Raw genomic sequence first — 131,575 nt, 5'->3', positions numbered from 1 at the left:
ACATCAAGCAGATCCGACAGGTGTAAATCTCACTGAACGGTTCAGAAGCAAGATCGGAGGAATCTCAGTGAAGTTGATGTCCTGTCCTGGGCCCTTGGCTCTGCAATGAAGAGCTTACACCTCCCTACCCATGCAGCTGACGAAGAACACTAGAACAATCAGTTCTGATAAAGTTGGGAGACCTGATGCAGTTCTGTCTTTAGAACCATGCTTAATCCGGTCCACTTCTTATCATTGATATGTATTTCTGTGAAAGCAGAGAGCTACTCTCTGAACTGGTTATACCTTTACCTATGCTTTTTTGTCCGTGTTTTGGAGTCTTCATGTATGAAACCTGAATTGTTCATTGAAAGTCAGAATGTTATTACAGTAGCAACTTTTTGAATATGTGATTCTAGCTGGCATGCTGTTTTGTGACTTTTCTTATCCAAATCAACCTGATCAACACCTACTAGTATTTTTACCAAAACTTGTCAACTCTGTTGAGTTATATTTCATATTCTCAAGAATGATCTACTATAGTTTAGGGAAGGAATTTGCTACTCAGTACTTCTCCCTGTTAGTATACTTGGACTCTCAGAGTTCTTACTAGATGGTTCTTGATAAATGAGAGACCTGTCCAATTTCCAGTGACTACTAGAAGGGCATAAAAACATAATTTGACGTGCAGGCTTGTTGAGGCATGGGGATTAAAGAACTGTGCACAAAAGGAGGAATGGTTTAGTAACACAGTCACTGCTGTTGTTGTTCCACCACATATTGATGCTGCAGAAATTGTTAAAAGGGCATGGAAGCGATACAATTTAAGCTTGGGCCTTGGTTTGAACAAAGTAGCAGGAAAGGTCTTCAGAATTGGACATCTTGGTCACCTTAATGATGTATATTTCTGTTCTTCCTGAAATGGTGTAAAGCTCCTATTTCTGATATGGCAAACATCTATGAGCATAAAAACCTAATTTTGTTTCCATGATATTTGCAGCTGCAATTGATGGATTGTCTTGCTGGTGTGGAAATGATACTCAAGGACGTAGGGGTACCCTGTTAAGCTTGGAAGTGGACTTGCAGCAGCTTCTGAATAGCTGCAGAATTCCATTCCAATGATCCCTTCTAGGGTTTGATACATCTATTGAAGAATGAAGAAAGAATAAACCCCAGGAACCCTCCTGAGGCGAGACTTCTGTTCTGTATTTTTCTTTTCAATCAAACTAATGTAAAAAGAACAAAACCCAAGAGTCTTGAGGCGAGATTTGCTTAGGATGCATATATGTACTGCTTCATGCACAAAGCACAATTCTATATTTAAAATTTCCATCAATGCCTAGTAAGTAATAACAAATTGCTGTTCTTTGTTTACCCAAAAGAAAAAAATAACTTGCTGTTCTTTTGTGTTTGGAGGCCAAAAAGCATCAAAATACTCTTTTATATCTCAAATTCTTCAAAGTGAAGATTACCAAAACAAGCAAGATTTTAAGCCATTTGGCTTCAATGCTGCACAATTAATGCGCAACATTAAGCTGCTTATGGTCTAGAATGTAAGGTACCATCCTGTTTTTTTTTCTTCTTTTCTTTCAGTGGTGTAAAAAAGGATCGGTCCTTCACTTGCTGATCGTTCACGAGTCAAACTCGCTCTCTTGCCATGCCTTAATCTAGATCATAGGCAGCTCAGTGTTGCACATTAAAAACTACTCACACTTACACTTCTCCACTTTACAATAGATAGATGTATATGTGAAACCAATGTCCAACGCCTACTCTACCGTATCCCGAAATGTACTTCAATGTTACAGCATTGTAAAGCTGCAATTAATGCACAGCATTGAAGCCAAATGCTACCGTCCTACCACCAGTAGGAGTGTAACCCATCAAGCAGGCACAGGTGCAGAGCAGTGGCGATAAACACAGGGGAATCTCACCAAAGTTAATTCCAAATAACACAGTTCTGATAAAGTTGGGAGACCTGACTACACCCAAGTCCTGCCGAATTCTGTAGCCACACACCATGCCCATGAAGGTTCTTTCTTGACTTCTTGTTATCTTTTTTTGCGTACGAAGGGTCCTTGTTATTTGGGCAACAATTAAGAACTGTCCACTTGTTCTGAGTTTGTCATAGATTCGACTCAGTTCTATCAGAAATTTGATTGCATGATGGAAATTTCAATTGTCTCACCTTTTATCATGCATCAGATTCGTTGGTTACAAACCAGTTCTAATAATTCAAAAGTTCTCTATCTTTTTCTTTTCGTTTCAATCATTTTCTTTCCATCATTGTGATTTGAGAATTTGTCAGAATTTTTTTCCTTTTAGGAAGACTTTGTCAGCACAAATCCAAATAAAAGAGAAATAGTAATAATAAAAATAAATAAATTTGATATGATTTACACATTAATATTTTATACCACATATACAAATGAAGAAATTAATTTACAAATAAAGAAAAGATCTTTAGAAGACAATAGTAAAAATTTGTCAATCAATCACCGAAAGGATATTACAAAATTTTAACTCAAAATTCAAGTGCAAAAATTCTTAAATTTCACAATAACATAATAAGAGAACATAAGTTATAAACACATACGGACAAATGGGTTAATTTATCTAAGTTATTTGAATCATTCACCAAATACGTTGATACAGCTTTATATGTAATATTAGGTACAAGACTTTGTATCACATTTTATCATGCATCAGATTGATTGGTTACAAATGGTTTCTTCTAGTTCTAATAATTCACTTCAGTTACATTCTTGAAATCTTTCTCATATTTATCACACCCGTCCCCTCTCCTCCCCTCCAAAAAAAAAAAAAATCTTTATCTCTTTCTACAAGTATTAATATTAAATTCAAAAAAATTTGAACAATAAAGTTCAACTTTTTTTTTTTGTTTTCCAATCCATCTCTTCATCATCATGATTTGAGAATTTGTCAGAATTTTTTTTTTGGTAAAAGGAATTTGCCAAAACGAATCCAAGAAAACATGAAAAAAATAAAAAAAAAAAAAGAGAAGATAAATTTGATGTGATTTACACATCAATATGGTGTACTACATCTACAAATGAGGAAGATTTTTGATTATGCACAAATAGACAATAGTAAAGATTAGTCAACCAATCACCAAAACGATATTACAAAATTTTTATCCAAACCTGAGTGCAAAAACTCTTAAATCTCACAATGATGTAATAAGAGAACTATAGACATATTTACACATATTTATAGATTTTAAATGGGCAAATGGGTTGATCTACCTGAGTTATTTGAATCATCCACCAAATATGTCGGTACAACTTTATATGTAATATGTAATGTTAGGTACAAGACTTTGTATCACATTTTATCATGCATCAGATTGGTCGGCTTACAAATGGTTTGTTCCAGTTCTAATAATTCACTTCAGTTACATTCTTGAAATCTTTCTTATATTTAACCACACCCCTCTCTCCCCCCTAAAAAAAAAAAGATAAAAATAAATTCTTATCTCTTTTTACGAATATTAATATAAAATTCGAGAAAAATTCAAACATTCAAGTTCAACCTTTTTCTTTTCGTTTCAATTCATCTATTCATCATGATTTGAGAATTTGTCAGAACTTCTATTTTTTAAAAAAGAATTTGTTAAAACGAATCCAATGAAAACATGAAGAAAATATAAAAAAAAAACAAAAAGAAGATAAATTTGATGTGATTTAAACATTAGCACATGTATCACATCTACAAATAAAGAAGATATTTCACTATATAAAAGAAGACAATAGTAAAGATTTTTCAACCAATCACTAAAACGACATTACAAAATTCTTATCCAAAACCCGAGTGCAAAAACTCTTAAATCTTACAAAGACATAATAAGAGAACATAAACCCATATTTATAGATTTTATTTATTTATTTATTGGTTTGGTTATAAAACGAGGTCAAAAGACCCATAAAAAACAAAACAAATCAAACTAAAGCACAACTCTTTAGCCAATCCTATCTATGGATGTTAGGTCATTTCAAGGGGATCTTTGTATCAGACCATTTTATCATGCCAATTAGATCTGATTGGCAACAAATGATTTGTTCCATTTCTGATAATTCACATCACTAAATCTAACCCGCCTCAAATCTTTGCTTATATTTAAGCCACTACCCCTCCCCACCGACCTTTGCTAATAATTAAAAAATAATAATAATCCTTATCTCTTTCTACAAGTATTAATATAAAATTCGAGAAAAATTCGAACATTAAAGTTCTACCTTTTTCTTTTCGTTTCAATCCATCTTTTCACTCAACATGGCATTTGAGAATCTTATTAGTAAATCCTTTTCTTTTTGGCCTTCTTGATCCCGAATCACGTTAAGAACGAATCCAATGAAAAGAAGAAAATTGAAACAAAACAAAAAGGGCACCATAAATTTCCAACATGTGATTTCACACTTTACTATGGATCAACACATCTACAAATGATAGCAAGATATTTCAGGCTACATAAAAGTTCGACAATAGTGAAGTCATTCCCTGTCGGAAACAATCACCAAAACAACATTACAAACTTCGCCATCCCCAAGGAACTGTAGGGTGCAAAAACTCTTAGGAATTGTACTCCATACAGCAACCATAATAAGAGTATAGATTTTAAACAAACAATGGTATAGATTTTAAACAGACAAGTGGGTTGTTCTAATTTGAATTATCTAGCAAATATATCGGTACAGTTTTGTACAGTAATGTTAGGTACAAAGACTTTGTATCACAACACAACACAGTATTTCAAACATAAAATTGACAGATGATGTATTCAGACAGCTTTCTTAATTTTCATTGATTAAGCTTTCTATGTCGCCCTTTCAGATGATAAGATGACTACGTTCATCCACTAATTTTGTCCTTGTCCAAAGGTCACTAACGACCACAAAAACTTTTGACATATTCATATCTGAAATGTGAATAAAGTAATTGAGAACTAATTTTTTGCTTATATAAGAAAGAGGAACGGATACTTACATGGATTATATATTATTTTTCCTCTATTTCTTTTGACTCTCTGGGGCACTTAACCAGTTAATTGCTTTCAAATTGCGAATCAACTGGAAAGTAGAAAGATTAAAAAGAGAAAGAGACATGATAACACTGAGTTTTCTTCAGCAAAGAATCCACTTCAAACCCTTGTAGGTTTCTTTTTCCTCGTGATCCACTTACAACTCCTGCAAGCTATAAATCTTCATTGTGAAGACAAATTGTATCTGTACTGAAAACTGAGAAGTTGGCCTGAACTGGGTAAGCATGTGGGCTTCTTGTCCTCTGCTTCAGTTGTTTTCCTTGTCCCAAGAACTCTGTCCTCTTCTTTGAAATAGAGAAGACAAGATTTCTTGTCACATATAATCTAGAAATCGACTTCACTGCTGCGCACTTTATTGAGTACCCAAGCAATTTTCTATAATATAAGCACGTTTCTCATCTTCTTCCTCAAACCCATCTTCATATCTTCAGTTTCAGTGTATGTATAAGTAAAAGAAACCCTCTTGAGTGTCCAAAATCATGTATATAAACTTCTCTTCTCTATTTTTCTGTTCTGAAAAGTACTCAATAGTTCCTACTCAGTGCAAGTCAAGTTTGCCCACTTCAATTCTTCTTTTCAGGTATCATCTCTTCTATGATCTGCTGGGTTTTATTTGCTAAAAAAGGTTCTTTTAGGGGTTTATTTCCTCAAAATGTTCTGTAGTTCCCAAATCTTTAGTCGAAGTCAGGTGTAGTTGGTTTTACTGGTTCGTTAGACCTGCTCTTTTGTTGTTTATTTCTTTCAGATTACCTAACTTTAATAGATTGGTTCCTTAGAAGACAATTTTTTTTCTTTCTCTTTTAGTAAGTTAAAGGAATACAAGTGACTTCTTCTTCTTGTTCTTCTTCTTAATCTGATAGTCATCAGACGACTTCTATTTGATGAAATCAGCTTCTTCAGCTTATCTAGAAAGAAACCCCAAAAGGGATTGGGGCCTGAGGGCTTGGGGAGATTGAAGATCAAAAGTGATAAGCATCTACTTCAGCTTGAAACCCACTACCTCCATGAGAAGTTCATTTCATCTATTGAAGAACAACAATTAAAATAGGATCTTTATCTGTCCATCTGACTCTCTTGTGTTAGAGTTAGATATGAATGGAGATTCCACTTCGATTACCAAAAAAAAAAACGGAGATTCCACTTCATTGGCAACCCAGATGGGTAGAAGCAGAATTATCTGCTAGAAATAGATATAGCTGAGCATTGAACACGTACCATCTGCATGATCACAAAATAATTTCCAAGCTCGCTTGATATTTATTTGGTGAAAGAGTCATTGATATGAGTGATTGCTACATTGCAAGAAGATCAAACCAAACGGTTAACATTTCTACTGTTGATGCACTCATGTGTAGGTTGTTTCTGGTCCAAAATTAAATGGTGATGGAGACGTGGATGTGACATGGGAAGATGCTTAGATGCTGCTGCAACTTATTGGGAAATGCAGTTTGACAGAAGGGAGGGGATGATCTGATATGATGTTGATGTATCTATACCATTCTGCCTGGCTCCCTGAATGCCATCTGAGAAGCTTTGTCAAAATCAAGTGACACTGTTCTTAGTTGGCATCCGGGGAGCCATGCAGATTCTTACTGCCAAACCTCATCAGAAGGCTCCTCTCTTCTCACATACTCTTTTCATTTTTGCCAAACTCTTCTCAGGTATATATATATTACTGTTGCCAACACACACTTTATATTTATATTTTTTATCTTTTGATGTTGTATATATTCCCAAACTCAATGGTTAGCCTTCAATATTGCCCTTCCCCTCCCCTATGGTCCTAGGCATTGATATCATATACTTATGGATTTTCAACCTCAGTGATATTGATATGGGATCGACATCACATCGATCCCATATATAAAGAGTAATGAAGTCTAAAATTTATTTTCTAAAAAATATTAAGGGCAAATATATTTGATACCATTGGTATTTGTCCATATCAAATTGGATATTGTATAAATTTTTTTGTGGGCATATTTTTAAGAAAATGTGATTTTGGGTAAATATATACATAAATCTATGACCCGTTGGACTTAGTGTCTCTATATAGGAGACTGTCACCACTATGCTAGAATCATATCCATAATATTGTTTTTATTCTAAAATGACATGTATATTATTAAACTTATGCTCATGGATTTTTATCTCCTCCACTCACTATGTCCATCCCTTGTCTCGCCCCTAAGTTGTGGGGAAAGAGGTAATGGAAGGTAGTTGGGGCACGTGAATTGCATTAATGTTAATTGGAGCACGGTTGAATTGCATTATCGTTAGTTGGGGCAAAAGACAGGAAACAAGAAAAGTAGTGGTTCTTGTAGAGAATTCTAATGAGATTTTGAAGAAAAAAAAACAAATGAGGTTTTCGATGGGATTTGTTTTTACAGAGAAAGTGAGAAGAGAAGTGAAGACATGGAAAAGATGATAGATGTACCTTGAGTATGTCTTTAGGGGGTAGTTTATGCATATAATTTAAATATAGAATCAGTTTTGCCTCTAGTCTTGAAGGGGATTCTAACTCTTGACCTCATACAACAAAGCATTGTATCTTTTTCCAACTAAACAACCATTTGAGGTTTTAATAAAAAGGTTTCTCATGCATGTTGATCTAATTTTAGCCCTTGGATATTTTTCTTCTCAACTTTGGCAGTATAACATTGTTGGTCGCAAAATCCTACCATTGGGAGTGTTGTTGTTTTAGCCTTGCACACTTGCCATGTTAAGGAAGAAGGTGCTTGGAGAAGAGAAGAAAAAACATTTTCTTTTTGTTTGCACAAAGATGCTTTTTATATATAGGGGATGAAAAAAGTACATATGTTGTCAGCAAGAGTCAAACCCATGCACTTTTCACAAAGAGGTCTGTGCCACACCAATTGAACTCTGCATTGCGAAGACAATATTTTCAAAAGAATTGATTCTCAAACCTTTGTAGTTCCAAGTTTTTTTTTTTTTTCAGGTGGTGGAATAACTGAATTATTACATTCCAAACCATCTTTTAGGGCCAGTAGGGCCAGGCCGGGGGGGGGGGGGCTAGGCCCAACTTAAGCACTTGGCTGCATTGGAGGTTTTTGAAGTCCGGGTCCATCCCAACCCTGTTGCCCGAGTCTCAACAAAACCCAAGGAAAAATAGAGGAGTTAGATTTTGATTTGAATCCGATCCAATGGACCATGGATCAGACTTAGGAATTGGGATAAGGCCATGGAGGATTAATTTGTATCATTCGATTTTCACGAATGACACATATACACACCTTCCATTCACAAGCCATGATAATAATCATTCCCCCACCCACCCCAAATATGATGAGGTTCATCTAGGCCAACTTATGTGCACCTTGACAATAATCATGTTAACATTAGTTTTCCTATTAAGTACTAGAAAGTATTGATTTTATCCTTGATATTGTTCAGAAATTACTAAAATATTTAAAATACCCTTACTTATTTTTAGAGTTAAAATGGAAAAATGCTCTTTGAATATACAATATGCATTCGATAATGTTTGCATTTTAGGAGACTAGACCTTGTGTGAAACCCTTTTTTTCGTGTTCTTGTGTTGGGGATTGGTTTTTGTTTGGAAATTGGAAATGAGCATTTGATAAACCAATTGTTGAAATATATCTCAATTGTTCAAAAATCTGAAAAATCAAGTTTTTGGGCAAGGATGTAGACGGGAGATCAAGGTGGAAGGGATGGAAGGGGTTTGCGAACAAGGGTTGTGGTAAGAATGGACGTGAAAGGCCTTCAACATCGATACCATTTTATCAAATTTCTGTTCTCATTACATAACCATTCTTCAGACCTAACTGAAGGGGTGTGAATTTGCAATCTGAACATTGAAACATAAACGCACCGGCCCGTTATAGCCAGAACCAAACCTTAATGGACTATGTTTGGGCTGAAGGTGGCAAATCCCGCACCAGCCCGAACTCAAACTACAACCCGTTTTACAATCCGTTTTATAGTTTTATATTGAATATTGTTTGAATCATCATATTACCACTAGGTAGTTAGTATAGATTATTAGAAAAATTGAGCATGAATTCAAAGATTATATAGTCATTCTACTACTTGTAAGGGACAATTATAAAGATTAAGTATGAATGCTCAATTGAATGTAACAAGTTTGTTTAAATTAAGTAAATATATATCTAATCGAGAAGTATTTCTTTTGCATAACAAACTAAATACCAACCCCCAAAAGAAAAGACGGATTCCATTTAAAGGAAAAAAAAATCAACATTCTCACCAAACAAGAACCCAATTTCAAGACAATCAACCATAGTACAAGTTGGAATTTAAAAGGATTTTTGGTTTGAATATTTGTTTTAGGAGGATTATTCAGTGGAGCCTAATGAATGAGCTTACAGTTTCTATGTTACTACTTACTATATGAGTTCTTGATTTCTAAAAAGTGGGTGGGATTTGTACAACTTGGAATGACTTTCCATTTTTTTAATGGAAATTGATCAACATCAATTTTGATTTCCATATGAATTTTGGCTCTTGTTGCAGGATGGTCAAATATTTGTTTTTATACATACCATAAATTGTTAGCACAAACCATTAGTCAGCCTGCGTATAAACCATTAACCCAATCCATTAGTTAACTTGAACCCAAACCGCACCAAACCAAAGCCGGCCCAAAACCGTTAGTTACCATAGAGTGTTTGGGCTTAGTGTTTTTGAGCCTAAAACCACCCCAAACCACACCGTTGACATCCCTAGACCAAAGGCACAACAACTCGAATAGTAAAATCATGTGATAGGTTCACAAGTATATAGCTTCCAATTCATCAATTTATTTGGACCACCAATCCAACCCCAATCAAAATGCTATATATGATCAAATCATTCCAAACCAACTAGCAATTTTATCCATTTGTGTAATTAGTGAGGCAATTTCACAATAATCCTCAAAACAAGCATAACTTTTGATCCAAGAAGAGTTACGGGACTCATAGCATATCAAAATAAACGACTTTTTGAGCTCTACAACTTTCTTTCTAGAAATTACCTGGTTGGTGTCATTTTGACTCCCAAATTTCATTGTTTAGTGGGTTTTCGGGGGCACTTTTAGTTTCCTAGTTAGATTTTGATTGCTAGTTTGAGTTGTTTTTTCTTTGTGTTATTTTTCCCTATATATTTTTTAGGATTTCTTAGCTATAAATAGGCATCATTGCTATCTTGTATGGTACATTCTACTTTCGAATAATAATTTTCAATTTATTTGAGTCACTTAGAATTCTTGTTCTACGTTGAATGCTGTGTCAATTAGTAACTAAACATGAAAGGCCTCTAGTTTAATCATCAGTAAGTTGCTCATCATTCAGCTATGGAGGAGGCATCAAGCTTTTATCAATCCATTGCTAATGGTTTGTGGGAGAGAGGAAGTAAACAGGCTGGCTAAGGCACTCTCATTAGGGATTCTTTTGGTAGATTTATAGTAGCACAATCCAAGGCGGGGAGAGGTTTTTCAGCAACTATTGTGGAAGTGATGAAGGCCATTCGGGATGGGTTATTGCTAGCTCAAGCTACTCAATTGTCCTGGATCATCTTTTTTTTAAGATTGTCAACCAGTTATTTTGAACCTTTTAGGGCAGCCCCACTGGGTGTTTTGCTTTAGTTCATTAAGTTAAATTATTAGTGTCTTCTTTTAATTGTGTGTTGTTCCATTACATTCCTAGAACTTCAATTGTGTTACTTAGCCCCTGGTGCTATGTTATTTGGTTTGAACAAGGTGTGGGGGAATGTTCTACCTTTGTTTTGTATCGATACTTCTTTCATTTCCTCGAACCACCAGTACAGGCACACACAAGAGCACTTATGTCATTAATTACTATAATTAAGGAAACCGGTGGAAGACTAATTAAACTGGGTTTACATACTAATCTGTAATGTCAAAAACATGAACATCCTTCTAAACTAGCTCAACCATGCTGGTAGTAATCTGAGTACATATGAGTGATCGATGGATCATATCACTTCACATGACTGAGCAAAAACTTGGAGTTGGTTCGTGAACCATATCGTACCCTACGAAGTGTGGACGACTATGATATTGAAAAAATTGAATATGATCAGTTGAAGATGTTTTCCCTTCCTCCTGAACTTTTGAATCGGGCTTTACTTCATTCAGGTTTAATATCTGGGCGTGCCCAACCCTTTTCTTCAAACACTTGATCAACCGAATCGGATCAATCCCATCTCCAATCACCACCACTTGGTCTTTCTCATCTCCTTCTATACTCACTTTCTCAGCCCCTGCATTCATCCATAATTAATAATGATCAGTTACTTGACATTTTGAATAGAAAGAAAAGAATAACTACTTCTGCTGCTATTATTTACCATCTGAGGAAGCTGCAATCTCAAGGGCTTTGGTCCTACACTTTTGGCAGCTCATCTGCACCTTCATTACTATCTTTTGCTGCATTCAAGAAAATTGCACCTACCATTATAACATCTAAAAACAACACACAGACGAAGGTTGCATGCATGCATGGGTGTCATGGGGAGCGACGAAATTAAAAGGGATTTAAACTTGTAATAAGTACCTTCATATTCTGATGTTGGTCAGAGCCAGGAATACCTTAAACCTCGATCTTTGCAGAATCTGACAATGAAACAAAGCAGCTACGGATGAATTGAGACTTTGAGAGCCGAGATATGAAGCGAGAAGGGTTTCTCCTTGTTTTTAAAGCCAAAGATGAAAACGCGCAAATGTGAAGAAGTGTGGAATTACAAGGAAACGGGTGTGAAACGGGAAAGAATTAAGTAAAGAGACTCGCCTTGACCTGACCACCTATTACGTTCGTCAAAATAGATGGTTCTACAAGTTAAGAGAGTCAATCAAGTCTAAGCCAGAGGAAACTATACATTAATAATAATAATAGAAGAGAGAGAATTCCTAAGATAGAAAGTATGGTGAGCTTGCTGAGGCCTTAAGGACCCATTCTTCAATCTTAAAAAGAAAATAATCTTCTTTCTATGTCTTAAGCCTTAAACTTTAAAGAGACCGTGTATGTAAAAGTCACTTTGTAGATATAAAGAAAGACTGTAACAGTTATGCATTCGTCAATGTGTCCAATTTCTTCAATTTTAATTTTTAATAGTTCTTGATGTGATCGGACCAGACACTCACCCTGGCCAACCATCGCCGAACCGGATTGCTTGCTGGACACATAAATGATAGACTTTGCTAAAGTCACACCCAACCTCCCCCAGATTCCCAGAAATAAGGTTTAAAGTAATACCATACGATACTAACTAATACATATCCATATTTGACCCAACCGATACGATACATCTCTCTATTGAATTACACTAAAATACATTAGCCAAAGCGATACAATACTCAATACATGATGATAAGTCTCTTAAAATCACTTGATACTTTAAAACTTGCCCAGAGAGGACTTTTGGACAAATAGGGAAAGTAGACTTGGTCATAGAGATCAACAAGGACTCGATTACCATCCAATATAGGAGTGCCTTGGATTCGATGATTAGCAATTACTTGGCGTACGAAAATCGTACGGTTAAGTTAAAGACCGAACACCTATGTAAGCCTAGTTAGTGGGCAGTTTGATCTACTTTCTAGTACTCATAACTCCACAACTTATTCTTTGCTATAGTTGTGAGCATTGATTGACTTGATCATCAGAAGCATTCCTCGACTATACAGTCGAGCATGTTGTTTGACAAGTAACTTGGCTTGTAGCATGATCTGATTTTCGGAGCAACAGTTCTCATACATTCTCTCTCTTTTCTTTTTTGGAAGGGGTGGGGGGCGGGAGGGGAGCATACAATTTTGATACATTAGGGATAGGGGTATTACTTAATTAGCATACCATCAAGCAGAGTTGACCTCACAAACTTATTACTGTGAGTTATTAGTCTGACTAACCAAGCAACCCTTCAATGGTAAAGAATTGTTGTATTATTAAAAACCAAGAGGCAAAGTCTTAACTCTTTTATTGATCCAATACTTCCTTGTTAATTTCCTTGATAAATATTCTCTATAGATTCTATTAATTGATATGGTGTGATCATCCAATTAAAATGTTCATCATGTAAATTTTTTTGGTGTCCATCATAAGATTTAAATGCATCCAAATTATTGTTTTCTGATATTGCTATTATCGAATAAGGAGTGGGTTGTTCTAGCTCTTCAAAGTAAGTATGGGCCTCAAATTATTTGGACGTCCTTTTTTTTGTTGCTTTTGAAGTAAGTTGTTGGTTGTTTTTTTTCACATAAAAGGTATTTGGTTTTCTTTTCTCCTTTGAAAAAGAATATACGACCTGTATTCATGTAGCTTCTCAATAGGTTGAGAGGGGTATTTTAAAAAAAATAATCATAGTTACTCCTTTGTTGTTCTTCATAATGAAACCAACAATGTTTGATCATGGTTTAGTTTTTAGGTGATCACCTAAATCTTTGTTATGTACAAGTAATTTTACAAGATTTTATAACACATTATGAATTTATAAGAACAGTTGAACAGTTCTATCTTCCTCTATTTCTAAATTTTTTTTTCTACCATTCATCATCCATTTCTTCTTAAAAGTAACAGAGACAACAACAGTAGAGACAAATGAATACTCATGAGAGAGCAATCATAAAATTGTATCCATTGATACAGCAAGAATACCCAATTTTTCTAGAGAGAGAGCAATCATGGATACCAATGGATAAAATCCGTTGATACGGTAAAAATAACCAACTTTTCTTATTGGAAAAGAAAAAAGAGAGAGCAATCAAAGATACCAATGATACAATACATTGATAAACTAAGAATACCCAATTTTTATTTTTGCGAAGTCAAGAGTCAAGACCTTCTTTTCTTTCTTTCTTTATTTATCTTACATGAACAATTTTTTATTTATTTTGTCTTTATTCAAGAGTGCTTTTCAATCGGTCAAGGTAGTTGTAACCACTCTTTCTCAAGTCTTAATCAGTCAATAACTTTCACCCAGAAATTTTAAAAATTCAGTTATTAGCCATTGTAAAAGTCTACAATTACGTCAGTGTTTTTTTTTTTTTTTTTGGTTTGCTCAGTAGAGGGTTGGTAGAATACTTGAGAATTTTACTACTGGAAAGAAGAAGAAAAAAATCTACAGTTACCCCCATCATATATTGAAGGATATGTTTGATGTCAGGAAAGCAAAACAAGATAAAACTCAGAGGAGATTCAGAAGAAAGCTTTTCAAGATTTCCCAGGAATTTTCTTTTGTTTCCAAACTCTTTTTGCGGTATTATTAGGTGAATGGCTCATTATTGGTGATAGTTTTACACTGCAGGAATATCAAACCAAACAGTTAATATTTCTACTGATGATGCGCTTATGTGTAGGGGTTGTTTCTAGTCCAAAATTAGATGGTGAGGGAAACATGGATGTGAAGTGAGAAGACGCTGCTTAGATGCTGCTGCTGGTTCAACTTCCTGGGAGATGCCTGCCTGGGTAGACAAAGTTACCAGGAAGGGGTTGATTTGATGATGTTGATCTTTCTGCCATTGTGCCTGGCTCCCTGAATCCCATCTGAGAAGCTTTTTGTCAAAATCAAATGACACCATTCTTAGTTGGCACTGGGGAGCCATGCAAATTCTAAAAGCCAAACCTCATCAGAAGTGAAAAAGTTTCAATAAATGCGCAAGACAATCTTGCGAGTTGTGACTCCATCTTAATTGTTGTATCGGACAAGATCGAAATCTCAACTGTCTGTCTCTTTTAATGGTTTTAAAAGCAACGAACAGTCGTGATTTCAGTCTCAACTGAAATTTCACTATCCAGCCGTCGAGATGGTCGCAGGACTGTCCCATCAAAAGAGCCCCTCTTCTCAGGTAATTACTATTACCAACACACACTTTATCTTTTGATGTTGTACATATTTCCAAACCCCTTGGTCGTCCTTGATTATTGCGCTTCCCATCATCCACTATGGTTCTAGGTATTGACGTCATATACTTATGGATTTTGAACCTCACTGATATTGGATATGGGATCAATATCACACCGATCGCATTGTATATAAAGAGTAATGATCGAAGTCGAAAAATTCATTTTCTAGGACAAGTATATCTGATTTCATTCATATTTGTTGATACCAAATTTGATGTTTCTGTTATTCCTAGGTTGACACTGAAGGGGGGTGAACCAGTGTCTTATAAAATTCTCTTCAATATGACGCTCTTTTAATCTCAAGACAAGGTTGATCAAGATAATCTTGTACTTATCAATTACATAAGGACACGTCCATTACACACTACAATGTGGCTGGGTCTATCAGATAGTATACCATCAATCTGCAATCAAAGCACTCATATATATGCAATGCAAAAATAAATTGGAGACACATGACACCAAATTTACGTGGTTCAGCCGAACAGCCTACATCCATGGAGTAATGCCCTAAATAGAACTTCATATTTACTCAATACTTTTCAACTAAAATTTTGATCAATATAATTATCAGAAAACACCCACTCTCAATACATTCAAAACACGGAGTACCACTTCAGTGTGAACTCTTGTACCAACAAAAATATAAGGCTACAACCTTAAAAAACTCAACCATAACAAGACACTACTTGAAAGGTGAGACTTTTCAAATGAGGGAGATTACAATAGATTGCTCACCTTCCTCTTCAACGTTTTCACCAAAATACGCATCCGAGTTTGTTCTCCATACCAATCTTGCTTCTTGGCTTCTCCTCCTTGTTTTTCTTAATCTCTACAAGCCAAAAACCTAAAAAACCCGCTACCCTTTCGCTCAAATGCGGACTTTTAAAGAGGATGAACATTGACGTACACGGACCGTTGGATTTCATTTTCTGAATGAGTCCCAAAGAGTATCTAATCACACAATCTTTTTTTTTTTTTTTTTTTATAGAACACACAACCATTGGATATCCACTTTAAAATGGCATGTGAGATCTGGGACATTGGATATCTTAAGTTATATAAAACCTCACAAGATAATTTCAAATAGAATCTTTTTTTTATTCTATCTTTAAACATGCAACACATTGGATCATTTTAATCATTATACTTCACAGTATACCATATCTGTCTTACATTCACTTTTTTGAAAACCTCAGGGGAGGCAGATGCAAGACAATATCTTTTTTGGGTTAAAAATGACCTGAGTCAAACCTCAGGGGTCCAAATGAAAATTACCCATATAAATAACATCACAGAGAGCAAGGTGCCACATCTCGTTGAGAAGTCACATTTCGCTGGTTGCTGAAACCAACGAATCGGCAAAATCTTGGCGAGATTTTGCCGACTTAAACGATAACTTTCAAATTAAAATAAAAAAAATTGAAGATAAGGGAAAAACCCTCATTAATTGCTCGACACGTGGAATTCCCTCTACCCATTAATCATTCACGCAACCCCGAGAGAAGATATTTCTTCTCTTTTCAAAGTAGGATTGTGTGTGTCACTTGCGTGTGGGAATTGGGATAAGGTTGAATCAAACTTCACTGTGAAGTCTTCATATTTTCATCTTCACCGAGGTTTTAAATGGAATAAAAAGAGGAGGGCGATTCAAGGTTTCTATTTCAAGCGGTGGTTCGGCGATTAAGGGTTTCAATTTCAGGCGGTAGTTCCGGCACATAGAGAAGAAAAGAAGTGAAGAACAGAAGGGCTTCGTGCATATTTCGCACCTTCTAAAGCTAGATTTTGTTGCTGAAGTTTGAGTTGTAGAGTTTGATTTTTTTGAGCTCGTCGTCTTCTTCTTCTTCAGTCTTGTCCATCAAAGCAAGGATTTCACCGGTAATAGAAGGATTTCGATCATAAAGCTGAACACGGTCTGCGACATTTTGCAGGTTCAGTGCTGATTTTTGCCCTTTTTGGCCAATTCAGCATTTTTCGGATAGCAATTTTTCAGTGATATTTAGTTATTTTTCAGCGATATTGTTTAATTTCGTTTTTTTGTGTAGCTTTCGGTTCAATAGTCACCAAACTGGGTGAAATTTTTCGAAATATTTTACCTTGACAAAGAAAATTTCATTAGATGTCTACACTACCTAGATTTGCTTCTACATCACATACTCTCTTGAGAAACGCCATAACTTCCTCATTTGACATCAGAATCACAATCTGAAAATTTTGTTGGAAATAAGACTTCATGGACTACACTTTTTAAGTAAAAGGTGATCTAGAAAACAGTTGTATGACTATCCAAAAATTCATCCAAGATGTTCCTTGTGTAGTAACCTGTGAAATCCACCATCCTAAGAAATCTTTGCCTCACCCAAAACACTTAAATCTTCTCATAAGCACTCAAAACCATCTTAATAGTGTTAATCACCCTCTAAAAATACAGTGAATACCCAAAGCCTAATTTGGGACCTTCACTTCAGTACAAACCATGCATTCTTAGAACACATTGCATTTTTGTTGCCAACAATGACAACACATGCAATCTCAACCAATGGAACAACATTTTCTTATCTCTCCCACTCATGACGTCCATCCCTTGTCTTGCTGATATTCTAATTAACCCATGCATGGCCATCACCAATGAGCATTAAGTTGTCGGGAGGGAGGAAAAGGAATATAGTGTGGGGTACACTTGAATTGCATTATTGTAAGTTGGGGAAAAAGATAAGGGGCATGAGAAGAGAAGACAAAAAAATATCTTAAAAATTATTATTTCAATTTTGGTACAAATAATTAATTCTCAAACCATTGTAATTTCAAGTCTTTTAAGGGACATGATTTGAAACTTTACAGAAAACTACAAATAAGGAGTGGGACTAAATTATAGCAGACCAAACCCTCTCCCAGCAAAAGGTAGTTGAATTGGGGATTTTTAGAAGTCCTAGCTCATCCTAACTACCATGTGTTGTAATCCTATATACAAATTATAAGGAATTGTAAGGGTGAAAATTGTAGAGAATGTGAATTCGTTGCCGGAGTCTCCACAAAGCCAAAGGGAAAAACACAGGAGTTTGATTTTGATTTGAATAAGATCCAACGGACCATGGATTAGACTTAGGAATTAGGATCAGACTAAAATATTCAAATGCACCTTACTTATTTTTATATTAAACCCCCAAAATATTCTTCAAAGTTCAAATATTTGATAATATTCCTATTCTAAGAGACCAATTCTTGTGTAAAGTCGTTTTTATAGGAGATTGGTTTTGTTTGGAAATGAGCATTTGATTAGCTTGTTCTTTTAGAGGAGATTGGTTTTGTTTGGAAATGAGCATTTGATTAGCTTGTTCTTGAAATATTCCCTGATTGATCAACAATATGAAAAATCTAGTTTTCAAGCAAGCAAAGGTGTAGGCCTGAAAGCAAGGTAGAGGGGGTTTGCGAAAAGGGTGGCAATGAGGCTGATCTCAGAAGACCTTCAGACCATTTTGTCAAGTTTCTATTCCCCTGATAGAACTATTCTTGCTATCACTTTTCTCATTGGGTTATTCTTAAAGAACAAAAGAACAAACCATTTTAACTAACACTTATCACCCATTCTTCTATTCTCAAAAAAACAAAAGAACACCAGAACTCTCCTTCAACCTTTAGCTTTCAACAAACCAATCATCTTCATCAACCTTAATTCCTACAATTGATGAAGTCCTTCACCCTATCAACCATCTGAGAAGTGAACAGATTTTATTTCCCACCCACCCCTATCGTCTAAGTGCCGCCTCCCCCTCCATCCCATAGCTTGCTCCTCATTAGGAATTGAACCACAACAATAAGCCACAACAATCCAAGGAGTAAAGTCACGTGAGAGTTCAGGTATCCAGCTTCTAGAGTCTAGCTCCTCCACCGGTCGTTGTGCTCCCCTCACACCCCTGCATCACACATTTATGAGGAAAACTCACTTTTGAACATTCATGGTCTACTTTATCAATGATCAAAGGTAAATTCCTCCCATAAATATATAATGGAGAAGTGTAAAAAGAGCACAATTCTCTATCTCGACAAGTAAAAGATACTAACTCTCTTCCGGCTTCCAATTATTTTATTTGGGATACTTTATCAAATCATTTAGATTCTCGTTTAATCATTTAATATGTGAGGCAAGTCACACAACCACACAGTCACACACAGGAGCACTGAGCATGCATGTCATTAATTACTATGATCAAGGATACAACTGAAAGACTAAGCTGAGTTTCACGTAAGAATCTGTAATGTCAAAAACCTAAATACCCTCCTTATGCTAATTCTACCCTCGTGGTCGGTTGAATACGAGGGAAAAAAAGGATCGATGATAACACTTCACATGACAGAGCAGAAACTTTGATCTGGTTCGTAAACCACATCAAATCCTACAAAGTGTGGAAGACGATCATATTGAAAAAGTTGCGTATCAGTTGCAGATGGCGTATCAGTTGCAGATGGCTTATCAGTTGCAGATGGTTTCTTCTCATCTTCAGAACCAAGCTTTACTTCATCCAGGGTTAATATTTGAGCGTTCCCAACCTTCTTCCTCAAACACTTGATCAACCGAATCGGATCAAACCCATCTCCGATTACCACCACTTTGTCTTTCTCGTCTCCCTCTAAACTCACTTTCTCCACACCTTCATTAATCCATTATATATTGATCAGCTCCTCAACAATTTTGAATAAAACCCATAATATATAACTATATATATTTCTGCTGCTATTACTTATAGAACTTACCATCTGTGGAAGCTGCAATTTTAAGGGCTTTGGTCCTACACTTTTGGCAATTCATCTGCGCCTTCACTACTATCTTTTGCTGCATTCAAGACAGATGCACTGTTAAACCTCACTCTCAGAACAAGAAGAACAAGAAGAACAAGAAGAACAAGAAGAACAAGAAGAAGAGAAAAAAATTTATGTGGTTCAGAGGTATATCAGAGTTTATATCAGAGTTAAAATCACAGCAACACCAGAGGAAGGTTGCATGCATGGAAATCATGGGAGCAAGGCAATTAAAGGATTTAAATTTGTAATTAATACCTTCATACTCTGATGTTGGTCAAAGCCAATAATACCTTAAACCTCGATCCCTTGAGAGTTTTGACACTGAAACAAGCAGCTAGGAAGTGAGAGCCGAGATAGAGGCGAGAAAGAAGTGAAGGTTTTTAAAAGCTAAAGATGAAGACGCGCAAATATGAAGAAGAGTGGAATTCAATGCAACTACAGCCCAAATCAAAAAAAAAAGAAAATACAAGGAAACAGCCAAACAGGTCTGAACATGGAATGAAGATTAGTCAATGCGGCTAATTACCACTTAAAAAACGACAAAGAATTTATACCTGAGTACCTGACCACCCATCACGCTCGTCATTTCGTACAAGTCGAGGTAGAAGTAGAACTTTCAGGTCACAGGCCACGCGAACCACGTTGGATTGATGGATTTTGAGGTTAGTTGGAGGCTTGGAGCTAAGTTGATTGGGGGCGTACGCGCACCATCTCAACAAGACAACCAATCAAAGCTCATCAAAATGAGCTTTCTGCTATATATAGATATTTTTTGAGTCAGTCAGGTCAAGTCTGCTCTCCCTTTCTTCACCATACGGTACAATAAAGATAGACTTGCTATCCAGTGAACGCCACGTGGTCTTGAATAAATCATAAGTGTTAATTTCATCAGAGGTAAGCGGTCTTCGTCGGATTTTGCTTTGGTAAATGCACAGGATGGTCATATGCAGCCGTCCCATTGACCTTTAGTCAATCTGAATAGTTAATGGATTTTGAAGAAGAAAAAACCCTAATTTCGTTGTTGATTTGAACTAAACAACGCTCTGCGATCAAGTTGCAAGGAAACCTAACTTCATCTTCTTCCATTTGAGCTAAACAAGGCTCTGCGATCAATTTGCAATGAAACCCCGATTTCTTCTTCTTCCATTTGAAATCAACAATGATTTGTAATCAAGTTTCAAATCATTCCCTAATTTTGTCTTCTTCCATTTGAATGAGAATAATTATATTTTTCATCTTGTAATGTAAGAGTAAGTCATCATTGCATCGAAAAAACCTATTTTTTTCTCCTATATTTTTGTCCAGGAACTAGAGTAGATTCATTTGATTGTTTTCAGTTAGTTTTACCACATTTCTTTGAAATCGTTTCCATTTCTGATCGATACCTAATTAGTTTGTTCCGTATTTGATTATTCTTTTGATCTTCTCTGAGTTGGCATGAATTCTTGTATCTTCACATGGCTATTGTTATTCTTATATCTTGTCAATGCTTCAGTATTGTCATCTGCATTATGCTTTTCTTTTTGGTGTGTTGACTGGATTGATTGGTGGGACTTATGGTTTTGTTGGGTTTCATCTCAGAGTTTGTATATTTCGTTTTTGTCATATATGCATTATTTTGCACTGATCTTTGTTCTGAACTTGGTACCAAAAAGTATTTTATAAGGGTTAGAAGATATCCAATTAATTTCATTTGTTTTGCTCTGCAGAGCATTCTAGGCAAATTATCTAGATCATCATAGGCCTTGGTTTCAGAAAGACATGTCCCGTGAATTATTTCTTTCATAGAAATTCCCAAGAAAACCTGGATATATGTAGATGCAGAGTGTGAAATTCCCCAGATTTCTACCCCTTTAACCCGTGGTTTCAAGACTGAGAACCCGGACCTCGAATTGGCGACAACTGTGAGCCATTCAAGTCATGCCCGAAGGTTCAGAAATGGACCCAATGTTTGTGGATGACCCTAGTGATGATTTGAAAACTCTCCTAGAGTTTAAGAGAAGAAAGAAGATTAATCACGATAGAGTAAAAACGGAGATTTTGGCATGTTCATAGACTGACGATGGAGAGTTCGATTAACGAGATTAAAGTATCCAAACGAAGATCGTCGAAAGACCTTTCCATCAAGCCAAAAATCACATAAATTAGAGTTCAAATGGGGGTCCAACTATGGACCGGTCGGTTGGGCTGGTTGGGTGACCCAACCCTCCACCCTTTTTTCAGTTACGGGACAGTATCAGGATTTTGGGTTTTTAAACCCTATTTTAGGTTGTAACTCACCTCAAAACGCATTTTTTTAATGCTAGAAGGAGGCTAAGGCTTGGGGAAGAGGAGAAACGAAGGAGAAGAGTAGATCCCATCCAATCAAAGGTGCTCTGCAACTCGGATCATTGCGGGAACGTTAAGAAAGGTGAGAATTCTTAAACCCTTCTCTGTAAACATAGTTTGTGGGGTTTCTCTTCTCTTCTTTTTTGGGATTGCAGTAGTGGGAGTATGTTAGGTTTATTGGATGTTTTTGTTTTCTTGTATTGAGGTTTCTCTTTAATATGAGAGTTGTTGGTGCGATTCCCTGCGAAAGTTTTCTCATTTTGACTCTCTGAGTTGCCCATGGGCGATTTAGGATAACCAATTTGGGACTTTTTCATCTAGATTGAATTGGATCAAATTGATGGTACCCGTAAGATCCTTTTTCTACCAATTAGACTTTCCCAAAGTTTCATTTTGATTCGACTTCGAATTAGTGGCGAAATAGAGACCATTCACGAATGAAATTGAGAACTACCATTTTTAAACTAGTGGTCAAAATTGTATTTTCGTGGGAAGATCTTGATATATCTTTTGAAACCCAAATTGACTCTAATTTGTGATTATTAATCATCATCTTGCATGAATAGGTTTATGTATCTTTTAGTCCTTCTTCTCAGGTAATTACTATTACCAACACACACTTTATATTTTGATGTTGTGCATATTTCCAAACCCATTGGTCATCCTTCAATAGTGCCCCTCCCATCCACTATGGTTCTAGGTATTGACATCATATACTTACGGATTTTGACCTCACTGATATTGATATGGAATCGACATTGCACCAATCGTAATGTATATAGAGTAATGAAGTCTAAAAATTCATTTTCTAGGACAAGTATATTTGATACCATTCATATTTGTTGATACCAAATTTGATGTTTTTTTTTTACCTTTTTTTTTTTTTTTTTTTTTTTTGTTTATATTATTCCTAAGTTGACATTGAGAGGGGTGTGAATCAGTGTCTTCTAAAATTCTCCACAATAAGACACTTCTTTAATCTCAAGATAAGGTTGATCAAGATAATCTTATAATTATCAATTACACAAGGACACGTCCATCACACACCACAATGTGGCTAGGTCTACCAGACAGTGTACCACTAATCTGCAATCAAAGCACTCCTATATATGCATTACAAAAATAAACTGGACACACAAGACACCAAATTTACGTGGTTCAACCAAACTGCCTACATCCACAGAGTAATGTCATAAATAGAACTTCGTATTTACTCAAACTTTTCAACAAAAATTTTGATCGATACAATTATCAGAAAGCACCACTCTCAATACATTCAAAACATGGAGTACCCACATCAGTATGAACTCTTGCACCAACAAAAGTATAAAGCTACAACCTCAAAAAACTCAACCTTAACAAGAAACTACTTGAAATGTGAAAATTTTCAAACGAAGGACATTACAATAGATTGTTCACCTTCTTCTTCAACAATTTCACCAAAATACGCATCCGAGCTTGTTCTCCATACCAATCATGCTTCTTGACTTCTCCTTGTTTTTCTTAGTCTGTGCAAGCCAAAAACCTCAAAAACCTGCTGCTCTTTCACTCAAATTCGGGCTTTTAAAAAGGATGAATGTTATCGTACAGGAATTGTTGGATTTGATTTTCTGGATGAGTCCCAAAGAGAATCTAATCACACAACCCTTTTTTTTTTTGGTAGAAGACACAAACATTGGATATTCACTTTAAAAAGGCAAATGAGATCTGGGCCGTTGGATGTCTTAAGTTATATAAGACCTCACAAGAATCTTTTTTTATTCTATCTTTAAAGATGCAATACATTGGATCATTTTAATCATTATACTTTACAGTCTACCATATATGTATATTCCCGACCAGCAATGGAATCTTTTTTGTCTTGGACACTTGAAAACCAAACGCATCAATCTCAGCCCCTAAAATTAGATCTTCATCCATGTCCTTCTAATAACCATTAGATTCGCACCATTGAATCTTTCAAAATTATAAGTTCCTCCTTGAGACATAAAACTTCTTTTAAAAAGACTCCCAAACTCTTTAATATTTATTTTTGAACCCCAAAATATAAATAACATCACAGAGAGAAAATTTCATCAGATGTCTACATTGCCCAGATTTGCTTCTACATCGCACTCTCATGAGAAGCGTCATAACTTCCTCATTTGATATCAAAATCACAATCTGAAAATTTTGTTGGAAAGAAGACTTCGTGGAATACGTTTTTTAAGTTGAAGGTGAATCCAAAAGACAATTGTATAACTACCCAAAAGTTCATCCAAAATGTTGCTTGTGTAGTGACTTGTGAAATCCACCATCTTAAGGAATCTTTGCCTCACCCAAAACACTTAAATTTTCTCATAATCACTCAAAATCATCGTAATAGTGTTATTCACCCTCTAAAAACGTAGTGAATGCCCAAAGCCTAATTTGGGACCTTCACTTTAGAATAAACTATGCACTCTTAGAACACACTGCATTTTTGTTGCCAACAATGACAACACATGCAATCTCAACCAATGGAACAACATTTTCTTACCTCTCCCACTCACTGGGTCCATCCCTTGTCTTGCTGATATTCTAATTAACCATGCATGACCATCACCAGTGAGCATCAAGTTGTCAGGAGGGAGGAAAAGGGAATATAGTGTGGGGTACACTTGAATTGCATTATTGTAAGTTGGGGGAAAAGATAAGAAGCAGGAAAAGTCATGGTTGTTATAGAGACTTCAATGAGATTTGAAAAAATCCAATGAAACTCTTGAAGAGATTCAAGTTGGCAAAGTAGAAGAGAAGATAAGTGAAGGCACTGGAACAAAAAAAAAAAGGTGGGGATTGGAAAAGAGAAGACAAAAAAATATCTTAAAAATAATTAATTCTCAAACCATTGTAATTTCTAGTTTTTTAAGAGACATGATTTGAAACTAAGCAGAATATTACAAATAAGGAGTGGGACTAAATTATACATACCCAAACCCTCTCCCAGCAAAAGGTGGTTGCACAGGGATTTTTAGAAGTCCTAGCTCATCCTAATTGCCACGTGTCGTAATCCTATATACAAATTATAGGGAATTGCAAGGGTGTGAATTGTAGAGAATGTGAATTTGTTGCCGCAGTCTCCACAAAGCCAAAGGGAAAAACACAGGAGTTTGATTTTGATTTGAATCTGATCCAATGGACCATGGATCAGACTTAGGAATTAGGATCAGCTAAAATATTCAAATGCACCTTACTTATTTTTATATTAAAACCCCAAAATATTCTTCAAAGTTCAAATATTTGATAATGTTCTTATTCTAAGAGACCAATTCTAGGCTAAAGCCGTTTTTATATGTTCACATGCTAGGGGATTGTTTTTGTTTGGAAATGAGCAATTGATTAGCTAGTTCTTGAAATATTCCCTAATTGACCAACAATATGAAAAATCTAGTTTTCAAGCAAGCAAGGGTGTAGGCATGAAAGCAAAGTGGAGGGGGTTTGCGAAAAGGGTGGCAGTGAGACTGATCTCAGAAGACCTTCACCATGGAGACCATTTTGTCAAGTTTCTATTCCCTTGATAGAAATATTCTTGCTATCACTTTTCTCCTTGCTTATTCTTTAAGAACAAAAGAACAAACCATTTTAAGTAACACTTATCACCCATTCTTCTATTCTCAAAAAACAAAAGAACACCAGAACTCTCCTTCAACCTTTAGCTGTAAACAAACCAATCATCTTCATCAACCTTAATTCCTACAATTGATGAAATCCTTCACCCTATCAGTCATCTGAGAAGTGAAAAGATTTTTATTTCCCACCCACCCCCCATCGTGTGAGTGCCACCCCCCATCCCATTAGGAGTTGAACGACAACAATAAGCCACGTCAGTCCAAGGAGTAAAGTCACGTGAGAGTTCAAGTATCCAGCTTCTAGAGTCTAGCTCCTCTACCGGTCGTTGTGCTCACCTCACTCTCCTGCATCATATATTAGGAAGAAAACTCATATTTGAACATTTATGGTCTACTTTATCAATGATCAAAGGTAGATTCCCCTCCTGAATGTGTGATGGAGAAGTGTGAAGGAAGCACAATTCTCTATCTCGACAAGTAGAAGATCCTAACTCTTCCAGCTTCCAATTATATTATTTGGAACACTAATACAGTCCTAAGTCAAAACCCTGGCCATTTATCAAATCATTCAGAGTCTCTGGTTTAATCATTTAATTTGTGAGGTAAACCACACAGGAGCACTGAGCATGCATGTCATTAATTACAATGATCAAGGATACAACTGAAAGACTAAACTGTGTTTCACGTAAGAATCTGTAATGTCAAAAACCTAAATACCCTCCTTATGATAGTTCTAACACTTCACATGACAGAGCAGCAACTTGGATCTGGTTCGTAAACCACCTCAAATCCTACGAAGTGTGGAAGACGATCATATTGAAAAAGTTGCGTATCAGTTGCAGATGGTTTCTTCTCATCTTCAGAACCAAGCTTTACTTCATCCAGGGTTAATATTTGAGCGTTCCCAACCTTCTTCCTCAAACACTTGATCAACCGAATCGGATCAAACCCATCTCCGATTACCACCACTTTGTCTTTCTCGTCTCCCTCTAAACTCACTTTCTCCACACCTTCATTAATCCATTATATATTGATCAGCTCCTCTACAATTTTGAATAAAACCCATAATATATAACTATATATATTTCTGCTGCTATTACTTATATAACTTACCATCTGATGAAGCTGCAATATTAAGGGCTTTGGTCCTGCACTTTTGGCAGTTCATCTGCACCTTCACTACTATCTTTTGCTGCATCCAAGACAGATGCACTGTTAAACCTCACTCTCAGAACAAGAAGAACAAGAAGGAGAAAGAAAATTTTTTATGTGGTTCAGCCCGTAGAGAACCTATGAAAATCCTCATCCCATCAAGTTACTGATGAAACTATTTGACTATCTTTATATAACCCATGTAAAATGGAGATAACTCATACGAGTTTATATCAGAGTTAAAATCAAAGCAACACCAGAGGAAGGTTGCATGCATGCATGCATGGAAATCATGGGAGCAAGGCAATTAAATTTGTAATTAATACCTTCATACTCTGATGTTGGTCAGATCCAATAATACCTTAAACCTCGATCCCCGCAGAGTTTTGACACTGAAACAAGCAGCTAGGAAGTGAGAGCCCAGATAGAAGCGAGAAAGAAGTGAAGGTTTTAACTTTTAAAGCTAAAGATGAAGACGCGCAAACATGAAGAAGAGTGGAATTACAAGGCAACTTCAACTTCTGCCCAAATCAATAAAGAAATACAAGGAAACAGGTCTGAAACATTGAATGAAGATTAGTCAATGCTGCTAATTACCACTTAAAAAGCGACAAAGAATTTTCACCTGACCAGTGATCACCCATCACGTTCGTCATTTCGCACAAGTCGAGGTTGATCTCTCAGGTCAAAGGTCAGGCCAACCGCGTTGGAATTTGGATTTATGATTTTGAACTTACTTGAAGCTAAGTTGGTTGGGGGCGTACGCGTACCATCTCAACAAGACAATCAATCGTCTTCACCATTTAAAGCTCGACAAAATGATAGGGGACTTTTTTTTTTTTTTTTCTTTTTTCCTGACTCAGTCATATCAAGTCTCGCTCCCTTTCTTCACCAGATCAATGCCAGATCTTTTTTTACAAGGAAATAGACCTGATAAATTCCCTTCTTTGCCATACAATTAATGAACGAAATCTCGGAAGATATCACTGGTTCGCTACTTGGTGAACCAGTAGAGATTTCGCCGATCTCCTCACGAGATTTAATTTCCCATATCCCCTGCCGGCTTCCCCAATCTTAATATAAAATATCATGATTGATAGTATGACTCATATTGTATGAGTGTACGACACAGGTCACACTCACAACTTTTAATAAAAATCAATATTTTTAAACACATTTTTCCCATCACGCAAACCCAAGTCAGACTATTTTCATCCCACACAATCCCAAATCCCCAGCCCATTTCCATCATCACGAAACCCAAGAGAAGCTATTTCTTCCTTCAATCTTCACATCTTATTCTTTTCTTATTTTTTGAAGTTGGGTTGCGTGTGGGAATTGGGATACACTTCCCCTCTTCAGGTCACTCAATGTTCTCTGATATTTTAAACGAGCAGAAAGAAATAGGGTGGTTCCGGCGAAGCAGAAAGAGGAGAACACAGGGTGGTTCCGGCGAAGGTGTTTTTCTTCGGGCAATGATTTTGGCAATTCCGACGCTGAGAGCACCACAAAGGCCAAAAACGCTAAAAGCCTTGTCTTCCCATCGTATTCTCACCTTGAACATTCTCTTTTGTCGCTGTTAAAATTTTCATGCACTGGTTTCTATTCTCTGATCTCATCTCTACTTCGATTATATATGTGAAAAAATCCAATCCAATTTTTTTTCTCTTTGATCATGAAAGTTTCGATTTTTCTCTCTTTAATCGTCGAAGTTCCATAGATTTCGCCGGAAAATCGGGATTTTTTCGTCATTTTGGCGAGAAAAGGCGAGATATATCCTGCAGATATCGGTTTCGGGCAACCTTTCGGTTCGCCACATACCGATATCACCAAAATTCGGCGATAAAATGTTCCATGCATACAATACAATAAAGGTGGAGTGGTTATCCAACGAGCGCCACGTGGTCTTGAATAAATCATAAGTGTTTATCTTAGCAAAGGTAGGTGGTCTTCGTCGGATTTTGTGTTGGGATAATTGTATTACAAATTCTATAAAACACAAAAAATGAAATTGCAATACAATTGAAAAATGAAGATCCTTAGCAAATCTGGAGAGCTTGATGTTGCAATCGAACGAACCACCGATCAATGAGGTTGAGTCACACCTTGTGTGCTGTCTTTAAGGTAATTGATGCACCCTACTACCAAGGGTTCTTTGTACCACCATCTCCAAAATAAAGCAACCTCTAACTAGAAGATGAGGTAGTTCTTCTAGACCCTTCAAGGAGTCAAAAAGTAGAGCACAACACTTAGACAAATTCAAAGGAAGAAACTTTTAAAATAAGTAACAAATAAAGCAAGTGTGAAGAGTGTTTCTATACCACACCACATGCAAGGAAGGGTTGGGTTTATATAGGCCCAAACCACACCCTACACCCTTTGAGATTTTTAAGGCAATGAATTGGGTCATTGAATCACAATGACTCACCTCCTCACAAGGGGGAGAATCAATTCTCCACTAATGGAGAATCAATGGGCTTGTCATTCCTCCACTAATGAGAATAAATCACTTTGACCTAGCCTCCCCACTACTTGACCAATGTCATGAAGAGCCTCATAACCAAGGTTATAAAGGGCCTCCTTTACTCATGGCGCCTCATTACCACCCTTACCTCATGGGTCCCACACACTAACAAAACAATTAAATAAAAGAAATGCAAAAACTAATTTTGAAACTTAATATAGATTTTATAAAAAAAAAACCTAACATTTTGCTTCAGTAAATGTGCAGGACGGTGGTCATGCCATCCATCTGATCGACCTTCAGTCAATCTGAGTCATTAATGGATTTTCATTGTTTTACAAGCAAACCCTTGTGAACACGATGTGGGTTCCCTTAGAGAGGTGTGAAGGGAGCATAGACCTCTACCCTGATAGGTAGAGGATTCAGACTCATTCAAAGTAACTATTTTTTTTTAATAATAAAGAGATAAGTTCAATTAGGTAAAAGTTTTGTAGTTACATTCATCATGAATCATAGTCTCTGAATAGGGGAGTCCTATATGATGATTTGTTAAACTAAGTAGCCGTATTTTTGTCAACTCCTTCCTTAGATTATAAACCTTAAGTTTGATAGTTATAGGTAGAATTTTTACCAAAATAGGAAGTAGAGAAGGGGATAGATTTTGACTCAGTTTCCCCTAGATCATATATGATGCCATGCCTTCATCACACCAAATTTGTTGGAGTTGTATTTACTTAAGTTATGCTGACTGTATTGCTTTCCAAATAGCTTGTAGTTGGTTTCTAAAAGTTGTCCTTTGAGAGCTATCCCTTTGAAAATGTCTTGAATCTTCTCTTCCCACAGTAGTCTCACACTCCATTTGTCTCCTTCTAGTTCATCAAATAAGTCTGGGGGGCTTCGATCTCTTGTTCATAGTCTTCATTCTAAGGCTGAGGTGTAGGTACAGGCTGATTGTTATTCATCATTGATTGCATCAGATTATTTTACAAGATGAAGTTGTTGAAGCGTGCCTCAATGCCAATCCTGTAGCGCTGGAAAGTTTCCAAGGTTGAGGGCAAGAAGCAAGGACAGAATCCAGGTTGAGATTTAGGGGTTCAACCGGACCAAAGGCAAGTGTGGTTTCATCATATCTTCTCCTTTTTCTATTTGCTAGGTTTTCACGATCTGATCAGTCTCCTTGCTAGTTTGGGTAGTTAGTGGAGTTGTTTTGGTAGTGGGATTCAAGGTTTGGTTTTCAAAGTAACTAATTGTTAGCCTCAAATTGTTTGAAGGTCCCTTTTTTTATTGTTTTTTAACTTTTTTTAGAAATTTGACCAAAGAAGATTATTTTTTTAGACATGGGCCATTTTGGTCTTTTTCCTTGAAATAGGATTTATTATTTATACCGCTATTCATATATTTTCTTAGGGGTGTCAAAACCTAACCCAAACTGTTAAAACCCGACCGAACCGGCCCATTCGAACCAACCCATTAAACCGGTTATAAATAAATAAAAAATAATAATAAAATAAATTTAAATGTAAAAGACATGAAAACCCCAAAGTATCCATTTGTTTTCCTTAACTATTTTGCTTTAAAATATGCAAACAAGAAGCCTGTCAAAGCCTTCGTCATTTTGAAGATGAGCTTAGTAATTTAGCAAGTGTATTATCATTAAAAAATCTTTTAATGCTTTATTTTTATCCAATTTTACAAATGTCAAGAAAGGGGAGGAGAATAAGCAAAGACAACCCATTAAAATTCATCAAGATGTCAATTTTTTTTTTTTTATATTAGTTCTATAATTTTTACTTCTTTGTAGAAAAAAAAATTTGGTTTTAAACACCCAACACAAGAGACTTGGAGAGAACTTAATGCATATATTTGTTCACATGCTTTTGATAAATTTCACATATCAACAAGGTACTCAAAACATACCGTTAGTAAATCTGAATCTAACCCGTTAGTAAACCTAATTCTAAACCGTTAACCCAAATCGTTAGTCAGCCCGAATCCAAACTGCACCGGTCTGAAACCATTAGGCCTAACCCGAAATCACCCCAACCCAAACCATTGACACCCATATATTTTCTAAGGGTGTTGAGAAGGGTAAAAAATGATTGCATAGTTTCTGTTTCATGGTGAAACGATCTTTGCTCAGCTATAGATATAGCTTTTAGATGGCGAGTCCAGATCAGCTCCCCAGGGAGCACAAAGTGCTTTCCCTACGCTTTCTGACCACAAATATCAGTGGGACCCATGGTAAAAAACACTTTTTGAAAAAAATAAAAAAAAAAAAATTTTCACCAGTAGGACCCACTGGTATTTGTGGTCAGAAAGTCATGGGGGAACACTCTCTACTCCCGACGGGGAGAGGATCCGAATTCTTAGATGGCCACATAAATCGTGTCTTTTTTTTTTTTTTTTTTTAGGTAAGAACATAAATCGTGTTTTTTTTTTGGTGAAAACATAAATCGTGTCTCGTACATGAAGTTTTGTAAAATTTTGTTAATAGGAAGTGGGTCCGTAATAAATGCTTAACGTCCACCTCGTTCTTGTTGAGCATGCAAGTACCGCATAGCCTACACGGCTATACCTTAGTAGCTAGGACATTAATGTAATTTTTTATTGTATCCTTGGATATATTATATATTTATATATACATGCTCTTGATTAGTTAATGAAATCAGTTCACCACATGATTTCAATTCTAATTTTTCTCTCGACCACTCATCATCCATTTTTTTCTTCAAAATGAAAGAAACGGTAGAGGTAAAGGGAGAGAGAAAGATCACAATCATGAATACCAATGGATACGATCCAATGTTATGGTAAGAACTAAGAAGATTCAAAAAAAAAATGTTTTAATCTTGTATTTATTCAATTTTTCTTCAATTTATCAAAAGAAAATTTTGAGTTTTTTACATCATGCCCCTCTTAAATTGGGATGAAATTCTTGACCATCCCCTTGTGTGAGGAATATTATTGACTTCTCCTATTTCATAATTTAAAAAATTATATCTTACCCTCTATAAGTCTTTCTATTAAATTTAAACTGAAATGATTATCTTGCCCTTCATCATGTAAAATGTCTTTAATGGCCTTATTCTGAAGTGACCATTTTGCTCTTATGATATAAAATGTCTTGAATGTTTGCCCCTCCCCTTCACTCTTACTCAAACTTCATCTTCAACCCATTTCATCTCCCTTCGTTTGCGCTGATACGGGAAAAATATCGTTGAACCGAGTCCGTCCTTGGTTCAACCCTCGACCCGGTCAAGGACGAACCGATCAATTTAGGTTCGGACGAACCGGGTTTGAAGATAGCGTGCTGAGGAAGATACCTTACATGATCAACAGGCAAGCACAAGTCCGAGATTCTCAGGATGGATAACCCGTCAAAGAAACGGTTATCAACACTCACGGAAGCAAATGACAGTGCATACTTGGATAACTGCCACACCCGCAGCAAACGATCATGTTATCAAGGGAAGTTGACCATCACCCACTAACGGGTCTAATCGTCAAGATCTGATGGTTGCCAGAAGAAGACTCGATCAAGTTCAACGGACGGGATTAGAAGGTAAACTCTATATAAATTAAAACCTATGTACGGAGAAGGTATCTGAATCGTATTCCCAATAATCGTATTCATACTTTAGCTTTGCAATTAGCCAGAGCCTTTGTGATCAGTTCATTAACTGACTTAGCCATCGGAGGTGAACTCCCGACCTTCACGATCGGGCCACATATGACGATTGTTTTGCAGGTCATTCTCCAGTGATCTAAGGGTTGAGCAGATTTTAGACGCATCATGCGCCAATATTTACATAATTAAGTTGAAATTAATCATCAAGACATTGCTAAGAGATGTTTAATCATTTCAACCCTAGTTTTGTTTTTTTTTTTTTTTTTTCGGCTCTAATTCGTCTTGACTTCTCCCTTTTCAGCTCAGGTCTGCAACAACAATTAACTCTTTAACATAAACAATAAAATAGGCATACAATCTACCAAGAAAATCTCTCCAGGAGCAGAGGATCCATCAACAAACTCCGCCACATTCCTGGGCAACGTAGAACCTTGAGAAGATCGCACTGAAGCACACAAGAGAATCGACTAAATTTCCTAGAGAATATCCCATCCCTTTTCAATCTGGTCCCCTTTCTGTCAGAGTTAATACGATGTACCATGTTTGATTTACAGATCTTTTCCTCTGCCTTTCCTAGGTTTTTCTATTATTGGTGTTCTTTCTATGTCTCTTTCTTCTTGGAACCTTGTAAACGGGTATGTTAGTATAGTAGGAGGCAAGAAAGAAGGTTTAAAGATATGAAAAACAAGAAGGAAATTATGTTTAGAAATACAACAGAAATCCACAGCGTTACCAAGCACAACAAGAATACCAGTTGGAATTCAAGGAAGTGTCAACCTCCAAACCGCCATGTCGTCTGGCAAGAGATTTGGCTCCAGCTTTCTATCTCCAATGGCACAAGCAAACGAAGACGCAGAAGCCAACCAAGAAGGAGGTCTGATCATAAGCTTCAGGAAAATATTAATCGATTTCGTCCCCACTGTGTCTGGCGTTTCACTGCGAAAACACCTAGTTTCCTAAAAGCCACCGGTGGCACTCTGGCAAACGTAACAATTGCAGTTTCCCAACTCAGTGGGAAATCGACTTTCATTAAGTGAACAAGGTGGGATAGGGATTTGCAGAGATGAAACAGTTTAGAGGAGAAGTGTGAGTGATAGTGAAGGAGAAGGGCATTCAAGATGTTTTACATAACAAGAGCAAAATGATCATTTTAAGGTAGGATATTAAAAATATTTTACATAATAAAGGGCAAAATAGTCATTTCAGGTTTAAAAATTCAATAGAAAGACTAACATAAAGTGACGAATAATTTTTTAAAGTATGAAATACATGGAGTCAAGTAATATTGTCCACATTTTTTATCAAAGCGATGACATTAGATTAGCCAAGCAGGGTTGAAGTACCCAGAATAAGATACATTATTTAATAAACAAAAAGGTGGTTGTAACCACCAAACTTTAGAAATACCTAATAATCTAAATCCTTTAGCCAATAAATCAGCATTACGATTAGCTGATCTAAGAATAAAACATACATCCAAAAAGTCAAACATAACCAATAAAGATCTAATGCTCTGAGAGATGGAAAGACAATTAAAACTGTCGAAAGACAATTAAATTTTATGCAAATGTTCTTAATCCCAACCGTCCATGCTATTTGAATGATATCCCTGATAACCTCCAATTCAACCTAAGCTGCTAATAAAGCTCGACCTGACTTGATTTTTGCAGCTAATAATCTGCCATTAGGTTGCCAAATGATACCAACTCAGCCTTCGAAACCCTCAATGTGTTGCCAAATGATACCAGGTTTGCCTCCGGAACCCTCAATGTCCTCCCATGAACCATCCGTATAAATTCAGAACACACTTGATGTAGAAACCTGCTAAGGTTCTTGGTGAAATCGTACCCATGCTGCTAAATTTCTTCTGTCTACCGCAGTTCGGTTGCCTCTAGAATCCTTAATCACATCCAGTTCACCTAACAAATTATTAAGATGAATCATTGAGCTGTGAAGATTAAGAATTTTAGCTGAAAAAATATAATCATTTATGGAGTTCCTGATAATCGAACATAAAATACTCCATATTGTATGAATGTGGTCAATATTTCTTGAATTTTTGAATTTTTGAATTTTTGAATTTTTCCTTCAATGAAATCCCACCAAACGAGCATGCTATCTCCAACAAAACCATTCATAACTAACCTTAAGAGGGATGCTTTACAACACTATTGGGCAAGGTAAACTTAAAAAGTGTATAAACTATTGACTCAGGTGCATTCTTACATAAAAGGCATAATGGGGAGAGAGTTCTACCTTTCTCAAAAAGAGCCAATCTTGTTGCAAGAGCATTGTGTCTTGCTTTTTACATGAAGGACTTTACCTTGGGAAGTGTTTTGATTTGTCAAATTCTACTCCAAAAGATTGCTCCATAGGATGTAGATCCTCTGTATTCCTGCAAATTCAAAATATTCAATTCCGTGTAGTATACAGATTTTACATTAGAATGCCCTTTGAGTGTTCTACTCCATATCCACCTATCTTTTGTATTGGGGTCAACAATTGGAATTTTTTGAATTGCTGTCACTCTACCCCTGAAATAACTACCTAAGTTCAGAATAATCTCATGTATAAGTTTGTCAACAAATAAGCTCACTAATTTTGGTTGGGCCCCGTTGAATTGCAGGGCTAAAAGTACATCTTAAGAGTAATGATGGAATTCAAGAGTCACTATATATCTAGGAATATTTTCTATTTCTTATTCCCCTAATCAAACCCCATTCAAGAGTCACTATATATCTAGGAATCTTTCCTATTTCTTATTCCCCAAATCAAATCCCTTTTAAGAATATTACTTCCAATAAATAAGCTTTTTCACCCCATGACACATCGGGGTAGGGGAAAACATCTGATGTGCACATATATACTAAATGATTGGCTGAAAAAACAAAGTAAATACAAGACTATTGAAGATTTTTAAAAATTTAAAATTAAATTTCTTTTTTTTTTTTTTTGTTGCCAACCCCGGTTTTCAAGGCTTTGCCCTGACTAATCCGGTGTTCGACCCGGTCGCATACCCTGGCTGTGGTAGGTGAGTCTCCCAGTGAAAATTTTTTGCATCCACAAGATTTCGATACCGAAACTTTGCTTAAGGCCTTAAGCGGAGCAAGCAACAAATCATACATCAGAAGATTTTTTTTCCATCATACACCACTAGATAAACAAATATCCAAAAGTAAGCTTTTCGAATAAGTAAGCTTTTCCTCTAGATAAGTAAGCTTTGCACCCCAATCTAAGGGTGCACCCGTGAAAACTCATTTTTTTACTTCTCGTGATGAGTGAGAAGCCAACTCTTCTTTTCATTAATTTGTCTTTGTGGAAGTGTGCTTTTCAATTCATCAAGGTAGTTGTAACCGACCTTTCTCAATTATTAAATCACTCGTTAGCTCACTCACCGAAAAATTTTAAAAAAAAATCACTCGTTAGCTCACTCGGCACATCATACATTTGGATACGTTTTGGATGTCGGGAAAACAAAACAAAATGTAGCTCAGAGGAGATTCAGAGGAAAGCTTTTCCGCTTTGCGTGATTTCGCAGGAACTTCTCAATCTCTGAACACTCGATTCTCCATCATTTCGATCGATTCAAATTCTTGACTCTTGCAAGTAGCTTTCTTTTCAGTTCCAAATCACACCTGAAAGATGGGGGAAACCAACTTCTGCAGAGCTCCTCTGATTCTTCTACTACTCTTAACCTCATCCCTAGTAGTGGTGTTGGTGGATTCCGCTATTGGTGTTAACTGGGGAACTGTATCCTCTCACAGGCTAACTCCAGCCGTTGTCGTCAATCTACTCAAGAAGAACAAGATACAAAAAGTGAAACTTTTCGATGCAGACCCAGATGCTCTTTCTGCTCTCAAGGGAACTCAGATTGAAGTTATGGTGGGCATCCCGAACGAATTCTTGTCGATCTTCAGTTCTTCACCAAATGTTGCAGATTTGTGGGTTCGTCAGAATATTTCAAAATATATAGTTAAAGGCGGTGTTAACATCAGGTGTGTTTGTTCATAGTACTTTTTTCCAAGTCTTTGAATTGAATCTGCAATTAAAACGATGCATCGTTTGTGCTACACTTGTGCTAGCCCTAAATTTGGAACTATTGACTCAAGTTTCGATGGAACCCCTTGTGAAATATAGCAGATCATACTAGTGTTTTCTGTTATCTATTCGTTGAATCATGATGAAATTGGCTTCTTCCCCCCTCCCCCAACCCCAAATCCCCAGGAAGAAAATAGCAAAAAGAGTCATTTTGCTGGAAACTTTCTTAATTAAAGAGACAAGTTTCAATGGTTGCAAAGAATTAGTGTTGGAAGTAAGATTAGCTGAAGATTCTAGCCTCACAGTTGCAGGAAAATGTTGTTCTAAACCTAACATTGCTAAATGTACTCAACTTAAGCTGATTGGTTATGTTTCACATAGATTTCTTGTTGAATTACATTAGTTTTTCCAAGTTTCATGATTTTTTTCCCGCTGGCAGTTAATGCCAACAATGTCAAATGTCGATGTCATCACAGGTACATTGCCGTTGGGAATGAGCCATTCCTCTCCAGCTATTCGGGTCAATTCCAATCCTATGTTGTTCCGGCTCTGCTCAATTTACAGCAGTCATTGGTGAAAGCAAGTCTGGCGAACTATGTAAAGCTAGTAGTCCCTTGCAATGCTGATGCATATGAATCTTCCCTTCCTTCTCAAGGTGCATTCCGCCCTGAACTGACACAAATCATGACTCAACTTGTTTCCTTCCTTAACACAAATGGTTCTCCCTTTGTTGTCAACATCTACCCCTTTCTAAGCCTCTATGGAAATGCCGATTTTCCAGAAGATTATGCATTTTTTGATGGTACATCCCACTCTGTCACAGATGGGCAAAATGTGTATTCTAATGCTTTTGACGGCAATTTTGACACACTAGTAGCTGCCCTTAACAGAATCGGATACGGACAGATGCCCATAGTCATTGGTGAGGTTGGCTGGCCAACGGATGGAGCTCTGAGTGCAAATCTGACTGCTGCAAGGGCATTCAACCAGGGCCTGATAAATCATGTCCTTAGTAACCAAGGAACCCCTATGAGACCAGGTGTTCCACCTATGGATGTTTATCTCTTCAGCCTTCTTGATGAAAGTGGAAAGAGTGTACTTCCTGGAAACTTTGAGAGACACTGGGGCATATTCTCCTTCGATGGTCAGGCTAAGTACCGTCTGAAGCTTGGCACGGCCAGTGGATTATTGAAGAATGCAAAGGATGTTCAGTACCTTCCATCAAGGTGGTGTGTTGCAAACCCTTCAATGGATCTTTCAGGTGTGGCCAACCATTTCAAACTTGCTTGCAGCATTGCAGATTGCACAACCCTGAATTATGGAGGATCTTGTAATGGAATTGGAGCTAAGGGGAACATCTCATATGCCTTCAACAGTTACTACCAGCTGCAAAAGCAGAATGAAAATAGTTGTGATTTTGATGGGCTTGGTATGGTTACTTTCCTTGATCCTTCAGTTGGTGACTGCAGGTTCCTTGTTGCAGTCAATGACAAAAGTTCAGGTTTCAGGCTACATCTTGAATATTTTTCGGCTTGGGTAATATTATTGTGGGTTCCTGTGTTTCTAAGGCTTTCTGGTTCTCTGTGAAGGAAATGGTTTCATCATTGGGTTGTCACTGTACCCTGTTCGGTAACCATTTTGAGTTTCCTACGTTATACATGTAATACCAATAGAGAGGAAATTTGCTTGTATACATACAGTTATTAGATTAGATACTAGTCGAGCTTCATTTTGGCAACTTATTGATAGTGAGAGAAGAGCTATTTATAAAGTTACTAGATTAGAGTGTAGTTGAACTTCATTTTAGCAACTATAATTGATTCATTCTTACAACAAGATATGCTGTAACTTCAGAATTTATGTTTCTCTTCCCTAACAGGAAAGCTTCCTTCAGAGACCACATGGAATTTTTAGTGCAGGTCTGAGACACACTTGAATGTGATAAACGTAGTAAGGCTCGTGGTATCAAGCTGATGGAAGGTGTTGGCCAGCGACTGAAGCCATGGGGATTAGTAGTAGACTGCTGGCAAGGACTATGCTACTTCTCTTTGGGTTATTCTGTTGCTTTCTTCCCAAAATTTATTTTCATCTGTACTTTGTAAAATGATTATCTATGCAAGTCATCTTCTTAATGATAGGGGTCTGTGATCCGTTTGGTTTATGCCACAAATGACAGTGGCAAAATAAAAATCATGATTGTTATAACCTAATCAGACAGTAGTGAAATAACTAACATTTATGATAATGAAAATTCTTCTAACCTTCCATGCTCTGCATGCTCTGGTACCATTTCAGCAGCTTCAATGCCAGTCCCATAAAGATTCCATGAATGTCTTCTCTTCACACTTTGTTCCATGAAGTGGGAATGGAAAAACTGCTGTGGAAATGGGTCAGCAAGGAATTCATGCAACTCGTATGGATGCAGAGTACATTTTAGTGGAATTGATTTGATGAAGCTGCTGGGAAGAAGCACAGGTCACATAGTACTCCATGCTGCAGATGGATTACTATTTAATTGCAGAGAATTATTTTTACAGACTGACCAACATCCTAGAACCTGTTGATTTAAAGGATCATAGGTGGCCCCGGATCAGTGACGTACCAAACAGATTTTGTGAAGAACTAGAGAAGATCGATGGTCTCTTTGATCTTTTTGGTGATGGAATGCACAATGGCTTCATAATGCAACTAATTGATCTCTGGGTGATGATGGAATCTTCTGATTCACGTATCAATTGCCTGTTTAATGTTTTCTTCTAATAATGAGTGAGAAGCCCAAAGATTCTTTCTCTTTTTTTTTTTTTTTTTTTTTTTTTGGTCTTTATGAAAGAGTGTTTCTCAATCCATCATGGGTAGTACCCAATTTCTGTAAAGTGTTAATCACTCGCTAGCCCCCACCAATATACGCAATTGCCGGCTCATTACATCATACATGTAAGGCTATTTTTGAATGTCGAGAAGACAAAACAAAATACATCAGAGGAAAGCATGATTTCCCAGAACTTCTCAAGTTCTTGACTCTCGACTCTCCATCAGTTTGGCCATGTAATAGAGCAAAAGGAAGGAGGGATATACATATCAAGGAAAAAAGAAGAAAAAAATTGGAGGGTCACTGCCGAAATTAACCTGGATGAAACACAAATGGGAGACAGAATATTATCACTTAGCTTCTAAAGCTACTTCATCACTTCACCATTTGAATTCTAAATCGTTTGAAAGTTTTAGCAAAGCATGTGCTCTGTGCATCAACCTTGGTCTGGGTGGAAAGAAAAAAAGGGTGGGGGGAAGTGTTTGGCACACTCTAACCCTCAAACATGGTAGAGATTGCATCCTCCAGAAAAATGGTTATATCAAACCATCCCAGTCATGATATCAAATATAACATATAGATTTTAAAGTAGTAATGTTTAAAAGTTTAAATGACACTCATAACAGTACATTTTCCTACAGAACTCTTTCTACCATATGTCATGAAAAATCTGAATTTTGTGGCAAGTCCAAAATGGTTCACTTAATCAAGCATCTGATAACCCAGTTTGCTAATAGAGCAGAATATGAGATACAGCAAAGCCTATGATTCCAGGGCTTATTCTGTAGAATTATTTTTGGGAGCCACTGGTGCTGCTTCTTGTAGTTCAACAGAATAATACCTTAACTTGGACAACATAATCTCTGAATTATACCAACTATATATCCTAAAGATGACATACGTACCAGCATGTTGTCCAGGTTTTCATCTTTTCATGAAAACATATGAACCAATGCAGCGCAAGTTTGAAACTCTTTTTTCCTATGACTATTCGGAGCTGGCTGTTGTGTTGAGAAGGTGGTAGAGCGGAGGTCTTGTGGTGATGTCCAGCACCCTTCTCAAAGCTGTTTGATCTCAAGTGCTTCGAACTGGAATTTACTGACCCATAATCAGGGGGAGGGAGAGGAATCCTCCCTCTGGTTCCTCTTTGACAGCTGCAAGAAGCAAACAAATAAGACAAAGGGAAATAAATTGTTGGTTAACAGGTATCCATTAATACCCTAGGAGATGGAGTTCCAGTGTTGCTTTGTAATGTGAACGAAGGAAAAATAAGATTCTCAAGATTTAGTAGAACTGACTTGAAGACATTGGCAACTTAATCTTCTTCCCAAGCTCACTCAACTATGCCATGGATGATTCTTGCAAAACTATTGTTTGCCCTCAAAACCCTCAATCCAAAGTAATAGGCTTCATTTCTTTTCACAAATCACACAGCATCCTATAATATTGAACAAGATGAATTTTGAACTTTTCCAGTAGAAGAGTCCTGTGAGAGAATCCAAAGCTTAGATAATATCCATAACCTTCCCGACTAAATAGGAAACATCAAACTCATATTTCCATTTCCAAGTCTCTTTTTAATCGCTCTCAAAGCATTACGATTGAAGATCCCAAACGCGCGGTGAAGATCAATTTCAAGAAAGGGGTTGTAGCTGTTCAGGATGATTATTGGTTTAAAATTGGTTGATCACCGGTGTGGTTGATGGCAAGGAAAGGCAGTGATTGCCGGCAATGTAGGTTTCTAGCCGAGTATAGGAAGAAGATCTCCCTTCACCTACCTAGGATTTGATAACTTAAATTAACTGAGGGTATTCTTGTTTTTACACACGAATGAGAGTTTTAAACAATTTGCAACTCACATTTAACGGTCAAAAGGTTTGGCTGTTAAGAAGGATAACTTACAATACTTATATTTGATCAGAATAGACACTATGCAATAAAATGCATACATGACCGTTACAAATTTAAATATTCTTCTTTTTTTTTTTTGTAATCAACCCTTCATTCACTAAACCAAGAAAAACACAAAAGGAAAATACAAACAAGAGATGCATGAATCACTGGATTGCAAATCTTAAACTACAGAAAAATGAAATTTCAATTCATAATTCTCCAATCCCAAATGCAGAAAACCTAACCTATGAGAACTTAAATTCGTGCAACATCATCTCAAAAACTAATAATATTGTTTTAATATGTGCAGGAGTACTTAACCAACACCTAGGGATGGCAGGATGGAGCATTGGGATGCACAGGAATGAACATATAGAGTCCATCGATTTTGGAACCGTGCAGATACCGGACAAGGTAGAAGCAGCTCTTTTTGGAATACAATATAGAATGGATAAGGCAGCAACACAAGGGATTGGGATGCAGGAAATATGGTGCAATTTAGAAGAGTTGTCAAATCAGTTACCAAAACCAAATTTTGGAACATGGTGTTTACAATATATAGCTATGTTAATTAAGGTTGCTAAGACAACCAAATATGTAATATTTAACAAATTCCCCTCCCCAATGCTCCTAGGTTTGTTTGAAAAGTTAGCACTATCTGATTCCGAACTAATAGGAACAGGTAATGCAATTCAAAATTATGGATGTAAGTGTTTTTAATTTAATAAAACTTTTCTTCTTATCAAAAAATACAAGAGATGCATGACAATACAAGGATTGATAGGATCCAAGAAGTAAAAATTGACAAAACAGTCATACATGCAATAGACAATGTCATCTAGGTTAAGGGATTGTGAATTGCGACTTTTGATTAAAATCAGTCGTGGTTTTCTCAGCTTTTTCCTAGATTTTCGAAAAATAATTATCTTCCAAAAATAATGCAAATATTAGTATTTTCTTCGTCTTAAAAGTGATTCTCTTTCTTTCTCCTTCCGTACTCTTGATAAATTATCTCCCCGGGCCCACCTCTCTCATTAACTGCCACGTGATGACGCATTTTACTGAAATGGAAGAACATTTTAGTCCGTATTCCTGATCAACGCTGTACAATTAATGCTCAGTATTGTACGGTGAAGATCGACCAGATTGCAATTTCAATGTGCATTTCTAAAAAATGTAAAAATACATTGTTTGAAAAATAAAGATTGAAAACCTCGACCATTCTTTATAGGTGCTGAGCATCAAAACCCCAACAAAATTCCCTTTATTCCCTTGGTGCTAGGGAAGAGGAAGTTTGGTGTGGCAATTAATACACCAATTACATTAGATGAAAAAGCATTTTTTTCTAATTCTCTTTTAAATCAAATTTGAATCTACACCATTTGAATTTCAATGTTAATATCGAAATTTTGACCAAAATTCCGATCTCACAGCTCCTGGTGTTTAGCTTGATGTAAATGCACAGTACGTAGGAAAGTCCCTTTCAAATCGGTCCTGAATAACTTTTTCTTCTCGGACTGTAAACTACAGGGGTCACAGTGCAGAACAGAACAGAACAGAACAAGGCTTGACCACCACTTTACTTTTGAAGCCAAACGCTTGTTATGGAGTACAAAGTGCCAATCATGGAGGAAGAAGAAGAGGAAGAAGAAGAAGATAATGTTGAAGAAGAAGAAGAAGAAGATGATGATGATGATGATGAGGAAGAAGAAGAAGAGGAGCAAGAAAGGGATGTAAGATGGGTTAAACATTACTCAAGCTCCTATAGAACCTTGTTGGTAGGAGAAGGAGATTTCTCTTTCTCTCTCTGTCTGGCTAGGGCTTTTGGTTCTGCAACCAATATGGTTTCTACATCCCTGGACACCCAAGGTAAAATTCCATTCGAACAAAATGTAATGTATTATCTTCCTATTCGCTCCATCTTTCTCTATATCTATTTCGCATGATGTTTGAAATTCTACTTCTTTAGTTTAATTCCTTTTCAATCTTGTTCATTTGACTGAAAATGATGATTTTTCCTATCACTGAATTGGACACTGTGTGATAACGAAGATGATCTGGCCCGCAAATATAGCTATGGAATTGGGAATGTAAGAGAGCTAGAAGAGAGGGGTTGTTTGGTCTTGCACGGAGTCGATGCAACCAAGATGAGCCAACACTATTTTCTCCGGACTCAGAGGTTCGATCGCATCGTTTACAACTTTCCTCATGTGGGTTTTCTCTATCGCGAGGGCAGTTACTGCCAGATCCAGTTAATCATCCGTTTCCCCTTATTCTGCCTTTCTTGTTTCTGTATTATTACGAATCAAATATCGAGATGGTAGAGAAAGGGTTCTAAGTTTTTGATCATGTTGGTTGAGCAGGTTGAACAAAGAGTTGGTGAAAGGGTTCCTGGAGAATGCCCAGGTGCTATTGAAGGAAAAAGGAGAAATTCATGTTTCCCACAAGATGGGAGAACCCTACAACAAATGGGATTTAGTCAGGAAAGCAAAGAAGAGGGGTCTTCTTCTCCTTGAATCTGTTGCCTTCTGCAAGGAGGATTACCCTGGTTACGGCAACAAGAGGGCTCATGGCAACCTCCCTGATCAACCTTTCCGTCTAGGTGAGTGCACTACTTTCAAGTTCATTCGCAACAACCAAATCAATTGCAATCAGAGATAAAACAGACACAGATGCAGAGTGGGAGAGTGTGTGTTTGTTTCACTGTCCCTAGATAAAAACAGGACTTGTGAATGTGAATGTGAATGTTCTATTTAACCTTGTGAGCCAAACGGAATGAAAATTATGATTTATGTGGAATGCATCAAACATCTCTGGTGGTGATGCATTCTTATATGTTGTATTACCAAAAATCCCCATTAAAATGATTTGATGCTGGTATCATCACTTACTGCTATCTGAATGGAGTTCTAGCTTTGAACATCACTAAGGGGGTTTTGACCCCTTTGGCTTTGACAAAACTTCTGTTGCTTCAACATTTTCTTAGTGTCAGATAACCAATTTGGTAGGTCATCCCATTGCTCTTGAAGCAGCAAAACTTATTTGGCATTTCATATTGTAAATAAAGGATGCTAGAATTGACAGGTTGAGGAAGGGACTGTGTAAGCACCATCAGTGTGCCATGGTTTATAATCCTAGTAAAGCACTTACACTTCTGCATTTGTCCTGGAGGCAGTACCACAATGAGAAAGGTCCAACAGCTGAGATGGAGCCACAGTTACCCCATGGAGGTGAGGGCTTGCAACTTTTACGCATCTGACTTTGTCTCCCAATGCTCCCGCCCTCCCACAACAATAAGCCTTGTTGCAACTAAATGAGGTCGGCTACATGAATTCCTGCCCTTCGATCAGTTCTGTTTGAGGCCATGCTAAATATAAAGCCTAAGCCATGCATATTTTTCACCAATTCTCTTAATGTTATTTTAGGTTTATCCCTAACTCTTCTAGTTCTTTTAATTTAAAATATATCATTTATCTGTACAGGAACATTTATAGGCCTCCGTTGAACGTGGCCATGCCACCTCAAATGACTTTCACGTACTTATCAATTATAAAAACAATTTTCAAACCAATTCTAATATAATCATTTATTATTTTATATTTCCTAATTTTGCCATTCATCCAACTCTAATATGAGCATTGCTTATCTTATAATTTTACGGCTCCCAGCTCTATAAGAACTAATTAGAATATGATAGACTAGAACTTACTATTTCAAGCTTTTTGAAAATATCACACACTAAACTTATATTTCCCATTCAACTCTTTGTTCCCCAACACTTTGCATCAATTGTGCTAAACTGATGAGAAAATACTAGGTACATGTTTGATAACGATTTCATTCTAGGAGGTCATTTCTTGAGTAAAATTGTTTTTACCTATTTTTTTGCAAAAAGACAGTTCTTTATTTGGATTCGGGCATTAACTTAATCAATTTTCAGAATATTTCTCAATTGAAACCTCAATCTGAAAAATCTAGTTTTAAACAGTCATGGGGCAACAGAGCAAGGTGAAGGAGTTTACATACAGGGATAGGGTGCTAGCAATCTCAGAAGACCTTCACTGTCAGGGCCATTATATCAAGTTTCTATTCCCCTAACAAAAATGTCTTAACTTGTTTTCCTAATCGTAATAACAATAAGAGAAAAATATAGTTAAGTATTGGCTTCTTCATCATCTGTGTTTGTTTTAATTACAATTCTGCATTTGAGTTCTTGTGTTCTTACAATTCTACAACCCAATAACACTCACGCTAATACTGCGAAACTACCACAATATATACACGAACATGCCACAAAAAGAAACATGGACAGGGGTCAAGGACAACTACGTAAGTAGCAACCTTTGCAGCCAAGCCACTCTGCACTTGCTCGAATGGTGAAGTGCTTTGACATAGGGCATGAAACCCTTCACAGTCCTACCTGGTGCACCAGTCATGTATTTCTCAAAACCTTCCCTTATCTTCTGCTGCGCTACAAGTGCATAATCATAATCTGTTCTTCCAAACATTGCATTAGCTTCTACAAAATAGCCATCAAATATCCTCTCAAATTCATTTTGTGTCCCGATCATCAATGGTGCACAAACTGTATCTGATTGCAAAGCATGAAAGATTTGAGGTTCCATCACTTGTGTTTCTGGGCAACTGCTGCAATAATAAGAATTTTGAAATGGCATTTCCTGAATTTGAGCTAGCCCACTAGGGTTATAACCATGTATCAGCTTATTGCTGGAGAGGATGAACTTGAATGTACTACATTTCCCTAAAGGGAAGGGTTCATCACACTTTGGTCCATCTCCTTTCTTGTTATTGTAACCAGGATAATCAGCCATCTTGAACTCAATGCATTCAATCAGTTCAAGTGAATGCTGGTTAGCAAGTTCTTCAAGATTCCAACGGGCAAACGGGCCAGCAGTTTTGTGGTTCACATGAATCTCACCAGAGGGCCGAAGCATAGTGCTTGCATTACCAAGAAATTGTTGCACCAAATTCCTGTGCATCCTGTAAAGAAATGATCAATGTTAGACATCATTTTATAGTTCATATCAAACTAATTAAAACTTGCATTGTTTCCAATACTTCTTGAAAATGCCTATATTCCATTACTATTTCACATTCAACCAACAAAAACTTGCATTTATGTTCCTAATATCTTCTGAAAGATGTCTTTCACAATAAAGCCTTCATGGTGGGGGCAGGAAAATAATAAAATCAATCTCCTGCTTAGGATGCCGAGTGAAAAAACCGCAGTAAGTAATACCAAATTCTAGCAGCAGACAATAACCAGAAGTAAGGAAAGAACCCACAAAATGTAGGAAGGACCTGATGAGTGGTTTGGAAATAATTTGAGAATCAACAATAATCTGGTGGAGATCCCAAGAACAGTAGATCTCAAATTGAACCTACCAACTAAGTGAACTGAAATTGAGTCAGACCTCAATCTCAGTAGTATAGACAAAAGCCCTAAAGTTTCGCTAGATGGACTAAAAAAACAAGTTTGAAAACCAGAATTCTTAATTTCTAAATTTGCAGGTTCTGGGCGATTCCAAGTCCAAGATATTTAAGTCATACCCACCAAACTAGGGTGAGAGGTAACCTAGAAGATGCTTTTTGTCATTGATATCCCAAAAATGTATGACTGAACAGGTAACAAAATCAGATTTAACTAACAAATCAAGCCAGACAAACAAAAAATAAACATATTAGTCTTGGTCAGAAACTTTAAGTTCGGTATTGTCTGGTAAGTATAGGATCAAATGAAAATCAACTACCTGACTATAACATTTTATCATCCATGGATAGGATTCTCCACGAGAGCACTGGGGAGAAAATTTCCAAACTTATAATAAAGCTATTTGTCATCTTTAAGCGGATGTCAATAACTTCATTAACTTCAATTGATTACTCCTTTCCCCATGATAAATCATAAGTTTTACCACTGGATATGTTGAAACTGATCAGTGAACTATTCATGAAAGCAAGAACAAAAGAACCCACATGTTATGATACTAATCACTAATTAAAGAGATAATAAATAGCTAGCAAAACACAATAAATAATTAAGATTCTTATAATTTTCATGGTGATTGAATCGTTACTTCCATTCCATTCAATTGAACCATAGTTCAACTGGTTCAGAATCTGGTCCAATTTAACGGTACACGGTTCTTTTAACAGAGTAATCTAGGCCCTAGGTAACCACAATGAGTTTGTTTATTGGGGTATCTAACATCGTCTTAGACACAAGAAGAGAGGTTGGAGCAGATGGCCTTCCAGCTATGATCGACGGGTCTGGATTGGTTGACCATCTGCGAAGATTGCACTCCAAACTAATGGAGAGATCCACACACCAAACAGCAACTTCCCTACAGTGTCAGCAATGGAGGTAGAAGAGAACTAGTGGCACTCAGACTGGTTATTTTCTCTATTCCACTATTTTTTTTCTCTTTTTTTAAGTTCTCGAATTTTTGGATCCTTAAAACTCCAAAAACAAGAACCTAAATCCCCTCCAATCCACCCATTAGAACATAACCAAACTTTAGGGATCATCTCTCAATATCATTATTAACATTCACCCCAAGTTTCATCCTCACCCAACCACAGGATCTATTCATCCAAGAATCCTGCCCTGCATCTCTATAAAGCCTCTTCATGACTAACTTTTTCAAGATTTGTTTTGGAATCACTCTAGCCCTTCATGATCACACCATCCAAATCTCGAGTGAAACGAAAAATCCAAGAAACTGAGGAGACGTTCTGAAGTGCATCACTTTTAACCACAGGGTCCTAACCAAAATTCCTAGAGGATCTCAGCTAGTTGAGTTGGTGTTGTTCAAGAACTTAGAAGAACTGGCCCTAGTTGATCTTATGAAATCTAGGGCTACATTACAAAGTGTTTTCACCAGTGCCTGCTCAATATAACTTAAAGAAGAAAAAAAATCATAATGCTTATGAAGTAAACATGCATATATTTGGTCCCATCTCAACAATAAGCTTCCATTTACACTTATATAACTTAGGCATAAAAATTTTCAAGAACATTACAACAACTGACTAAATAAATTATGAGCCAAGTACATGCAAGTGCAAGAAATTCGATGCATATAGAAGCATATTTTTCTTTGCAAGTCTTCCTAAGAATCCAAGTTGAGCTTCTGTAGAAATTTACAAGCATTGGCACACACACAAAAACATGTGGTCATAGTGCAAAACATCAAAATACAAGAATTTGAGAGGCACAATGAGAAAATTAGATGGTCAAACTAAAAATGGTTAGTAATTCATAACAGTGTCAATTCAGTCTGGTATATATATATATCATATATGGTATCAAATATATTTACCTCATACCATTATCATGCCTAATAACAAATGGGTAGAAGTATGTCATGCCACTATTGTACCATATTGGGTGTTATATGGCTCCGGTATGTGGTGCGGTATTGGCTTCGCATAGTTCATTTGTTTCATTTTGTCCACACCATTTTCATATCATACACAAATGGTACAGTTTGCCAAACCCATACAATTCCATATTTATTTGGTACGGTATGATACGATATGATACGGTGCACAATTATGGTTTTGGGTAAACAATACATCTTATGAATTGACATCCTTAGAATTGCTCCAAACCAAACAACACATTCGAATATCCCAAGTAATGGAATGAGAAAGTTATGGTTATTAAGAAAGCTTACTCGATAATATGGGCATCATCTTCCTTCCCATGGAAACCTGCATGAGGGAAGTTAAAGATAATTCGATCGAATCTTAGTTCAGGGTGGAACTTCGTTTTGGTGGCATCTACTCTGTGCAAAACCGCTGCTCCTAGTTTCTTCAAGTATTCCACATTCGATTTGGCTTTTTTATACTTGCTGATCACAGATTCTGTTGAGGAAATTATTTCGATGATCAGAAAGGAACTCCAGAAAAGTTTAAGCGACCAACTTCTAGGTTTTACTATATTCTATTTTTCCAAGAAGATAAAGATTCCTGAGTTCAAGACAAGACAAACCCTATTTAAATACATAACCATAAACGAAAAAGCAAAAGACTATTAGCTAATCAATACATAATGCAACAGAATATAAAGAGAACACCATTCGCAATAAAGAAAGAAAACCCCAAATACTTTTGAACTTCCGGAAAAACCGCAGAATGAAAAAAATCAAGAAATACAGCACTTACGGTGATGAGATCAGTTTTTTAATGCTTCGGAGTTTTAGGGTAAGTTTTGATCCTAGTATAGAGCACATTAGCAGATGTCATCCATAGTTTCAACACCTCTTGACAAGATTAGCAGCAAAAATTTATTGAACAAAAACCAAAATGATCCAATAATCAATTTTGATCTTGAAATCGAAAAATGCAGTGATCGACTGAAATAGGAATCAACAATCAGAATAGAACAGAAAGAAAATGTTGCAAGGCAAGAAAACTGAGTATATAAATGCAGAAACTGTTGCAAGGAAAGAAAACTGAGTACATAAATGCAGAAACTAGTAGTTGAATGGAACCCACCATAAGAATCGAGAGACGTAGCTACAATGTTAGAGGCAGAACCGAATGATCGAGCTAGACACAATGCGAAAGAAAAATCTCCTTCTCCAACTAAAAGGATTTGATGAGAGGAAGAATAGTGTCTAAACACTCCACTTCTAAGTAGTTCTTCCGCCATTTGATGCGCCCTCAGCCTCCCTTCAACTTGGCTAGTTCCTCTTTCCTCCAAAAATCCAAAAGAATGTATTCTCAGAGGATGAATAAGGAGGAAAATTTACTAGGCCAACAGTTTCTTTTTCTACAAGTAATCCATTTTTTTTTTTTTTCTTTTTGGGTAAAACAGCAAATCAAGAATGCATGGATTACACAAGCAAACCCTGATTCACTAGTTGCAGTAATGAAGAGAGAAGGAGTTTTTTTGTTTTTTTGTTCAAAACGATTTTATTCAGAAAAAATGATATAAAGATCTTTCAACTACAGAGTGAAACAGGCACCAAACTCGTGCTCCTAGCCGACATGGCCTTCTTAGCTAGGTTATTGGCTATTGAATTTGCCAACCTAAAAATAGGCTAAAAAATACAGGATTCAAATCTAGTCTTAAAAAACAGAGTATCATCTAAAAAGGGCCTAAGTATGATATGAGAGAACCATTGATCTTTAGAAATATGGTTGATAACTACAAAAGAATCTAATTGTATTATAATCTTATCTAGCCAATTTTCAGTTGCTTCAACTAAAGCTCTTCTAATTATCAATGCCTCCCCTTCTTTGCTACTGCCAAAGCTTTGAAATTCTGATATGGCAAATAACAGAGTATCATCTAAAAAGGGCCTAAGTATGATATGAGAGAACCATTGATCTTTAGAAATATGGTTGATAACTACAAAAGAATCTAATTGTATTATAATCTTATCTAGCCAATTTTCAGTTGCTTCAACTAAAGCTCTTCTAATTATCAATGCCTCCCCTTCTTTGCTACTGCCAAAGCTTTGAAATTCTGATATGGCAAATACTGATCTTCCCTGGAAGTCCCTGCAAATAAATCATAGACCTCCTTTAGGATCACCTTTCTTCTAAGATGCATCATAGTTAATCTTAAGCCAATCTTGATGAGGGGAATCCATACAATTGTTTGAGGCTTATGAGACCTTCCCCTATTTATTTTTCCATATTTATTCTTCACTTTGTAGAACTCTTCAAACGTACTCAAGCTTTTAGGAACACCTCAAAGGAGTATCTTTGAGTCTTGGAAAAGATAAACTATTTTTAGATTTTCAAATTGACCATGCAATAAAGGTAACCAGACACTTTAGTTGTTCTGCCCTCTTCTTTCCAATTCTCCCATGAATTAACCCACTGCTGAATATCAAAATATGATGAAGTAGGGATCCTTGTTGATATAGGGCTAGCAAACCATATTGTTTTTGAAAAAAGGCAATGCAAAATTATATGATCTATAGTTTCTTCCTTGCAGCAGCACCTTGGACATGAAGAGTCGAGTGTTAATTTTCTAACATAAAGTCCTTCTCTTGATGCCACACCTCCTACACGAGCTCACCATAGAGAGAAGGAGAGTGTTTGCACTACTGTGTGTGAGAGTGTTCGATGGAATCAATGCACGAACAGGGTATATATATATATATATTATACTATCAAAAAATACGGCTACATTTCGATTTCCATAAGTACCTTTATTTATTCAATTAATTATACAGTTAAATCACTAATAAATAATAACTAAATTTGTAATTTTATTAATAAGTATAATCATTATTAAATAAATATCACTAATTTCTCTCCTATTAAAAATATAATCATTATCAAACAAATAAGTAACTGTTCACTTTCCAATTTACCTCTACAAGATAATCGGAAGAAGGTGAAAATCAAGAAATGAGAATGAAGAAGATGAACACATAATAGGAAAGTAATGAAGTCGGCCTCAGGAGTGACAGAACGAGACTCTGCTTCGTACTACTCAGTGGAACTCAAGGATGGAAGGGATCGGAGAGAAGAAGCTGGTTTTTGCTATCAATGGCGAGAGACTCGAATTATCCAGCATAGAACCTTCAACTACTTTGCTTGATTTCTTGCACTCTCGGACGCGTTTCAGAAGTGCTAAGCTTAGTTGTGGCTAAGGTCACTTCTTTCTCTCTGCTTATCCACTCATTCGATCATCAATTTTTTTTCCTCCTAATTGCTGTTATATTTCTTTCTTTTGAATCTTATGCCGATTTCTGCCAACCTTCTTTTCTTAGGTACGTTTTGTGTTGTTGTTGTCGGTTATTGAAACCATTTACTTCTGTTTTATTTATTCTTCTGTTCAGTTTTTGTGATAAACCGAGGTTCGTTATCTCGAAGATCTGCTCGTGGAAGTGAATTAGGTCTCTTTTGTTTCTGGCAATATATGATGATATTTGGCATGGAGAAGATGTTGCACTTCCAGTAGGGTAATTTTCTGCTAGGGCTTGGCTGGAAGCTTAAATCAACATTTCCGTACCCTTCAGAATTTAACACTTGAAAAAGAAAAAGAAAAAACATTACAGACACTAGTGGTCATCGCCATCAGGAATCTTTGGATCTTCATTCTGGAGATGAGTCTGTTTATTTTATGCCGGAAATATATGCCTGGCAGGTTCAATCAGAAGCTCATTTCACTCTGAATCTGGAGTAATTGAAGATCTTTCTTTCATAAAGTATATACTTGACAGAATTAAATGCTTTGATCATGCGAGGTAGCAGAATGTTTTAAATGCTTTTCGCATGTCATTGTTTTCCTTCATGAAGCATAGTTGAAGTGGAGGATTTTTGTAAATGCTTTAATCATGCCAGGGAGGAGAATTTGATTTTACTTCATATTGTTTTCATGTAGTTCAATGTTATCTGAAAATATTGAACCTGTGATGTCCATTATTTATTCATGTGCAAATTCTGAGAATCTTTGATATCTGTAAAAAATTGCTTACTTCAACTGGCTGAGAATGGATCAAATGCTACATTCCATTCTTGTTTAATGAGACAGAAGGCGGGTTTAAAAGGTTTTCATTTTCAGGTGGATCGATATCTTGTTTCCTTGGGATTATCGGCGGAATCCAGAAGATTTTCAGTTCGAACGGACACGGTTGCCAAATGTTTGAGTGGTTAATTTGTTAAAATCTCTGATTTTGGTATCTAAGGTTCATCCGGGTCAACCTACAGCTGATCGTCCAAATTTTGAACTCAAAGAAATTGTGAAGTAATCAAACTAGAAAATGCCAATCACCAACTAGGGCTTTCGAAATTGTGGATTAGAGTATGTAGAGTCTGGTTTCGATTTGTAAATTTGTAAAATTTTGAACCCTTAGAATGTGAAACGAAAAAATTGGATTTACAGTTAAACCCTTACCATTTTAATTGACATGTGTCTCATTGTTTTGTATTTTGTAGATGTGGTGAAATCTGAACCATCGGCTACAGGTTGAGCCACTGCAATAAATAAAAATCCTAACTCGTGAAGGTTCAATAGTCAACACAATGTATTATATAAGTTGAGGAGCATTTTGATCCCTCTACCTTTGAAATTTGAATATATTTAACAGTGACTAATTGTGTTAGTTTGGTTAGAACGTACACATAAAATATTACATTAAAGGGACCCAATATTAATTTGTTGTCTACTAAAGGGACTTACATGTAAAAAACTCTATTTTATAAGTAAAAGTTCAAGTAATTTAGTTATTTTATATTGTAAAATGAGCATAAACCTCTACGATGATCAATAGGCTCACTCTAACTCAATCAAATCTGTACACACATATGAATATCCATATCTGTGAAGGAAATTTCCAGCTCCACTGGCATGAGATATACGTCAATATCTACGATATAAATGAGCAAATAAATCTATACAACTACCACAGAGCTGATCTAGTGGTGAAACCAACACCTCTTAGTGAAGAGGTTTTGTGGGTTCGATTCTTGCTAAGGCATATTAATATTCCCATCCTTGACTTAATAAAATCCCTTTATACCAAAAAAAAAAAAAAATAAAAAGATTTTAAGTTTGCTGAGAAGCGTAGTCGAGCTTCTGAGGAATCCTATAGTCCCACATCGCCAGTATTACAAGATGTTCACATATTAATTTTAAACTCATAACGATGATTCGTTGAGCAATGATTGAAGAAACGTTAATGTGACACTAGGGTTGTTACCATCTCATCTTCACATGGTGACAAATAACGCATCTGAGCTCGTTTTATTAAGTAAACCTGGGTAACAAAACATTTTTTTTCAGAAACTCAATTAATTGATTACTTTTTATACCCAAAAAAAAATTCATTATTGTTTATTAAAATTATTTTAGTTAACTACCAATCAACTATCCCATATGTTTCCCTCCGCATTCCATTAGAAAGAGAGAAATGTTAAGATTGAAAAATTACATATACCCCCTAGATTTATAAATTATTATGTTTACATCCTCACCAATTTATTCTATTATATTACATCCCTTGTTTCAGATTATATATCAACCGCATACCTATGTTTACATTACCTAATATTATACTACTATTATAAAAGCATGAACTCAAAAGTCATGGTTACATTTTGCTTCTCAAAATAGCCACATTCCCTAACTACATTGATATAATTAATTGTGTTTAAAATTGTAAATTCTCATTTTATACTTTCAATAATATTTTATATGTTCAATGCAATTTGTGATGTCCAACACATAAAATGCAAAAATCAGTTTAAAAAAAAATTTAACGATTAAAATTTCCAACTCATAAATTTCTCCACTTTGAAACTCAATCGGTTTTAAACATTTTCCAACACCTAAAATTTTTAAACCTTTGAAAAAATCCGTTACTCTCTCCACTATATCATTAAATTTTCTATTTCCCCCCATTTATTTCCTAATTACCCATGGATTCATTTGTCAATGAGTATTTACCATGGTCATATTTACCAAGAAAAATAAAAGAAGTATGTGCCATGGCTGTCAGGAATTCTCCACTATGTGGTACACCTATCCGGAGGTGCCATCACCTCCATCATTGACATGGCCTACTGACATTGTTATTGTGGAAAAACTCATCGCTCGCGTTCTAAAAGCCAATTGTGATTTCCTAGCAAATGTTTAATTCCTAGGCTTTATCATGACACCGCCTTCTTTGCTCATTCTTTCTTATGGCTTGGTCTGTTAAAATCAAAATTGTATACACATATAGTCTGCTCATCGACTACTCAATGGAAGTCCTGAATGAGTCTGATGGTCGAAGCTGGACATTGTAATAAGAACACATTGTTTGGACTTTAAGAAACTCTTCCATTTTCCTGTGCAAGATCTCATGGTATGTGGGTTTCAAAAGTAATGAGACAACTACTGACAAATTAAAATGATATCCTATTCGGTGACATTGTCGCAAGGAACAAGAATATGAAATATACAAGGGTTACTTTGTGTGATCTTCCCTTGGATTTTTGTGTTTAATTATAATCATGTACCAAGGGTGTCCAACTGCATAATAGATTCCTTAGATAAGAAGACCTTGAACCTATTTCGTGTATGACTATTGAGCAACATTCAGCTTCTTGGTTGTCCTCCCCCCCCCCCCCCCCCCTCCTGCAAAAAAAAGTGGTTCGGGCCTAGCCATTAATAAAAAAGCTATTGATCTCAAAATAATCTTCCAAATCCTCAAAGTTGAGATATTGTTACTTTGCTATCTTAGGGAAGTCACGCAATCTCTCATCTGTCCAAACTTAAGGGTGACAAGTCTCATCGTAGTAATAAATCATCATTTACAGTCTTTGTGCCACCATCACCATGACTAGGCATCATAAATATACAGGTTTTAAAATTAAAATTCAACTCAAAGAAGAAGATAAAAATTAAATTACACAAAAATAAAAATCTTATGGAGAACATTTCACATGTGCATGTGCTGTTAGAGAACATTTCACATGCGTCATTACTAGTATATATATATATATATATATATATATAGCTTTGTTTGGAACGGAACCTAAGCATAGTGAAATGTTACTATGTTTTGCTGAAGGGTCTGTGTAGCAAATTTGCTGAGGAACCTCCACAAACACTTGAGAGTTGTTATAATCACTAAATTTGTCAGAACTGAAACGTATTAGTGGTACTTTCTTTAAGGTATTTAGACACTATGATTGCAAGTATTTAGACATTCTAATTTGTGCAATACAGGTACCAAATGTGTTTTCACCTCCAAAATCAATCAGCCCAAATCTTTAAGGTTCTACATCAAAAAGATTACTTCAGGTGTAATCAGGTTGTTTTTATTGCTTATAGAAAGACAACAAAGAGGAGAGAGAGAGGGGGAAATTCATTATTAAAAATAAGCTCAAAAAATGGGTTTATATGATGCCCTAAAGGGGGGGTGAAAGGGTAAGGTCACCTCCCATTGTGAGGGTACCTATTCAGTTCAACTCCTTATAGGAAGGCACATATTTAGGTGACCTCCTCCCTAAGAGAAAGTGGCTCTTTATAGCTATATAACTATGGTTGGGTCACACCAAGGTTCATATTTATTTCACGTCGCACATGGGTTCAATACTTAATTCCAAAGATATATTACATAGGTCGTCTTAAACACATACTCAGCTCTTTTGCCCAATATAGAACAAAGTCGTATAAAGTCATAGATAGCTCCTATATTTAAATATAAAATAATATACATAAAGTAATATTTTAAACATCAACAATCCCCCCACAGTGGTTAAAACTTCAAATACAAAGAATGAAGATTCAAGTAACAGCAAACACATTAGACACAATAGGACACTTCACTGTAGATATCTTTCGAACTTGAATCTAAACTAGACCTGATGAAGCACACTAGAGTATTAATGAAGTCTAACTTGTTGTACCTATCCTCTTTAGTGTAACTGACTACTCCACCATTCATATCAACCGGTCGACCTTTTTGACTACCCCTTTATATCGGCTACAAAATGCCTCTTTCATGTGTATTAATGGAAGAGATTATATGAATATCATTAGCCTAATGCAACACTGAAACAAAAGCCCACTCTGGAAAATCAAGCGTGTCATTTCTGATTCAAGTACACTCTTTCCATACGCAAATTCATAGAAAAGTTTCAACCTTTTGATCAGCACTTGAGATTAAATAACTTAGACAATCCAAAAAAAAACTACAAAATCACATTTTTGCCAGGTCCAACTTGCCCAGAAATGTAGTACAAAAGATGCATAGTAAGAAACCATTCAGAGAACTATCTGATTATACAGACTCGAGAATCCCCAAAAACTTCCCCCCACCTGTATATAATCACAGTGAGACTACCCTTTCCAAAAAGAAGCCATCAGAGAGATATACTCTCTTGAGTTCATTCTACATCCAAGCACATAATCATGGTTTGGATCTGAGTGAAAAATCACTCCTGAAAAAGCATAAACTGGATATGATTGCAAAGCATGATGAGGGATTTGAGGTGCCATTTCTTGATGAGTTTGTGACAAACTGCTGCAATAATGAGCTAACTCACTAGAGTTATAACAACTTGGATTGCTTCCATCGGTCATGCGTGGTGTTGGTAGAAATTCTTTGATTTGCTTCCAATTTGTCCAAATTTGGTTGATTCTCATAAATTTGTTACCAGCCCACCGTAATCCAGTTGCTAATCCTTCTGCCAGTGTTGTAGTGAGTGATCTACCATCTTTTTTACCACTTGAGCAATACAAAACCGTCCCTTGATGTGTTATTCCCCAACAGTATCCCACCTCCTTAGTCGAGTGCCGCAGCATTCCTGCAGAGTATAATATAGTAAGAATGGACCTGATGAGCGGTTTGAAAATAATTTGAGAATCAACAATATTCTGGTGGAGATCCCAAGAACAGTAGATCTCAAATTAAATTGAGTCACACCTCAATCTCAGTATTACAGATAAAGTAAAAGTAACAACAACAAAAAAAGTTCCTTCTCCAAACTAAAAGGATTTGATGAGAGGAAGAATAGTGTCTAAACACTCCACTGCTAAGTAGTTCTTCCGCCATTTGATACACGCTCAACCTCCCTTAAACTTGGCTAGTTCCTCTTTCCTCCAAAAATCCAAAAAGAATGTATTCTCAGAGGATGAATAAGGAGGAAAATTTACAAGGCCAACAGTTTCTCTTTCTACAAGTAATCCATTTTTTTTTTTTTTGGGGTAAAACAGCAAATTAAGAAGGCATGGATTACACAAAGCATCTGGTCACATAAGTCCAGGAGCTAGAGTCAGAGCAATGCCAATCTGTCCTTCAATCCTCTGCAACCATATTCGCGTCTTACCAATTACACCAAAAGAGACATGGGTGTAAAGCTTTCCTCGAGGGAGCGGATGTTCTCCACTATGCTACCAATCTCAAGTGGTGGGTCAGAGACTCAGAGTGAGCATCTGTTAGAAAACCCACTAGAACAAGCAACCCTGGTTCACTGGTTGCAGACTTGCAGTAGTGAAGAGAGAAGGAGAGTGTTTGCGCTATTGTGCGTGAGAGTGTTGGATGGAATCAGTGCACGAACAGGATATAGATATATATGCTCTGAGTTTGGACGGTTGTGTCCCCATTTTTTTTTTTTTTTTGGTAGAGGTTGTGTCCCCATTAAAGCTTCAAAAACTAATTTAATGGGAAAACCCAATTACTAGGGTTTACAACCATTTTCAAATCATTTCCTTGGAAAGATTTCAGCATAAATGAAAATTTTTACTTTAAAAGCAAAAGTTGCTTATCGAATAACTGAAGATTATAATGAATGTTGAACTTTTGGCCTAAAAAGAATAACTGGAGATGACTGAAAAGCTTTGTTTCGAAGTTGGAGCGGAACCAAAGCATGGTGAAATAATACTTTATTTTGCTGAGGGTTCCTGTGGTAGGCATTGTTATGTATAAGCTAGGAGTTTTTTATATAAATATATAACTCTTCTGGAACTGATTTGGGAGTGCTGAAATTAGTAGATTGATAGCGTGAATTTCTTACCTTGAAAAATATTGCATGTTTCTGTGTTTATTTTGTTTCTTTCTTTTGTTGTGTGATTGTTCTTAGGAAACAGATCATATGAATGTCATTAGCCTAATGCAGCAGTGGAATAAAAGCCCATTCTGGAAAATCAAGCGTGTCATTCTGATATAAGTACTCTTTCCACACGCAAATTAATAGAAAAGTTTTAACCTATTGATCAACACTTGAGATTAAGTAACTTTGTGTACCATAAAAAAACTACAAAATCACATCTTTGCCAGGTCCAACTAGCCCGGAAATGCAGTACAAAAGATGCATACCATTCACAGAACTGGTTATACAGACTTGATAATCCTCAAAAACTTCCCCCACCTGTACATAATCACAGTGGCATTACCCTTTCCAAAAAGAAGCCATCAGATAGATATACTCTCTTGAGTTCATCCTACATCAAAGCACATAATCAAGGTTCGGATCTGAGTGAAAAACAACTCCTGAAAAAGCAAAGGCTGGATATGATTGCAAAGCATGATGAGGGATTTGAGGTGCCATCTCTTGATAAGTTTGTGACCAACTGCTGCAATAATGAGCTAACCCACTAGAGTTATAACAACCTGAGCCCTCCAAACCCAAACGTTCTCTCTTCTTACTGCAGGAGAGGATGAACATGAATGTACTACATTTCCCTAAAGGAAAGGCTTTATCACATCTTGGTCCATCTCCTCTTTTGTTGTTATAACCAGGATAATCAGCTATCTTGAACTCAACACACTCGATCAGTTCTAGCGAATGCCAGTAAGCAAGTTTTTCAAGATTCCAATGGCCAAACGGGCCAGTAGTTTTGTGGTTCACATGAACCTCACCAAAGGGCTGAAGCATTCTACTTGCATTCCAGAAAAATTGTTCCACCAAATTCCTGTGCATCCTGTAAAGAAATGATCAATGTTGGACATGATTTCATAGTTCACATCAAAAGGGCAAACCCAGTGCCTAAGGTTTCCACACAAGCAGAGTGGCAGGGTTGCTGGGCCTCTGCTTCGAGGTCAACCTTGACTCGGGGCTACAAAAACTTGCATTCAGGTTTCTATCGTAGGGTAGAGGATCTGGACTCTGATTAATTTAACTCAAGTTTTAACAAACAAAGTAACTAAAGTTAACTGAGAAATTAAAATGACGAAAGAAATTGACCCTAAATCCCCTAAATCCACCCATTAGAACAGAACCAAACTTTAGGGATCATATCTCAATATCATCAGTTGGGTTCAAGACTCTCACCCTACATCTCTATTATACATCTTTGTGACAACTTTTCGTACAAAGCTTTGTTTGGTCCCTAACTTAACCCAAAATCACTCTAGCCCATCATGATCTTGCCATTTAAATCTCAGGTCAAACAAAAACCCCAAAAAACTGAGACATTCTAAATTGCATCACTTTTAACCACAACATGCTAATCAAAATTCCTAGAGGATCTATCTTTTGGCCAGTTGAGTTGGTTTTGTTCAAGATTTTACAAGAACTGGCCCCCAGTTGATCTAATAAAATCTAGCAGTACATCACAAAATGTTTTTATAGTGCATGTTCAATGCAACTTACAAAGAAGAAGAAAAATCGTGATGATAATGAAGCATACATGCACATTAGGCCCATCTTAACAACAAGCTTTTGCTTAAAATAATATGACTCAGCCATAAAAAAAATTCAAGAACATTTAAAACTGAGAAATATATTTTGAGCAGAGTAAATGCAAGTGCAAGAACCTCTATGCACAAAGAACCATATTTTTCTTGACAACTTTTCTTAAGAATCCAAGTTAGTTGAGCTTGTGTGGAAATATACCAAGCACTCACACACACACACATATATATATATAAACCTAAGGTTATAGTGCACAAAAATAAAATGGCCAAACTGAAAAATGGTTTGTAATACATAAAAGTGCCGACAGTAACGCATCTGTTTGGTATCAAATATATTTATCTCATACCATTATCATGCCCAAGGAACTGATAGATTGTTGTTACCTCTCAGTTCTCCATTTTTGCTACTTACTTTACAAACTCTCCCCTTGGGGTTCTTTGGTAATGAATTATTTTTTCCGCCAACAAAAGCATATATATATATATATATATATATATATATATATAGAATTAGAAGTGATCAATCACACACAAATCGAGTAGAAAACAAGGAAGAAGACACAGATTTTACCATGGTTCACCTCAATGTGATGCTACGTCCAGCATTAGGTTTTTCACCATATTCTTCTAAAAAACAACAACATGCAACATTCGGTTACAAGAGAATAACAAACCCAAACTATAAAGAAACTCCGAGGCCCACATCGGTAGGCAACACAATGAGAAGCATAAGTCATACTCAACAATTTGGAACAATATTGGTATGGTATAATTCATCTATGTCATTTTGCTGCCTAATTGGTTGTAATTGCATTGGATACATCATATGAATTGACATCCTTATAATTGCTCCCACAAACAAACATTTGAATTTACAAATAATGGAATGAGAAAGTCGTAATTATCAATAAAGCTTACTCGATAACACGGGCATCATCTTCCCTTCCATGGAAACCTGCATGAGGGAAGTTAAAGATAATCCTATCAAATTTCCACATTCTCAGGTCAGCTTCCATTCTGGTGGCGTCTACTCTGTGCAACACCACTGCTCCTAATGCCCTTAAGCTTTCCATGTTTGATTTGGCTTTTCTATACTTTCTGATCACAGAATCTGTTGAGGAAATTATTTCAGTTCAATAATACGAAGCGAAACCCATGAAAAGATTAAACGAGAAATTTTAGGTTTTACAATACATTCTGTTTTCCCAAGAAGCTGCTAAATAAACAATGAAACAAGATACGAAGAGAATACTAGTGGCAATGAAGAAAGAAAACCCCAATAATGTAGTTCGAGCTTTCAGAAAAAAACCGCAGAAGAACAAAATCAACGAATACCGATATTAAGGTGATGCAAAATGATCAGTTTTTAATGATTCGTAGTTCGATCCTTGTATCGAGCAGACAAACAGATGCCATTCTTAGTTTCAACACATCTACAAGATTATCAGAGAAACCAAAGAATAATTTATTAAACAGAGAACCCAATGACCCAATAACCTAAGTTGATTTTGAATATGAAAATCCAGTGAAAACTGAGTATATAAATGCAGAAACTGTTGCAAGGCAAGAAAACTGAGTGCATAAATGCAGAAACTAGTAGTTGAATGGAACCCACCATAAGAATCGAGAGACGTAGCAACAATGTTAGAGGCAGAACCGAATGCTCGAGCTAGACACAATGCGAAAGAAAAATCTCCTTCTCCAACTAAAAGGATTTGATGAGAGGAATAATAGTGTTTAAACCTTCCATTTCTAGAACAGCGTTCACTACTATAATAGGGTTTAAGCCTTCCACTCCTAGAATAGGGTTTAAACCTTCCACTTCTTCTACGCATTTCTTTCGCCATTGATGCACCCTCAGCCTTCTTCACACTTCGCTAGTCCCTTTTTCCTGCGAGAATCCGAGAACAATATATTTTCAGAGCATGAAGTCAATGGTTTAATCCGAGAACAATATATTTTCAGAGCATGAAGATGGTTTCTTGTTCTATAAAGAACACCATTAGAGTTTTCCACTGGTAAATGAAGAGAAAAGAAAAGGGAAGGTGTGACGCTTCGTTCTTGCTGGTTTTGGTCTCTAGAAACATCATCACCTATTTGCCTCGATTTCAGTAAGCGCTTCTGGACGGCGTGGTGTCTGCGCAGTTTAGTAATGAGTAGTTTGCTCTCACCTCTTTCGCTGTCTTCTCAGCTCCCATTACAGACGAGTCTAGTAACAAGAGCATGCAACCATTAGCGCCATTAATGCGAACTCAGTATGGTACGTTCTGCAGTGCCCTTAACGCTCTTTTGCCGCTTTTCTGTATTGGATCGATGCATGTTCCGTAATTTATGATCCACATTCTCCATAATTTCTTTCCCTTAAATTCTCTCTTATAATTTTGCAATGTGCTATTAAATAACCCAATAATTAGTCCATTCAAATTAAACTTTAATTAAAATTTAAATTTACGAACGAATTTAAATAAAATTCAAATTTAATTCAAGTTATTCAAGTTCTTTTTCCCAAAGAAGTCCCGCTTCGACGGCCGACGAGTCATCTACTTAAAAGGACCCTCCCTAAGACATTTCTAAACGAAGTCGCCGCTCTGCAACTCCTCCCGATCGAGCAGCTTGAGGCGGAGAGACTCGCCTGAGTAGTCTCTCCGCCTCCCCTGTCCTCCTTTCGTTTCCCGCTTCTCTCTCTTTCCCTTCTGTTTCTCCTTCCCGTTTCTCTCTCCCTTTCTCTCCCCTGTTCTCTCTGTTTCTCTCTCCCACCCTCTTTGTTTCTCCTTCCCGTTTTCTGTATCCCGCCCTCTCTGTTTCTCTCTCTCGTTTTCCCTCCCCGTTTCTCTAGATGTGGTAAGGAAATCGTCGCCCTCTCTATTCCTCTCTGTATCCCGTTTTCTGTATCCCGTTTCCCTCGTTGTTTCTGTATCCCGCCCGTTTTCTCTCTCCCACCCTCTCTGTTTCTCCTTCTCGTTTTCTCTCTCCCGTTTTCTATATCCCGCCCTCTCTGTTTCTCTCTCTCGTTTTCCCTCGCTGTTTCTCTCTCCCGTTTTCCCTCTCTGTTTTTCTCTCTCCCGTTTTCTGTTTCTCTCTGTTCTCTCTCCCGCCCTCTCTATTGCTCTATCCCGTTTTCTCTGTTTCTATCGGTTTCTCTCTCCCGGCATCTCCTGCTCCTCTTTCCCGTCTCCGCCTCCCTCTTTCCCGCTTTCTCCCCGTTAATAACCAGATCTAGGGTTTCCCCTTAGATCTGTGGTTGCAGTGCTTTGTTTTGTTTCTTGTTTTCTTTTTATTTTTCTTTTTTTTCATAACAGCTCCTTTGGTTACAGGCTTACACCGTTTCCTTGTGCACGTAGCCGGGGAGCGTCGTTTCTTTGTGCACCCCGCGCCCCCCTGTGAACAACTCCAACTTTGGGTACAAGTTACTTCACGGTCGAGCCTATCCCGACCCAGTCGGATGCGCGGTCTACACCTTCTCCGCACTTTCTTTGCTACCATCGCCATACCTATAGGAGTTTTGTGTCCGCCCACGGCGTTTTGTAGGTTCCCCTATGTGGGTATTATATGTATCTCCCCCTATGTGGGTGTTTGTATCTCCCCCTTTGTGGGTGTTTGTTCTAGGGGTATTGTGGACGCGATCCATTTTAGGCCTGACCCAACCCTTACCCTGGCTGGCCCTGTCAATTGCATGTACGACAGTTTGGTCATATGCCGCTCCTTGGTTCGTTTCAAACTTTGTGTACTCATGCAGCTTGTACTTTTTTTTAATTATTTAAAAGAACGGCTGTTTACCAAAAAAAAAAAAAAAAAAAAAAAGGACCCTCCCTGCAGTGCGCCCCTCCTTGAATTATTCGGTCATGCAATACTTATTGAGCATCTTGGCCCACCTCGGTCTCGTAGGTGGCGTCGTTTCTGGTTGCTTATGCACTCGGCTGCAGGTGCGAGGCGTATTTATTGTCGTTGGCCGTTGCTTGAATTTGAATTCGAAGGTTCGAAATTTGCCTGATCGTAAATGCACATGACTGAAGCAATTTCGTTCTTAATAAGGTTCTAACCTAAGCAAGAAATTAAATTTTGCCAGAGTTCACCGGTTCGCTATCTGGCGAAATTTCGCTGAAATTTCTACAAGATTTGGCCCTTATTTCAGCAAATTTTGACCCTTCCATTTTAGGGGTATTTTTGGTTTTTTTACCCAAATTTAGTGTCCACCCTAATTTTATTACAATACTTAGTAAATTTGAATTATTTTTTCTAAATTCTTGGATGTAAATTTTCCTTCTTAACAAGTTAACATGTTATCTTATGAGGCTTAAATCATTAGGTCATAATTGAAAAGATTACTTGTTGACTTTGAAGATTCCATTTCTGAATTCCTTGATAATTTAAATTTTTTTCATATATTATTTTATTTATATGCTCTTCTCTAACATATTTGGCAGGTTACCTTTTGAGGCCTAAATCACTGGGATATATAATTGATAATTTTGCTAATTGATCTTGAATATTTTGCTACAAAATATCTTCCTAATTTGAATTATTTTCAAAAATTATTTTATGTAGATTCTCCTCCTTGACCACATTTGGCACATTGTCTTTTGAAGCTTAAATCATTGAGACAGAATTAGTAAAATTGTCCATTGACCTCGAAGATTTCATTATAGAATTGCTAAATAAATCCCAAGAGATCTCCAAAATATCGAGATTTTGACAATATAGCGTGAAATTCGGGGATATATAAGTTGATTTAGCGATATATCATTAAATATTGCTAAATTTTTGACAATTTTTGGACCATCTCAATTTTACCCCCAATATCGTTTCGCCCACCACTAGAATAGCCAAAACTCGGCCGAATTTATGGAAAAACTAAGACCCTGAGTCACATATTACCACTTTAATATTGTTGGCTCAAAACATTTTGCAATCATGTTGAATACTGAATCTCATTCCCATACAACTCTAAGGTCTTCTAGGCCTTCCAGGTTATTAAACCTTCTTATAATAAGACAACTGATGCTAGTTCAAGTTGGCTTCCAGAGGTTCAGCACTACGGATTTTTATTTGCAACAAGACTACAACCAGCTACCAAAGGCCCAGATTTTGATACATCAACAAAATATAATCGAAAGGATGCAATTAAAATGGCAGGGGCGTATTCATAATTATTAATTTCTCATTTTACATTTTAAAGTTTAATATTTTACAAATTTGTAAACCAAAACCCCTAATTCTAACCGACTCTAATAACCAATTTTGCTTGCCCTTGGATGCTTCTAATGAACTCAAAGAATTTGGGGAAATGTTCAAGTGAGAAGAAATGACCTCCCATCCTCATTCTTCTTTTTTTTTTTGTGACAAATTCTTCTAAATATGTGAGGTATGTTTGAATAAAGTGCTACTCAGCCACCCATGAATAGTTCAATGTGTTCATTAGTGCCTGACCCGGAGATATAGATCATCCAAGGCACATTGGCATGGTGTACTCCTCCTACTCAAACCGGAGTTTGAAACCAAACTTCTCCTCAGGAGGATAGATAGGGTGATTTAAGTGAGATCCAATGTGGATCAAACTTTATATTCACTCGTGGGATCCGGGAAGTCTGGAGGGTTCCACCATATCTCATCTCTTCTTGAGAATCCATATATCCCTTATCAATGTATGGACAACTATCTCTCGAACATATGTTTTGGTTCGGCCTCAATGGGAAAAATGAGCACCTAAAAACGCACCTTCACATACCAAGAACTACAAGATCGCCTCTTTCATTATGGGGTGACAAAAAGATCATACCATTTGAGCCTCTCTTTTTTTTTGCTTTTCTAGAGGTCTAGAGAAAGCTGCAATCAATAGGTCGTCAAGCCTACCTTCCCAAAAGGAAGAAGCGTGAAATTATTTTTCATTTCTACAAGGACCTGGAAATTGGATCTAACCATAAGAAGAATGCTTGGTATAAATAGGTTTGAAATAAGGATCTTAGTGTTTAGGGTTGAGACTTGCATCTTGAGCCATATGAGTAAAAGAAAGGTATTGAGCGAAAATAGATACAAATAGAATCAAAATGGCGAAGAATTTCATTTGAATCTCCATATTGCCGGATTGATAAGATTTCTAAAGAGGTCAAACGAAGAAACCTATCAATTTCACAAACTTTAAGAGAAGATTTGAACATGATGGCATTAGCCTTACCGAAAAACAAAACCATCACGAACCTCACAAGCAGGGAACATATCTGCCCTGCCAATATCAGTCTCAAAAACTCTAGGATACGCCCATAAATTTGAAAACTCAGTGATTCTAGAACTCTGGTCTTTGAATGGTTCATCTCCAATCTGTCTGCAACGGAGATGATCCATGAAACCAATTCTTGATTCATTAATAGGATGCCAGATCTCTTGCCTGTTAAAAATGGAATCTGTTCGAGGATAGCTGATAGTATGATGAGGATTCTGAAGCGGCCTCTCTCGAATTTCAGCCAAAGGTCTTCTGCTCCTGTAACAATTCACAAGCTCGCCTCATACTAAACGTTTCTCTTCTCATATGAGGATTGTGGTGTGGAATCTCTTGAACTTGGGTCAAAGGACCAACCATGTCCATCACACCTCGAGCTTCCCTTCTCACACAATGAGGATACTGAAGCGGCATCCCTTGAATTTGAGTAAAAGGTCCTCTCCTTATATCATAAGCACCTATGTTCATCATGCCCAGATTTTCTTTCCTCCTAGTGTGGATGAACTTGAAGGTACTGCATTGCCCCAAATGAAAGGGCTTATCACATTTTGGTCCATGTCCTCTCTTATTGTTATAACCAGGATAATCATCTTTCTTGAACTCGCCACAACCAATGAATTCCAGCCAGGCCAAGTTAGCAAGTTCTTCAAGATTCCAACGGGAATATGGGTCACCAGTCTTGTGGTTGACATGAATCGCACCACACCACCGAAGTATAGCCTTTGCATTTTTGAAAAATCCTCCCATCAAACGCTGGTGCCTCCTATAGAAATCACTTTGTTTGTTAGTAAATTTAAGGAGACAATGGAATGGACACATGAGAGTCTTAACGAAGCATACCTAATCATACAAGGATCATCTTCTCTTCCATGGAAACCTGCATGAGGAAAGTTAAAGATAATCCAGTCGAATTTCTGCCCATTCAGGTCACTGTGAAATTTCATCTTGGTAGCATCGACTTTATGAAGAAGAGCTGCTCCCAGTTTCTTTAGTTTTTGCAAATTAGATTTGCCTTTCTTGTATTTTTTAATGACATCCTCTGTTTGAAGATTTCATGAAGAGAAAACTCAGGAAAAGAGTAGGATATTCTACATTTCCAACAGAAGAAAAGTTTTCACAGAATCGAAATAAATATTAGTAAAACACTCAGATAAAGAAAGCTCTGAAGAGGAATAATTATTCAGATCAACTAAAGGAATATAATATTTCTTCAACAAAAGAAACAAAACTGTAACGAATTAATTAAATGTTCAAGGAATGAAGTATCAACAAGAAGAACAAAGATTCAGAGGGTAAGATATCTATTTTCAAATAGAAGCTCGGTTTCAAAGACTAGAAAAAAAGACTTATAAAAATATATAAAAAAATTACTTGATAAACTACTCTTGAGTTTTCTTTACTAAAAAAACCAGGGTCTTCAATGAAATGTTGACGCCACCATCGTTTTCGCTGGTAAGCAATGATGAATCTTGATCAAAGTGAGTCGGGCATCACCCATCTTCATTTCGTTCTGAACATCTCTACAGATTCACTAGTGGTCGCCATAGATGTACGGGATGCAATCTGGATTCGATCCATCCAAAAACCTTACTTAAAGGACACTTATCTGAAGTTGTAAAAAATAGATACAGAGATTAAAACGTTAAAGCTTCAGTTGCAGCAACAGTATCATGCTTCTATCAGTTCTGTAAATCCCGAAAAATAAGAACAGCAACAAGTAAACAGTAAACACTTGGGTTGAGAAGAAGAACAAAATTTCAGGCAACTTAAAGAAAAGCAAGATATTTGGATCGAAAGAAACGATTTCACAGATTCAGAAACAAATATTGATAAGAAACCCATTAAAGATTCAGCATCAGTAACAAAGGAATGAGTAAGAGAAGAACCACCCAGTCAAAGTAAAACCCTACCAGTGTTTACCAAAAAAAAACCCTAGTAGTGACAAATAAAGAAACAAAATACAGAAAAGGGGAACAGAGGAGAAACCATAGGAATCGAGTGATGTGGCGACGATGTTAGATGCAGAACCGAATGACTGAGCCAAGCACAGTGCGAAAGAGAAATCTCCTTCTCCAACTAAGAGTATTTGATGAGACGAAGAATAGCCTTTAGCCCATAATCCTTCTTCCCCATTGCCCCCCCCCCCCCCCCCCCCCCCCCCCCCCCGGGGGGGCCCCCCCCCCCCCGTTTTTTAAAAAATTTGATAAACTTTTTAAAGTGTGTTATTCCTTATTATACGTATGTCCATTCCGTTTCTCATTTTCTTAATCACGGTTTTTCTGGCCCTTTTTCACTTTTTTATCGAAGAATAGCCTTTAGCCCATAATCCTTCTTCCGCCATTGTTGTCCTCTCTTTTGCCCTCTCTCCCCTTCTCCCACCTTGATGGAGTAACGGCTCCTTCTGCTTGACTCTTAGACAACTAAGCAGTTTCTCGATTCTTCTTATTTATCCCAGAAATTGTTACAGTAATTTGCGTTTTAAAAAAAAAAATTGATAAACTCTTTTCAAAGTGTGTTGTTCCTTATTAAATACGATAATGTCCATTCACGGCTTTCTCTCCCGCCAATTATTCTTAATCAAAACAAGATTTTGAATTCACGGTAGCCTTCAACCAAGATTTCGGACTGGACCGCCCCGTCCAATATCAAATCGGTATCGAACCGGGCTTGTAATTCAATAATTCCAAAATATCGAGATTTTGACAATATATAGCAAAATTCGGTGATGTATCAGTTGATTCAGCAATATATCGTGAAAGATCGTCACATTTAGAAATTTCGTTTGAAAATCTTGTAATGAATGCCTAGCAACTACCACCAACTTAATTTCTAAGAAGGATGGAGTAGATGCATTATGTAAAGAATACAGTTTGGAAGAGAAAACAACCTCCCATGTACTACTACATTGTCCGTTTGCAAAGAGAATATGGTCCTGTTCTCCCCTTTCTTGGAGAATCTCGAATGACAAATGTAAATCTTTACAAAAATTAATTATTATATGGAAGAATTTCAACAAATTAGGCATTAAAGAAGCATAAATTATAAAAAGTCGTAGTTCCTTTGAAGCGTGGTGGTTATGGAAAGCTAGAAATGATCGCATCATGGGAGAAAGGACATGGAAATCTCAAGAAGTAATTGAAAAGGAGGTTTATACCATGGAAGAGTTTTGGGATTATCATAACAATGACCAAACCAACTTCAAATAGAGGGGTTATATGTGAAGAAAGTGATCAGCTACCTTGGGTACCTCCTCCAAATGGTTTTGTGAAAGTAAATACTGAAGCATCATGGGTTGAGAAAATAAAGAAGGGTGATGTTGACATTATTATTAGAGATGCTGAAGGTAAACCCTTGGGTGCTTCATCATTATTTGGACAATTATAATTCTACTGAAGAATGAAAAATTATTGCTTTTACAACAAAACTACTAGAGGTGTTTGCATATGAATATGAGTCAATTCTAATTGAATCAGACTGTAAGCAGATAATTAAGTATCTTGAAAGTGAGATTCAACCCCGATGATAATGGAGCCCTTGATCCAAGATATCTATTATTTAATGGATAACTTCATGCATTGTATCCCTACCTTTATCTCTAAGAATTCTAATGTAATTGTAGATCTCTTAGCGAGGAACGCCCTTTCGGTTTCAAGCCCAAAAGCATGGCTGATTTCCACTGAGTAGTTGGTGGAATTATGTTCACCCCACCCCGCGCTTTAAATAAATTTGTTGTTTACAAAAAAAAAAAAAAAAAAAAAAAAAAAAAAAGTATAGTACAAAGACAAAGCAAGAAACCATTCAAAGAACTAGTAGGTGATACAAACATGATAACCCTCAAAACCTTCCCACATTTACATAATCACAATTGGTTTTGAACATGGTGGCAATGGCATTACCCTTTCCGGAAAAAAAGACCTCCACGAAACTCATAAGCAGGAAACCGATCTGCCCTGCCAACATCAGTCTCCAAAACTCTAGTATTGACCCTTAAATTTGAAGACTCAGTGATTCTAGAACTTTGGTCTTTGAATTGGTCATCTCCAATCTGCCTGCAACGGAGACCATCCATCAAATCAATTCTCGATCCATTAAACTGCTTCAGTGGTCCACAAATACGATGTGGGATCTCTTGCTTGTTAAAAATGGAATCTGTTCGAGGATAGATGATAGTATGATGAGGATTGTGAAGCCACTGAAGTGGCGTCTCTTGAATTTTAGCCAAAGGTCCTCCACTCCCATATTTATTTACAAGCTCCCTCACACTTAAGGTTTCTCTTCTCAGATGAGGATTACAATGTGGAATCTCTTGCACTTGGGTCAAATTTTCTCTTTTCCTCTTACAACCAACCATGTCATGAGAATACTGAAACGTTATCCCTTGAATTTGAGTAGAGGTTTCTCCCCTTCTATCATAAGCCCCTCTGTCCATCATACCCAGAGTTTCTTTCCTCCCATTGTGGATGAACGTGAAGGTTCTGCATTCCCCCAAACGAAAGGGCTCATCACAATCTGGTCCATCTCCTCTCTTATTGTTATAACCAGGATAATCATCTTTCTTGAACTCGCCACGACCATCTAATTTCAGGCAGGCCAAGTCAGCAAGTTCTTCAAGATTCCAATGGGAATATAGGTCACCAGTCTTGTGGTTGACATGAATCGCACCATACGACCGAAGTATATCCTTTGCATTTCTGAAAAATCCTCCCATCAAACGCCGGTGCCTCCTATATAAATCACTTGGTTTGTTAGTAAATTTAAGGAGACAATGGAATGGACAAATGACAGTCTTAATGAAGCATACCCAATCATATAGTGGTCACATTCTCTTCGATGGAAACCTGCATGAGGAAAGTTAAAGATAATCCAGTCGAATTTCTGCCCATTCAGGTCAGTGTGAACTTTCATCTTGGTAGCATCGACTTTATGCAGAAGAGCTGCTCCCAGTTTCTTTAGTTTTTCCAAATTCGATTTGCCTTCCTTGTATTTTTTGATGACATCCTCTGTTTGAAGATTTCATGAAGAGAAAACTCAGGAAAAGAGTAAGATATTCTACATTTCCAACAGGAGAAAAGTTTTCACAGAATCGAAATAAATATTGGTAAAACATCAAATATTCCCTAACAAAGAAAGCTCTGAAGAGGAATAATTATTCAGATCAACTATAAGGAAGACAATATTTTTTCAACAAAAGAAACGAACCAGAGTCAGACCTGTAATGAATTAATCAAATATTCAAGGAATGAAGTATAAACAAGAAGAACAAATATTCAGACAAATACAGGGTAAGATATCTATTTTCAAGCAGAAGACCGGTTTCACCCATCTTCATTTCGTTCTAGGCATCTCCACAGATTCACTAGTGGTCGCCATAAATGTACGGAATTCAATCTGGATTAGATCCCACCAAAAACCTATACCTAAAGGACACTAATCTGAAGTTGGAAAAAAAAGATATAGAGATTAAAACGTCAAAGCTTCAGTTGCAGCAACAAGATCAGACTTTTATCAGTTCCGTAAATAACGAAAAATAAGAACAGTAACAAGTAAACAGTAACCACTAGGGTTGAGAAGAAGAACAAAATTTCAGACAACCTAAAGAAGAGCAAGATATTTGGATCGAGAGAAACGATTTCATAGATTCAGAAACAGATATTGGTAAGAAACCCATCAAAGATTCAGCATCTGTAACAAAGGAATGAGTAAAAGTAAAACCCTAGTAGTGACAAACAAAAAACAAAAATTCAGAAAAAGGGAGTAAGGGGATTAGGTGAATAAATAGAAGAGAAACATATCAGAATACAAACCATAAGAATCGAGTGATGTGGCGACGATGTTAGATGCAGAACCGAATGACTGAGCCAAGCACAGTGCGAAAGAGAAATCTCCTTCTCCAACTAAGAGTATGTGATGAGACGAAGAGTAGCCTTTAACCCAAATTTCTTTTTCCGCCATTGTTGTCCTCTCTTTTACCCTCTCTCCCCTTCTCCCACCTTTATGGATTAACGTCTCCTTCTGCTTGACTCTTAGACGACTAAACAGTTCCTTGATTCTTCTTATTTATCAGAGAAATTGTTACAGGAATTTGCGTTTTACGAAAAAGAAAAAAAAAATTGGTAAACTTTTTTCAAAGTCTGTTATTCCTTATTAAATACGAATATAATGTCCATTCACGGCTTTCTCTCCCGCCAATTATTGTTAATCGAAATAATAATTTGAATTTCTGGTAGCCATGTGTCAAGATTTCTGTTTGGACCGGCCCGGTCCAACCTCAAATCGGTAGCGGACCAGGCTTGTAATTCAATAATTTCAATGTAAGAAAAATAGCAAGGTAGTTCAAACTTCAAAGGGCTATTAACAAGGATTTTTGTCACCTCCTGTTCTTACATCCTCCAGTTAGCTCTATCCACCATTGGACTCATGACACGTGCATTATTCCAATTCAAAGGTAGAAATGCAATACTTAATCAAAGTTCATTTTTCCTTCTTTCTTCCGACTCCCAACCTTGATCCTGTCTTCTTGCTTGTTTTTTCATCTTCGACTCCGGCAGCAAACTATCAACAAGAGACAGGATTTCAAATGCAATTTTTTGTGATGTTCAATTGCATGAACAAGAGAGAGAAATCAGCAACATTAATTAAAAATAAGAATGCTATTTCTTATGGCTTCAAGCTCCATAATAGTCATCGAAAAGCTACTTATAGAGCATTTAACGGCAAAGAAACTTTCTCGAATCCTTAATTATATAATTATATTTTTAAGTTAGCAAATATTATATTTTCATTGAGTGGTGCTAGTCAATACCGATTGAGCTATCTTTGTATAGTTATATATTTACTTTTTTGTAATTTATATTTTTTTATATTCAAACATTGGCTTTCCAATTTCAGGTTTACCATTTCCACTTTCTAGATCTCCACTAAGTTTCACTTTAGTGATGCACATTAAATGCATAGCTCTGTTTTGTCTACGGTCAAGATTACCGAGATTTGGATCTCGACCGTTCATTTCACCTTTCACTCACTTGCAAAACGGACAATCGAGATCAAAATCTTTGACGGTCGAGATCGAAATCTTTAAGCATGTGAAACATTCAAGTTCAACTCGATCTCCATTATGGAATCACTACCTTTTAACGAATCCCAAAAAAATTTAAAATTCCACATTGGTCCCATACTGTCATAGTTTCCTTCCCACTGATTCATGTCTCTAGTCTCTACACACCTAAAGCTCCTTTTTTGTTCACCATGAAATTCTAATTGGTTCTTTAATAATCTTGTTTTATTTTCAGAAAAGCAATCCTCCTGAATCCTCAGCTTTACAGTGTTCAATCACAAATCCTCCATTATCTTCTCTGGTTTTCAAGGGTTTCTTCTCAAAACCAAAAACATCTCCATTAACCCAAAGATGCTTTCCCCAAAACATTCACCACTGCTTCTTCTGCCGCCGCCGCCACCACCACCATCGCCACCGCTTCCGCCACCACCTCAGAGGCGCTATAATCCCCCGCCTCTCAACCAAATTGTCTTATCAAAGCAATCCTTGAACTCGAATCAAACGCCTCCGGCGACGAGCTCCACCGCCGGCAAACCAAGAAACGCCTCCCTACTCCGGAGGCCTCGCCGGACAAATCCCTTCATCTGGTGTTGCGCTGTCGTTTTTCTCATCTTCAGCCTTCTTCTCATCATTGCCGGGATATTTACCTTGATCATCTTCCTCGACTACAAACCCAGGTACCCATTACTGGAAACCACTTCTGCAACCCTCAATAGTGTTATTTTTGATACCGCAGATTATGTAAACGGTGATTTCATCTTTCTCGCTAACTTCTCCAACCCTAATCGCAAGATCGACGTGAGGTTTGACTACTTGGAATTCGAACTCTACTTCTTCGACAGGCTTATTGGAACTCAAGCCCTTCAAGCTTTCTCTTTGAGACACGGAGAGGTGAGGTTGGATTCGGTTCATATGTTAACAAGCGAAGCTTATTTGCCTCCAAATCTGGCAATAGAGCTCAGAAAGCAGTTGCAGAGTAATCGAATTCGATATAATATAAGGGGAACTTTTAGAGTGAGATTCAATCTGGGCTTGAGCCATATATCTTATTGGCTGTATGGAAGATGCCTGGTTGAGGTTTCTGGTCCACCATATGGTGTCTTGGTTTCTCGAAGTTGCAGAACCAAGAGGTGAAGATCCAAGCGTATGATATATATTTTTCTGTAGTTTTCTTCTCTGTTGTGTATTCTTTTATCTTTGATTTGTCGTGTAATCAAGTTTGATTTTGTTAGATGAGCTAAATTGCAGAGCTTAATTGATCTTCAATACCCATTTCGACCATTGTTACGGTTGAATAGCCTGATCAAACAGAGCTTCTTAGTAGTACGTTAACAGATAAATGCTAAATGAGAAGATTGTTCAAAAAGGAATTCTTGAATCTTAATATGATAATTTTTATTTTTTAAATGATTTGGTGGAAGGGAAAGATGACAGAGAAGTAATCGCAGGTGGATCAGAACACAAATCTGGGAAGGAAAAATCAAAAGACGCGGATGCTTACATTTGATCTATGATAACTTTGGGAATGAATCAGCAAGTTCAAAGTTTTTTTTGTTCTCTTCAGGTTAAAGCTCTTTATTTTTTTTTTCATAACTCAAATCAAATCAAACGTTGGAAAGTTGAATGCAAATTATTGGTTATAAAAAGATGCACCTCTGAAGCTTTAGGACCATGGCTTTAGTCATGATCACCAGTGAAATCTTTTTCTATTATGGATAAGAACACCTGCTCACAAAAAAGTCACCAGCAAAAGCCTTAAAATTCACCGGGCGAAGGATGTTTTTTTCTTTGTTTTTGTGTAATAGTAAGTACTTTATTGATTAAGAACGAAGTCTCCAAAAAGCCTATACATAAGGGAATCAAAGAGTATGATCCAAGTTAAGGAGGGTGGAGAATGTTTATACACACACCAATCCTAGGTTAATGCTGCAGGTTTTGCAAGCTTGTCTATAGTAAAATTTGTCTTTCCGGGAACATGAGCAAAGGTACATGTAGTAAGCGATTCAGCTAACTTGATGATGTCATTGATTAAGGGGTAATTTTCATCTGGACCCCTTGAGGTTTGGTCCAAGTCACTTTTAATCCAGTTTATGTTTTCTTTTGCATATGGCTCCCCTGTGGTTTAAAAAATGATTAAATAAAGACAAATTAGTTTAATAATTTTTATGATTAAAATATCTTTTTTTTTTTTCCAATTTATTTGTTTTAGTTTGTTTCTTTAATTTAATCTATCAAAACAAATAATAATTAAAAAAAACAAATAAATCGAAAATCAACCCAAAAAATGAGATAATATGAGAAAAACTCAGGTAACAAGAAATGCTCTAACAGCCAAGAATTTTCTCTTCAGATTCAAGGATGATGCCCAGATCCAAAATTCTGGTCCACATAAGCTTCATCACAACACAGTCATACCAAACAAGTAACTTCAAAAATAAACATAATGAGAACTTAGAACAATAAGGAAGGGAAGCCACAAAAAAAAAAACCAAACAGGTAATCTTAAAGAAAAAATCTCAAACGTTGAGAGAAAGAAAAATCCAAAAAAGGGGGAAAACATTCATCCCAACCGAAGGAAAACTTCTTCAAAATCAAAAGCTCTGTTAAGGATCATAGAGAATCGTTGAGCATAAGAATGGTGAATATGGAAAAGAAGAAAGATCAATCAACAGCAATTTGTTTCCATCGTGAATCAGCAACCTTTACCCCGTTTTCCTCTTCCTAAACTTGCCAGAATCGGTCCGGTCCGTCATCCTCTCCCTAAACTTGATATCCCAGGTTTTGCAGGACTTTGAATCGGTCCGTCTTCCTCTTCTTAAACCTGATCCTTCAATGTCGCAAAACCTTTGCTAAAAATTTAGTCTCAATCAACAGCCATTTGTTTCCATCATGAATCAACAGCCTTTACCCCGTTTTCCTCTTCCTAAACTTGCCGGTCCGTCTTCCTCTTCCTAAACTTGATATCCCAGGTTTTGCAGGACTTTGAATCGATTTGTCTTCCTCTTTTTAAACATAATCCTTCAATGTCGCAAAACCTTTGTTAACAATCTAGTCTTGAAATCTCAATAATGATTTAAGTCTCAACCATTTCTCAGAACAGGTTCTCTTTCATGGTGGTCTGCCCCCATTGCTCCCAAATCGAAATGGAACAACGAATTTAGGAGGAGATTCAAACATAACAAAATAAATTGGAAAAAAAACTAAATAAAGGAAAAACCATTTCTCAGAACAGGTTCTTTTCATGGTGATCTGCTGCCATCTACCTGAGTTTTTCTCATCTTATCTCATTTTTTGGGTTGATTTTCGATTTATTTGTTTTTTTTATAATTATTTTTTGTTTTGATAGATTAAATAAAAGAAAAAAACTAAAACAAAAAATTTTAAAAAAAAGAGCATTTTCGTCACAAAAATTATTAAATTAACGGTTTATGTTAAGTTTGTCCTTATTTAATCATTTTTGAAACCACAGGGGAGCCATATGCAAAAGAAAACATAAACTGGACTAAAAGTGACTTGGACCAAACTTCGGGGGTCCAGGATGAAAATTAGTGATGGAGTTTCCAGCTGCGTCTGGATGTTGGATTGAGAATAGTGAACATGAGCGTCTGATTATCGCTTTCCACATGGACATTCGAGAGTTGATAATCACGTGCAAGGGAGAGTCCACGCCGAATGGCTTGTGCTTCTGAGATGAGGGAATCTTGACATCCTGTTCCTTGATCAAAAGCAAAGACCACTTGATGATTATGGTCGCGTGCTATCCCACCAATTCCTGATCGAGTCGGTTCTGAAAAAGAGGATTTATCTACATTAAGTTTGATACGATCCGGCATTAGGGGTTCCCATCGTATGTGCCGTTGTACTTCTTGGTGTGGGTTTTGAGAGAAGGATGGAGAGAATTTGACAAGAGCTTGTCGGATCCTCTGTAGTGCATCATGTGTCTGTGGTGTTTCAGGTGAGTAAGTGACAAAGTTGTAGTAACCTTAGAGAGTCCAATATGCATGCATTTTCCCCCCTTAATATTATGAACATCAATGGTAATTATAATTTTTTTTAGTTTAGCAAAAGATACTTTTTATATATAGAGAAACATATATTATATATACTATTAAGGAAAGTCGAATCATTGACCTCCTCACTAAGAGGTGTTTGGTAAGATACAAATTTTTAGGTTTAAACACTTGATCTCTTATTTATAAAATAATTATTTATCAATTAAGTTTTAAATCAGATAACTGAACCTTAAATCATATTTAAGTCTCTTTTAAATCATAATTAAGGATATTGGATTTACCATTAAAATCTTTTTCATTATCATTTCTTCTCTAGATACAGGTTTCCAAATCAAGCACTGACTATACTCATACTTACGGATTGATATGATACAATTTTCTTTTACATGATACTAACTAATACATTAATCATTTTAAAGAATTTGATGTCAAACACATAATGCATGCATGGTCTTTTTTTCTTTTTCTTTTTTTGTTTGAGGTTTTTGCTAATTTTATATCTCTTCACCCTATATTAAGAGTCTCATATTAGGTGGGAGGGTTACATTCAAATTTTAACAAAATGAGTCAGAGATGTGATCATAATAATCCCTATGAATTCTCTTCGTAGTGTATAATAGATAAGTGTGAGGGAAGTTAATTAGTTTGTGATTAGATGTGTAAATGGATAGCCGAAATCCACCTCCGAATTTGTACTCATATTTGATTGAGGGTGTCTGTAGTTGGATTTTTTTTTATCGGAAAATGTGTATCCGTCCGCTTAACAACCTGATTTGGTCGGATAATATCCAGATAAAAATTTCTCTGAAAATGGATGATTTTCATATATTCAGAAACCCGTAAACGTATAATCGAAAATTGAAATTTTTTAGGTTAGAGTAGGGGTGTAAATGGATAACCGAAATCCGCTCCGAATTCGCATCCGCATCTGTTTAGGGTATTCGAATCTGTCCGATTATTAATAGGATGCGGATATGGTATACCCCTTTTTTACCGAATATTATCCGTCCGATAAAATTATCCAATTAAGTTACTTATCTAGATTTATTATTCTTATTTTTATAAATTTTACCTATGATATGTGACTATTTTTTTAGATTTTCTACTAAAATAGCTACCAAAGTTGTTAAATTCTTAAATTTCAAACTTAACCCTCACAAATAAAAAGGTAATGATGTAAATATGTAGTTGAAAATTTGTATTCAATCTATATTCATGCCCATTTAGAAGAATCTACTTAAGAAAATAACTATCCGATTATCATCCGAATCCGACAGAATCCGTTCGAAAACTGATAGGATATTATCCGAATCCGTCCGAATATAATAGGATGCGGATATGGATATACCACTATCCGATCCAAATCCGGTCCGTTTACACCCCTAGATTAAAGTAAAGTATTAAACATTTTTTTCTGAAAAATGAGCTGATAATCAGATTCAAAAACCGACAAACAATCGATAACCGAAAATTGTAAATCGGAAATAAAATAAAAAATAAAAATAAGAGAATCACTAATCAATAATTGATAGTTTATTGGATTGGACTATTACCAATATCTAATAAAGTTTGGAATTCGATATCGGATAGTGGTATTGTTACTTGTATCCGAGTCGAAACTGCTTTATGGGTCAATTTGTGATTAGTCGATCCTTAGATGGAAAACCATGATTGAAGCCTCGGCAATTTGTAATAAAGTTTTTTTTTGAAGCCTCGGCAGTTGAACCAACTGAAAAAGCAACCGCCCCGTGACATGAAAATGATAGAAATTGGATTGAAATTAGGAAAATCTGAGTGGACTTGTTTCCTTCGTCGCCTGCTTTCCCTCTCTGTTGTTCTTGATGTTGACTCTTCCTCCCAACCCCATCTTTCTGCTTTTGAAGCTGAAACTGAAAAGGTGACATTTGGCACGAGATTCCAAAATCTCCATTCAGATGACACGTCGATTGAATCCACCGCCCACTTTGCCACGTAAACCTCTCAACATAAACACTCTCCTTTCTCTCTCTTTCTCCACTTTTTCCTGAAACACATTTTCCCCTCATCTTTCTTTGGCAAGTTCTTGCTCTGTTTCTACTCCGTGGGTTCCATTAATTGGGTCTCTGAGTTTTCTCATACTTTCTGCGGGGTCATGCTTTTTCAGCAGTTTATTTCATGGAGGGCCTCAATGCAGAAGATATGGGGCTTCATCTATTTTCTTCCCGTCTTCCTACTTCTCCTCATGCTGGGTCTTCTCAAAGGTAACCTACGCAATTAACCATTAGCTCACAATTCCTTCTTCTAGTATATATCTATCTCCACAAGAAGGAACGTTATACAAATTTCATTTTAGCAAGAGCAATCAAGATTTGCGTCCAAGAATTTCGACACCTTAGCATCATTCTGAAGATAAAGGGTTTTGATTTTTCTATGATATGGGTTGTTTTCAAAGATTTTTCATGTGCATTTCTTACATATTCCACCAAACAATAATCCCAGATAATGGTTTCTGGATTTTTATGTAAAGTAGGAACGAACTGGATCAGAAAGATCCATCAAACAGTAGTTTTTATTGAAATAAATAGCATGGCCGACTGTTTCAGCCTTCAGGCTCTTTCAAGCTCTTTCAGTGGAACCAGTGGTGAATATTTTTGGCTGACTTGCCTATTTTTAAACTACAGATAGACATGGATCAATTCTCCCCGCTTCCCCACCCATCTGATTCACCTGCAGCGTGCTCTGTTAATGCTGTTGTGGTTAATTGCTGTTACATCATTGACAATATATGTAGAGAGACTATATTTATATATTTGTTTCTAAAATAAGTTAATTTTGCAGCTGCCATTGTTGGACCAGTTGTAACTTTGATCATTCTAATTGGGAATTCTTCTGTAATCCTTGGGTTGTGGCCTGCACATGTCTTTTATACTTTCTATTGTGTGGCCAAGTATGTTTCTTTCTAACTCTTTATCCATTTACACTTAATTGGATAAGCTGTCCTCTTCACATTTGCACTTGTTCACACAAGTTTCTTCTTTCATCATCTTCACTTATTTTTTTCAGATCCAAAAAGCTCAGGTTGGTATTGAAAATTCTGCTATTGATATCATTGCCACTACCACTAGTCTTTTGGCCAATCTTTGGGATTGTTGGAAGTCTTTTAGCTGGAGTAGGATATGGTTTTTTCACTCCACTAATTTCGACTTTTGAAGCTGCTGGGCATCAAGTTGAAAACAAACTTCTCCACTGTGTTGTGGTATGATTCCTCTTCATTATACTCTCTATAAGAATCACACAACCAAACAATAACTATTGTCATCTAGAAGATAGAATTTAAGCTAACATCATAGGGGCAAACTATCAGCTGGTCACCAGAAAATTATATTCAGGAGCCACCATTTTGATAGGTCTTTCAATCTCATTGTATGATCTAATAGGTCCTACAATCCATTGCATTTGGAGAGTAGATAGGGAATCTAATGGGGTTCAACCCATTGTGTACTTGATGGTTCCCTCTTCATATACACCTTGATTTGAATTCTGCAAATTCCGGTTGTGATTGTGCATGAATGTCAGGATGGTTTCTGGAGCACATTTGAGGGAAGCTGCACGGTGGTGCGAGACTTTACAGACTTCTGTTTCCACTCTTACTTCTCATACATGGATGAACTGACTGAAAAAGTACCTGAAGATGAAAAGCCCATGAGCATTAAGTGAACTCCCTTCCCTTTCTCTTTTTATTTTCATTTTCCTAGGCCTGTGGAAGGCAATCATATTGAGGATATAAACATACCAAACCTAACATGTTCCATTTCTGTTAAAAGGTTATCGATGCTGCCAGCTTGTTTTTTTGTTAGCCTGCTCGCCATGCCTGTAGATGTGCTCTTAGTAACTGCTGTTGCCCTATCAAAAAGTCCTTTCATGCTATTCAAAGGGTGGAAGAGGCTGCTTGAAGACTTGATTGGCAGAGAGGGACCATTCCTGGAGGCAGCATGTGTCCCATTTGCTGGCCTTGCGATCATACTATGGCCATTAGCAGTTGTGGGGGCAGTGATTAGTGCTTTTTTCTGCAGCTTCTTTCTTGCTTCCTATAGTGGTATTATTGTCTATCAGGTCTACAGAACTCCTTTCCTTGATTTTTTGTCTGGCTTGTTTTCTGTAGAAGGTTATTTATGTATCAGGGCGCACCTTATCTGATGCTCATCAATATTTTCCAGGAAAACTCTCCTAGGATGGGATTTGCTTTCATTGTGGCTGTTGTTGCCCTTTTTGATGAATACACAAATGATTTACTTTATTTGAGAGAGGGGTCCTGCCTTCCAAGGTAAAACATTAGCTACCTAATCTTTTGATCATGGACCACTAATCACTACAGGGAACCCAACGTCCTACTAGATTTTACTATTCCTTCCTAAATTCCAGGATAGTTTATGAGGAAGTTTCTGTTTCATTCATACTTGATGGCAAGTAAAATGCATGTTATAGATGCCCCAACCTTAACATTCAGTAATTGCTTTCTAGGTTCAAGGCTTATTCATGAAATTCTGCCTTTTTCATTTATGTTGTAATTTATGACAAGTAAGATGCTTGTGACAGCCAGGCCCAAGTACCGTAAACAAATGAACCCCCCTTCAGATGAGAATAAGAAACCAGCAGAGAATGATGAAAGTGGTTCAAGCAATGGTAGAAGAGGCCCTCATGGTTCAAAATTAGCTTCAGAACGGTCAAGAACGCTGAAGATTGCCATTCAACAGCTAAAGCCTATACAAGTAAAGATCTTCCCCCCCATTGACCTGTATTATTTATTTTGCTGCTATGTCAATTTTATGCTCCATGATGTGACAGGTATATGATTGTCTGTTCCGATCTTGTGAGCTGAATGGTAGGATGCTCCTCCATGATGGTCTGCTAACTAAAACAGACATTGAGGAATGCATTGTAAAAGGGAGGTGTAAAAAGTTGGAAATTAAACTCCCTGCTTGGTCAATTCTCCAATGCCTGCTCGCCTCAGCGAAGTCCAACTCCTCTGGATTGCTAATTTGTAGGTTATGCTTAAACTTCCAATCATTTTTGCTTTTGGTGGGACATAGAATGGTTCTAATTCCGTTAGTGTGATCCAATTTTCAGCTGATGAGTTGGAACTGACAAGGATTAACTGGCCAAAGGACAAGGTGCTTGAATGGTTCATTGGACCATTACTAACGATGAAAGAACAAATCGAAGGCCTCCAGTTAAATGAGAATGAAGAATCCTGCTTGAGAAGATTAATAATGATCAGCAAAAATGAAAGGCCAGAGGACTGGAATGATACAGAATTCCCATCGGATGACAACATCAGGAGAGCTCAGCTGCAAGCCATATTAAGAAGGTAAGCTCACCTGAATGCATCTAGAGAGAGTAGTGATTCTATAGGACAGATAAATATATGAAATCTATTAGTTTTAAGCCTGAATGAAGTTAGCTGTCATGATCAAAGAAAAATCTAGAAACTCAAGGGTTTAAGGAATACCAAGGGTGTGTATCAAGTACAAATACATGGGAGAGTATGGATTTACATGGGGTATGATTGAACTGGGTCTAAACTTTGGCATTTTGCCTATCCAGACTATCTCCTAGACTATGTGATGGAATTGGGTGTCCCGACCAAAGACACCTTTCCATGTTTGACACTAACTTGTACTAATATTCTGATTCTTGAATCCCCTTTGGCAATGATTTTATTTAGTTTCTAATTAGATAGGATAGACTGTGAGATCAAGCCTGTATATATCTTCCATGGTTCTGCTTGGTCGTGAGAAGCATTCTAATAATGGGCCAGGATAAAGATCACATAAGCCTGTCTGCAGTTTGTGTGTGTATATATTTACTTACACACATATACACACACTCATAAAAGGAATGTTTATTCCGACTTTTATCATGATATGCGTCATTCAAACTCTAATAGAGGAAATTTTGTAGATTGATTTGTTGGCATATACATATTGTATTTTGGCAGTCATGTGAGTGCAGTTCTATTCTTGTAGACTTCAAGGAATTGTAGCTTCCATGTCAAGAATTCCGACCTTCAGACGCCGTTTCAGGTGCTTGTTGAAAGTGTTGTACATAGAAGCAATGAGAACTAATGGTTTGAGAAGTGAGGCTTTGACACATGAAGATAATGGTGATCACACAGCCAATTCTGGAGAGAGCGAGGAGATAAATGCGGTAGTGAAAACTTACAACAGTGAAGAGATTGTATAACTTAAATAACAGTAGTTACAGCAAGATTTTTATTCCTTTTTTGGGGTAAGTAGTAGTCACAGTCAGATACTACACTTAAATTGGCCCCCTTTGTATAAAGAGAAGACTTTTTTGTAGATGTAGTGGTTAAAAATTGTGTACTCTTGCAGTGATTTAAATGACCTTTTGTCTCATCTTGCTGGTGTATCAGATGGTTGTTCAATATAATTTTTCTTTTAACCAAATGTTATATGAGATTTGGGGTAAACCCTAGATTTTATTAGTGCTGATAACCTGCCTCACCCATCCCATACCACTCTAGCTGTGTTTTTACATGGAGAAATCAAGAGTTTGCTCAGTGCCATTGCAGGGTGCATTTGTATTTGTTGTGGTAATTGTGAACAATCCTGTATCAGTGTGTAAGTTTGTTTGGAAAACTATTTTTGTAATGCAAAGTTGTTCAATTCTATCTAAAACTGCCAGCCCTCCTCTTTGGTTCTGTTTTAAATCCATATTAGCCTACAAGGTTACCCTTTAAAAGCTAGCACAGGGGTGTACTGAGTCTCTTGATTCTGGAAAATCCGAGGCAACTGCTGGCATTATCAACTTCCAAGGTCAAATTACAGATTTCAGAAACTAAAATGAGGGAGTAAAGACGGTTGAAGAACATAATTTCACTGGGGAGCTATAGATTCAATCAATACTTGTAACCCTTCACGTATAAACTCTCGTTAGCCAATCCTCCACCAGAACCACCAGTGTATTTTCCTAGGGTGGCCTCAGAGTTGGCTTTGCAACTGATCAAGAATGTCTCGTGAGCTTTGCTCACGTTCTCCTCCTTCCCAGTCCATACCTTAAGTGTGCTCTGTTGAAGAGCTCTCCCAAAGGAGAAAGACAACGTCCATGGCTTCAGCACCTCCAACTTGTTCATGGCGTTGAGATTCAGCGTTGCCTCTTCTTCACTCTGCCCTCCTGAGAGGAACACAATCCGTGGCACCGCTGATGGTACTGTTCGACGTAATGCCGCAACCGTATATTCTGCTATCTCCTCCGCTGACACCTGTGGTTGCAGGAAGAAGTAAGCTAAAGCTTTAACCACGTACAAATAACAGGAATGAATTATAAGTCAAGCCATATCAGAATCGAAGAACATAACCTTAGATTTTTAAAAGTCATAGACAATTAGGTGATATTTAAAAAAGGAAGAGAAATGAAAAAGAAATATTATTTGATTTATCATGGGACTCGCATTTCTGAGTTTCCATGAAACCCTTTCCTATTTTCCCACTCGTTCTGATCACCTCCCGGAGTTTTTTCACCGCACAATATAGATATTAACTATGTCTAGATATTAATTAAACAAATTGAGTGGTGTGGGTCTTACATTGACTCCAACCCTGTGGGAAATAAGCATTAGGAAAACATTATGTACTTCTATCTAAACTCTATCCTACTCAAAAGTACATTATGTTGTCAAAATATGGCAACATTTCTGGCATATCACTCAGGGAGACACGAAATCAAGCATCTAAATGACAACAACCAAAAGTCATGGGGAAATATCCGAAAAATCTTCAAAAAGTAGCCCGGCAAATATCGTAAAAAATTGAAACTTTCACCGCTGGCTCTTCACCTTCTTCAACTCCAATGAGGGAAACTCCTCACAGCCCTCACTGCTGCAACTCTTCTCCAGCACCTGCAGGTCCACAAGTACATCTACATCCTTTTTTCTCCGGTATCTCTTTGTCTCTCTAGTTTCAGGTGAAGAAGCAGGCTAGTGAAATTCTCGACAATTCTATGGAGTTCCACCACCAAACAGGCTAGTAGGGAGCAAAATGTCGTCGTGTAAGTGGTGTCACCAGCCATCTGATGCGATTTTTTGCCAACATGTCGAACCATAATCCTATTATCACTAGATCCCACATATTTATCTTTCACCCTTTTTTTTTTCTTTTTTCAAAACAAAGATGCCTATATAAACAAGAAAACTTAGGGCTCGCAGAGCCTGGAGACGAGTGACCATATTAGGCTTGAGGAGGGTTCCTTCAAGAAGCACATGGTGATCATTGAGAGCCTTGTAAACAGCAGCCAATACAGTCTCGGCGACGACGGCGCATTTCATGATGTCATGGTCGCCGTCGGTGAGAATCTCCGGTTCCACTATGGGGACGAGTCCATTCTCTTGGCAGACGATGGCGTAACGAGCCAAACCCTGAGCATTCTGTTGGATAGCCAGCTCGGATGGCTCTGTGGGTCCAATTTTCAGGACAGCACGCCACTTGGCAAAACGAGCACCAGCTTTATAGTACTGCTGGCAGCGTGAGCCAAGGGAGTCGAAGCCTTGGGTGGTGGTTTCGCCATTGGTGCCGGCGATATACAGTGCCTTAGTCGACCTTGATACCAGGAATTACGTTGTTGTCTTGAAGGTGTTCGACGAAAGGCTTGCTGTCAGAGGTTTTCTGGTAAAGGGTTTCCTCGAAGAAAATAACGCCGGATAGGTAAGTGAGGGCGTTGGGAGAGGTGAAGAGGAGCTGCCGGAGAACTTGCCTGTTGGGTTCAGTGTTCTCAACGTTGATGCTGGAGAGACGCTTTCCAATGGTACCAGTGCTCTCGTCTGCAGCTAAAATCCCCTTCCCTGGCCTTGCTATGTACTTGGCGTTCTTTATCAGTTCATCTGCATACTTACCCACGAAGGCGGACATGGCTTCTCAAGCTTAAAGGTGGTGGTGACTGGTGAAGTGGATGAGAAAGAGAGAGAGAGAGAGAAGCTATTATATAGATGAAAGATAGAGGAATATACCAGAGGGTTTACAAAGAAGATGGGATTCGTGTTTCAGGATTAGCCCATGAAGGGTTATCATCCTAGGATAGAGCAATGAGTGATCTCTTTTCTTTCCCTCAATATGTGTACCTTCAGAATAAGACATAAAACCAGAAGATTTTCATGTCCACTTCATTCTCGTCTCTTTCTTCTTTTCACGTGTAAACATTAATCTAACGATGAGAGATACTCATTACTCAGGTCTCAAGAGCACAAATGATCTGGTTGGGTTAACAACATGACGTTATCATTCTCTCCTTGTACCAATGTTGTACTGCATAGTTACCAACTCAGTCAAAGTGCAGATCCATCTGGATAAATACAACACAAGATTACAAGAGACATGATGGAGGTGTTTATATCTTCGATCCATCACGATAGAGGAGTGTGCTTTCCCCACATTCCCCACAACACAATGAGTGTGAGACCCACAATTGAGCACTAACGAAATGAATGAATTAGTGTTAAAACTCTCGGTGGATCTCTCCCTTAATATATGATGGAACAGTTTAGATCTTTGACTTGTCACCATAGAGGTCTGTGCTCCCTTTACACTCTCCACCACACAATAAGAGTGGAGTTTATCTCTCAAGTGCTAACAAAATAAATCAAATGTAAAACTCCAAATCGGCTTCTCTCCTAATATGTAATAAAGAGGTGTGAGGGGAGCACAGATGATTAGAGGACTGGACTCGGAATATAAGAATTTTTTGTTAGTTTCATTACATATTAAGAGGTGAAATTCCCAATAGGCATGTCCCTTAATATGTTTTGGAGAGATGTGAAGTGAGCTCAGCTATGGTTGTTTAAAATACAAGATTACAAGATACATGATGGAAGAGTTCAAATCTTTGATCTATCATGGTAAAAGTCCGTACTCCCCTTACACCTCTCCACAACACAACAAGAGTGGAATCCACCTCTCAAGTGCTAATAAAATGAATCAAAGATAAGACTCCAAATTGATCTCTCCCCGAATATGTGATGGAGAGATGTGAGAAGAGCACAGATGAGTCAAGGACCCGACTTGAAATATAGGAATTTTTTTTAGTTTCATTACAAAGTCCAATTTTGTTTGCTGAGCAGTTTTAATTAGGAATACCAAGCCCATAATTCAAATCAAGCTTAACAAAAGAATAAATCAAACAAATTAATTTAATTAATTGAGTTCCACGCTTTCAATAGGTTCAGGTTTACATAGCATTTCTTTACCCAAAAAAAAAAGAAAAGGCTTACAGCCTTACATAGCATCCAAGATACAACACAATAAGGAAGTTTCAACCAAATATACCACAGAGTCTTCGAGCATGAAGAAAACATAGATACCAGGGGAAGGTTTCACTCAAAGTAAAAACCACAAAATTGATTGTACGAATCCCCTGATTTCAATGTCAAGCACAATGGAGGAAAGGAGATTCATCCTTGCTAGATATTGGTAGGTATAGAAACAATATGCATGTCCCATAATGGGAAAGTAACCCATGACTTGGATTAGCATTCACCTTTCCTTTGAGCTTATACTGAAACCACGAATTGCTGGTCATCATCATCGGTGCCAAAATATCGATCTCCAAATTCACCCATGCCAGGGATGACACGAAAATCTCCATTCAGACCCATTTCGATCTCAGATGTTACAATCTTTATTTTTGGAAATCTTTTGCAGACAACATGCACTCCCTGAGGTGCCTGTGGTAAGAGTAAAAAAACTACTTATGCAAAAATCAACTTGAGACAATAGATGCGCGAATTTGAAAGGGAATTCATTTTCACAAGTACATCTAATTCCAATTTCCACCATCTAAAATAAGATAGAAAATGCAACCCCCAAAGGATGTACTGGTGGTTTTTTTGGGTGTGGGGGAGGTAATCGTGTTACTTACAGATATAAGATTCAGAAATATGATGTTTGACTCTGGTACACCCTTCCTTATAAGCAAAGAAATAGCTTGAACAGCTGAATTCCCTGAAATATGATAATATGAACAGAACTTTTAGGTAAATGAATTAGGAAAAATAAATTATTAATCATCTAGTAATAAGCTCACTGTTATATCAAAAAGACACATGAAAGAAAATATTATTGAACCCAAGATTCATCATGCTCAATTTAAACACCTCATGTCCATGGAGTTAGTGTGCCCCCCCCCCCCCCCCCCCCATCCAGTTCTGGACAGTAAAGTGGTGAAAGAAGTCGAGGATGCTAGAATGAGGTCCATGATTCTGCCATTATTTATATATACTGGCATATCAATATAAATGACATACTTTCTTCCATTCTCTCTTAAACCCACTCAACCCCCCCCCCCCCCCCCCCCCCCCCAAAATTTTTTTAATAATAATAATAATAATAATAATAATAATAATAATAATAATAATAATAATAATAATAATAATAAATAAAAAAGAAGGGAGAAGAAGAAAAAAGAAAAGACAAACCTGTGCCTAGTATAGGATCCAAGAGTAGCACATGCCTATCTGAAATATCATTCGGCAGTTTCTCATATATTAACTGGAGATCATTTCAAACATCAGCAAAGCAGGTGAAAAAAGGTGAAAGTAAGAACGAAAAATAATATTAAAGGAGCTCCATGCAGACCTGCTGCCCATTGTCACCTTCCCTGTGAATAAGGATCTTTCCAATCTTGATCCCTTTGCAACATGCTCGTAGAGCATTCTCCATACTTTCACCACTGAAACAGTAGAAATCGATAAGTGGTCAATGAAAACACCCGACAACTTGGACAATCCGTTCAAGATTGGAGTATGAAAGAAGGAACTCCATAACTGACATAAAGTTTGCAGCAGCCAGTTATGGAGAAGAATCTTTGGTTAGTTCTTACAGGACATCCTTCTTGACCAAGACAGTCTAGGTATATCAACTCTTAAGCAGAAAATCAAAGACAGATTCATATTCACATCTTGTGGGAGGCCACTATATGCAAAATGCCAGAGGCTAGGACCAATTCCAAACTCGTAGGCAAGACCAGTATGGGTGATTGCTTGTTTGATATTAGATGGAACCAAAGATGCTACTCATGGATTATGCATTAAAAAAAATTTCACTTGATATATTAGTAGAAGCTCCCGAAACACATCTAATCCTCTGTTCAGGTCCACTAGATAACCTTTTTGTTGCAACATAGCTATATACAGTCACCTATAAGTCTAAGTCAAATACTATTAAAAAAAATGTTGGTTTAGAATGTTGAAAAAAATCAAACCCGTATGCACTAGGACAAACAATTCAACCACTGGCTCACACTCAGACCCTCCAGAAATGATCTTTAGGATAAATAGCATGCATATAATGCTTTTCCACACAAAAACATGAGGGGCAAATCCAAGGATACCAGCAGGTAACACAGAACATTAAAACAGGAAAGACACAGAATATTGTTACCTTCTGATTACTGAAACGCCACACAACCTTTTACAGAAATCAACCCCAGTATAAACTGATTCTGCATTTATAAGAAAGGAAGGGAATTTACAAACATTAGAAACCCTCCTCAGTAACTTCTTTTCTTTTTGGATGATAATTTTCAGGACAGGATAGGACATGCTGAAATGAAACCAACTCTAGGTAAAATATCTGCAAATCAAGTTGCTGACAATAGAAATATCCTCATCTGCTCAATAAAGAAGAAATTATGAAAAATGTATAAATATTTTGAATTTGAAGAGACACAGTACAAATACAAACTCATAGAATAGTAGAGCTTACCAGTTGGAGTGATCACCTGCTTCTCTGTAAAAGGAAGATGCCCAAGCCCATGTTCAACAACCTCTCAATAGAGAAAACTACTAGGTCAGCAAACATACCCAAGAATGAAAACCTATATCCAATGAGAACAACAAAATGTAACAACCAGTCAATATTACAGTGAATTTGGCATACCAAACGAATCAATCGATCAGCATAGAACACGAAATCATGCTTTGTTGTTTTAGCATCACGTATAAGCGTATGCATACCACGTATCTGTACAAAGTTGGTTAATATTAGTAAAGCTTAAAAGAAGCAAATAAGAAAGAAAATTGAACTCTGAAGATAAATAAACAGCAGATTGACATTAATAGTCAGTAAAATTAGAGAAGGAAAACCTCACAAATATATACATACACACGAAAACCTAGATAAACTAATAGAAACAATTAATACCTGAAAAGTTGAATGGATGACATAGAGATTGGGGTATATTTTACAGAGATCATGCTGACCAAGTTTTGTCCGAATATGTTGCACAATCAAATCAATGGCCACATGATTATCACCTCCACGAGGAATGATAATATCCGCATACTTCTTAGTTGGAAGAATAAAGTCATCAAAAGCAGGTTTCACGAATTTTGAGTACTGTATAAGAAACTGGAAAGTTAGATTTTACAAAGATTTTGTAATAAAGTTTAAATTCACAAATAGAAAGTTAAGACTGATAGATTTCCACTCTTCCAGCTTAAATCTAATATAATAAGAACTTATTCAAGGTTGGCACGACTGAAATAACACTATCAATCGGAATTAATGTTAATCAACTCAATTGTTGTTGTATATAGAAAATAATGTTGAAAATAAATTCCATTGAGAAATCATGCAAAAAACAGCAAACGGGAACTTCTTAACTTTGTCAAGAACGTTTCCAATTTCTCTGCCCTTTTCAACAGTATCACGTCTTATCCTCCTCGTCAAGCGTACATCAGCATCTGCACTGAAAAAATTCCGTTGTGAATAAAATAAAGTAAGAACTTAACAAAAGAAGACAGCAGCGCGGCATTAAATGGAATACATTGAATCTAATTTGAAATAGAACATATTTTTCATATGAGTTGAAGTGACTTATTGAGAAGATTTCACATCACAGTAGGAAAATTTTATAATATAGAAATTTTTAAGTGACACAAAATTTACAGATAGATTAGGTAAGAACAAACTTGATGACCAGTAAAATCCAGCAGTACAAGTAGAAATTAACAGACACAAGTGTATGCATTATTACCATTTTCTGCTACATCTAATACTTTTATGTGTAAAATATCTGTATGTCTCATGCCATGGAATCTATCCACTGCAGCTTCCTATGGAAAGGCCAAGTATCCCCAAGTTTTCCCACCTTACCAGCTTGGGTTCTACCTGTAGACCCAAATCCAAAAGAGGCCTTGATGTCTGGAGGATCAGGGAGTACAACATTACCCATCTCCTGAAACTCATCTGGGAAGTCTCCTCTAAAAAGAACTACATATGGGTCAATTGTGGTACTCTTAACTCCTCAAGGACTCTATCTGGAATGCCCCCCCCCCCCCAACCCCTCTTGGACTTGAGATCTATCCTCACCCCCCACCCAATTGCCCTTTCCGCCATTTCCTACCCCATAGCTGGTCTAACATTTTCTTGCTTGACCCCTGGCATCCCTTTGATATTCTCTTCAATGTGGTAGAAGCTAGAACAGTCTACTCTTTTGGAATCCCCCAAGACTGCCTCTCTCCTCCTCCATCTCCAATGGAGTTTGGGATTTTCCCGCTGCACGTCCCCCTGAGCTTGACCAAATATGATCCATACAAAACCCTAGTCCAAACTTTTTTAGAACATGTATTGGAATTTAACAAAACCCTAACCAAAACCCATACAAAAACTAAAAAACAATGTGAAAATCTTAGGAAATATTGAGTGTATCTTACACCACGTGTATATTGAAGAAGATCGATACAAACCTTAAATGCAAAACTTCCTTAGTGACCAAACCTTCTCCAACTTCCTCGTCTTTCTTTTCCATACCTCTATCTTGTGGAGAAAAGAGAACAAATGACCGAGTAGTTGGAGAGACCTCATCATGACTATCTACATAGTAATCCCAAACCCTAGTCCACTTCCACAACAAACCAACTTGGTCCATCTCAAACCGAATGGCAGTGCATTGACCCAATGTGTTGAGACCCCTATCGATTATTAACCCCAATCAATAATCTAAGCTCAGGTATTGTCTAGGATAAACCTAACAAATGTTTCCCACCGAATAAAGTAGGATGGAAATGGATAGGTGCAAATCAGAAGTGTTTTACGAGAATGCATGCCTACTTAGGGGAATTTTTTCAGTGGTAACAAGACCACCCACGGCATATGAAGCAGAATTCTAGTTAATTAAGAAGAGAATTACGGAATATAGATAATAAGAGTGTAGCTGAGATGAGGATGTCAAGAAGAATGTGCAGCAAGATCAAGAATGAAAGAGCAAGGACTGACTATATTAGAAATGTTTAGGGAGTTACAAAAATTCATGACAAACTTTGGAGAGCCACTTGATGTGGTATAGGGATGTCCAACAGAGACCACTGGATGCACTAGCTGTAAGATTGATCAGATTCAGTTTGACGGAACGACAAGAGGTGAAGGCAAGCCTAAATCAACCATTGGAGAAGTTGTAAGAAAGGATATGCACGTAATGGGGCTTGATCTTAGTAATGACTGCCAATAGAGTTGTTTAGAGGATGAGGACCCATGTCACTGACCTCATGTAAGGCAATGCTCCTAGATTGATTCCTCGACTTCTTCCCCTACTGATTGTACTTTTTGTCAACCTCCTCCAGATCCATGTAGCCGAACCCATTCAGTAGGGATGAGGTCATGGTTGTTGCTGTGAGAGCAAGACGGACACAAAGCCAAGTGACTTAGAGAATATTCTGAGTTAGCTCAGATTGCAACCATTAATGGCTGTGAGATGCAGTGAGATGAGAAACATATAAGAGGGTGAAATACTAACAGAAGAGTGAGAAGTTCAACCTGAATCTATTTGTCTTCTTCTATCTTTTATTTATTTGTCTATTTTCATGTTTTCTTATTTATAATCCTACGGTAGATTCACTTTCCACGCCTAAAATACTATACATATTAAAGATAAATAAAACATAATTACATTATTCACATTCAATCAGACAAAAAAGGAAAGCAAAACCGAACCAAAAACCCCCCAACACCACCATATACATAATGAATTTTGTACTAGAAAAACAAATAATGTTGTTTCACTGAATCAATCTAAATCAGTATGTAGTTTTATTGAATAAGATCTAATAAGATCTAAGGGTAAACTATGTAATTTGTGCCCTTAATCAATGAAGCCCACCTAGCAATTAAAAGATACATACTGTCATCATATAGTTGAAAGGGAAGGAACAAAAGAACCTGTATCAACAAATATCTTCATCTTCATCAATTCCCGGACACGACTGTCATGGAAAAGTAGTATCCCTTCTAAAATAATCACATCAGAAGGATTGACCTGCAGTTTATAAACAATGAAAAAGGCAATTATGCAAAAATGATAATTATTATTATAATAAATAAATAAAACCAAAAGACAGAGAATGAATTGTAAACTCTGCTCCAAAACCAGTACAATGTCCTTTTTGGGGCTTTACAAAGTTCCTTGGGCTGAAATTCAATGTATAAAAGATAACAAGCCAAGACTAACAGGCTCAAAAGCATCTTATAAATAATATTAAGCAGGATGAAGATGCTCGTTGATATCAAAAGGTGAGAAAACAAAAAAGGCAAGATAATACAAGTATAACAAATCAGAAGTTTGACAATATCCTAAAGAATGACAAGGTAGTGAGCCTTTCAGAAATGTAGGATTCTCAATAAGCTCTCTAGAAAAGTAAATGGCAGAAATTCAAATTTCAAATATTTAATGAAAGTAAGAAAGTCTGCCTCTTAGTGGAGGTGAAAAGGATCAGAGAGGAAGCAACTGAAGCCCAATGGAAATTTTCTCTTGCTCAAGTACTTAAATTCATTAACATATTCCCTCCAATAACCATACAACCAGACCAAAAACCACCATTACAAGCATGGATGATATATATCCATAGATCTATGCTGATTCCTGACAATCTATAGATTCTTGGGCACCAATTCTAGAAATCATTTCCTCTTTTATCCTTGTTTCTTTGGAAACTAAATGAATATCTTGCATCTAAATATTTCTCCATGGAAATTCTCATGCATCAAATTCACAAGAAATCCCAGTATTTTACATTAAAATACCTTTCTTGTAAGTCCCCAGACCTGGAGTTGGATCTCTCTCCAACCCAATTTCAATTTCCATGCATACCAACAGGTAAAAGAATCATAATCACAAAAAAAACTATGCAGCAAGCTAACTATATGTTCTCCAACTACATAAGAACCTTTTATTTATTAAAATAAAATACAAGACCAAACTAATATAATGATGAAGACACTTCAAACTCCACAGCGCTTCCTAACACTCACTCAGTGATTTATTTAAAAGAAATGCATTTTCAATTTATGTCTCCAACAGTTGCATGATTATCCCCTGCTGTGGCAATTCAAGAAAAATGAAGAAGCACATGAAATCCAAGAGAAGGATAACCAAACTCAAATCTAGAAATTCTGAGCAAAAACCACCTCATCTTCCAATCATTCATATTTTCATGTTTCAGGCTAAAATCCCCCATAAACAGAATTTTGATTTCCATTCTGAACTAGGCCCTTTATTCATTAACAGAAAAAAGGTTCATATTCCAGTACTATTAATTAACACCATCACTACAGCAATCGTACCCTTCTTGTCGGTAATACATCGGTTTTGTAACTCCTGAAGTCATATTTGGGAATGTCAACTGCTTGATCATGCTTCAACTTCTCAATAACAGACAGTAATTGCTCGGTGTCAAAGGCATCTAACATGAGAAAAAGGAACGCTGTAAGAAAAAGAACAATATTGAGACGAAACATGTGCAAACAACTTTTTAATGATTGTAAACCATTCAAATGATTCTTTATATCAGATTCATTTGCACTCAAAAGCTCTGAAGGAAAAAACCTATGCCCTGGGTGATGAATATGATGAACAAATTAGTCAAACAAGATAATTGCTTAATCAATGCAAATTTTTCTAGCAAAGAATATATATACATTTGAAAACAATGACCAGGAGAAAAGTAAGCCTATCTGCCCATGCATATATCATTACAAAAAAAGAAGAATGATGAAATAAGGTAAAAGAGGAAGGAAGTTCTTATGGCAGTAGTTTCCCGAAATAAGACTAAGAAGATCGCTACCAGGATGGTCAAAGTTGTATTCATGAACGTGTGCCAGCTCCTCTTCAGTCAAATTGTGGTAAAAAGAATCCTGCAACGTCATCCCTTAAGATTTAATTAACTTATTTTGCAAATTACTTTGGAGCCAACAGAACAACTCAGAAAGCCATGCTACAGTATAAGTTGAAGCTGCATGGCTTCCAGCACACTTCCAATAATGCAGGTTCTCAGAAATATTTATAAAGAAAAACAATCTAGCTTTATTTTGGTGGAATGGAACTTAACACTATGCACCCGTTGAAGTTAATCCTAATCATTGAACAGCACAAAAATCTTTGAAACTGAGATGCTTTCTGTTTATTTGATGCAACTATTACAGACTTGAAACCTGAAAGCAGGATATTTTGACAAGCTAAAGATCAAAGATGGTTATCAGCTAAACATAGATGAAGAGATGATCGTGGAATTCAGAAGTAAACCACATCTATGCCAGGTGTAGATAGAATAACGATGACATGGCTGTAAAAAATAAAATTCCAATAAGCTCTTCTAGAGTACTCAAATTTTACAATGGACAGGGTGAAACACGATCATGTTCCAATTAATGACGAAACAGCCAATAAAATGGTCCACTTCTTTTGCAACCAATGCTTCCAAGATTTTGGAGCTGAATGCAAATGTAAAAATAATTCATCTTGCTAATTAAGATAATTTGATGCAGAACAGTAGAGGACATCAACCTGATGAAGACTCAAGCCTCAAGCAATTTGTGCCTCTCTATTTATTTATTTATTTATTTTTTAAACAGATTAAAGGTCTCTCAGAGCAGAAGATACCTGGTTAACAACTACAACACGCTGGTCACGAAGCTGCTCGATAATCATATCACAGACAGTAGTTTTCCCTGATGCTGCACCCCCAGCAACTCCTGTTAATCAAGTTTTGGATTAGCAAGAAATAAATATTTGCCAGGTCAAATAATGTAAACCTGTATTTACAGTTTCTGAAACCTCTTGAGCATCCCATTACTTTTTTTCTTCACCAGGTGAAGATTGTAAAGGAAGCTATTCCAATGGATTTTGTTCATTCAAAGAATGTAAAGCCAACCGTTGTCTTCAGAAACTCCAGAGAAAGGTCATACTCTCATTACTGCTCCATGAAAGACTTCTTTCAGGAGCTTTATGCATCTTAGATATCAGTTCTATGCCCACGTAGCACTGCAGTACTTCTATGAATATCTAGAGAAAGGATTCTATGAATTATATATCATCTTTTTTTTATCTCATTCTTAAAAGTGAAACAATTACACCCAAAGCCAACATCCGGGAAAATGATAGTTTCTAGGCTGAGGGTGGAATTAAATAGCATATCGTTATACAAAAATCTCTTTCTCTCTCTCTCTCTCTCTTCCCACCTTGGAATGACCCCCTGACCTTCCTATATGATACCCAGTCCAGCAACCCATTGGTGCCACATGCTGATGTTGTGCCTAGCCCTCTCCTAAATTACATATACTTTTTATAAAAAAAATCTGACTAAATGCTTACCAATTATAAAAGGTTGTTTTGGCTCAGGTCCAGTTTCTGAGTTTGCAGGTCGCTCCGCCTCTGAGTTTCTGAGCTCTACTCCGTTTAAGTGGAATCCAGAAAAATGAGCCCCGGATGATAATTCCAGTATATCGACAACAGATTTAGAACCCATATCTGCTACTGTAGGACAGTTCAAAAGGAAAATAAATGTCACGACCAAAAAATGAAAGCTCTTAAACCATATGAAGACTATTATGTTTGGAGAATGTCATCTTTCCCTTTGTCAATGAGATAGAGTCATACTCTTTGTGAGTTTGCATCAGAGGTTTAGTTGGAGTCAATCTCTACAATACCCTTACAGAGTCTTACTAGGTAATAATGCTTGTGATTATAGAGTCACACAACTAACTGGTGTCCTAAAAGTGATTATTCTAGACATTTTAGTTGCACGACCCAGCGGTCTGGCACAAAGACACCACAAAAAGAAATTGAGAGAAAAACCCTTAGTAATGATCACTGACATCAAGCATCATACTGGATATGAGCACAAACCCAAGAATCCATTTTTTGTTGGGTTTTGCTTCTTAATCAGCAAATACTACACACTTGAACAGTTGATAATTTTTTTCTCAGAAAGGCATTCTTGTTTTTCTATTTTCTTTTCTTCTCCTTTTTCCCCCCTTGGAGAAAGTTAAAAATTAAGTATACAAAGTGAAAGTTGCAAGTCTTTCCTAGTTTTAATTTCTTTGCTGTTTGTCCCAAGTTCTTGAGTAAAGAATGCATGAAGCAAATAGCACCTAAAGGTTTAAGAACCTTCCCTTCACATATAAATTCTGAAACTAATGTTTTACCTCTGAAAAATCTTTCCCTCGATAGACACGCATTACATTATAACCCAGTTGGATTGCTGAAACAGCAAAAACTGATAAGGGCATCCACTAAAAGGGTAATGCAAAAGTAGCTCCTAGTTCCTACGAGAACTAAACAAGGGTACCTGCACAGTGGATAGGTGATGGGAGATGAATGACAATGAAAAGTAAATTCATCAAGGGCACTTTTAGTAGCATTAATGGGTAAGAGGATGAGGCAAGTAGCCGCAAGAAGCCAGTAGTTGGAACAGGACTTGGTTAAGTCGAGTTTACCCAAAGCTTGCCCTAAAAGAACATAAAGATTCAGATCCAATTAAGCTTTTACTCCTAAACCAAAATGTCTGAAACGAATTTCTTCAGCACCAGCAGTATTGGGTCATAATAGATAATTGATTCGCCATTAAACAGCTGTAAAATTGATTGAGTCAGGACTACCGCTCTTAGCTACTGCAATATAATCCCTGACGCATTCATTGTATGGGCTTAAAGAAATAAATTCTTGTATCAACTGAATCGTATCGACAAATCAAACCTAACTGCTTGCGCCGCAATACGGAGATCAGAAATGTCCGAACACAATTAAATCTTTAGAGACGTTACTCCAGTGAACCCAAGAAATAAAGTTGCTCAAATGGAGCTTTAAACAAGTTACAAGTATAGATCAACAGGTCTGCATATCTTACTGAAACAAACAACAAATAGATTATTCAACTCTAGAACAGATTAAACAGAGACAAGAAAATGCAGATTCTTTAAGATACTTACTGAATCAAAATATCAGAGATTCCGCCACAGAGATTTTGCAAAGAGTAAGACACAGTAGAAAGATTTTGCAAAACGGATTCAGACAAAGGGAGATGATGACGCAACGTCTAAACGGGATTTTATAGTGGAACCAATGGAAATGCTCCATTCTAAGTTACAATAATATCCCTCATGGTGGATGAAATTACAATGGGTTCCCTCATTTTAGAAGTTGCTTTGTCTTTGTCAGTTGCTGTTCTGTTGTTTCACAGATTTGCTTCTATCAGAAGTAAATTACACTGAAAACTGAAAGCTTTTAATGAAGATGCGTTTCTTGTCTGTGTATTTGTTTTATTTCTTGTGTTTATGTACAAAATTTTTTTGACTTTGGGTATAGCTTTTATATACTTAGATCTGCTTTCATACATCGTTCACATTGAGAAGGAAGATGTTGCTTCAAACCCTAATCTGCTTTTATATACTAGATCTGCTTTTAATGGTATATTCATTTTTGGGGAATTTTTCTTCATTTATAACAGAGCAAAAATGCAACAAAGTAACAACAATAGAAGCAACCACAGAAATACACCAACAATAATAGCAACCACAGAAATACACCATCAGCACGACATTGTGGTCAGGTATCCACCTCCGATGGTTAAATCAGCAATTGGAACACCACATATCTTTGGGTTGATGCATAGCTTGAATTAAACGAATTAATGGGGGAAATGATTCGGTTAGCTTCTCTGTGTGCGATTCTTTACTTTATATAGATTTTACATGTCATTCTCGACCATTAAATGCTCTCACCTCCCTCTCTGTTGACCGTTCGATCTTAGGGTTTTTACCCCCCTTTAGAGTTAGTGGCAATTATCTTTAGTGACACGATCGTGTATCCGAATTTGACGGGAACACGTTGCTTTCCCTAACTGTCAAGTTTCTTCCTGCTTACACTATTTTCTGGTTCGGCCCTTAAATCAGTTCTCCCGATATCTTTGAGCCGACCGTGGTCGAACCTGGCTTGATATTATGTTTCCTTATCAGATATTATTATTATTCGATCCGAATTCAATCCATTTATACTCCTATGTATGAGGGGATCCATGCTTTGAACATTTGGATTCAAATGAGTTTCATCATAAAAAAATTCTTAATAGCATTGGGGTTTAGATGATCGAGTATTGATGAAGGACAACATCAGTAAAAGGAAAGTTTTCTTGCAGATGACCTTTGATGATTGACTATTAATGTAGGGTTGGTGGAGTGGTAAGATCCATACTTCTCAGTAAAGAGGTCATGGGTTTGATCCTTAAAAGCAGTCTCCTCCCTAAGGATGTAATCGAGGTATGCACAAACTGGTCCGAACGAACCTCAGATACCATACAAATAAAAAATAAAAAAAGAAATTCTTGCACAGAGATAGAGTTGGGTTGAATCAGCAGTTCAGTGGTTGTAATGGAACGAGTCGAAGTTATTACATTGGTCTCTTAAAGTGGATGGGCCGTCACATTATCATTAGATGATGTTGATCCTATATGGTCTAACTTGCTGTCCATCTTTCATATGGTGTCATGTGGGAAAAGTATGACGGAATGACACATAAGAGAATTCCATGGTCTTTTTCCTTCGACATAAAATACATTTGCCCCCTCGTTTTGGGGAGAGTAGATACATACGGGCAAGGTTTAAAGTATCGGTATCGAGTATCGTATCGGTTAAGTGATTTTAAGAAACATATCGTCCTGTATCGAGTATTGTATCGCTCTGACTAATGTATTTTAGTGTAATTTAATGAAGAGACGTATCGTCTCGGTTCGGTCAAATATGGTACGTATCATCTAGTATCGTGGGATACTTTAAACCTTGCATACGGGGAAGTGCTATTCTAGATTTTTTTTTTTTTTTTCTAGGAACTTAAATGGAGACATTAAAACCAAACCAAGCTAGCCCATCGTCACCCCAAGGCCCTACTTTTGTTGGGCTATGGTCAACCTGGTCGCAACAATTGGGAGTCCATAAACACAAGGGAAGGGAGGGGAAAGGGGCAAAGAGATAGAGGTTTGAAGTAGACACCTTTACAATCTTATTGCCTCTAGGGGTGGAGGTGCCTCTAGGCCGGGGGGGTCGTGCCCTCCGTTTTAAATTTCTTCTTTTGGATCTCTTTCATTTGTTTTTTTGGTCATCTAGTCGTTTTTAGATATGTGAAATATGAGCACTTGACCCTCTTGTTGGAGATTATTTTTAAGCAGAAAAGGGTAGAGAGGTCATTGTGACCCCTCTCAATATTGAATCCTGGCTCCACCCCACCACCACTACCATGCCAAATCATTTATGTGACAAAAACAGTTTAAAAAAATTTATGTAAGTTTTTCTTTTTTCTAGTAACATTTGACTCACTTAAAATGGGATAAAATTCTAGATGAACCTCTATGTAGAAAATTTTACATGACTCATAACTCAATGTTTGGAGTTAGTGCCTAGTTAACTCCCAATGTTAAATGATCAAAATATCCTCCCATGAAAGTTAAAGAGAGAAAATTACTTAAACACTCATTTTTGAGTAAATATCCCTTCATGTAGGTGGTGAAGGGATTCCTTCTTCACCCTTCTCCTTCCTTCACCATGCTGGAAATCACCCACCATTGCCCAACGCAAACCTACTGTGGAAGAGAGGGAAAAGCGGCATGTCATTCTCGAACTTACTGTGGACAGTGATGCTACTATGGGACCTATCATTCTTGAATTCTACGCCAGTACTGATATCACTGACATGGTTTCCTAGTATGCTCACTACCACTGCATGGTCCCTGTGTTTTAAACATTCGGGCACTGTTGCCAATGTTACCCTTTGGTCACCTTATCTTACGCGTCTACTATTATCCTTCATGGACCATATCACATCCTCTCCTTCTCCACCACATTTTAGGGTTACTATGTTTCTACTTTAGTACCAACTTCTTCGACTTCAATTGCTTTGCCATCTATCACAATCTCTCTTACAAGAGGACAAGGTCAGGTCGTTGGGGGAACGTGTGCAAGGTCTCTTTTTGCTACTAGTAACGTTGTTTTAGTTGCAACTTCACTTGTTAATCCTTTAGCGTAGAAGCATCCTTTCTATGAAGATGAAGAAATAGAGGATGTGAAGCCTGGTATTGGTTGCGGTGGTTCTGTTTCTGGCACTGATGCCTGCACGAAGACTAATACAAGCACATCCATGAATGTTTACCGTCTTCAAAGTCCAACCCCTTGGAGTTGCCAGATTTCTCCTAATGTTTTGTCTTGGCCCTCCAGCACTCGTTCTTCACATTACTAAAACCAATGATAACACAACAACGATCGATCTTTTCTTGTGTTTCTTGATCTTGATTTCGGGTTATGGCTGGGTTTTTGTTCTTTTCTGCCATTTAATTTCAGGTCTCATACCAGCATCTTCTGCAGTGGCTTGAGAAGCTAAGATCAGACTTCGATTGAGTTTCCGACAGGGTGGGGCCGGTGATGGGTGATTTCCTGTAAGGTTAAAAAAAGAAATGGGTGAAGAAATCCGTTCACCTACCTACATGAAGGGTATTTTGATAATTTTTTCTTTAAATTTCATGAGAAGGTATTATGATTACTTAACAATATGAGTTAAGTGGGCACTAACCCTAACTATTATGTTATAAATCACATGCATTTTTCTTTTTTTCAAAAAGTTGAAGCCCATTTTAAGTGAGTCAAACGTGAAAGACACAACATTTAAACAAGAAGCAGCCATGTGGTTTAAAATTGGGAGAAAAAACTGTTTAGCGTGATAAGGGTTGAAGACTAGTTTTTATTTTTTTTATTATTATTATTTTTTGTCGGTATAAGCGTGTGAACACTAAAATTAAAAAGGAAGTCAAATGACGTTTAGTCATTCCAAGCCCTTCAGCCTCGGGCAGCTTCTGTTGCCAATCTAAGGAGGAGAGCCTTTCTCCTCTGCAACCAGCCTGTCCTCCTTTGTTCCTCCAAATCTCCATCGTTCCACAAAACTTATCGCTTCCACTCTCCGGCTGATCTCCGATCTTTTCGACGTCGACGACGGCGGGGGAAGAAGAAAAACAACATCGTCAATTTGGTTCCGCCATTATCCATAAACTTGGGAGCTACCGACCATTCACAGATTTTAGCTGAAGTTTTCATGGTCGCAACAGAGCTCCATGTCTCCACCCAAAAAGGGTTAGAAATTCGAGTTGGTTGCATCTTCTACGGAGAAATTGATGGATCAGGTATGCCGACCTCAATGTAGAAATTGATGATTTCGCTAAACCAGAGACATGTACACTAAACATCCTTCTGGACGTCCCCAGAAACAACGTCGAGCTTCAGGAGAGAAATTCAAAGATGACCCATACACGAACAAGTCTGCTACGCAATGCACGGTTATGTATATCTATCAGACCAAAATTGCTGGGTTTTGTCGTATTGTTACTGTTTTATGGTGCAAGAGCCTGCTCAACGTTTCCATAAACATCTCAGTAGAAAATCCTGGTAGTGAAAACCCATTCAGTTGCAAGATTGACTTAAAGCCATGGGTTTTCTGGAGCAAGAAAGGGCTTAAATCCTTCTCTGTAAATGGAAAGCGAGTGGATGTATTTTGGGATCTCCGTTCTGCGAAATTCTCAGGTTGCCCTGAACCGCTTGGGGATTATTATGTTGCTTTGGTGTCTGATGAGGAAGTGGTATTGTTGTTAGGAGCATGTAAGAATGAGGCTTATAAGAGAACCAAGTCAAAACCATCAACCATAGAAGCTGTATTAATGTGCAAGCGAGAGAATATTATAGGTAAGAAATGCTTTTCCACTAGGACTAGGTTTGATGAGAAGGATAAAGAATATGAAATTGTTGTGGAGAACTCCTTTACTGGGGCCAGAGAACCTGAAATGTGGATTAGTATAGATGGGATAGTATTGATACATGTGAAGAACCTGCAATGGAAATTCAGGGGGAATCAGACTGTTTTAGTGAACAAGACTCCAGTGAAGGTCTTCTGGGATGTGCATGATTGGTTGTTCAGTAGCCAGGGTTTGGGACAGGGCATATTCTTATTCAAACCAGGTGCACAGGAATATGTATCAGATGTGGAGAAAGAAGGTAGTAGCCGCAGCTGTGATGGTGATGGTGATGGTGATGGCGATAGTGCGAGTGGGAAATTCTCGACGCAGAGTCATTCGACATCGCCGGATTTTTGCCTCTTCTTATATGCATGGAAACTTGGATGAGACAGGACTGGTTATTGGTTGAGCAACTCAGGAGCTTGGCCTGGCCAGAAAGGGGTATCTTTTGCTAGCCTTTTCGATTTTGAAGGTTAGTATATTGATCATCATCAACAAAGTTACATACTTTGAGAGGCCTGAAACATATAATTTCTTGTTTTGATCCCAAAAAAAGAAAGGATTTTGCTTGTAAATCAGTTAGTTCTAATATTGTGTAACTTACTAATTCAGATTTTTGATGAGGTTCATCTGTGGATTTTGGATGTGTCATCTGTACATTTGTAAGCTGTAACCTCTCAAACTCTTGTCCAATTTTTTCGTTTTTGGAAGCAAAACAAAGAAAAAGACATGTTGATACCAAAACAAAGAAAAAGACATTGATACCAAAGCTTTCTTCACCTTCTTTTTCTCATTTCATATGATAATATCATCACCAATTGTGTCAGAACAGCAACAGGTGCTTTTATTTCATGCCAAGATCCCGGGAGTAGGAATTAAGGACTCACCAATCTAACTAAGGCAATCCATTGACACCTGAAAGGGTAGAGCTCATTGGTAAGGACTAACACTTCATAATTAAGAGAGAATCCTATCTCCAATGCCAGGGATGAAGGAGATGGACCAGTCTCATATGCCACGAGTTTGAGTAAAATAAATTAACCCTGTCTCATCATTTCAAATTCTTATTGACCAACAACCCCTTGGTCCCAGAAGCCTTAAATACCGAGTAAACATGAGGCTCAGAGGGGTCACCCCTTGACTTCCATTTCCAGGTACAAACTATAGCTTACTAATAGATAGAGTTCATACATATATTTCTGGGAAAATTCAGCAACACTGCAAGATATATGGTGAAAAGCAGGATAAATAATTGGAGGATTAAGGATCCTGTTCAAAATCTGTGGGACAACACAGCCAACAAAAGAATTGCTTTACTTTTATCGGCAGGTTAATAAACAGTGCTTGCTGCTGAGAATGGAAGTACTGGTGCTACAGTGTTTAAGACCATTTTAGGTCAGCCAATGGCATATCCATTATGAAGGATGTGGGAAGGCATCAATTAACCATCAAGCTTCAAAGGAGGTCTTAACAATTCATAGCACTCAGATTTTCGATTGTCAAAACTTCTTTGTAGAATCCAATGGGTCAAAAAGTCAAGAAGTTTTTAATGCTGGTTTATCCAAGTTCTTTGTGCATCACAGAAATAGTATGGAAAAAAGGCAAAAAAACAGCTTCGGTGAATTAATCGTATGGAACTGCAATTTTCTTTTTCAGTTGGATCCAAGGCATACATAATTTCTCTCTCAGAACATAAACTCTCACAAACAGGTATCCATAGGATAAAGTAATACAGTTCCATGTTCTTCTTTGTGTCATTTTTGTCATATTTATCACCTTCCAAAACACTTCAGTATTGAAGACATGAGAGCTGACGTAAGGAACTTTAGCCCAGCAGAGCCTCCAGGGAAGTAGGAAATGGCATAGTATAATAGTCCAAGTACCTGGTCAAGCTTAAGCAACCATCAGCTCTCATATGAAATTGGCTATGTATAATAAAGTTCCAACAAGTTTGTGGATAAGGAGAAGGTAAACGAAAAAAAAGAAAAGGAGGGCTGGGGTGGGGTGGCATAATTGAATGGTACAAAGCTAGTAGAAAGCAATTATTAAACAGACAGAATGTGCACTATAAATGCAACTCCTCCTTACTTTATGTGCACTATAAATGCAATTCCTCCTTACTTTGCTTGCTTTACCTTACTACCGTGTAACTTCCCAAGTCCAGAATGAATATCCCTAGATGAAGTTCAGTTAGGTGTCTGCATGGTTTTGGTATCCATTTGGAGCATTATTTTTCCAAAGACCAATTTACACTTTCAAGATAACAAATTTGTTGCAAGGCAGAGACCGGTGCAGAATGGTAAGGTTACTCCTTTGCAATCTAGCGGTAAAGCTGTGTACATTATGAAACTTCCCAGGCCCCAGAGGCAGGAGCCTCATGGGTAAGCAATTTAGATGAGATAATTGTGACATTTCTCAGAAGGTATATACAGAAAATGAGAAAATATTCAGCTTCCATTGAATGTAGTAACTCAATATTGAACAAAATGAGGAAAGTCCCAAATTTTTGCTTTCCTTGATAAAAAGAAACCAAATTGCTCGCCAAATATTACAACAAAAAAAGAAAAAGAAAAGGAAGGCTAGAAAGAAAGGTATTTGATAAGAAGATAAGACAGAAAGAAAGGTATTTGGTACCTGTAGAACTGAGAAAAGCACAGAAAGAACATAACTGTGAAGCACCATGGAAACATAGAGGGTACCCACCATGCTGGCAATGAATCCCAATGTAAGAGGAAGTCTCTGTTAGAGTAAGTATCCAGCATGAGAAAGAGAACTGAGCTGATATTACCTTCTAAGGAATAATTGAAAAATGTTCCCAAGTTATACAAAAAGAAAAAAGAAAAAATTAAATACCTCTTTTGATGACATGTGTGCAAGCTGATTTTTGGGACCTTTCAGGGCAAAGAAAGATCCAATAATGAAAGCACATCCAATGGTAAAGCAGATAGCAAATTTCTGAGGCATCAGCACCATGACTGGAAGGAACATGGTAAATGCGATGAATATGAAGAACACTCCAGTAGCCAGTAGTAAACCAAAGTACATGAGGGATTTTCCAGAAGGGACATTGCTGGTGGCAGACTGAAAGTTCCCTGGCAAATCTCTCACCCCTTTCGAAACCCTAGAAATATCATAATGGGGAAATTTAGCTAGTATTCCAGATAAAGAGAAATAAAAAATGGATACTGGATGGTATTTCAATTTTTTAAAGCAGAAGATCTGCATGTATGCTCTCAGCCAATTTTGCAGAGGGAGGAGAATATATCTAACTTACCTATACTATTATGAGACAAGTCAGACCCTAAACCACGGCAACCCTATGCCACCATTCTGCTCTACCATTATAAGCAATTCAGTATTGGATAATGAATAAGAAGCAAAGCATAAAACCCACCTTCCTTCTACCTCAAGATCCAATCCAAAGAACTCACATGCAGACCAGAATAAACCATTCTCCATAAACCAATAAATTACCAATGGAAAATCAAAACTTCCACATAAAAATTTTAGAGTGCAGAACCATGTTCATATCTATCCGTAAAATTCCATGAATATTTTTTGAGCATCAGTCTTTACTTGTAATCTAGATTCTGCTGCTAATTGATCCTTAAGAACCATCCATTACACCAAAAGACAGAATTTAAACTTCTTGTTCACAAGAAAACACAGATGTTAAGTAAGACAAACTTCTATATACCTCAAACATAAATCGAGCAAAAGTTACAGTTCATATCCATCCATAAAATTCCACCAATATTTTGTGACATTAATCCTTGTAATCTGATTTATGTTTCTTAGATCCTTTAGAGTTTAGGACTTTCCATTGCACCAAAGAGGCGGATTAGATCCTGCTGACCAAAAGCTTATTGTTCATGACAAAACACAGAGTGGACTATCTACCACAAACAGCTGTGCAGCACATCCAGCAGAAATCTCAAACAAAATGATCCACTGTGTGTGACACATCCCTGCATCACAAGCATCGCTCATTTCTGCAGTATGCCGGAATTTGGTTGTAATAAAATCAACTTAACTTAAGAGTTCCAAGGCATCATCTTCCTCCTTGAGGTCTGTCCTAAGGCACATACTGCCAAAACCTGACCATCTTGACCTCCAAATTTTATAATTTTCATCTTTCCTAATTATCCCATTGGACCCATTCTATGATTCTAAATGTCCCCTTTACCCCCATAAAAGATGGAAAATACCTGAAAAACTGCACTCAGAAATAACATATGGTGCTTCTTTTGGTGTCGAAGTGTCAGCAAGGAGTCAAAAAAGTTGGCCACCACCAACTTATGTTTCCAGGCAGAAATTTTAAATCAAAACAACTTCTCCAACTTTAGGGCAAGAGCTAATACCTCCTTGCTTTCAGCCTAGTAGCCAAAGGCTGTCTTCTCCCCCCTCCCCCCCCTTCTCCCCCTTGTACATTTTTCCCCTTCAAAAAACTTTCCAAGAAAAGCTTGAGCTCAAGAGAGAGCAAGTTGGTGGTGATAAGAACATCAGTATTGATACTAAGGAGGCAAGGGACATGGCCACGATGAGGTCAAGATAGGAGGATTTCCTGATATCTATAAATGGTTGTTTCACTCAGTCACACATCCAAAACCCAGATTTTCAGGCCGGGATTCATGCACCAGTTGAAGATGAAAACGAAGGATGGGGAACAGCTAAATTATAGGATTGAGGACAGGATCTATCATTTTGCAGCTATAGTTGATGGTTGACATTAACAACATGTTGGATCTCGATACCTTTGTCAAGAATCAAGATACTAGAAGAATATAATTCATGTTGTGAACCCTAACAGGAAACCACTGAGCTCAATGCCAATGCTTCCCTCAAAGGATCTGGTATTAGTGAGATGGAACGGAACATGGTTTTTGTTTCAATGGACTCCTGTGTTTATATTTCTTAATACAGGGATACTTTTTCTGAAATTAGTAGCTTGCATATGATCTAGGGGAGAACTAGAACATTTACATCAGTAAGAAAAGAAAGAATTATCTCAGTTACTTTGGGAAGACCAGGAGTAGGGATAACAAGGAGGGTCTGCACTTAAATAATGTATGAGAATCCCCTATTCAGGGAGTGTGTCAGAAGATGGTGCACATCCGAGCATTTTTGGCCCCATTTACATATGGGACGCAATACATCAGCACTTGACTTAGTCTAAAAGGGTCAGTGCTGTCACTAACCATGGAGCTCATGTTTCGATGCAGATACCTATGTAGAATTAGAGGTGAGTGGACATCGAAAAAACCCATCCCGTTTCTGTTATGTAAGCAGCTATTATGCAAAAATTCACAATAAGGAAAATGGGTTGACATGTAGGCTCATGTGGACCAACAAGCAAAATGTCAAGCATGGGAGGATCTGGGGGACTGCCCCCTAATAATTTTATTTTTGTATATATTATTTGGGAAAGCATTCTTTGAGCAAAGTGGGGAAGGCTGGAACCAAGACCCCCTCAAAAGAATTTTTAAGGTTTATTCAATGGGAGAATGTTTCTAATCTGGGGGCATAACCTCTGCTAGCACTCTCCTCTCTATTTCCATTCCTCACTCCACCCTCCACTTTGGGATGACCACTCTTCCCCCGTGATTAAATTGATCTGAGGGGGAGTGCTCATTGGCTCTTGCCTGGCCGCAATTTGCATTGCCTCCGCTAACTAGGCAGGATTCACCCTCTCCTTATCTAATATGTGGGAGGTAGAACTGATTACCATGAGTTACTTCCCTCAAGTCAAAAAACCCAAACATTCCAGTTTCAATTGCACTTGGAGTACCAAGTCTGCCTCTTTATTAAAGGGTGTACCTGGTGATGCAGAAATACAGCCTTGGGCAAGCCCAAACTGAACCTGGGTTTCCAAACAGCGATAATCTGGATCAGTTCAAGTCATGGGGCTAGTAGGATTTCAGGAAATATATTATTCGGGGAATCATGTCTTTGCTTTAGTTTATTTTATTTTAAAAGTTATATCCGTACAATATTTAGCTTCTAATTATTCTTGCTCTTCCTCAATTCAGCATTACCCAGTACATAAAGTTCTCACCAATGCCCTGTCAGTTTGGGGACTTGAACACATGGGCACTTAGTCACAATGGGGAACCTTTATCCATACACAAGGCCAATCCTTTGCCCACCCTTGTTTCATATTATACAGTATATCATTCAGATAATAGCTAATTACATTGTATGTTTATTCATTGCCTTTGTAGATGTGTGTTGAGTTTAATTACGATGGCACACATATAGTAGTCCTAACAGTAACATACTTTAGATGACATCTTATACAATACAAGCTATTGATCTACAATAAATTGGATCGTTTTGGTAGAAAGATTGGCTCACAACATATTACATACATAATAGTTCTAGTGTCTATTTAGTTTTTGCATACCATTTCCAATGCCAAGCTTGTATTCTGTCTCACTTCATCGAATAAAACTCCTTGCAAAAAATATTGAAGTCTATTGAACAATGGGTTGATTCAAAGAATCAAAATTCAAATTAAATGATCAACCCACTGTGGCGTACTGGGTATAACAACAACGCAACATGGAAAATACTGAAGACGTATTCCAGGATCTAAATGAAAAAAAAAAAAAAAAAGAAGAAGAAGAAGAAAGAAAGAAAGAAAAGAAAAGAAAAAATCTCCTCAATGCTGAAATCATCTGAATTCAACTCGACATAAACAATATAACAACATCGAAATTCCAATGTGGCAAATAGCAGAGTATATTCTAATGGAGAAGCAATAAAAATGTGAAGATAATCTAGAGAAAAAGCAAATAAAGGCCAGCAGGAATTCAAAAAGACCCAAGCGGTAAAGTGAGACGGAGTAGTATTTTAAAACCCTGACAAGAGAGAAGTAGAGCAAAGAACAAGAACTTAAAAGCCAAAATTTCAGCAGTTGTTGAAGATTCAAGCTTACACATTAAAGGTTCCAGCGACCTTGTCGTTGGCAGTCCGTACAGCGGCTTCGAGGTCTATACCTAAGCTAGAATCTTCTGAAGCTTTGGATGCCGCGTACGAATTCCAGTCGGCGAGCAGAGACGACGATTGTTGCTGATCGGCGTTAGTGGGTCCTCCCATGAACCAAGCTTGCGCAGTATTCCTCATGACTCCAAGAAGAACAATGAACGTAGCCGATTCGTAGCTCCGAAAATGGAATTTGAAAAATGCTCCAACTCGAAATTCGGGGATCTGTCACTTTCGATCTACTGGGTTTCAAGATTTAAGAATAACTTCCCTCTCTGGAGAGTAGTCGAAGATGTCGCTTTAGCTTATTGAGTCGGAATGTTAAAACTAGGAGCTAAACGTGCGCACCAGAGGCACATGGGTGACAGAATCCAAATAAGGTAATAGAATTTAGATGTACCGGCCGAATCATGATTCGCAGGTTACATGATTTAGCGATGTGTGGTTCGGTGTGCTCTCGACCGCCTTACTCCAAATTAGGGGTGTCAACGGTTCAGGTTGGGCAGGTTTCGGGCTGAAAAACACTCAGCCAAACACGGCTCATTAAGAAAATAATGGTTTCGGGCCGGTGCGATTTGGGTTTAGGTTGACTAACGGTTTGGGCTAACAATTTAAAATTGGGTTTACTAACGGTTTGGTTTCGGGTTTACTAGCGGTATGTTTAGAGTACTTTGTTGATGTGTGGAATTTATCAAGAGCATGTAAACACATATAAACATTAAGTTCTCTCCAAGTCTCTTGTGTTCGGTGTTCAAACCAAAAACTTTTTTCTACAAATAAGTAGAAGTTATAGAACTAATATATACAAATGAAAGCTGACATCTTGATGAATTTTAGTGGGTTGTCTCTGCTTATTATCCTCCCTTTTCTTAACACTTGTAAAAATGGATCAAAATAAAGCATTTAAAGATTTTCAAATGATAATACAATTGCTAAATATTCACTAAACCCATCTTTCAAATGGCAAAGGTTTTGACGGCTTGTTGTTTGCATGTTCCAAAGCAAAACAATTAAGGAAAATAAATGAACACTTGGGGGTTTTCTTGTCTTTTACATTTAAATTTAATTTATTTATAACGGGTTTAACGGGTTGGTTCAAGTTCAGGCTAGTTTTGGGCCAAACGGTTCGGGCTAGCGGACCACACGGGCTGGCCCAGCCCAGCCCAAACCATTGCGGGCTGAAGTTGTTTAGCCCAAACACAGCTGAAGTTGTTTAATCCAAACACAGCCCATTAAGCTTCGATTCAGGCTGGTCCGGGCTATAACGGGCCGGTTTGGTCCGGTTTTAACTGTTCAGGTTAGGTTTTGACACCCTTACTTCAAATTATGTGGGGTCTTCAAGTATAAAATATTAAAATATTAAAAAAAAAATCTATCACCTTAATCTTGTAATTGTAATTTGTGGTCAACAGTCATAAGGGAGCACAAAATGCTCCTCAATCGGAGAGACGATCTGAACTCTACATCATGATTCGTCTAAGTGGATAAGAGGATGTAAGCCACGTAGGGCATTCATGTTATCCTTTGGATAGAGATAGACTAGTTTACATGCACCACCTCAACTACATCTGATAGCTTTTATATTTCATCTAAAGATACTAGACCACCACGGAGAGTAGAACCCATTGTTTTCTTTCTTTTTGGTCAAGGAACCGATGATCTCTTCATTAAGAGTAAGGGATATTGGTCGGTCATTGCCAAATGTCAACTGAGCAACCCTATTTCCTACCTTCAGCAGCAGACACTTGATCTAGTTGCATCCACTAAGCACTCATTGATGGTATTATGTTTTAAACAAAACAATCCAATGGTCAATCATATGGGCATGAGTTTGAGCAAATGGTATCAATCATAGAGTTCGGATCCTCTATCATGATGAATAGAGGTCTATAATCTCTTCATACTTTCAGAATTTAGAAGTGAGTCCCAATGTGGTGGAGAGTTGTGAAGAATAACAAGTGAGGGGTGGATTGTCAACTTACAGTAATAGTGTGACATTACATATATGGTATGGTTGCATAGTGGTTCGTTTTTTTTTTGTTTGGGGAGGGGGGGTTTTCAATGTCACCCCTTAACTTATTCAATTTATCCATCATTGTACCATAAATTTTATTTATTTTTTACTTATTTATTTTTAATATACCCCACCTCTTAAGTTTAGAAATACTATTCATGATGTATATCTCCAAAATAAAGATTTATGACTTAGACGAGGAAAAAGTTGTAAAAGGTGGTAAGAAATGAAAAAAATGAGTCGATTACGGAATTTTCATTCAATATTATTCTCGTCCTTTTGAAATATTTAATTAGCTTACACCCATATGATTTCTTAGTGGTAGAGGATGCATTTGATATATTTTCTCTCCACAGGGTTCTGATTGATAAATTGGTTAACTCAGTTCTTCTTTCGTTGTAATGGCAGTACTTGGTTTGAACAGTTAGAACAAGACCAAATAGTTTCAGATAGGTCGATAGTCTAGTTGGTACAGAGGAATACACACATACTTCACGAAACAGGAGAAGGATTTAGGAAAGCTTTGTGTTTCTCTTCCGGCTCAAGAATGCAAGTAGCTTCGAAGGTGATTTTTCTTTTCAGAGACGCCGATGGCTTTGGCCCTGCAATCTCAGATGCTCTGCACCCCAAGGAGAGCTCCCTTCGAAGAAAGTAATTCCTCTTACCTTCCTTATTCACTCTCAAGGTGTTTCACTGTCTTATCGTTCATTTCTTCATTAATTTTAACAGAGAAACCTCGTTCGAGCTATCACTAGAGAAGTATGGAATCAGCAATCGCAAAGTTTCAGGAGACGCCGTCCACTTTATTGATCCCCAGGGTTTTTATCAGGTACTGAAGATGTTCTTTCTTCGACAAGTTAGGGGATTTCATTTCGTTGTTGAAATTTTCAACTCTTTTTTTTTTTTTTTCATTTGATTTTAAAAGAACTTTTACATCTCAATTAAGATATTGAGCAAGGTTTGTTTTGAACATGTGGCTTATACTTGAAGAGCTTCATGGGGAACATCTGGATGTCTCTATCGTTAGGGGGAATGCGGTGGGGAAGAAAGGGAACTAGGTAATTGTAGAATTTGGAAATTGAGGGAAATTCGGAACACGGAGGAAACATAAATCGGTATACATACTCATATTTATTATTCTGTGAAACTCGAGTAGAAACGTTTTCTAGAGGAGTCTAACCAAATCCATGATGGTTGAGCTTTGGGGTCTGTGTCGCCCCTAAAATTGTATGCGTTGGACTTGCTCACTGAAATCATAGATATAGCGTTGTTCCTTCATCTTTTAATCTGAATTTTGGTTCACCTGATGAGGGTTCTGATGATGGTGCAATAAAGAACTATTCTAGGTCTACATGAGGTGAAGAGCTTTGGTTCTCTCAATTCAACTCCTAGATGTCTTGATTGCCTAACCTATACATGCATTTCGTCAGCACTTCTTCCAGAGTCATCTTTAGGTTTCTCCTTGGCTCTTTTGGCTCCTTTGTTATTAATCAAATTACTCTTTTGCATCTAACATCCTTCATTTGAACATGGTTATGCTACCTCAAATGACTTTCTTGAAGCTTCTTTTGAAACACTTGTGAGTTGATCATTCCTAGTTTTGCCACACCTATCTCAACATCATTGTCTCAGCCAAAGTTATCAAAGCGTCCGCCTTGTTGCCTTGGCCATTTTTGAGTCAAGGCGATTTGGTGTCACCTTGGTTTTTGTTGCCATCTATCGTCTAACATTGCCTTGTCTCCTTCACAACCATCTTAGCTACGCCAAGTCTAGCAGAGCTGCATCTTTCCAACATTCTATACTATCCTCATAGCCTATTGTATGATTGTCCTGCAAAATATTGCTTTGAGTTTTAAAGGTGTGTGTCAATCACACAACACTCTGGATGCACCTCCCCACTTTGTCCTCCCAGTTTAATTTTTGTGTAACTGTGTAACACCATCTCCGTATTGCATTATTTATCTATGAGTTGAGTCCAGATACCTAAAATAGTTACTTTGGAGAATCCTTACAAACCATGTATTCCATCTTTGCTGTACTTGTCTTAAAACCTTAATGATTTCAAAGTTGACCTCTATAATCCCAACTGGCATAGATTCTTCCTGTTAAAGCTAGAAGTTTGATAAATTAGCATGTACAATCTGTTGTTCAGCTTAAATCACTGAGTTGTTTAAGGCCTACTTATGATTCAAATTGGTTTGGTTTATGTTCACCTAATGTTCTCATATGACAGGTTTCCATTTTGCTTCTGCATGAATATGAGCTGCCTATTGTTTCCTGTGCTGTTCATGAAGTCCTGTCATCAATCATTGGAGAAAACTCTTCCATTTTACCCACGATCATAGTCCCCTTCCTCCTGGCAGAAAAGCTCAAGTGCGAAACAGCAAACCCCACTGGCCAAAAATCTACTCTTTGTGGAACAGCTATTGGCCCTGTAACAGACTTTACTCAAGCTGTGGTTGCCAAAACGTGTAAGCCACCATCTTCATTGCAGATTCACAATGAAACCTTGGCCTGCTTGCTTCAGTTGGTCAGAATCTTGAAGCTACCAACTGTTCTCCTGATTGGATCAAGAGGCCAACATCAATCTCGAAAAACTGCAGATGAAGGGATGGAGGTATTATTCTTAATTCTTTTAGCCCCCCCCCCCCAAAAAAAAAAAAAAAAAAACATTTTCTCTTTTTAATTTTTCTGTGGAAGATCTGTTTCTCCATTTCTCAGGTTTCTCTTCATTAATGTTGATGTCATCTGCAATCTTCTTGTTAATTACTACTGCATTTTCTTTGATTATTATACCCACACTCACTCCCCTTCACAACAGAAAAGAAGCTTCTAATTATATTTATACAAATTGAATGCTGAATTGGCTTTTCATTGGAGATCAGAAGGAGACGTACTAAGTTGCAGTCTTGCAGAGATAACAAGAAATGAACCTGTTACAATTGTAGACCTGATTAGTCGGAAGAAGAATCTACCAGCCAGTTATCTTTCAATTATTTTCCACCTCCAACATGTTAATACTTGAAGGTTATATCAGTAAGGTCGAGTTTGGTAGCCAAGAGAAGAAAAGAAAGCAATTAATTTTTGTTGTTTGGTCACAACTAGAAAAGAAAAGGTAAAAAATCTTTTCAAGATTAACCTGTGATTTAACTACGATAGGTTTTTCTTATTTGTTTAGTAGAACCATGATTAGGTGAAAGTAGGCAAGAGTTGTGATTGAGAAAAGACTTCACATAAGACATATTGATAAGTACAGTAGCCATAAGTTTTCTTTTTCATTTCTTGCCAATTTTACAAGATTTCTTCTTTTATGATAGCATTAGAAAATATCACCAATCCCCATGTGCTAAGAGTCTCCTTCCTACAACTGGATGTCCCGAACACCAAGAAAATAGTACAAATTTTGTATTGTTTTCTTCTCTTCTTTGGGCTACCAAAATCATGCTAAGTTTTTGAGCTGAGGGTTATATGATAAAGTTATAGTCTTCTATTACCAATTTGAATTTCAAGAATTCAAGTAACCTACTAACTAGTAACCATATCAATAAACAATTCCTATCAGAATGCTATACATTTTGTCAAACAATTCCTATAAAGCAGATTACTGAAGAAACTCAAACTGAAATGTATTCCCTACTTATCTGCCTGGATCTAGAAGTCAAGGTTTGACCCTTGATTACTTCATGGTCTGTCCAGGAGATCGCTATATGTTTGGATTTGTTCTTCATAAGGTATGTCTAATATCAATAATGAAGCCTTTATCAGCCATGAGGTGGCAGTTATTCAATCTGAAGTCTTTGTGGTTGATATATCATCTGCTTCAAACACAACCGACTTATTTGCAGGTTGCTGCTAGTTTTGGAACGTATGACACAATGACTAATTGGGTCATTATTTCTGTTATTACCAGAGATGCTGCAGTAAGACCTAGGCTTTTTGCCATCATTCTTCGGGTTTAGTTTAGATAGAGGGGTTGGAAATAGAAAATAAAGAAAGGAGTAGTTGTACTATCCTCTGTAGTTCAAACTTCATATCTTTCTTCTTCTCCTTCCCAATCTCACTTTCCTGTTGCTAACAATGGAGGAATAGTGCTGTTATTTAACAAAACAAAAATGGGAGGCTGGTACTAAAAGAAAGGGTAAACAGCAGAAAGCCGAGATTGAGGAGGAGAAGAAGAATGATAGAGGAAAGTAAATGGTGTAGGCCTCTCAGCTGGAAATTGACTCACACCTCACCTGCTCAGGTTGGCATCCTACCGAGGCTGCTGTCTGTCTCAATAAGCACTCTAGATCTGACTGAAAACTAATAGAAAAAGGTAAGAGTTTGTCAAAAGCATGGTGGGCTATATTCTTGCTATCTGATGTATAAATTGGAGATAACAGTAATGTGGTTTTGATATATTCATATCACTACCAATAGAACAGTACCATATAGCAGAAAAAGATTTTCTAGAATCAAGGGACGTTCACCAAGCAAAATCTGGAATTCTGATGAGAGGATAGTGCTGGTTGAGTGCTTCTCTTAATGTTTAGAACAGTAGTCGAGCATATGTTAGATGTCTTTATTTTAGTAACTAGGATGTTATTTGTAATTGGTGTCTACTTTTTCTGTCATATTAGAGCTGTTTTGGAGTAGCTCTAGTACATGATAAGCTATGAGAATGTCGTTTGAGGTGGCATGACCATGTTCAATGGAGGCTTCTAAATGCCCCCTGTACAAATGATTCATTTAATCTAGATTGAAGGAGCTAAAAGTGCTAGAAATGGTGAGAGAAAACATGTACAGCTTGGGCCTTGTTCTAGTATGACCTCTAATAGAGCAAATTGGAAGGCAAGGATCTATATAGCCGACCCCATTTAGGATGAAGCTGAGTTGTTGTTGTTGTGTTTTAGTTATTTTTAGCTATTTATGCATAGATCATTGGGGAGGGAGTTGAGGGATATTTGATGCAGTTCTAATTTAGAGCTGCAATGGTGGGCTGTAAAGGAAGGGTAATTAGAAGAATAGGAAGGGGAGGAGGTAGGAAGAGGGAAAAGAGTGCTTACACTCACACACCAGCCACGGAGGCTCTCACAAACATAACTCAATCCGTTCTATTCAATCCGAATATTGTATCCTAATACAATCTATTTAAAGAGAAGAAAAAATTCCAAAATCCTAACTGAAGTCTAAAACAGGCTGACATAGGAATACTAGAACAAATAAAAGACTAAAACTAAAACTAAAATAAAATATTTAAACAAATAAAAGATTAAACTAAAACTGAAATAAAATATTTAATTAAGTCTTAACTCTTGTTGGATCAAACCCCATTGGACCAGTTTGATAGGAACCTCGATCGAACACTGAACACCAGCTATTGGCAGCACTCTGATTCACTCAAAAACACACAGACAACACTTGAATTGTATCAACAAGATCTGAAGAAGAAATATAAATGATCACTGCGATAGACTCCTTAACAGGATACTATTACAAGACTCTCCCAGAGCCAAACACCCTTCAAAATGCCCCAGTTGAGGGTCTTCAGTTCCCCACAAGCTAGCTTACCCAACAAAACTCTATCCAATACCCCCTTGCATATTCCCCATGCCCACTAATATTTGCCCAATAATCCCCCAAATATCCTAACTAACTACTTTTCACATTGGCCACCATGAGAGTGGCTACTCCCCAATAGGATGCTGCCACTTGTTTTTGTCCTTTTTGGTCACCCCACGTGATTTTTTGACACCCTACAGCTCCCCTACCCCTGCACCATCAACTTTAGTGTCCTAACAGTCATTTTTTTGGGTTGGACTGGAACTGATTGAACTGGTCAGACACTGGATCAATATTTGGAGGTTGTCTTTGTACATAGGTCTTTTGGAGGTAGGAGTTATGACAACTTATTAGATAAGCCTATTAATAGGTACAATATGAATAGATTGGTATGAATTTAATCTTGAACTTTCTCTGTTGAGAAACAAGGCATTCTTTCATCCGTAAAGTCAAGAGGATCGGCTTCCTCCTAATTCAGCCAAACCTCTTTCCTTTTTCTTACCAATGATCTTTTCCCTTCTTATTTTATTTAGATTTTTCCGTGTCTTATCATTTGGTATTAGTGTTTGGTCAATCCTAAATTATGGATATGAGATCATTGAGTCCATGCATTCATCTGCTCAGGATGGTGATGACCTCCGGCAAGATGGCTAAAATTTTTCGAAGTCCCCTATAGATTTGGCTGATTTGAAGAAAAAAGTTATAACAGTGCAGCCTAGGCAGCAAAAGGATGACGCGGAGGAGAAGAATCACAAGCAATGCAAATCATCCAGCACTTCTTATGCTTATCCACCACCAAAAGGGGCTGATTTTCCATAAAACAAGCCAAGGGTCAGGTTGTATAGGATATGAGCCTTTGGTCTCTTGGCTTTAAGGTGTAACGGGTGCTCTATATGGACCTAGACACATGGTATAAGGGCTGCATACGAATTGGGTTTAGTTACTGAGTTTAATTACTGTTGGAGCTGAAGCAGGTTGATTTTGATTGAATTTAAGTTCTTATTTTATGGTTTGTTTCAGAGGTTATGTGGTTAACTTTATCTCATGACTTAAGTAGAATCTCACTAGGGCTCACCCACCTTCTTGCAGATAGCAAGGTGGTAGTGATATATTATATTTTGGTTCTTAATTCTCCCTTTTAATTAGGACTTAGTAATGCAGTAACCCCCTCGCCCTTCTTTTATTCTGCTCTCCTCTTTCTCTAATACCCCCTATGTGGGATGAATAGACTTTATGCAACTTTCTGCTCAAGCATGCTGCGGCTGGTTGTTTTCCCTGTAGTATTTAAAGTCTGAATTGAGGCACCTCTGTGGTTCAAGTTCTAGTTGTTGGGGATCCTTGGTGTAGTCGAAGGTGGAGACTGAATTTAGTATTTAATGCCCAAACTTCTGCTGTAACTGTGGATTCAGTCTGCTACTAGAAGGTCATTCAGTCCTTTCCAAAGATACTGATCATGAATAGTTACTGCAATAAAGAACAGACCTAATCAGTAAGTTTTCTTGACAAGAAACAGATGTCAGACCCTAACCTACCCCTTTGCTTCCATCCCTGTTCATTTCCCAAGCTTCCAGTCCCTTTCGCTACATTAAAAGGATTTCACCCCCCCTCCTTCCTTTTATCAAACCCCAAAACTCCCCAGTTCTTAAGTTCGAGTTTTCCCATAATCTGCAACTTCAGACCCCACTTCCAGCAGACCTGACTATTAGTTCATTTACAAATTTGACCCTAGACCACCCCACTCCCCCCCCCCTCCAAAAAAAAAAAAAAAAAAAAAAAAGGTAAAATAAAATAAAACCTATGTGCTACTTTCAGTTCCCTTTGCTGCCTTATTACCATCCTGACCCTAAATGCTCTCAAGTCCAGGCTCTCATCAAATTTTAAAGAACTTAGCAGTTTTCTGGGTTACTGCTGATCCTCAAGTGTGTTATTTTCTTTTAATATATTTGCTTGTTGGCTGCCTTGTATGGATAAGATATAAAATTTAGTGCCCATCTCATATATATATAGATCTTTAGCTGCTAGAAATCATAACATTGACTAGTCAATGATTTTTTTGTCAGGTGCTGTATGAAATGGGAGAATTCCTGGGAAATATTGTGAATTTACTTTTTGTGAAAGATCTAGTTCATTGGACTCCTTCACAGAAATCTGGGGATGTCCAGGAACCATGGCGTGCATTATATGGCTGATCTGCACGCTTTCCCCCACAATCGAAGACACTTATAGGCTAGTTGAACCCGGAGGGCCTTTGATGAGAGATGAAGGTTCTCCAGTTTCATTTTGTTGCAAGTGATGCATTGAAGACTTGGTTAAATATACTTTTCACATGGAATTTGGTCTTATCTCCTGATGCAAATTCATACCCAATTGCATTTGGCGAATTTAGGAGACGAAGAACTTGGTTGCAGTCGCTGTAGATCTCTGTTGATGTTTAGGCATGATTAAGAACTTTTTCTTCTCATGATGAAAACTAACAATTCTAATTCAGTTGGCTGACTGCTGGGAATACAGAAAATTGTTAGCAACAAACTTACAGATGTTCCTAACTTTTGAGGTGTTGGAATAGTATAAATTGTGCCCCATTAACAACCTTCAGGATATGCAAAAAGTTTGAAATAACAGACCCAAGCCAAGTTGTCATAGACAAGTGAAGAGATCAAGGATCTCTTTCTCATTGCATCATATCTCTTATATAATGGTTGGGTATAAAACAACCTGCCTTGAACTAGCCCGTCCTTAACGACTAAGTAGTAAGAACTCAACGTTAAAAAAATCCCCAAAACCCAGCGTTCCTTATTTAGAACTAAATGAACCTCCACACAGTAGGACGAAAATGAGTCGAAGGGAAATGTATGCGCCTGATGAAGTCCTTTGCTCGTTCTACCTAGGAAAAAAATAAAAAATAAAAACCAATTTACTCCGAAGTCATGAGTCCGGATCATCTCCCCCAATGGGTAGTACAGAGTGTTCTCCAACGGCTGTTGACCACAAATTACAAGGCACAGGATTAAGGTAATGGGTTTTTTACAAAAAAACGTTTTATTATTTTTAACTTGTGGGCTCTAGATAGTTGTGATTGTAAGCCGTCTGAAGAGCACAGAGTCCTCTCCCTTACTTAGGGGTTAGTAATGGTCTCCACCTCAATTTCCAATAAGCTAATATAAAGCACTTAAAAAAAAAGAAAAAAAAAGGGGAAAGAAAGAAGAAAAAGACGAAAAGAGATTTGAATGAGCTAATTGGTTTCGATTGATTTGACATGGTCAATTTACAAATACTAACTAATGTACTATTACAGTCATCCATCTGATTAGCTGCTATGTTTGTATATTTTTCAAAATACATCAGAAGCACCGAGTTTGGGACTTTATCATATTTCACTTGTTTTGTTATGTTAGGCATTTCCATTAACATGGGTAATTTCATAAGAGGTCATTTTGCTATAGATGGCCATGGTAATAGACTTGCTAAACATTCATTGTTAGTCCAAATTTTTTCTATCCTTCTCTTTTTTTGGCTTTGTCCATCTCCAATTGTAGGCCTCCAAGCATTGCCTCCAAAACACTTTTAAGTTTTTCCTTTTCTAAAATTGACGGATTGTAGATGTCCGTCACTGCATATCCCGATGCTCCATCCTATCGCGTCTAGTGCTTGGTTAGATACCCCTGCACAAATTAAATATCTTTGTTAGATTGTGGTACATACCTACACCAATTATCTTCTATTTCATCCTGGTTTACACAAATTGTTTGATTGGGATTTATTGAGTTCTCTTCCTCCCTTTGTAATTTTAAGGCCTTAATCCAATGGTTAATGCTTCCTAACGCCTTCACGGGGTTGGGTATTTTTTGATTAAATATTTTTTAGTTTCTTTCTTTCCAGATGAAATAGCATGTTATAAATATGACATGAACCACCAAACATTAGCTTTATTTAATCTTAAAATCATTCCATGACACCATCTTAGAAAAGATGTGTCCGCGTAGTTTTCAGTGCGGAGCCCCAAAGATCCAGTTGCATGTACTCTTTTTACCCGGTCACAAGAGATGAAGATGTGCCAGAATTAACCTACTTAAAAATATACACAAAACATTGGGGGAAGGGGGAATTTTGCAACTTTTTTACTCTATAGTTGATAAAGTCTAGAAAATTTTGCAACATTTTCGGAAATTTATTTTAGGAGAGAATTTCTTCATTTTACTTACTAACAGCAAGTATCAATCTAGGCATGAAAAAATCACATCGGCGACTGCAGCCTTCTTTCGTTTCTCTCCCTGGCGGAAACTCCTCCTTCCTCTCTCACGACAGGTTAGTTTTCTCCCCCTTTGCTTGCTGCTCTCTTATCCGGCCTTTGTTTTTCTGGTTTTGTTAGTGATTGAGTTAGGTTTTAGTTTTAGTTTGAGTTGGGATTAACAAGCTTACAAATTGTTGCTGAATTCTTTTTATTACTGTGAATGCAATGCCCTAATTCTCCCCTCCCCTCGACTAGTTGTGTGGAGTGACTAAGTTTGATTCGATTTTTTCTTCTTGAGCATTAAATTTGCATCCTAATTATATTTCCTTATTGCTGAATTTATCTCCGTAGTGAATTTCTATGGCTGATTTGAATTCGTGCTGTGCAAACCCTCCGCTAATCCCTCCTAGTGTCTTAGCTTAGGTTCCTGTTTCTTGTGGAATACCCTTGACCCTACATCAGTAACCTTAGACGTTAAGAACTTAAGACATAGCATCATTTACCTCAATTGCACAGTCAATTTCTTCCTGAGAGGCATCAGACCACAATGGATGATCCCAAATAGAAGTCTCCATTGTTGAAAGGAACTGTTGTAGCTTTTTGCACGAAATGATAAGGATACAATGAAGACTCCACTTAAGTACCACAAAATTCAATTCACCATGACTAAATAGCTCAAGAAAATGACAAACGAAAGAGAAAGACACTGCTGAAAGAAAAGAAAAATGTATACCAAGAAAATGAAATGCAGATCCAGCTCAAGGAATATTTGCCTAACAAAAATGAAGATAATTACACGGGAGCCATTTTTGCTACCATGGAAGCAAGAACTCTTCACCGTGTATAAAACCTAACAGGTCCATAAACCACTCTAGCTCAATTTCCTAGGGTCAAAAACCAATACCCACGAAGCCCCATTCTAGAGGTTGTTAAAGGATTGTAACTTTTGTTCCAAGTCTGTCCCTCCGGAATAAATAGTAATTCTAGTTGTCTTTCTTCTTCTTTACATACCATACACCCCTTTATGTCTTGGTTAATTACATTGTGCCATCAACCCCTTTGCTATCTTTGGTACATTTTGATGCAGATCCAGCACCAAATTGGGACCTTGTACCCAGGAATAAGCCTAGGGTTGGATCATACAGGGGTTGGGCCCTTTGTTCCATCAATTTACTTGGTAAAGGATCTCCAGGAACGAAAGTCTTCAAATTTTCTGCATGGGATAGGGTTGGGCATACAAGAAAAGAAAAAGTAGATGAAAGGATATTTAAGAAACAAAAACAATATGTTTTGAAACAACCCCTGGATGAAGATTGTCTTCAAAATCTGACTCCACATTATGACAGTAGAACCAGCCATAGTATCAAATGGGGGATCCTATCATAAGGGCATCCTCTGAAATTGCAACCAAAGCTGTGCAAGTTCTTCACAACTAGGCCTTCCAAATCCAACTAATGGACGCCCAATGCCTCGACTGAAGAAAGATCATTCAACCACTGCAATTGAACCTGCCAAGAGGATCAGAAGCAGAATAGGAATTCAATTGATTCTCACACCAGAAGAGGACTGACAGGGAATTCAAGGGTCTGAATTGCTTGATGGTAAGTTAACAGCATCTAGAATCTCTGGCCAATCTGACAATTATGCAGCATGTACTTTGGATTCATTGCCCACCCTGAAGTACAGTATGAAGTACAGAAGTGGGGAAAAGAGTAGCAAATACAAATTAAGCAACAAAGAAGAAGTTCAGATTCTTCAGAAAGAGGAAGCAAGCATGTGGTACAACCTTGAGAAAGGAAGAGTTCATATCCAAGAATACAAAATCTGGAAGGGAAGTAACTTGGTCAGGCAGGGGGTAGTGAAAAGGTACTGATAACCAGCAACCAGTAATAAGGGTGTCAATTGTGTACCAAAACTGTTTAACTATACCGAACCACCCTGTCTAAAACTGCACCGTTCAAAATTCGGTAGGTTACGTATCGAAACCGAATTTTGAAATTCGGTACAATACGGTACCGGTTTCAGGTATTCATACTGTCAGTATGTACCGAAACCCTATTGAATTGGTACGGTACCAAATTAAGGGATACAAATGTAATTTTATAATTAAAACACTTTACCATTACCCTATCCCTAATTCCTTGTTTCAGTCTTTCGTTTCATCCTTCACTCCTCTTCTTAGATTTACTTGCTTTGTCTCTGTTAATTAGTTTACTTGCTTTGTCTCTGTTAATATCAGATTCTATCTATTGTTTGGTCGCAATTTCATTAGGATCTTAATGAACTAATAACAAAAGTGGCATGTGTTTATTTGTACTAAAATTGTACCGCACTAGATACCATGTTTAAACTGTTTTGCCGACCGATTTAATACCGAAACCGTACTGAACTGTTTTTGCAAATACCGAAACCGTATCGTACCTTTTAAATTTGGTATGGTACAATGCTGGTTTTCAGTATTCAAAGTTGGTACCGTACCGATTAACACTCTTAACCAGAAAGTAAGGTCAATCATCAAATTCAATTCCAATCAGAAACAATTCAATGGTTACACAAGAGTGTATAGCGATCCTACTAAACCATAAGCATACATATTACAAGAAAACCAAAAAGGCTGTCCCAAAGTCCAAGCCTCCTACATTTAGCAAGGTCGGGAAAGTGTCACATGTATGCAGTTTGACCCCTGTTTCCAAAGAGACTGTTTGAAGGACTTGACCAAGCATTCATCAAGCGAGCTCTTAACCCATGATCATACATAAACTCTGAAATGAACTTTGAAACACTAACTTGGACTGAGATGCTGTAAACATGTCTAAATACAGTAAGATCTTATCTTCTAATTGCTAACAACATATCTCATTATCCCTAAGCCAAACTGCATCAGAGAGAATCTGAGGTTGTGGCCTTGTTCAGCCTTGTAGAAGTCTTTGGCAGCACCGTGCAGGGCAAGGTGGCGATGAAGGGAAGAGCGTGAAGGTGATTTAAAGGGCAGAAATCTCAAACCTTGTTAGTAAAAAAGGGACTAACACTGTTTTGGCTACTTTTGTAAATCTAAACTTGACTTTATTTCATTTTGTTAAATAAAAATTTCAGTGGTTAGTTTTGTATAATGAAACTCAAAAGTGAATAATCACGTAGTTTTCACAAAATTCATTTTCCAGAAAGATATGCTAAATGTGTTCTTTGGTACAAAATCTATTTTTCGTATGTTACCAAATGATTTTTGCATTTTGACCTAAAATGATTCTTGGTACTGATTTTTGAAAAATGGGTAAAAAAAAAAAGTGAAGACCATACCAAAGAGAGCTTCGCTCTTTTCTATGGATTGATTTTTAGTCTTCAAACCCTATTTTCCAATGAATATACATTTCTTTCGTGGTTTTGGTTCCCAGGACTCCCAAGTAGACAAAGAAGAAGAAAGCTGCTGTGGTTTGATACTTGAAGATGGCAAATTATGCACAGATTCCCACGAGTTTTGGACACGAGCTCCGGGCTTGCCTTCGCTGCAGGCTTGTCAAGACTTATGATCAAGTACTTATCCTTTACCCTTGGATTAGGGTGTAGTTGAAAAAATTATCAAGCTAATTGCTTTTATTTTCTTCTGTATTTGTTTCTCTCATTTTTCCCCCCTCTGATTATGGTGAAATTTTTAGTTCAGAGAATCAGGCTGTGAAAACTGCCCTTTCTTTGGCATGGACAAAGATCATGAGCGCGTAGTGGACTGCACCACACCTAATTTTACTGGGTAAATTTTGTTTTCTAAATTGACTGGTCGTGTCTTAATGCTAGTTCTATGCAATCTGTATATCTCTTAAACTGTTTAAGGTTCTCTGAGGGTGTTTAACATTGAGAATGAATGGGGTTTCTTTGTTATGGGTCAATTTTAAATCTCTAATAGTTTCCGGTTGTTTGGGGAGGGGACGATTAAATACTTAATCTGTTCTTTCTCCATATTTATTTCTGGGTTAGGTTTCTGTGGATATTTTTATGAAGGTTTCAGGCCTGGAGAGAACTGTCCAGATGGGTTAGAAAACCACTATAGATGTTAATTGCTTGATTGATAGTGTTTGCTGGTTCTGCTTTGTGTAATTTCTCAACCATCATCTTTTATGGGTTGAGGGACAGGGCTAAATTTGCGTAAATCACAAGTTACTGAATAACTAGCATTGTGTTTGTGGACTTCTAGTTATTAACAATGGGAATCTTTTGTGTTATGAAGAATAATTTCGGTTATGGATCCAAGTAGAAGTTGGGCTGCTCGGTGGTTGCGCATAGGTAAGTTTATCCTTTGTTACATTTTGAAGTTTTTTTTTTGGATTCAAGATAATGGATATATGAATCGATGTTGCTTACTTGTATTTGCTGCTCATCATTTTATGTTTTACACAAAAAAAAATTATGTTTGCATCTCCTGTTCAGATGTTGCACAATCTTCAGTATTCCTGTTGGTAGAATTATTTTTTGCTTCCATTGAGGGTTTAGATGATTTAGTACGGTTGTCCTTGTTAATGTTTAGGTGAATGAATGTGAGGTCTCCCTTTTTCTGCAGGGAAATTTGTTCCTGGTTGTTACACTCTTGCTGTCTCAGAAGCACTCTCAGAAGACTTGCAGGTTAGATTTTTCATCTGTCATCCAGTGAGATAAATTGGGTAGCCTCAAGATTTTCTGCTTATTGTATTGATTTATGAGTTGGATAGTTCTAGCATATGCTGATTCATTGATTCCACATCACAAGTGCGGCAGTAGACCTGGGGTTACCATGTAGGTCGTAGGTGTACAAATTGAGTAGCATATAATTTATATACTCAATTCATGTTTTAGATTTGACAAAAAAAATTCTTATTTTAAAGGAATAACCCACTGTGCCATATCTGGTACATTAAGATTACCCACTTCATGATGATAATTTTTGGTACTACCCAGTTTATCAAATGTTCATCATCATGTCATGACCACATACTTGGTTGGCCCTTTTTCCTTTTCCATTTTAACCTCTTCCATTGTAGACTTCATTGTCGAATGCAGAGATAGTCAGGATATTTGCCTAGAAGCAGCTACCCTTGAGAGAATGAATAGCTAACTAATCAAGCACTTCTCACCCAAAGAGTTGGAACATTTCTGGAAAATTTTCCCCCAAAGAAATAAACTTAATTAGAAGTCTCAAAACTGTTCTGTTGGAATATAAATGGAAACTGGATGGTATTTGATCCTTGTCATGAGCTCAGACATCTTTAACAGATATTGAAAGATAAAGCAGTTAGCTAGCCAGTCAATTTAGGGATTTGAGAAAGTCAGTGGCAACCAAATTTGAAACCAGGAAACTGAGTAAATGTACCTCACCTAGCATGTGTGTGCATCTCCGCATATGTAGTGAGTATATCATGGATTGGCAAACTGAGGCTTTCTTGCTGTCACTTGAGGAACCATAGCCTTAATATATTTGCATCCAATACTGTTTTTATTTTGGTTTTGGTAATAAGCCAAGTCATTCAAGAACACAAGGCCTCTTGGGAACATTAGATCCAAGAGCCAAGGAGAGGAAATAGGCCAGACTGTCTTACTTGCAATAGATAGAGCTTGCCAAGCTAAATAATCCACAACCATGTTGGATTCTCTACCTGAGAGGGACACCACCCACTGACTACCTCTCCAGGGTGGGTAGTTCTGAACTTCACATTGGAGCGTGAAGGAACTTTTGATTTGATCTGGTTTATATTGGTTACAGTTTGTTCATTCCATTGCTTGAATTGCAACTATAAATTCATGCATTCTCATTCACCTTGCAGGCCATATGTGAGGAGGAGCATGTGCAATATATCCCACCAAAACGTGTATAATATGCCTTTCAATGGCATTGACATCGCATGTTGATATAAATGGATGCATGCCCTAAGATTTGGTTCATCTAGTAGTGGCTTGTTGAATGGGTGGATATCTAACATCTCTGTCATCATGACTCTGGATGCAGAATAGGCATTTTGTGCTCTTTAATGTATGGAGTAGAAGATCAAGAAAAAGTTCTCAGTGTGTGACCAAATAGGACTCAGGTGCTTAAATGAAAGTGTTGCCCTGTGCATCACTTGTCCATGAATATAGTGTAGAATCTAAATTTATGTGATTTTCAGATTCGTTCTGTAAATTCTTCTGTACCTGGCGTACAAGGACTTCTAGGTAAGAGGGTTAATCTGGCTTCAGAAATTAAAATCAGCCTTTTATAAAATGCGGAAACTGAATTCAAAAGGAATTACTTGGGTTTTGGCTTTGGGTGAAACTGGTTGGTAGTCTCGGGACCAAACAAAGTTTTTTTTTTTTTTTTTTTTGGGTACAAAGGCGCTAATCAAATGAAATTCTCATTAGTTCTCTTAAAGTTTTCTTATGTCTTCTATTAGCTCTTCTAATCCATTCAATCTAGATTAAATCACTTCTTTGTATAAGCATCGGTTGCACAACTCATAATAGAATTGACTTTACTAGGCCGTGAACCCCTTTACTCCCACCAAGTAAAGAAAAAACACCACTTTATTCCAAAGTCACCACATGAAATAACATGCCACACACAAAAAACCAAGAGAGAATTTTTTTCTTTTCTCCAACCTTCTCTTGACACTAGTTTGCTCCTTTTGTTATCTTTTGTTTGAAAAGTCTTTCGAGCCTAAAAGAATTCCATCATCAAGGGTGGAAGGTGGAGGTGAGGGTGGTGGTCTTGAGTGAGAGGTGGCCATTTTACTTTTTATTTTTGCTAAAATTGGTGGGAGTTAAAATTACTTGATTTGTTTTAATTGATTTGACATAGTAAATTTACATTCAAATCTTGATATTCTTCAAAACGATAAAAATATCTTGGGATAATTACTATTGCCTCCTTGTACTTTTGTTTTATTACTAATCAAACCTCTTTATTTATGAAATTACTGTTGTCCCCCTCACTTCTAACGGTGTTAAATGATTGTTAACATCGAATATGCAATGTCTATTTTACCCTTCATTAAAATTAAGAAGTTAAAAATATGACATTACCCTCATTTTTAGAAACTATATTGCACGTCAATTATATCCTTAAAATCTTATATTTTATGATAAATTTTGGCTTTGGTGGGACCACACACTTTGTACAATGGTTAGCATATATTAGGAGATTTTCAATTTTCAACTTTGAATTACATTTGATATTTCCTAGTATTTTAGTTTCTATTTTAAATTTTATTTAATCACATATTTCATTTATTCTGTGATTTATTTTTAGACAAGAAAATCAAGTCTTTTCTTTATTCGGTAGTTTCTTTTTAGAAAATTTAATTTAATTTTTCTCCATAGTCAATTAAGGATAGTATTATAACTTACAAAAGGGTAAATAAGTAAAGAAATAATTGTAGGGTTATTTTTGGGTTTTTGAAAAAATATATAGATGCCACATCATCAGTAAACTAACTAAGATTAACGGAAGGGGGCATTAGTAATTTTAGACAAAGTTAAAGGTTGAATTAGCAATTTTAAAAAGTAGAGGGGATAAAGTATCAGAGTACAAGGGGGCAATAATAATTATCCCTAATATCTTTTAATAATGTAAATATCTGCTATAACCTTTTACAATCAATTGAATTACAAATACGGTACAAAGTGTCTGCGATATAGGGTGATATATTGCCTTGTTACTGAGGGTCTACTTCCCCAGTAACACGATATATACCAAATATCAACGATAAATCACTGAAAAATCGGCGATATATCGCGAAAACTCGATTTTTCGGCCATATATAGCCAAATTCACCATATTTAATAGAATTTCATTTGATTTTTCATTTGATTTTTGCCAAATTGACGTAAGACCTCTACAGGCTCCAGGGGCGTTGCTCCCACACCCCCACAGAAGCGGCCTTCCCGAACCCCTCCTACTAACCGGGGAGCAGGACCCGTGTCAGTCGCCAACAGAATGTGAAGCATGAGTCATACTCAAACATAATTGTATAATGAATGGTAGACTTTAATACTTCTCTTCACCAATTGTGTATTTGTATTCTTTTTGCATGTTTATATTAGTTTATATGAGTTTTCCAAACTTCCAGTTTTACCCGCATATAGCCTGACATGTGCTAATTAGAAACTTTAGATTAGTGATGTTTTAGGTCAAAATAATGCTACCAATATGTTATTGGCCTCAAATTAGGCTACACAACAAAATTCATGTCAAAACGACCATAAATACTTCCTGAAACCAGGGGTCGAATTTTCATCGACACTCCAGCCAAAAGTCACGAATATGTCCATGACACTGTTCGACATTTCGGGCTGTGATTGCAAATAAATTGATAAAGGGTTAAAAAAAGAAAAAGATTGACAAAGGAATCATTAGTGTAAGATTACTTCATTTAAAATTAATGTTGTTTACATTATATCATCTTTCAATTAAAGAATTGGCTTTCAAAGATAAAAGATATTTCTCCACACTAATGTACTGGATTCCATCAAAACCATATGGTTAAGTGTGACAATCAAAGGTTGCTCAGTCGATAACGATCAACCCCTCTTAATTAAAAATGTGTATCAGCTTCCTTGATGGGGAGTATCTTATGTTCCTCTAATGGCGATACAATCATAAATTATGTGGAGTCTACAAGTAAAAAATAATAAAATATTAAAAAAATAAATTCCATTACCTTAACCCTATGGACCCTACCCTCTGTGAT

At 37.1% G+C, this 131,575-nt stretch overlaps 14 protein-coding genes and 2 pseudogenes across 21 annotated transcripts; 8 read left to right on the top strand and 8 right to left on the bottom strand.

Moving 5' to 3' along the window:
• Positions 1-19,130: 19,130 nt before the first annotated feature.
• On the bottom strand, positions 19,131-20,074 carry LOC149003100 (heavy metal-associated isoprenylated plant protein 47-like). Its single transcript, XM_089138513.1, has 3 exons — positions 19,999-20,074; positions 19,696-19,774; positions 19,131-19,592 (listed from the first exon to the last, which is right to left on the bottom strand). The coding sequence occupies exons 1-3, from the start codon at positions 20,002-20,004 to the stop codon at positions 19,288-19,290; spliced, it is 390 nt and encodes a 129-aa protein (XP_088994639.1). The 5' UTR covers positions 20,005-20,074; the 3' UTR covers positions 19,131-19,287.
• A 16,215-nt stretch (positions 20,075-36,289) lies between these two features.
• LOC149003099 (glucan endo-1,3-beta-glucosidase 6-like) lies at positions 36,290-39,194 on the top strand. The gene is made up of 2 exons (XM_089138420.1): positions 36,290-36,897; positions 37,417-39,194. Exons 1-2 carry the CDS (start codon positions 36,545-36,547, stop codon positions 38,525-38,527), a joined length of 1,464 nt encoding a protein of 487 aa, XP_088994546.1. The 5' UTR covers positions 36,290-36,544; the 3' UTR covers positions 38,528-39,194.
• Positions 39,195-43,130: 3,936 nt separating this feature from the next.
• Positions 43,131-44,764, top strand: LOC149003098 (uncharacterized protein At4g26485-like). The gene is made up of 3 exons (XM_089137980.1): positions 43,131-43,511; positions 43,695-43,893; positions 44,006-44,764. Exons 1-3 carry the CDS (start codon positions 43,247-43,249, stop codon positions 44,301-44,303), a joined length of 762 nt encoding a protein of 253 aa, XP_088994106.1. The 5' UTR covers positions 43,131-43,246; the 3' UTR covers positions 44,304-44,764.
• Positions 44,765-45,893: 1,129 nt separating this feature from the next.
• On the bottom strand, positions 45,894-50,613 carry LOC149003097 (uncharacterized protein At4g26485-like). The gene is made up of 3 exons (XM_089137378.1): positions 50,166-50,613; positions 49,343-49,532; positions 45,894-46,643 (listed from the first exon to the last, which is right to left on the bottom strand). Exons 1-3 carry the CDS (start codon positions 50,320-50,322, stop codon positions 45,968-45,970), a joined length of 1,023 nt encoding a protein of 340 aa, XP_088993504.1. The 5' UTR covers positions 50,323-50,613; the 3' UTR covers positions 45,894-45,967.
• An 8,957-nt stretch (positions 50,614-59,570) lies between these two features.
• On the bottom strand, positions 59,571-62,607 carry LOC149003096 (uncharacterized protein At4g26485 pseudogene; annotated as a pseudogene).
• Positions 62,608-66,814: 4,207 nt separating this feature from the next.
• LOC149003095 (heavy metal-associated isoprenylated plant protein 41-like) lies at positions 66,815-69,097 on the bottom strand. The gene is made up of 3 exons (XM_089137658.1): positions 68,961-69,097; positions 67,815-68,013; positions 66,815-67,737 (listed from the first exon to the last, which is right to left on the bottom strand). Exons 2-3 carry the CDS (start codon positions 67,916-67,918, stop codon positions 67,215-67,217), a joined length of 627 nt encoding a protein of 208 aa, XP_088993784.1. The 5' UTR covers positions 67,919-68,013; positions 68,961-69,097; the 3' UTR covers positions 66,815-67,214.
• A 1,689-nt stretch (positions 69,098-70,786) lies between these two features.
• Positions 70,787-72,989, bottom strand: LOC149003094 (uncharacterized protein At4g26485-like). The gene is made up of 3 exons (XM_089137901.1): positions 72,779-72,989; positions 71,776-71,974; positions 70,787-71,698 (listed from the first exon to the last, which is right to left on the bottom strand). The coding sequence occupies exons 1-3, from the start codon at positions 72,924-72,926 to the stop codon at positions 70,867-70,869; spliced, it is 1,179 nt and encodes a 392-aa protein (XP_088994027.1). The 5' UTR covers positions 72,927-72,989; the 3' UTR covers positions 70,787-70,866.
• A 1,136-nt stretch (positions 72,990-74,125) lies between these two features.
• Positions 74,126-75,766, top strand: LOC149003093 (Late embryogenesis abundant (LEA) hydroxyproline-rich glycoprotein family). Its single transcript, XM_089137816.1, has one exon. It carries the CDS (start codon positions 74,380-74,382, stop codon positions 75,160-75,162), a length of 783 nt encoding a protein of 260 aa, XP_088993942.1. The 5' UTR covers positions 74,126-74,379; the 3' UTR covers positions 75,163-75,766.
• Positions 75,767-80,079: 4,313 nt separating this feature from the next.
• Positions 80,080-84,494, top strand: LOC149003092 (putative membrane protein At3g27390). Its single transcript, XM_089138183.1, has 10 exons — positions 80,080-80,281; positions 80,859-80,967; positions 81,084-81,276; positions 81,597-81,733; positions 81,845-82,133; positions 82,238-82,344; positions 82,621-82,789; positions 82,866-83,061; positions 83,148-83,388; positions 84,047-84,494. The coding sequence occupies exons 1-10, from the start codon at positions 80,173-80,175 to the stop codon at positions 84,261-84,263; spliced, it is 1,767 nt and encodes a 588-aa protein (XP_088994309.1). The 5' UTR covers positions 80,080-80,172; the 3' UTR covers positions 84,264-84,494.
• A 445-nt stretch (positions 84,495-84,939) lies between these two features.
• LOC149003091 (fructose-bisphosphate aldolase, cytoplasmic isozyme 1-like) lies at positions 84,940-87,243 on the bottom strand. The gene is given in 3 exon segments (XM_089138182.1): positions 84,940-85,331; positions 86,256-86,617; positions 86,619-87,243. Coding segments are annotated over 3 exon segments (1,080 nt in total). The 5' UTR covers positions 86,945-87,243.
• A 958-nt stretch (positions 87,244-88,201) lies between these two features.
• On the bottom strand, positions 88,202-99,542 carry LOC149003090 (uridine kinase-like protein 3). Of its 2 annotated transcripts, XM_089138175.1 has the most exons (15): positions 99,287-99,539; positions 97,671-97,832; positions 96,960-97,051; positions 96,145-96,214; positions 95,645-95,763; positions 94,244-94,340; positions 91,691-91,770; positions 91,229-91,423; positions 90,965-91,048; positions 90,791-90,851; positions 90,467-90,527; positions 89,663-89,756; positions 89,503-89,575; positions 88,947-89,029; positions 88,202-88,752 (listed from the first exon to the last, which is right to left on the bottom strand). In XM_089138175.1, the coding sequence occupies exons 2-15, from the start codon at positions 97,822-97,824 to the stop codon at positions 88,579-88,581; spliced, it is 1,437 nt and encodes a 478-aa protein (XP_088994301.1). In that variant the 5' UTR covers positions 97,825-97,832; positions 99,287-99,539; the 3' UTR covers positions 88,202-88,578. The 2 variants fall into 2 exon arrangements, with proteins under 2 accessions (XP_088994301.1, XP_088994302.1); XM_089138176.1 differs by lacking the exon at positions 97,671-97,832 and having other exon boundaries at positions 99,287-99,542.
• On the top strand, positions 99,476-102,581 carry LOC149003089 (uncharacterized; annotated as a pseudogene).
• A 602-nt stretch (positions 102,582-103,183) lies between these two features.
• On the top strand, positions 103,184-105,599 carry LOC149003088 (uncharacterized). Its single transcript, XM_089138178.1, has one exon. It carries the CDS (start codon positions 103,564-103,566, stop codon positions 104,506-104,508), a length of 945 nt encoding a protein of 314 aa, XP_088994304.1. The 5' UTR covers positions 103,184-103,563; the 3' UTR covers positions 104,509-105,599.
• Positions 105,600-105,639: 40 nt separating this feature from the next.
• LOC149003087 (protein transport protein sft2-like) lies at positions 105,640-111,431 on the bottom strand. Of its 3 annotated transcripts, none has more exons than XM_089138180.1 (4): positions 111,059-111,431; positions 106,975-107,242; positions 106,756-106,860; positions 105,640-106,013 (listed from the first exon to the last, which is right to left on the bottom strand). In XM_089138180.1, exons 1-4 carry the CDS (start codon positions 111,244-111,246, stop codon positions 105,894-105,896), a joined length of 681 nt encoding a protein of 226 aa, XP_088994306.1. In that variant the 5' UTR covers positions 111,247-111,431; the 3' UTR covers positions 105,640-105,893. The 3 variants fall into 3 exon arrangements, with proteins under 3 accessions (XP_088994306.1, XP_088994307.1, XP_088994305.1); XM_089138181.1 differs by having other exon boundaries at positions 105,646-106,004; XM_089138179.1 differs by lacking the exon at positions 105,640-106,013 and having other exon boundaries at positions 106,106-106,860.
• Positions 111,432-113,463: 2,032 nt separating this feature from the next.
• Positions 113,464-121,474, top strand: LOC149003086 (period circadian protein). Of its 2 annotated transcripts, none has more exons than XM_089138215.1 (4): positions 113,464-113,770; positions 113,849-113,948; positions 115,353-115,736; positions 116,005-117,785. In XM_089138215.1, exons 1-4 carry the CDS (start codon positions 113,667-113,669, stop codon positions 116,017-116,019), a joined length of 603 nt encoding a protein of 200 aa, XP_088994341.1. In that variant the 5' UTR covers positions 113,464-113,666; the 3' UTR covers positions 116,020-117,785. The 2 variants fall into 2 exon arrangements, with proteins under 2 accessions (XP_088994341.1, XP_088994342.1); XM_089138216.1 differs by lacking the exon at positions 116,005-117,785 and adding an exon at positions 120,721-121,474 and having other exon boundaries at positions 113,600-113,770.
• A 1,310-nt stretch (positions 121,475-122,784) lies between these two features.
• Positions 122,785-129,019, top strand: LOC149003085 (transcription elongation factor SPT4 homolog 1-like). 4 transcript variants are annotated; one of them, XM_089138375.1, is made up of 7 exons: positions 122,785-122,965; positions 125,762-125,867; positions 126,284-126,422; positions 126,550-126,636; positions 127,111-127,166; positions 127,441-127,502; positions 128,678-129,019. In XM_089138375.1, exons 3-7 carry the CDS (start codon positions 126,346-126,348, stop codon positions 128,726-128,728), a joined length of 333 nt encoding a protein of 110 aa, XP_088994501.1. In that variant the 5' UTR covers positions 122,785-122,965; positions 125,762-125,867; positions 126,284-126,345; the 3' UTR covers positions 128,729-129,019. The 4 variants fall into 4 exon arrangements, with proteins under 4 accessions (XP_088994501.1, XP_088994500.1, XP_088994499.1 ...); XM_089138373.1 differs by having other exon boundaries at positions 122,792-122,965; positions 126,545-126,636; XM_089138374.1 differs by lacking the exon at positions 125,762-125,867 and having other exon boundaries at positions 122,788-122,965.
• Positions 129,020-131,575: the final 2,556 nt, after the last annotated feature.

The sequence above is a fragment of the Hakea prostrata genome, chromosome 10, assembly GCF_041222555.1.
Source record: "Hakea prostrata isolate BN-2017 chromosome 10, UWA_Hpros_2, whole genome shotgun sequence".
NCBI lineage: Eukaryota > Viridiplantae > Streptophyta > Magnoliopsida > Proteales > Proteaceae > Hakea > Hakea prostrata.
This window is presented reverse-complemented; position numbering and strand designations above follow the sequence as displayed.

Excerpts from the sequence above, each read along its gene's own strand:
- LOC149003100 (XM_089138513.1), bottom strand. Across the intron at positions 19,593-19,695 it reads AATTGCAGCTTCCACAGATG|GTGTGGAGAAAGTGAGTTTA; the intron begins GTAAGTTCTATA and ends GGATTAATGAAG.
- LOC149003092 (XM_089138183.1), top strand. The coding sequence starts at position 80,173 with ATGCTTTTTCAGCAGTTTATTTCATGGAGGGCCTCAATGCAGAAGATA. Across the intron at positions 81,734-81,844 it reads GAAAAGCCCATGAGCATTAA|GTTATCGATGCTGCCAGCTT; the intron begins GTGAACTCCCTT and ends TTCTGTTAAAAG. Across the intron at positions 82,345-82,620 it reads GAGGGGTCCTGCCTTCCAAG|GCCCAAGTACCGTAAACAAA; the intron begins GTAAAACATTAG and ends TGTGACAGCCAG.
- LOC149003099 (XM_089138420.1), top strand. The coding sequence starts at position 36,545 with ATGGGGGAAACCAACTTCTGCAGAGCTCCTCTGATTCTTCTACTACTC. Across the intron at positions 36,898-37,416 it reads AAAGGCGGTGTTAACATCAG|GTACATTGCCGTTGGGAATG; the intron begins GTGTGTTTGTTC and ends ATGTCATCACAG.
- LOC149003085 (XM_089138373.1), top strand. The coding sequence starts at position 126,336 with ATGGCAAATTATGCACAGATTCCCACGAGTTTTGGACACGAGCTCCGG. Across the intron at positions 126,423-126,544 it reads TTGTCAAGACTTATGATCAA|TTCAGAGAATCAGGCTGTGA; the intron begins GTACTTATCCTT and ends TGAAATTTTTAG. Across the intron at positions 127,503-128,677 it reads CACTCTCAGAAGACTTGCAG|GCCATATGTGAGGAGGAGCA; the intron begins GTTAGATTTTTC and ends TTCACCTTGCAG.
- LOC149003090 (XM_089138175.1), bottom strand. The coding sequence starts at position 97,824 with ATGGGTTCTAAATCTGTTGTCGATATACTGGAATTATCATCCGGGGCT. Across the intron at positions 94,341-95,644 it reads ATGTATTACCGACAAGAAGG|GTCAATCCTTCTGATGTGAT; the intron begins GTACGATTGCTG and ends TATAAACTGCAG. Across the intron at positions 89,576-89,662 it reads AAGGTGACAATGGGCAGCAG|TTAATATATGAGAAACTGCC; the intron begins GTCTGCATGGAG and ends AATGATCTCCAG.
- LOC149003087 (XM_089138179.1), bottom strand. The coding sequence starts at position 111,246 with ATGAGGAATACTGCGCAAGCTTGGTTCATGGGAGGACCCACTAACGCC. Across the intron at positions 107,243-111,058 it reads GTCGCTGGAACCTTTAATGT|GGTTTCGAAAGGGGTGAGAG; the intron begins GTAAGCTTGAAT and ends TGATATTTCTAG. Across the intron at positions 106,861-106,974 it reads CACACATGTCATCAAAAGAG|AGACTTCCTCTTACATTGGG; the intron begins GTATTTAATTTT and ends TTACTCTAACAG.
- LOC149003098 (XM_089137980.1), top strand. The coding sequence starts at position 43,247 with ATGGAGTACAAAGTGCCAATCATGGAGGAAGAAGAAGAGGAAGAAGAA. Across the intron at positions 43,512-43,694 it reads TACATCCCTGGACACCCAAG|ATGATCTGGCCCGCAAATAT; the intron begins GTAAAATTCCAT and ends GTGATAACGAAG. Across the intron at positions 43,894-44,005 it reads GGCAGTTACTGCCAGATCCA|GTTGAACAAAGAGTTGGTGA; the intron begins GTTAATCATCCG and ends TTGGTTGAGCAG.
- LOC149003097 (XM_089137378.1), bottom strand. The coding sequence starts at position 50,322 with ATGGCGGAAGAACTACTTAGAAGTGGAGTGTTTAGACACTATTCTTCC. Across the intron at positions 49,533-50,165 it reads TACGTCTCTCGATTCTTATG|AATCTGTGATCAGCAAGTAT; the intron begins GTGGGTTCCATT and ends TTTCCTCAACAG. Across the intron at positions 46,644-49,342 it reads GATGATGCCCATATTATCGA|GATGCACAGGAATTTGGTGC; the intron begins GTAAGCTTTCTT and ends ATTTCTTTACAG.
- LOC149003094 (XM_089137901.1), bottom strand. The coding sequence starts at position 72,926 with ATGGCGGAAAAAGAAATTTGGGTTAAAGGCTACTCTTCGTCTCATCAC. Across the intron at positions 71,975-72,778 it reads CACATCACTCGATTCTTATG|AGGATGTCATCAAAAAATAC; the intron begins GTTTGTATTCTG and ends ATCTTCAAACAG. Across the intron at positions 71,699-71,775 it reads TGTGACCACTATATGATTGG|GAGGCACCGGCGTTTGATGG; the intron begins GTATGCTTCATT and ends TGATTTATATAG.
- LOC149003088 (XM_089138178.1), top strand. The coding sequence starts at position 103,564 with ATGTACACTAAACATCCTTCTGGACGTCCCCAGAAACAACGTCGAGCT.
- LOC149003095 (XM_089137658.1), bottom strand. The coding sequence starts at position 67,918 with ATGAAATTTCACAGTGACCTGAATGGGCAGAAATTCGACTGGATTATC. Across the intron at positions 67,738-67,814 it reads GATGATCCTTGTATGATTAG|GAGGCACCAGCGTTTGATGG; the intron begins GTATGCTTCGTT and ends TGATTTCTATAG.
- LOC149003086 (XM_089138216.1), top strand. The coding sequence starts at position 113,667 with ATGCAAGTAGCTTCGAAGGTGATTTTTCTTTTCAGAGACGCCGATGGC. Across the intron at positions 113,949-115,352 it reads ATCCCCAGGGTTTTTATCAG|GTTTCCATTTTGCTTCTGCA; the intron begins GTACTGAAGATG and ends CTCATATGACAG. Across the intron at positions 115,737-120,720 it reads CTGCAGATGAAGGGATGGAG|GTGCTGTATGAAATGGGAGA; the intron begins GTATTATTCTTA and ends TTTTTTTGTCAG.
- LOC149003093 (XM_089137816.1), top strand. The coding sequence starts at position 74,380 with ATGCTTTCCCCAAAACATTCACCACTGCTTCTTCTGCCGCCGCCGCCA.